We start from the raw sequence: 144,179 nt of genomic DNA, 5'->3' as shown, positions 1-144,179 counted from the left end.
GCTTTCCCCTTACTTACCTATCAAAAAAAGGAAATTTAACCACTTAATTTGGGTGAATCTATGGTGCAAATGAGGTGAGGAGGAGGAGGTAGCCGAGACCAACAAGCTTGGTAGATGTGGAGAGAATGAAGTGGGGGCAAAGTGAGTGGCAAGTGTGGTCGTCAAAAATATCTAGCTGCTCTCAGGTTACCAATGGCGCACCTCCAAAGAATGCGCCATTAGTAACCAGGGTTACTAATGGCACACCTGGTAAGAATGCGCCATTACTAGTTCTGAAAAAAAATTGAAAAAAAAATGTTAGTAGTTGCGCACCGTGGGTGCGTTGCGCCATTACTAGTTAAAACTAGTAATGGCGCACCACACACCAGGTGCACCATTAGTAATATGGACATTAATGGCGCACCTATATGTAGTGCACCACTGCTATATAGCAGTGACGCACCACATACATGATGCCCCATTAATGTCCATATTAGTTATAGCCTTTTTCTAGTAGTGAGAGATAAAAAGAGAGACGGTTCCTGATAATAAGTTGTGTGTGTTGTGGGAAAACACTTCCTTGCACCCAATTGTGTGTGATTGTTAAAATCATCACCCACGTGTAATCATAAGCGCTGTGATTTTCCCGGTTGCATACCATCTACACTCTATCTACAGAACAACAACATGATCGCATAACCTAAATAATCTGCCAATTACATTACTAACTACTGAGAACATTTGCACACCTCAATTAACAAGTACATGGATACCAAACTAGTAGTAATGATCGCCAAATCATGCATACTTCTTGTGACAACGGGTGTGAGTCAGCGCACGACGGAGGCACCTCCTCATGTCAACGATCTTCATGCACATCTTGTAGCCTACGTATGCATCCTTGGCCGCGTACATGACGTGATCTTCATCGAGTCTTCAGACCGAGGCGTAATGTCATGCAACCTTCTTTTCTTGTAGAGATCCTTCATGCCTTTGTAGTACGGGTCGATGATGGCGATGGTGAGGTTTACCAGGGAGACCTTATGCTTCTCCTCGCTGCCCAAGATCTTTTACTCACATTGGATGTCCACAAGATTTCGGCGGGCCAACCCATGGTCTTGGGCACCTTTTCATCGTTGTTGGTGTCCACCGTACCAAATATATTGTCGGGGCTGTTGAAAAACCTGGTGAAATGCTTGCAAGGCCTTGAGGCCACGCAATAGTGATAGACAAGGACGTAATGGCCCAGGCACGACCGCTGGTGTCCTCGAGGTCGAAGTCGGCCACTTTTTACTCGTTAAAGGCAAGAAACTGCTCCATGGTGTAGATGGAGCTCTCCACCCAGACTAGGTCGTTGGTGTAGACCACCAAGAAGTTCTTGACCTTAGATGGGTGACCACGTAGGCATGATAGATGAACTACCGCTCCGCATCGGCAGCAACTGGGAGCTCCGACATTGGAGCCAAGCAGGATATCCTCTCTGTATTTGGAGTCGTGGGTGTGTTTCTTGCGTTGTGGGGAAAGGTTGAAGACAAACAATAGATTAAAATGATAAGTGGAGTAAATGGGGGTTGCATGGGCTGTAATTGGCACGTCTTGTCACCACGTTCCGAATGGAGGATTGTTGTTCAAGCCTGTCCAGCGCGTGAACACACGGTTCGTTTGGCCACGTGGCGGATCAAAGTGTCGCCAATGTATCATTGGTGAGCCTGTTCCCGCGCAACTGTGCATGTTCCCACACGCAACCGCCCAAACCTTCCCCGCCCGGCTCTGTTGGGAATGCCTTGGCTGGAAGAGAAGCTCCCATTATTGTGGGCGTTAAATGACAAACGGTTGACAAAAACATAGTGTGTGTAATGACTCAAAGTAGTGCAGACGTGAATGATCGCTGTGGTTGTGTAATATAGTTCATTTCCGATGAGATTGGGAAGAGAAAAACAAGCGAGAATGGTAAATAAATCAAGTCGGTTACATGTTAAGGTTCAGATATCAATCGTCCATTTCATATTTAAGTCAAAATGGTATCGCCAAAATATGACTCTCATACTATGCGAGTTCACTGATTGTATCACAAATGGCAGAAATATTTAAGTCGGTATGGTGCCTTGTAATAGGAGTGGAGGAGTGGGAGGAAAGGGATTATTTAGTTAGAACAAGATAGAAGAATAGTGTAGTGTTAATTAGAAGTTCCTAGGTAGGAACGGATTTAAGAGAGTCCGGGAATGAAATCACAATTTTCTTCTTAAATACTAAATAACTAGCGGGGTGACCTGCGCATTTGCGCGGCTAGAATTACTGTTATTTCTTGTTGTGTTTTTTTCACCAATCATATATCTATTATCCATCTCTATATAAATTTTACATAAAGAATAATATCCAAAGTTGGAATATTAAGAAGACATGATTAAATTTTGCTACATCCATTTCTGTAATTTTAATAAAAAGTGATAGCAATGATTTGGTTGTGTTGCACAAAATATCAAATAAATCGGGGCTTGTGTCCCACCATGCCAAATCATTGTCTTTGGTATTAATTTATTCTGGTATTCGATCTTTTCTCATCCATTTTCAATTATGTTGAAACCACACCTTTATATCTGTTTCATCATTCATATCTCGACCAATCAAATTATGCATGCAGATTTTATTATTGCAATTTCATTCTACATATTTATATATATGTGTGCTTTCACATCTTTTGATCGAAATTTTATTATCTATACTGCTTCCTATTCTAAACAGACATAATCATTGAGCAACGGGGAAATTCTAAAATACACTCACATTGGGGCATCTTAGAGCTTGCTAGTTTGAACTTTTAATAGTGCCCATTTATTTTGCATGTAATAGTATTTAAAAAAATGGTTGAGTCACGACATATTTACGATGAATTAGTGATTCCCCTTTTTTGCCCTATAACATTCTCTACCATTCACTTATTTCTTGTCGTTATATTTCTTATTGTTTTCCCCATTAGCATGAAAAATATATAAAAACATAGTAGACAAAATAGGCATATCAGGAAAGACATATAAGTTTTAGGGTTTCTAGTTTTGTATTTTTTTTATAAGCACGCCGGTGTATGATAAAATCAGCACCGTATAATGCAAATCTATGTCTCAGCTTTGCTTCTATTGCTCTTCACCAATCACCATTTTCCACGCACAACCAAAGCTAACCTTTAATTCGATGTGAGTCAGGAATAAACACAATGATACTCTTATTCAAATATAGTGCTTAAATGTATTGTTGTTGACCAAGTCACCGAGCGTCACAAATTGTGATTAATTGTACCGACGTTAGCTTGCTACAATCGCAAACCATTTCATCAATAATTACATGCAAAAGGTTATGTCTTCTTCCTTGTAATTTTATTTATATATTGCACAATATCATGTACGACGATCTTCCTTGCATGCTTCTAAATGCTAGTGAAAATACCCTCTGGTTTACGTAGCCTTGCCATCAAAGGCCAAGTAAGACTATTAGTGTATGCCATTAAAAAGTGGCGCTATATTTTCTTTTGCCTTGATTAATCATTTTTTAGATTATCTTATTGTCTCGATTATTAGGCATAAACTTATATTATAATAAAACTGAAATAAGGTTCTAATTTACTTGAGTTTTAATCAGTTAAATTTTGTATCTGAGCTCGAGTTCCATAGGTGAAAATATATATGATGAAAATTGATTCAATAATTTTATTTATTTATTATTCGGAAATTCGTGAATTGACTTGTTTGCTCTATCTATATAGACGAACACATATTGGTGAATTCGCGAAGGATGGTGCAATGAAAACATATTATTCATGATGACCGCCTACATAAATAATATGTTTTCAATCTATTATCCTTCAATTATTTGTTTCCCATCAAATGGATGCGACATGAATGTATGGAGTCATTGAATATGCCACATATACATATCAGTATTAAAGAAAAACATACCAGGAGGCGAGGCTTGCCCGGTATGAATTTGGTCTTGTTTGAGAATGTCCTTGCATGCATTTGATTCTATCTACGGCCGCTTGTACCGACAGAATGGTTATATCCATGGCGAGTGCTCTGCGCGCCGACGGAAACTTTCGGCAGGCCGCGCGCGGGCCGCACGATCCACCAACTCCCTCGCGTTTGCACCGTTAGATCTCAATGCAACATTTTTTCTTCTGATGAAGTAAATTTCGGCGTGATGCAGCAATTTTTTAAACGGTTGCAACAAAAAACAAAATTTGTAGCGAAAAAAATATCTACGCGATCGTAGCAAAAAATGAAGCTGATGGTGCGTGGTAGCAAAAGTCAAACCCCGGTTGTAACAGATATCTACGTAATCGTGTCTGCAACTTTTTTAGTGAATGGTTGGAGCAAAAAATGATGCCGGTTGTAGCAAAAATTAATAAGGTTGTAGCAAAAGTAAAAAACACCGATTGTAACAAAAAATCCGACGAACTGGAGTTGTAACCAAACATATATGCAACTTTTTACTGCACAAATGTAGGAAAAAAACGTTTTTAGCAAATATGACGCTGGTTGCAACAATTTAAAATGTTGCATGCCAAGTCAGGGACGCGCGCGGTCGCATGCGGCCGGCCGAATGGTTCGGCCGGCGCACCGGCCAGAAAGCTTAGGCTATATCCATAGCGACCAGGGCCGGCCCTGAGGGGGGGCAGGGGGGCGGCCGCCCCGGGCCCCCAAAATCCAGGGGCCCCCGAGGTATGTATGCAGCCTATATGTATATTAGTATGTAGGCTAGATTAGGGCCCATATTATTAGAAGGAAAGGATCTCTAGATCGCTTGATTTCAGCGACATAACCTAGGATCGTTAGAAAACAAAACACAAGCAATCTGACGATTCTTTTACAGAGCCCTAGCTACTGTCCGCCGCCGACGTTGCCGTAGTGGCCGACTGGCCGTACGCAGCAGGAGAGACCCTAGCCCTGTCTTCAGAACACAGCACAGCAACAGGAGCAGGAGCAGCCCTGTAGGACAGCAGGACGCAGACGCTTGAAACTTTGAAAGTGAACAGAACGCCGGGTTGATCTCGGAAGACAACAGGAGAGTCAGACGCATCACGCGCAGGCTTGAGCCTTGATCACGCATCCAGCCTGTACTCGTCTACTCGCGGCCGACCTCTGGTAATTAACCGTTTTTTGATTAAAACGATTTCAGCAAGCCTACATACTACAGAAATTAGTATGCCGTGCTTAATTCCTTTCATTCATGTGCAGACCTGCAGAATATAGTCTACACAGCACACACACGTACAGTACAGAGTATTGAAAATCTGAAATTTGGTCATCAAAATTTAGGATCAGGTGATATATAAATTCTTTTTTCATTCATCTGCAGATTTTTTTGCTTCACAGCTGGCACCGTTCAACAACTGATGCAACATTTTTTGTTTTCAGCATTGTGTCTGTTGTCATGCCGTCCAACAAGAGGAAATATCCATCGGGTAGCGACAAAAGGAAAAAAAAGATGGCCGTGAAAAAATTGATAAACTCACAACGCGGAGGTATCCGACAATTTCTCAAGCCAAGTAATATTGGTGCTTCGAGTACTTCGCCAAACCCAGATGATGCGTTGGCGATTGTTGCCATAGTGGAAGAGCAACCGACTAATGAAAATTCGGACTCTGATCAGCGAGAAGAAAATATCAACTCCAACATCGGCGATAGCAATGTAAGTGGCTTCGAGAATGTAGGTAATTCATCAGATGCACATGTTGAATCTGCTAGTGTTGATGAGCAACCAGTTTATACTGCTGATATTTATGATCCAAGAAATTGGGACGATCTTGATAATAAAGCAAGAGATATTTTAGTTGAGAAAGGGCCTTTCAGAGAGGATAAAATGGAGTACCATGTAGATGATGACGGAAGACATTTTTCGTGCACTCATTATCGTAGAAAATTAAGCAATGGAGAGGAACATGATAGGAAATGGCTAGTTTATTCAAAAGATGTCAACAAAGTTTTTTGCTTCTGTTGTAAGATCTTCAAGTCTAGCACCAACAGGATTCAAAGTTCCTTAGCACATGATGGATTAGGACATTGGAGGCATATTAGTGAGAAGCTTAAAGAACATGAAAATAGCATCGAGCATATTAATAACATGAACAAGTGGAATGAATTGAGGGTTAGACTACGGAAAGAGGAGACAATTGACAAGGAATTGCAACATCAAATAACGAAGGAGAAAGAACGTGTCAGGCAAGTTCTGTTAAGAATAATAGCTGTTGTGAAATATGTTGGTAAACGCAGCTTGGCTTTTCGTGGAAATAGTTAGAAGCTTTACAAGGATGATAATGGTAATTTCTTAGCTTGCATTGAGATGATTGCAGAATTTGACATGGTAATGCAAGATCACCTTAGACGTATTGAGAACAAAGAAATCCATTATCATTATCTCAGTCATAAAATACAGAATGAGTTGATATCTCTTTTGGCTTCTGACATCACATGTTCTATCATAAAGGTTGTTAAAGAGGCCAAGTATTTCTCCGTTATCCTAGATTGTACCCCTGATGTTAGTCATCAAGAACAAATGACTTTTTTAGTTCGATGTGTTAATCTGTCTGATGGGAAAATAAAAATTGAGGAGTACTTTCTGGGGTTCTTGAAAGTGGATGACACTTCTGGCTTAGGGATTTTTAAAGTACTGCTTGAATCTCTTGAGTCTTTTGGCCTAAATATTAAAGATATAAGGGGTCAAGGTTATGACAATGGTTCTAATATGAAAGGAAAATATCGAGGGGTACAATCTAGGTTACTTGATATGAATCCAAGAGCATTATATATGCCATGTGCTTGTCATAGTCTCAATCTCACTCTTTGTGATATGGCAAAATCATGTGAAAAAGCTGTTTCATTTTTTGGAATTGTTCAGCGCATATATGTATTATTTGCTGGCTCTACAAAAAGGTGGAATGTTTTGCTTAAACATGTTCCTAGTTTGACCGTGAAGTCATTGTCCAATACTCGTTGGGAGAGTAGAATCAAAAGGGTTACAGCAATAAGATATCAAGCCAGTGAGTTAAGATCAGCTTTGTCTGAGTTACGCCATGCTTCTGACACTGATCCTAAGGATAAAAGTGATGCAAAAAATTTATTTGATGTACTTGGTCGCTTTGAGTTTCTAGTTGGTATGATTATTTGGCATGATATTCTATTTGCTGTAAATAAAGTTAGCAAGATGTTGCAATCATCAACCATGTGCATCGACTCCACTTTGAAGCAAATAAAAGGTATAACACAATATTTTGAGAAGTATAGAGATGAGGGATTTTCTTCCAGTTTGAGCATCGCTAAAGGTATTGCAACTGAAATGGGAATAGAGCCATTGTTTCCAGTGAAACGCCGTGTTATGAGGAAGAAGCAATTTGACAAAAATGATTGTCAAGAAGAAATTCTAGAAGGTGAGAAGGCTTTCCGTGTTAAATATTTTAATGTTTTGGTTGATATGGCGATCAATTCTTTGAATGATAGATTTAAAGAACTCATGGTGTTTAAAGATATATTCGGATTTTTATTGAGCTCGGGCACCCTCAAGTCATTAAGTGACAGTGAACTTGAAGAATGTTGTACGAAATTTGCAGAAACTTTCTCTTTTAATGGTTCATCAGATGTTGAGGTATACAATCTTATTTCTGAACTGAAGATTATGAGATTCACTTTGCTGGATGGCGTAATGTCTGCTATGGAGATTTTTGGGCATGTCAGAGAAGTTAATTGTTATCCTAGTATCTCCATTGCCTATCGCATCTTATTTACTGTGCCTGTGACGGTCGCATCGGCTGAAAGAAGCTTTTCAAAATTGAAGTTATTAAAGAATTATTTAAGGTCAACAATGACTCAAGAGAGATTAAATGGTTTGGCTACTTTATGCATCGAGAAGAAATTATTGGATGATATTGACATCGACCCCATCATAAGTGACTTTGAATCGAGGAATGTTAGAAGAAATTTTTAAGATAATATGTATAAATTATTTACTACGCATACAGATTTTGGTTGCATCTAAGTGTTACTGATAATAATTTATATATACATTTTTACACAACTATATATATGTTTTTCTGGGGCATATATATATATATATATTATAAAGACTTATATATTAAGGGCCCCTAATTTTTAGTTCGCTCCGGGGCCCCGAATTCTCAGGACCGGCCCTGATAGCGACATATTTATTGACTTGAATGCATCTACACGGCTAACTGTAGACCTTATAAGCAACTGAAAGAAAAACTACAGAACATAAGGAGATGTTAATATAAAGGTATGCCTTTTTAAAAATCCCTTTGCAGTCCGGATGGTACGTGAGGACCTTTCCGGTTCAAGCGTCACTTGGTGTAATTTTTTGACTCACGTAGTTTTTCCTTTCTTTATTAAAACTAAACTGACTCACGTACAATACATGCATGTAAATTTGCAACTGATATACTTCTATACGTGTCCAGGTGTACTCAAGATGGACACGTGTAATTCACTTTTGAAAGCTTTTTTTGGCAACATAGTTTTCTTTGGTAGTTCGCAAGTGATAAATTTTGAATCTATCTCGAACTCTATATCTACCAAAACAATCACATGCAGTCGATCTACAGCTGTTTGTATGATCAACCATTTTTTTTTCGTTTTGGGCTGCTTGTTACCACATCACGTGGTGGTTGCCGTACAGTTTATGTATGCATACATGCACCCTTCTTTATTTGATCACCAGAAATCAACTATTTATTTATGTAGCTTGGTGTCTGGCTTGTGCACGTTATAAGACCTGCCACAAATCAGTTGCATCACGTATAATTTAATTCATGTACCCCTATGGTGCACCAGATATGACCGATCAAGGACATGTCTTGCCGCGTGTAGACATTAGCCGGTGAATCTTCACCGTTCAACTAGTATCTTTTTTTCTAATAATAAAGTAGCTAATGCTTCTGTCGTCCGTCGTGGTGGTTTTACAAAAATGCTCCTGATGTTTTGTGTATTCAACCCGCACTCCATTTTCAAGTGAGAAAACGAAAAACGATTCGTTTAATTTGATATATATAAAGTGCCACCTTTATTTCAGCACAGTCACGGTTCTACCTCACTGGCTGACGCACCGACGTCTTCCTGCACTAGGAGGAGACCTGAGTTCGACTCCGACAGCGTTCTATTTTTTCCATTGCTTTGTTTTTTTGTGTAAATTCAAATGCTTTTAAAACATTCATATCTTTTAAATCCTAACTCTAAATCTAAGTTATATATAAAAATCGCTCAGAAAAAAAGTGAAGATTTCAAATATACTATTATTTTGCATGCTACTTTCTACAATAAAGCTTATTGTGTAATATTAATTAATACCTTCTCTATATTGGTTATTTTGGAAATGCCTATTACACATATTTCTTGTCCTATTTAACTTGAGTAGATATAACAGTTTAATGCTCTCAGAAAAGATAGAGTTGACACTATAGCGGATGTTGATTCCTAAAAGCTACCATATGCTAAAGTTTACAATATGTACATAGTCATCCTATTTTTCATCGTGCACAATAACAATCAATATACGATGATGTATACTAAGCTGTTGATACAAGGTTTATGTAAACAAGTGAATTAATGTTGACCTTCATATTTATTTAAATGGTGCCCATAAAGATTTTTAAAAACACATTGAGTACACTAAAAAAATCATGTAGTCATTAAATTTTTATGTAACACTATTTATCATGTTGTTTGTTGTCAAAGGATTTACAAATATCGTCCAATATGTACAAGGGGGTGATTTTTTTTCCGTTGCAACGCACGGGCATGTTTGCTAGTAACTTCTAATCGTCAAATCTTCGTTGTTCCTTTTCTATAGTTTTAATAATATAATAGATCACTTGAAGCAAAAGCTAAGCACCAATGCAGGAGTGCTTGCTAAGAATTTTAATGGACTTAGCACCCCATCTAAGCACCCATGGATTGGAAGAAGCCAAGACTGCAATTACATTGATCTACGTACTACTAGTTGGTAAATCAAAGTCTGACCAACATCTAGATCGACACATAATAACATGTACTCAAGCATACATATAAGACGCACCAACTAGATAGCTAGGGTAATGTTGGACATGTACATATAACTCAATCATGATCGTACCCACTAACAACATAAACTTTCTCCGTGTAATCTGCGTATGCGGCGTGTGCCACCCTATGAGAATACTTTTGCCAGAAGGAGCCAACGACTTGTCCTCTAGCATGCACAAGAACGCTTGCAAATGCGGGGTGAAGTCTTTGGGTGCAGATGCCCAATCTGAAGCCCCCATTCCGGGTCCTAATACGATGATTATGCCTTCCCACATAGAGCTCCCTTAGCTTTTGTTTCTTGTACCTCCTCTGGTAATATTTATCGCTGCCTACGTCATCACATAGAACCTATACATAAATAAAAAATCATAACATTGATGAATTAAATGCATAAAATGATATCACAAACAACTTAGTGCAAGAAAATTATTAAGACTGTAAATGCATGAACCGATTATTGTGAAACAAAGTAGGAACTTACAAGTAATTACTACTCCCTATTATCACCTAAGTAGTGATTTAAATGCTCTTATACAATGTTTAATTACAAAGGGGTATATTTATAATCATCTAAGTAGATGGATTATTAGCAAAATGATCATTTGTAAAGATCAGCCATTAAATCATTGTAAAACCTTAGACATAATATTAGCATAATCGTTTGTACGGTTGTCACTTATCCAAGTCACTTATCATTTACCTAACAAACAATCAATACATACACACTGCACGGGTCTCTTCAATCTTACTTTGATTACATGGATTGAAATAACATGAAACCCAAGCTATCCATTCCCAAAAAGGCAGAAACAAAACTAAGCGGAGATACCATATGATATAATTACCAAAATAGGGGGTCTAACCGATTCTCCGTCGTTGTCGGAGTTGTCGCTGTTGGATTCATCGGAGTCATCGTCGCTGGAGTGTTCATCAGAGAGATCGTAGTAGTCACTCTGCAGCACTGCCTCCTGCTGGTAAGGCACAACGGGGCTTAGGACATCATGGTCGCGCTTCTGTCCGTGCGAGACCTCATCAGCGGGGAGGACCCCGGCTTCGAACCCCGCGTCACCACTCCCTCCAATGCTGCACTTGGTCACCATCTGATACACTTTAGAAAGTGTTTACGACCATGAACGGAAGCGAGGATGCACGTGCGGTGTGTGGAGTGAGGGGAGTAGGGCCGCCTGCTATAACTAGCGGCACACTCAAGATTAATATAGAGTGGTTGGGAGCTAGGTGGGAGGGCTCGCCTCCCGATGAGTCTGCGCAACTTCTTCTCGCATGCTTCCCATTATTTCACACCCCTTCCCGGTGAGCTTATGCAAAGGACTACTCACACGCATCCCATCAATTCAAAAACCAGCTCGCACGTCTCTTGCTGAGCCAGAACAACAACCTGCTCACACACACCATTCAATTTACAGACCTGCTCAAACACCTCATAGTCAGGCTGAGCAGCTGAGTGCTGGCATGTCTCTGTCAACTCATGTATGTTCGGAAGGCAAGCCGGGATCATGGTGGTACATAATATTTTGTTGGGACCAACACATAAGGTTGAATACTTTAATGATAGTTTGTGATGGTAACGTGACAACTGTGTGTACCAACCTTTAATAAGCTCTCGTTTGTAAGAAAAGTATATCAAAAACCTGTCTCCAATTTGGACAAAAATTGTCACAAAATGATTTCCACCTGACTTTTGGATTTAATTAAATTTACAAATGAACATTTTTTTATGTTTGAGGCCGAGTTGTCTAAAAACCAAGATTTTGAATGTTTTCCATGATGCCAAGATATTTACGGTTCCTTACTATTTATTTCATGGGGACTAAACATGAATGAAGGGCACATATAATTTCCCCCAATGAATTCCTAGAGACTCAATTAGTTCATGTGTCACAGCAAAGTTGTGTCTATTTGGTATTTAAGCATACCACACCACACTTTAATACATACACCCTCTAGATATAGCTTAAGTGGAAATGATGTGTTGTTATGGACGATACACACCATCTGCGTGTCCATGTGTCATATCACTTTAATTAGTTGGCATCAAGAGCGTACTATATTGTACATCACATATGTACGCCCTCCCAATCGATGTCTCCAAGTCGGCGGGGGAAGAAGGATAATTTGACCAAACTATAGCTATATATATGTATTAATTTGTTTCTGTTAGGATATAGGTACATATATAGGTCATTATTTTGATATGTCCTCTCGGCGGCTTCAAGCATGTGTGTGCGTGGGGTGGGGTGGGGAAGGGGGGAGGGGCAACACAATAGTACAGTATACACGAAACCTATTTGTGAGGTCGGGTATTATGTATTGTTCAAGTTTTGAGAGGCATATGTGCCACATCAAAAAGTTATGGCACGCATGGAATCGAAATATCACACCACCTTAACTAATTAGTTGAGCCACACATAGGTGGTTGTGGTCTCACCCATCTCGTGAAGTTTCCAATACGTTCCCATCAATGGGCCCGCACAGTCTACCCTGATAACTAAAACATAGGGGAGGGATGATCATAATTGATTTCTATTGGTTTTGTGTTACAGATGGGTGAAATTGCAGTCCTAGTATAAGTGTGTACATTCATATATATATATTGTAGCTACCATACCTCCCGCCAACTCGAAGTGCGGGGGATATAAGCCAACAATACCCTGTGCTCTGCGAGGCATTGCGTGTTACATGAAAGTTGTGCATTCCATATTTGAACACCACAACAACCTTTACATACATACATATGGTCCACGTGTAGGTGTGTTTATGTTATGACCCTAGATTTATTGTGTCTGTTTTCCAATGTTGTTATATAAATAGCACAGGAGTCATTTTTTGAAACTTCAATAGCTCACGAGTCAACCAAGACAAATGTGTGCCATTGTATATGCAGTAGTCACGGTTCCCGCATGCTAACTGTCTGCCCCGCCCATGGTTATCACATAACTATAGTCCACATTTGCACCAACCCGCCTAGAGAAATCTTAAAAATAGTTACCCACCTTGATCATATGAAAAATTGATGTTTTCGTGGGTTTTCTCTTTTATTTGCACATAGGTATTATGTTTGGGCCGCGTGTGATGTTTGTTCCTCCGACACCACTTAAAATAAATTGCACTTGTCCTGGCTTTTCATTCCCTCTAAGTAAAATTTACAGTAGCCGCAACATTTCCTCAAACACCACCTTGGCCCCTCCTACCCCCACCCACATAGAACTCCCTCGCTCGAATCCTAGCTACCTTGCCATTGCTGTCGCTGCCCCCGACCCTGCTTCGCTTCCATAGTTAACCTCTCCTACTCTCTACGTGCAGGTTACCAACCCATCTTCGTAACCTCGTCGCCCTGAATTTCTTAGATGACGCCTACTAAACACTCCCTTCCTCATAGATCCGCATCACCCACCACAGACCGTCGCAGTCTAATCCCAGCTACACTTCCAGCGGAGATCGAGAAGCGAATGACCAAAAGGAGGCATATCGTAGCCTTTCCATTGGACGATGTCGAGGTTGCTAACTACGATGATGAGGTGACTGTCGGGACCGTCGGGGAAGCTGACCACGATGACGAGGCCGCCGCCGAGGCCGCCAAGAAAGCTCACTACAATGACTAGATGGCGTCCGAGGCCGATGGGAAATCTAATGAATACTAGGTTGTAAGACAGCAGATTTCCATATAGATGAATCTCGACGCGGCCGGCTGTGACATCGAGCTAGTCGACAGTGATGGCTTGTCGTAGGCTATGTCATAGGTTAAGTGGCTCATTGATACTCGTGGTCTACGTCGGGTTTCCCTAATGGCATCTCTCATGAAAAAATAGCATACGGTGAGTAAACAAATTACTTTTGGGCAATTTATAGAAAAGTGAATAGTTATGCCATATTCACGGCAATGATCATGTGTATATAGGCATCACGTACAAAAACAAATCGGTTGACTTCTGCATACACCTATTACTATTACTTCACTTTAAGAGCGCTTCTATGCTTGCCTCTCTACGTATTAAGTTCATGACGAATGAAGTAATGCATAGAGTAAGATTAGATGACATAGACAAAGTAAAATCAGGAAATATGAATAAATCTGATCGTTTTATCCTTAGCAGCAACAAGACAAAGACGCGTCATGTCCCCTTCTGTCGCTGTGATATAGAAACTCGCCAGGTTGAACCTATCACAGGGCACCTCTCTCATCGAAGAAATACCAATCTAGTTGGACAAACTATTTCAATATATCGGAGATAATGAAGAAGCTATCATAATCATGAACATAAGAATCATAAAAGTATTTAGAAATGACTCAAATAGTTATCATGAATAATCTGAACATAAACCCACAATTCTTGGATCCCAACAAACGGACCGCACAAAAGGAATTACATCGTATGGATCAAAGTGAAGATGCGATGATCATTGTATTGAAGATCAAAGAAAGAGATTGCCATCGAGGTACTGACTATGGACCCATAGGTCCGTGGTGAACTAATCAAACATCATTGCGAGTACAACAAGGTGGATGAAGAGGTGCTCCGTGATCAATCCCCCTCCGGCAGGGTGGCGAAACGGAACTCAAGATAGCCTTTTGTCGGAACAGAGACTTGATGCGGCATAAAAAAAATTTCAGGACTCCTTCTAATGGTTTTAGGGTAGATGATAATTTATAAGCTGAAGGACGGAGTCAGGAGGGGCACGGGAGGACCACGAGGGGACTCCTTCTGATGTTTTTAGGGTAGATGATAATTTATAGGTAACTTTGAGGTGCCTTGAGGTAACCTGAGGAATTTGCATAGCAATACCATGTAAAAACTTTCAGCTTAAATATATGTTCCAGTAAATTAGAGAAATTCTGAATTTGGCGTCAAATTTTGTGTTTTCGCACCGTATCAATTCTACTCATCATGCAAATCATCCCAAAGGCTTTACTTGGCACAAACTCCAATTATAACATGAATGCACAATCATTACAGAGGCAATAAACAAGTTATTACACACTAATAGAAATAACAGGAAAAATAAAGATAACTATTGGGGTGTCTCCCAACAAGCGCTATTATTTTACATCCCTAGCTACGCATATTGCATAATTTCAAGTGTTGTCATCTTTGACACTCAAACCATAAGTGTATATAATGATTGATTCATATGGTGGCCTAATTCTCTTTCTAGGTAAATGTTCAATTCCTTTCTTTAATGGAAATTGGAACCTTAAGTTTACCTCTTTCATAAATACGATTGCACCTATAGTTCGTGGGAAAGGTCTTCCAAGTATAATTGGACAAGTATGGTTGCAATCAATATCAAGCACAATGAAATCTACTGGCACATAATTTTTATTTGCAATTATCATCGCATCATTTATTCTACCCAAGGGTTTCTTGATGGTAGAATCCGCAAGATGCAAATTAGGGAACATTCTTCAATATTGGTGAAACCAAGCACGTCACATAAAGTTTTAGGTATGGTTGAAAAACTAGCACCTAGGTCACACAAAGCATTGCATTCATATTTATTTATCTTAATTTTGGTAGTAGGTCCCAACTCATCATCCAATTTTCTAGGAATAGAAACTTCAAGCTCAAGTTCTCACCAGAAGCTTTCACCATAGAATCTAGAAGATTTATGGACACAAAGTTTAGTTCAATATAGAAATTTTGGATAATCATCCACATGTTTAAACCATGAGTTGGACAATTTCTATCGTCAAGTTCATCATATCCCAAGCCTGTGCAACATGTTCATGATCTTGCTTTTTAGATTTCATTATTTGATTTCGAAGGGAGATGATATTATCACGAGGAAAATACTTGGCAATAAAAGCATCTTTAGACTTATCCCATGTTACGATACTATTACATGGTAAATATAGAAACCAAGCTTTAGCTTTCTCTCTTAGTGAAAAAGGAAACAATTTTAATTTTGCAATATCATTATACATGTCCTTTTTCTTTTTCATATCAAAAAGTTCAACAAAGGTGTTGAGGTGTGAAGTGGGATCTTCATTAGGACTTCCCGAAATTGCTCTTTCATGACAAGATTCAGTAATGCAACAATAATATCAAAGGCATCTGCACTAGTGGCGGGTGGTACAGAAGGAGGAGTCCTAATGACAAGATTCAGTAATGCAACATTAATATCAAAGGCATCCGCACTAGTGGCGGGTGTTGGGGTGTGAAGCGGGATCTTCATTAGGACTTCCCGAAAATTGCTCTTTCATGACAATATTCAGTAATGCAACATTAATATCAAAATTGCTCTTTCATGACAAGATTCAGTAATGCTACATTAATATCAAAGGCATCCGCACTAGTGTCAGGTCATTGGTAAACCCTGTTGACTTTTTCTTCTTCGAGAGTGAGGCAGGGTGTCTGCTACCTCACGAGGCCTGCAAGGATATACTTCGACCGGAGCCCCCTAGCGGGGGGGGGGGGGGGGGGGGGGGCGACCGCCCAAAGATGCAAGCAAGGTAGAACGTTAGGTTTCGAAGTGGGTGCGTCAGAAACAACTGAAGGATTCATAAATGAAAGTGGCGGCTGAAGAGTGTCGTCAACTCGTGGAAGCCACATGGATATGTGCGCGCCCTCGCACAGGGTGAGCCAAAAAGTTACCTGGAAGCAGCCAACAATCTCCTCCTTCCATGATCTCCTGCTTCCACGATCGCGACCCTCACGGGTCCACCATCTCCCGAGGTTCGGGACCTTCGCTTGGCTCGAGCATCTTCTCCTCTTCCTCACCACGCCCGAGCAGGCAAGGCATGAGCATGGCCTGCTGGAGCTGCCGGTAGGTAGCAGCCGTATTCCTCAGTCCAAAGGGCATGAGGGTTCCGGCGCCCGGGCACACCCACCGATGGGTCAGTTCGCGCGGGCCACAAGGGGCCTTGAGCCACGGCTCTGTCGATTGCAAGCGCGTTGATGCAGATGCGGGACCGTGCCGACGACGGCGACTACGATTGGTGATGCAGGGCAGTCCCCGCCTTGCACGGCTTGGGCCTCTCAAAGTTCTTGGATTGCTCTGATGACGGACTCATGGGAGCTGGGCGGACGCGCGTCGGAGTACGCCCTCGGGTTGTGCTCAAGCGCCACCCTTGCCTCACTTGTCAGGCCGGGAACCTCCCCGGTGGGAGGCTCCAGGCCTGACCCATGGGGGGCGCCGAGCACGCCTTCCTATGTGATGGGAGGCATGACCCCGCCCCCGGGCACGGAGCCCGAAGTCCCAGGGCGCTCCGTGGGAAGGTGCTGCTTCTTCTTCTTGCATCGGTCCTCGCGAGGTGGATCGTCTTCTTCGTCATCCGAGCGTTACTGCCGCCGTGGCGCGGTAGGCGCACTCGACTTTATAGATGACATCCTTCTCGTCGCAGGCGATGGTGATGACGCCGCCGCTCCCTGGCATCTTGAGGACGTTGGAGCCATGGTGGGTCGCTGCCATGAACTTAGCGAGAGCCGGGTACCCAAGGATCGCGTTGTACGACAGGTGGATGTGCGTGACGTCAAAGACGATGATCTCAGTGTGGTAGTTCTTGCGCTCGCCGAAGGTGACTAGCAAACGCACCTACCCGATGGGCACGGTGGACCCTTCCATGACTCCTGAGAAGGGCTTGGTCGGCATGAGCTATTCATACGGCAGCTGGAGTGTCTCGAAGGTCTCGACCGAGAGGACGTTGAGCCCTACTCCACTGTCGATAAGGGTCTTGATGACAAGGACGTTGCTGATGGTTGGGGTGCAATTCATGGGGAGCTTGCCGACCATGAACGAGCACCTGAGCTGATCAGTTGGGTCGAAGGTGATGGTGGTCTCGGAGCAGTTAAGGGGCGCATCACTTCAGGCTTCGGGAGAGCGACATTCTCCTCCAGGGCGAACTTCTTGAAGGCATGGTTCGAGGCTGGGGTCTGGGTGCCGCCTAGGATGAAGGCGAGTGCCCTGACCTCCTGGAAGCCCCCAGCTCCATCATCTTTCCTGTTTTCATCCCTCCTTCTGGGTGGCGGAGGCAGCGCAGCCTCACGAGGGCGAACCTCACGAGGCTGACCACGTCGTTGCCCCTCCTGAAGGACGTCGTGCCAGCGGTCGTCCCGAGCCTGGTCGCGCCAGCGGTCCTCCTGAGGCTGGTTGTGCCAACTGTCTTCATGAGGCTGTTCATGCCACCCCTGACGCGGCTCCCGATCATCCTAGCAGCATTCACTACGACCACCGCCGTGCGCAGGGCCTTTGTCTCCCCGTCCGGGGCGCCTACTAAAGTGCTCGACACAGATTAGTTGGAGCTCGTGGCACTCAGAGGTATCATGGCCGCTAGTGCCGTGGAATATGCACATTGGCCACCCTCCCAACGGACACTCTTCCCCTCGGCCGTGCTTCACCTCAGGCTAGGCTCCGAGCACCGCCGGGGCCTTGCGCTTCGTCTCCTCGGCCTTGGTCTTCTTCTCTTCTGGTTCCGCCGCCTGAGACCCGAGGAGCGATAGACGACCTTCTTCAGCCCTAGCACATTTGTTTGCTAGGTTGACCATCTCTAGTGCAGTGTTCATTTCATCACTCATGGCGAGCTCCTCCTTCATCTTGAGGTCGGCGACTCTGTCACAGAAGGTCGAGATGACGGCCTCGTCCGAAGCGTTGGGGATCTTGAGGCGTATGGCCGTGAAGCACTGTATGAACTTATGCAGGGTCTCCCCCTCCTGCTGCTTGATGCACCACAGGTCGTTCATGGTGGGAGTGCGGTCACGGGTGCCCTGGAAGTTGGCGATGAAGTGTTCGCGTAGATCATCCTAGGAGGTGATGGACGCCCTTGGGAGGTTGAGGAGCCAAGAGAGCGCGCCGCTCTTGAGCGCCATGGGGAACCAGCACACCATGACCTTGTCGCCCCCTACTGCCGCCCTGATACTCAACGTGTAGAGTTGCTGGAACTCGGCCGGGTCCAGGGTGCTGTCATAGTGCGGGGGTAGGTCGGGCTTGAACTTGCAGGGCCACTCAGTCGGTAGAGCTCAAGGGCGATGGCGAGGCACCCCACCGGCCCAACGGGTGCAGCGCGCACGAGGCCGACCTGGTCGTGTTGTTCCAATGGGTCTGCTTCAAGCGGGGAACTGTCGTGGAGCGGGATTTGTAGCGCCGGGAGCATGCACGCGTCAGCGCGTGGCTGAGGAACCACCTGACAGCTTGCTTCTTCTTGTGGCCTGCCCCTGGGTTCGCGAGGCCGGTCACGGGGACGCGCTTCCTGCCTGGGCTTGGTGTGCACACCACGCCGCGGAGGTGGGGGTGGCACATCTTTCTCCTTGTCTTTCGCCAGGGACCGTTGGGGTCGAAACAAGCAGGAGAACGCCCCGGGATCATTGACAGCGGCAACGAGCTCCTCGATGCGCTGGAGCTAGTCGTTGTGGCGGTTTGGGGTGGGCCGGTAGCGGAGCAGCTGGGTGGCCATGGCAAGCGTGCGCTGGCCATGCGGCATCTCTGGCCGGGCGCACGAGGCCGACCCGGAAGCCTGGACAAGCGAGGCGGTGTGGCCGTCGGGCTGCTCGGTAGCCGGCTGGGAGGAACCTTGCTGTTCTTGAGCGTCAGGGCCGGTGGCGGAGTTCATCATGGGCGATGGTGACTGGCGTGTGCCTGCAGGGCCCACGGGCATCGTCTGAGCAACGTGGATGGCGTGGCGCTCGGCGCGAGCCCGACGAGCGTCAACCATTGGAGCGGCAAAGCTTGGTGAAGGCGGAGCTTGGAGGAAACCTTGACACGCCCCCTACCTGGCGCGTCAAATGTCGGATTTCGGGCTCCGCAAAACCCTAAAGATTCAAACCCAGGGGCGTGTATGAATATCTCTCACAGACTCGCTTCACCTAACTCGCTAATCGTTGGAGATGACAAAGAACTCACTCGATGGTGAGGAAGACACATAACACTTGAGCTTACCGAGGTTCGGGCCACTGAGAATCGTAATACCCTACTCCTTCTTTGGTTGATTGCCTCTCCTGGAGGTTGGTGCATGAACTAGTATAGTGTTCGAGGGCCTCCGGAGGCTGGGTGGCCTTTGTGTGGTGCCAGTGGGCGAATGAAAGAATCGGACCCCCCTATGAAGTAACCTACTGATTATATATATGGTGGTGGCCCCGGTCCTCTTCCCTTATCGTTTTGGCGGGAAGGGATCCCACAACGGCCAATTTTGAAGGGGAACAGGGGAACATGCTCCCTTTCCCAAAGGTATTCCTCGCCTGCAAAGTGGCTGCCATCACTGCAGTGACGGGTCCAGGGATGACGACTGTCCTACTGGCAAACGGCGATGGCCTTCTTGCACTAGAAAGTAAACCTTTGGAACATGCCTTGGGAACCCCGGTTCGTCCTTGCCTCCTTTGCACTAATGGGGAAACTGCTCCGTCCTGCTGTCTGCTGCTCGCCTGTCCTTAGGTCCGGTCTCGCCTCGGAATATCCGTTGCTCCAGAGGGGTCCTGATGAGGCCCTCCGTGGGTCTTGATGTTGCTCCCCCTCGCGAGGCTCAACCCCTCGCGAGGGTCAACCCCTCGCGATGACATTGCCTTGAGCAGTGCCGTGCCCGATTGTGCTTGCTTGATTAAGTGGGCCAGCCCTGAGCCACAAGCAGGCACATCTTGGTACCCCCATTCCCAGAACACCGACACATACCATCCATGAAGGGACCAACGGCATGCCTGATGTCAATGAAAACAACCCATGGTCACCCTACCTGGCAAGACCTCGTATAGAGAGTGACCCTATTACTCTGACCACTAGTAATGCGGGCTCTCTTCTAGCATCGACCAAAGTAATCAACATAGCCGCATCCCATAAGGGGTATCTCATTGTACATGTAAGGTTGGAGTATAGGGTCACAACTTAAACATATCCATTTTTTTCAAACAACACACTCGCTTGCCTCGGTACACCACTTCATTATCAAGTGTTCAGCTAGCTCATCATCATATCCCTTCGGCATTAGTGGCACTCGGCGGGGTTTTAGATAAATCTTTGAAACACTTATGTCTCCGGCGCCATGCAATTCACATCCCATTTGCATAGAAACTACTAACATCCTACTACTACCCACTCGCATAACCCTCATAGGAAGGCAGGGTCATGCATAAAGGAAGTTTCAACAGGGAAAGTAGCGGAACCCACCACGATGGCCACCATTTCATTCATGACTCGATGCAACAAAGTAGGTGCTATATGTCATGCAAATAGTGTTTCACAGACATGGTCAAAGCTCTGCTTGCCTAGCTCAACAAAGTCTTTGGGGTCTTCAAATCCTTTGGTCCAACCTCTTCATAAACAACCTAATCTATCGTTGCAAAATAAAGGGCACAAATAAGGCCATGGCAAAAACAGGAAAAATATTTCAGTCCTAAAAATGCAAAACCATTTTTGTAAAATACTAGGGTGAACTCTAACATTGCCAAAATTATTAGCTTTTAGTTTTGAAGTGTTAAAAATGGTCAAAAACATATTACATTAGTTTTAAATATTAAAAAAAATATTTTAGTTACAAATAGTATAGAAATTATTTTCGAAATGATGCACAAGTGGCATCATGAAATATCTTGGATTTAAACAAAAAAATTGGAGGTGGAATTTTTGGATTTGGACATTTATTTAAACCTCGGGATTTTTTGGAAAATGTGCCAGAAAAAGAAAAGGAAAACATAACTATTTGCCGTGGGCGAGAAAAGCCTGCGCTAGGCTGGCCTAGAGCCAAAGCGGCCCAGCCAAGCCAGGGGCGCACGCCGGTCGGGTTTTAAACTCGACAAGCGGGGCTGGGCATCAACAAGAGAGGGGAGAGTGAGAGAGGTGGGAGGCTGTTGAGCTCGCCACATGATACGTCTCCAAAATATCTACAATTTATGTAGGATCCATGCCATATTTATCACAATTTTATATGGTTTTGGTATGATTTGATTAGAACTAACCCGGACAGACGTTGTTTCCATCAGAACTATCATGGTGTTGTTTTTTGTGGAGAAATAAAAGTTCAACAAGTGCAAGAAAACTTTTTGACGATTTTTATATAAGTAAAGATCCCTAGGAAGCTTCGAGGAAGGACCATAAGATGCTCTGGGTGCCCACACACCACCGGGGCACCCCCCCTTGGGCGTGGGGTGATGTTGTCTGGGACCCTAAGGCTCCCCTTCGCGTGAAACCAACGCCAAAAGTTTACATATATATAACCTAGAACTTGGAATCCGCCGTCGCACGCCTCTATATCCTCCTAAAACCAATATGGACCCTATTCTGGCACCCTTCCGGAGGGGCAAATCTTCACCGCAGACCATCTTCATCATCCCGGCGGCCACCATGACAAGGAGGGAGTAATCCACCCTCGAGGCTTGGGGTATGTACTAGTAGCTATGTGTTTGATCTCTCTCTCTCTCTCTCTCTTTGTATCTCAATACAACGGTCTTTATGATCTTCATGGAGATCCATTCAATGTAATGACTTTGTGCAGTGTGTTTGTTGGGATCCGATCAATTCTGAATTTATGATCAGATCAATCCTTGTTTTATTCGAGTTCTTTGCTGATCTATTTTATGCATTATTTACTATAGCCTTGAATTTCTTCTCCGAAGCTTTGGTTTGGTTTGGCCAACTAGATTAGATCTTCTTGCAATGGGAATAAGTGCTCGGTAATGAGTTCGATCTTGCGGTGTTCAGTCCTAGTGATAGAAGGGGAGTTGATACACACGTGTTGTTGCAATAAGGTTAACAAGTTGGGATGAATTCTTATATGCTTTTGTCTTGACTACATCATGTCATCGTTCTTAATGGACCAATTCATTCCTATAAACTTAATACACTAGATGCATGCTCGATAGCGGTTGATATGTGAAGTAATAGTAGTAGATGCAGGCAGGCGTCGGTCTACTCGATTTGGATGTGATGCCTATATCATTATCATTTCCTTGGATAGCGTCATATTATTTGCTTTTCTATCAATTTCCCAACAGTAATTTGTTTGCCCACCGTATGCTATTTTCTTGCTGAGAGATTGCAGTAGTGAAAGTATGTATCCTAGGCCTCATTTTCTATCATGGAAATAACGTTTGTGCTCGGTTTTATTATTTACTACCTTGCTGTTTTTTATTGTTCGCACTACAAAAACTCATATCTACTAGCCATACTACACTTTTATCATCATCTCTTCGCCAAACTAGTGCACCGATACAATTTGCCATTGTATTGGGTGTGTTAGGGATACAAGTGATTTCTTGTATTTGATTGCATGGTTGCTTGAGGGAAACTATCTTCATCTTACGCCTCCCATGGATTGATAAACCTTCGGTCATCCACTTGAGGGAAAATTGCTACTATCCTACAAAACTCTGCGCTTGGAGGCCCAACACGTGTCTACTAGAACAAGTTGTGCAGTAGACATCAAGCTCTTTTCTGGCACACTTGCAGGGGAGCTGAGTGCTTGAAGGTATATATTTAGATCTTGCAATCGAGTCTTTTAGTTTCTTGTTTTATCACTAGTTTGGTTTTATAAAAGAAAACTAAAAAATGGAATAGAAGTTGCATGAAATGCTTTACCTTCATGATCTCTTTCTTGAAAATAAGGATTCTAAAAATTGTGCTCAATTGATTGAATAAGAATTCTGTTAAATGTTTAATTTTAACACTGAGCACGATTGAAATGTTGTTAGTATGCTTTCTATGAATATCCATGATGCTAATGATGTGCAAAGCCACAAGCTTGGGGATGCTATGTTTGATGAAGATGATATTTTTAGTCCCCCAAGTTTTGATGAGTAAATTTATTATGATGAAAGCATGCCTCCTATTTCTGATGATTATTTTGATGACATGTATGCTATAAATAATAATGATGACACTTGTCATCATCATTTTTATTTTCAATTGGATTATGTCAATCAAGTTTCAAATGATAGTTAATTTGTTGAGTTTTCTCCCACTATTATTGATGAGAAGAAATTTTCTTGTGTGGAGAGTAATAAATTTTCTATGCTTGTGGGTCATGACAAGAATGCTTTATGTGTTGGTTATATTGTTGGATTCATTCATCAAGCTACACAAAATTATTATGAGAGAGAAACATATGCTTTCACTTATTGCAAAAATATCAAGTTTCCTCTTTATTTATTGAAAGTTTTGAAGTCATGCTTGTTTTGCCTTCCTATGCTAGTTGATTCTGTCTCCAATAAATTATTTTTTCACAAAATCCCTACGCATAATAAGTGGATTAGATTTAAATGTGCTGGTCATATGCTTCATGATGCTCTCTTTGTGTTTCAATTATTATCTTTTGTGTGAGCATCATTGAAATCATCATGTCTAGCTTGAAAGGCATTAAAGAAAAGTGCTTGTTGGGAGACAACCCAACACTTTTACCTACTGTTTTTGTGAGTTCACATGATTAAGCTACTGTAGTAATCATATTTTGTAGCTTTTATTTCAATAATATTCCAAGTAAAGCCTTTGGGATAGTGTGGATGATAGTTGACTTGATTCTGTGGAAAACTAGAAACTTTTGTGCCCGGTGCAGAATTTTTATAAGTTCGTCACAGAGTCAAAAGCTTATGAATTTCCAAAACGTGATTTATATATAAATTACCCAAGGTTTCCTAATTTGTTTTAAAGAAATCGAGTTGCAGAAGTTTTGTGATTGTTCAGCTCATTACAGATTGTTCTGTTTTTGACATAATATGCCTTGTTTGCATAGTTCTCTATTTTAGCATTTACATAGCTTATATTAAGTGAAAGAAATTGTGGAAATGATAGAGTACAGTAGGAATTGTGTGAGAATAACTACGGATCTTGTCTTTGATAGTACCTAAGTGAATGATTTGCTCTTTGTCATACTAGCCCATCTCATGAAGTTCTGTTAAGTTTTGTATGATTGAAGTTTTCAAGTTTTGGGTGAGATATTGATATGAGGAGAATAAGGAGTGGCAAGACCCTAAGCTTGGGTATGCCCAAGGTACCCCAAGGTAATACTAAAGGAAGACCCAAGCATCTATGCTTGGGGATGCCCCGGAAGGCATCCCCTCTATCGTCTTCAACATTATTGGTAACCTCACTTGGGACTATACTATTATTCGTCACATGATATGTGTTTTCCTTGGAGCGTCATTTTACTTTATTGAATTTTTCTTTATGTTATTTACAATAAAGTTTTGAATCTTTCATTTCAATAAAAGTGTCAAGTGTAGCCTTTACCATGCTCAATTTGCAAGTGAATGAGTTGCTGTTTAAAACAAAAAGTTTACTGTTATTCCAAAAATTCCCTAGAGAAGTCAGTATGTCATGAATTATTGAAATTTTGACACAACATGATTTATATATTCTATAGAGTGTGGTAAAGTTTCAAAAAAATCGGAGTTAATTAAGCGTGGATCTTGCTGCATTCTTTACAAACTGTCTTGTTTAGACAAATTGATGTTGTGTTTGCATTGTTTGCATATGTTGGATTGTTTAATTGTCCTATTTGAGGATAGGAGTATTAAATATACAGAGGCATTTAGTATACAATATTAAATTATAATTTTAGTGATTTGTTACAGTAAAGAATGATAAGGTTTTTCATTGATCTATACTAACTTAGCTCACGAGTTCTTGTTGTGTTTTATGTGGATGAAATTTTTAGGATTCAAAAAAACCGTGATATGAGAGGAATTAAGGATATAAAAAAGCTCAAGCTTGGGGATTCCCAAGGCAGCCCAAGAAAATATTTCAAGAAGTCTCAAGCAACTAAGCTTGGGGATGCCCCGGTAGGCATCCCACCTTTCTTCTTCAACAATTATCGGTGAGATTTCATTGAGCCTAAGTTTTTGCTTATTCACATGAGTCGTGTTATACTTATTGTGTCATTTTATTTCCCTTTTTTGTTGTTTTAATAAGATCAGAAATATCTGAAATCTTTATTTGGAGAGAGTCCTGACATATCTACTTAATTGTTTGACTACTCATTCGATCTTCACTTATATCAATTTGGAGTAGTTTGTCATTTACTCTTGTTCTTCACTTGTATCATATGAGTAAATTGTGAATGAATTGAATATCATAAAGTTGAAGTATTAAGAGCTTCATATGCTTGTATCATGCCTAGTGGTAGCTTCACATTGAGTTTAGATGGTGAAATCTTTTGAAGCTTGACAATCACAATATTAGTCATACAAGCAATTCATGAATGAATAGTATGAGGAAGAGAACTTTCACATATAAATTTATTATCTTGGTCATCTTTTATGATTGTGAATACTCATTAATAATTTTCAAACTTTAGCAAATTATTTGAAGTTGGACAAGGAAGACAACGTAATGTGTTATGTTTGGGTATATTTGCATATAAGTTATATTGTTATGGATCCTCCAACATGTGGTGCATGCTTAGGATCTTTTCCTATCCAAAATTCGCACTAAGTAGAAATACTACTTGTGCATCCAAAAACCCTTAAACCAAGTTCCTTGCCATAAGTGTCCACCACATCAACCTATGGATTCAATAATATCCTTCAAGTAAGTTGCCATCGGTGCAAAAGTAATAAAAATTGCTCCTAAATAAAATATGATCTTTTATTGTAAGGCAAAATAAGCGTGGTATGAACGTGTGATGGTAAAGCAATAAAAGTGACGGAATGCATAATAAAGGTGGCTATCACAAGGGGCAATATCACGTGACGTTCCTTTGCATTAAGAGTTTGTGCATCCAAAAATAAAAAGCGCATGACAACCTTTGCTTCCCTCTGTGAAGGGCATATCTGTTACTTTCATGTTATTTAATTTTATGCTATTTACTGTCATGTTGAGTCAATTCCTTCTCCCAATCTATTCTCTAGTTGGCAAGCATCATGTGGTGGGGAAAGATCTAAGCACTTATGACCAGTCAAATATATTTGATCATCAATTATTATTGTTGACAATTATATCTATGATAAATAAGTTGGGAGGCGAAACATTATGGCCCTATCTTTCTCTGTGTTCAATGGATGCCATTTTTTCTAAAAATATGCTTTGAGTAATAACAATCATGGAAGACTAAATGATAATTATGTGTAGCTCTTTCTTAGACTTTGTTGAATTAAGTTTAATTGCAATTGCTTGGTGACTAAGAACATAGGTTGTTGAGTTTGAAAAGAATGCATTGTTTGAACCATTACTTCTGAATTAGTTGCTACTTGGTCATGATGAGTTTGATGAGAATAAGTTGTTGTTATGATACTAGATAAAGCCATTGAAATTATCATTGTTCAAACTTATGCACCATGCTAGCATTCACACTTCATAAATTATTTCTTTTATCATTTACCCACTCGAGGACGAGGAGGAATTAAGCTTGGGGATGCTGATACGTCTCCAACGTATCCATAATTTATGAAGTATTCATGCCATGTTTATAATAATTCTATATGGTTTTGGTATGATTTGATTAGAACTTACCCTGACTGACGTTTTTTTAGCAGAACAGCCGTGGTGTTAGTTTTTTTGCAGAAATAAAAGTTCTCAAATGCAACGAAACTTTTTGAAAAAAAATTATATAAGGAAAGAGCCCCAGGAAGCTTCGAGGATTGTGTGGGCCCCTTTAGGGTCCCCTTCGCGTGAAACCAATGCCAAAAATTCACATATATATAGAAACCTTCGATGGATAACCTTGAAATTGGACTCTGGCGCCAAACGCCTTTGTATCGTCCGAAAACCAATCTGGACCCTGTTCTGGCACTCTGCCGGAGGAGGGAGTCATCATTGGAGGCCCTCTTCATCATCCCGGCGGCAACCATGACAAGGAGGGAGTAGTCCACCCTCGAGCCTAGGGGTACGTACTAGTAGCTATGTGTTTGATCTCTCTCTCTCTTTGTATCTCGATACAACGGTATCCATGATCTTCATGGAGATCCATTTGATGTAATGAATTTGTGCGGTGTGTTTGTTGGGATCCGATGAATTGTGAGTTTATGATCAGATATATCCTTGTTTTATTTGAGTTCTTTTCTAATATCTATTATGCATGATTTAGTATAGCCTTGTATTTCCTCTCCGAAGATTTGGTTTGGTTTGGCCAACTAGATTAGATCTTCTTGGAATGGGGAGAGGTGCTCAGAAATGGGTTCGATCTTGCGGTGTTCAGTCCTTGTGACAGAAGGGGAGTTGATACGCATGTGTTGTTGCATTAAGGTTAAGAAGTTGGTATGAATTCTTATATGCTTTTGTCTTGACTACATCATGTCATCGTTCTTAATGCATTACTCCATTCATATGAACTTAATACACTAGATGCATGCTGGATAGCGGTTGATGTGTGAAGCAATATTAGTTGATGCAGGAAAGAGTCAGTCTACTTGATTTGGATATGATGCCTATATCATGACCATTGCCTTGGATAGCATCATAATTATTTGCCTTTTTATCAATTTCCCAAGAGTAAATTGTTCACCCACCATATGATATTTTCTTGTTTAGAGATTGCATTAGTGAAAGTATATATCCTAGGCCTCATTTTCTATCATTGCAATACCGTTTGTGCTCCATTTTATTATATACTACCTTGCTATTTTCTTACTGTTCGCACAACAAAAACTCATATCTACTATCCATACTACACGTTTATCATCATCTCTTCGCCGAACTAGTGCACCGATACAATTTGCCATTGTATTCGATGTGCTGGGGACACAAGAGATTTCTTGTATTTGATTGTAGGGTTGCTTGAGAGAGACTATATTCATCCTATGACTCCCACGGATTGATAAACTTTAGGTCATCCACTTGAGGGAAAATTGCTACCGTCCTACACAACTCTGCGCTTGGAGGCCCAACATGTGTCTACAAGAACAAGTTGTGTAGTAGTCATCACCACACCAGGTCATCATCAACCTCGCAACCAAGAGGACGATGAGATTACCGTCGAGGCTCATGAGCATGGCGAGGTCAAGCAAGCATGGGAATGGCTTCAAGAGGCTACCATCGTTCAGTAGGTGGTGGAGTGGGCGCCGGGGTGGCCTGGGTTGCCTGTGACGAGCACTCAAGGTGGAGGGCTTTGGGTCAATCTCGAACTACTCATTTTTTGTTGCAAGGAACACGAGGGAGAGGGAACGGGGTCTGGGCAAGGAGAGAGGGGCGAGGTGAAAGAAAACTGGGCGGGAGGAGATCCCTACCCAAAGATCTCTCGCGAGCCCATGCGGCGGACTCCAAGCTTGATCTCGAGCTCGAGAGCTCCTGGAGAGGGATGGATGGAGCAGGAGGTTCATTGGGAGTGGGAGGAAACCAATAGATGGGAGAGAGGCTTCCGGGGGAGGCTTAAATAGCCTCAGGCTGGAGCATCGCGGACCCGTGCGCCAGCGTGGTCGTCGTCATTGCCATAGGCCACACACGCTTGCTGGATTATGTCCACGGTGTCCCTTGACTTTGTCGTGAGCCTAAGAAAGCGTGATAGAAAGTGGGGAGGAGCCAGGGGCTCGCGCGTATGACCGAGCGGGTTGGGTGAGCCGGGCGGCACTCTAGCGCACGTTGTAGCGGGCGCATTAGAGAAAGGGAGGAGGGGTTGTTGCCCTCGCGCATTGAGAATGTTGAGACCCGGCTACTAGCATGCGGGAGGACCTGAGGTGGGCAGGAACACGAGTCAACCCTCTGGAGCACGGATGCACACTCCAAAGCGGCTTTTTAGCCGGCATGGGCGTGCCCGTGATGGCACTCGCGTGACCATTCATGTTCAACTTTACCAGGGCGGGAGTAAACATGGGAATGGGCTTTGGATGCTTTGGAAATGGCCATGAGTGAGCGAGGGCAGAGAGAATGATGAAAATGGGGTTGTCCAGAGAGGGGAGAGGGGTTTTCACCCATGCAATCATGCACCTGAGCGCTAGAAAATTTACTAGAGGTGGGGATGGAGTTGCTCGAGCTGTGGTGAAAATTTCACCCCAAGGAGAGAGGTCTTGGGGCTCAATTATTAGACTTAGGATCCCACAAGAATGTGTTTGATCAATATTTGGGTTATCCCTCGTGCTTCACTGAGTGTGAAACTTAACATGATCAAATGAAGGGAATAGATAAACTTGATCACCAATTTTCATCTCATTTGAAGAAAGATCCTAATACAAACTTGGTATACCCTAGAAAAGAGAAGAAACTATTTTTTTAGATCTAGCAATGCTAATCTATTCCCCTTGATTCATAACTTGGTGTGGTGGAATTATTTGGGATATATACCATGCCCATAAAGTTTGAGATCAACTAGGGAAACTTGGCCTTCTAAAGTTACTCAAATTTGGATCTGGGCACACAGGATTTTGGGATATTTTGGTTGATCAAAACAATGAGGATTGGGATGAAACCTGGACATATTATCACATGTGGCATATGTGACATTCTAGAATTTCCTGGATTTATTTGAGAATATTTCTTGTAGAACTATTTCAAATACTTGAAATAGGCACAAAGGGTTTTGGAGGGTTTTGTCCAATATTTTGAACATGACCATGTGTTCAAACTCTTATATATGGAGCACATATGTCTAGAGAGTCGCCTTAAATTTTCTCAAATATTTTGGAAGCGCAAAAATAATTTTTCCTTATAAAAGACCATTTCTGGCCTCAAAAAATGTATTTAAAGAAAATACAACAACGGGCATTAAAATAATATTTTTGTGGTTTTGGAAAGTCTTTTATAATGGGATCCAGATAAAATAATTGGGGTAATACATATTCCATAATTGGAGGACTTGTAGTATGAACCTCAATTCAGGGGGTTTTGAAAAACTAAATTAAATAAATGTTTTTTGGTCAAACTATTATTTTGCAAAAATAGTTTTTGGTCCTATACACATGGTATGGTCATTGGGAAAAGTTTTGGATCAAGGAGAACAGTTTATAGAGCAGGAGAGTTTTTGTGAATTGTAAGAGAAACAAGCATTCAAAAGTTTTAACTGGTCCAAATTTTTATAACTCACAACATAGCAAAGTGGTACAACCAAACGCTGTGACAGACCTACCCCCATTACAAGAATCTCATCCCTGAGCTTCCTAAGCTAGGCGCAAAAGATAGGGGACCTCGGAGCTGAGGTAGTCTTCATGCTCCGTGGTTGCTTCTGCTTCAGTGTGGTTACTCCACTAGAGCTTGAAGTACTTGATGGTGCGAGTTCGGGTGCAACACTTAGCTTTATCCAAGATGTGAACTGGCCTCTCATGACAAGTGAGGTCTGCCTGAAGGTCGATGGCTTGATGATTGTTGTCCTTTTAGAGATCGGGGCGGTTGGGAACATGGAGACACTTCTGGAGTTGTGACACGTGGAAGACGTTGTGCACATCGGAAAGCTCAAATGGTAACTCTAGCTAGTATGCAACTTCTCCTCGTCTGTGGGTGATCTTAAAGGGGCCGATATATCTTGGTGCAAGCTTTCTTTTGACGGGTAAGCTCTTGGTTCCCTTGATAGGTGTGACTCGAAGGTAGAAATAGTCTCCAACATGGAAACTCATGCCTCGGTGCTGTGAGTCGGTATAGCTCTTCTGTCTTGACTCGGCAGTCTCGAGACATTCTCCCATGATTTGAACCTAATCTTCTGCCTCGTGGAGGACATCTAGTCCAAAGACTAGTACTTCTCTAGTTTGTGACTAGTTGAGGGGAGTGCGACACTTACATCCATACATCACCCCAAATGGTGCCATCTGCAAACTGGACTAGTATCTATTGTTGTCGGAGAATTCGGCAAAGGTTATCAATCTTCCCACTTGGCTCCATATGCCAAAACACAAGCCCGAAGGATATCTTTGAGTATCTCGTTTACTCGTTCCGTCTGTCCGCCTGTCTGAGGGTTAAAAGCGGTGTTGAAGGATAGCTTGCTTCCCAAGGCTTCCTGGAATCTATTCTAGAACCTCGAGGTAAACTAAGTGCCTCGATCTAACATGGTTTCCTTAGGAACTCCATGGAGGCTCAGTATCCAATTGATGTAGCGATTGGCTTGTTGATTCCCATTGTAGGTCGTCTTAACAGGGATAAAGTGGGATACCTTGGTTAGGTGATCGACGATGACCCCAAGGGAGTCATGGATCTGGGCAATCCAGTGATGAAGTACATCTAGACTTTGTCGCACTTCCATTCACGCACATTGAGAGATTGTTTCAATCGTGCGGTTCTCTATTACTCACCTTTGACTCTCTCGCATATGTCACACTTAGCGACAAAAGTGGCTATTGCTCTCTTCATGCCATGCCACCAAAATCTTGCTTTGAGATCTTGGCACACCATGGTTCCTCCAGGATGGATGGACTATGGAGTGTCGTGGGCTTCTTGCAAGATCAAGTTCTTGAGCTCAACTTTGTTGGGTATGCAAATGCAATTCTCAAACCATACAACTCCTTGGTCATCCACTGAGAATCCTAGAGCCTTGCTTTTCTTGATATTCCTCTTGATGCCTTCAATGCCCTCATGACCCTTCCGAGCTTCCTTAATATCATCCATCAAGGTAGGCCTTGTTTCGAGGTTCGCCAGAAATCTCTGTGTAACTAGTTCCAACCCAAAGCTTTCAACCTCTTCATACAATGCGAGTAGTCATTCCTTAATCATGGCATTCAAGAATGGGGGCTTTCTGCTCAAGGCATCTGCTACCACGTTAGCCTTTCAAGGGTTGTATTGAACACTGAGGTCATACTCCTTGATCAACTCTCACCATCTTCGTTGCCTCATGTTCAATTCCCTTTGAGTGAAAACATACTTGAAACTCTTGTGGTCTGTGTTTATGTCAGATCGCTTTCGTAGAAGGTAATGTCGCCGTGTCTTCAAGGCATGAACCACAACTGCCAACTCAAGATCATGAGAAGCGTAGTTCTGTTCGTGAGGATGTACCTGTGTGGATAGATATGCTACGACTCTGCCTTCTTTCATCAGAACACCTCCAAGCCCGGTTCTCGATGCATCACAATATATCAGAAACTCCTTGTAAATATCACGGGTGGCCAAAACTGGGGTAGTTGTTAATCTCTTCTTGAGCTCATGGAAGCTCTCTTCACACTTCGACGTCCACTCGAACTTGTTGTCCTTCTTCAAGAGCTGAGTCATAGGTAGGGAAATGCTTGAGAATCCTTCAAAGAACTTGTGGTAGTACCCCGCGAGTCCGAGGAAGCATCTGACTTCCTTCACATTTCTTGCGGATTGTCATTCAGTCACAGCTTCAATCTTGGCAGCATCCACTAGAAACCCTTCTTTTGTCAACACATGACCAAAGAATCCCACCTCATGTAGCTAGAATTCGCAGTTGGTGAATATGGAATAAAGCTCGTGCTCTCATAGCTTCTCTAGGACCATGCACAAGTGTTGCTCGTGTTCTTCTTCACACATGGAATAGATGAGGATAATGAAGACAACAATAGTCTTGTCCAAGCACTCCATGGAAACTTTGTTCATGAGATACATGAAGTAGGTTGGGGCATTGGTGAACCCAAATGACATGACCATGTACTCATACATGCCATACCGGGCTATGAATGTTGTCTTCGGAATGTCTTGGGATCTGATCTTGAATTGATTGTACCCAGACCTAATATCAATCTTCGAAAAACACCTTGGCACCATTCAGCTGATCGTACGGGTCTTGGGGAGTTGGTACTTGTTCTTTATTATGACCTCATTGAGAGAATGGTAATCGACACAAAGAGAGATAGTTTCGTCCCTCTTTGACACAAATAAAACAATTGACCCCGAAGGAGAGGCACTAGGGCATATAAATCCTTTTATGTGCTGCTCAGCCAGTTGCTTCTTCAATTTAGCCAACTCTTCGGATCGCATCCTATAGGGCTTCTTATAGATGGGCCGTGATCTGAACATTAGCTCAATGATGAACTCAATGTCATGGTCAGTAGGAATTTTGAGCACCTCATCAGGAAAGACATCCGGGTATTCACATACCACTTGCACTTGATTGAACTCAATTCCCGATAGGCAGTAGACTTGAGGAGCTTGAGTGGAGGTAGGGTTGGGAACATACTTGACTTCAAGTCCTTGGCTATTGGTCATGGTAACACTCCGCTTGGCACACTCTAACAAGCCTTGGTCCTTGGTTATCCAACCATGCCTAGGATCACATCCAATCCTTGCGACTTTAAGAAGATAAGGTCTTCTAGGAAATCTACCCCATTGATGTTAATACCAACTCCTTTACATCCTATCTTGGTTATCAAAACTGAAACCGGGGTTCTTACCAACATATGACTACCCAGGGGTGTAGGCTTCAGACCACTCTCTAGTTCAAACTTTTGGGTAACAAAAGAATGTGAAGCTCCACAATCAAACAGAACGATTGCTGGGATTGAGTTAACAAGAAATGTATGCAGTATGACATCCGGGTCTTCATGGGTTTCCTCGGCGGTGACGTGATACACACGACCTTTGCCATTGTTGGGTTGGTTGCGGGTACCTTGGTTCCTAGGCGGCACTCCATGGCTTTGACCTTGGTTTGGTGCATTGAGCATCAATGTATATAGCTTCTTGTTGGGGCACTGCCTCGAGTAGTGTCCTAGCAGACCACATCCAAAAGAAGTGACTTTGCTGGAGTTGGTGTTACTGCCACCAATGTTGTTTTGGTTGTTGTACGCTGGGTTGGGGTTTGCATACTATTGAGGCTAGTAACTCACACGAGGTGCAGGAGTCCTGGCTTGCTGAGGCTGATAGGTTGGCCTTGCTAGAGCTGGCTGCTAGGGGCAAGGCTTCTGGTTGCTGGAACTACCCTTGCTGATCATCTTGTGCTTCTCGGTGTCTTCCATGGCATGACGCTTGACTTCGAGCATGAGGGCCTTGTTCACAAGGTCGAAGAAGGTCTGGCGGTCGGAGACGACGAGCTGATACCGCAGGGCTTGCTCGACTCCTTCCATGAAGTGTTCCATCTTAGCCCCCTCAGTGTTCACGTATTGAGGAGCATACCTTGAAAGGAGGTTGAACTCTTGCATGTACTCCTTGCTAGAGCCACTTCCTTGCTTCAGCGCTCAAAATCCCCGCTTCATGATAGCCATGATTACCGAATGAATGTGGGTCGTACAGAATCATTCCTTGAAATTAGCTCAGGTGATCACACGGTCGCCTTGCATGACCTTGAATCCATCCAACCAAGCTCTAGCGGTACCTCCAAGGCAGTGAGAGGCATAAAGAATCTTCTCATGGACCTCACTTCAACTAACCAATGCAAGGAGGTCCTCGATGGTGTGGATACAGTCATCGACATCCAGTCATTTAGCAGTATCGGTGAAGGTTGCTGCTGAATTCCTCAAGAGCTCCGACAGAGTGGAACGGCCATTGTTGTTCCTTCCTTCCGCTGGTTGTTCACTAGGACCTAATCCATCTATTGTATAGCAGCAGAGTTGACTTGGCGTTCCTCCCGGAGAACTTGGAGAAATTGAGATATGGTCATGTTCTCTGGTGCAGGTGGTGGCGGGGGAATGTCGCCTTGTGGCTGCTCCTGGCGATCTCCAGCCTAAGCAGACCCACCATCCCCTTGCGGCTGGCTAGAGTGTCCAACACTAAGGTTGTTGAAGGAGCTATTGTGGGTTGTAGTCACAATCCTGTTTGAAGCAATAATAAAGGAAACACGCCTAAAGGGGTTGGTAGCAAGTGTGATCAAACAGAGATCAAAATACCAAACACATAACATTAAGATAAGATATGTGATAATGTCGCTTACATCTTGGCTAAGGCAAAAGTGCAACTGCATCGAGACATAAACAGCAAAAACAAACAATCTTGCACACATGGTTTCATATGAATCATTACACGAACTCAACTTTGCATGAGGGATACATATATTATCCTACCCTAGGGGTTCTCGGACTCAAGTGGCGGAGTGATCTGTCTCGTACTCACGCTCCTCGGGATCTTCCTCATCGTCATCATCCGTAAGGGTATCGTCTCCAGTCGTGGTAGTCGGACAACGAGGAGGTCCATCCCGACGACGCTTCATTGGTGGGCTGGTGAAGAGCGCACAGTACTCCTTTGCACTCACGCAACGTCGTTGAGATGTTCATGGAGCGGGTCCATCTCTAGCAGGGGGTACTCCTCCTCTATAAGCGATAGATGGTCGTCCCTTGGGATCTCCATCCTTCTTGATCCTATGTGGCTTCCTCTTGGCTTGTTGAAGTAGCTCACGGGTGTGGTGAAATTCCTTGCATAGCTTCACGGACTCCTTAATTAGGTTGTGATTTAGACTGTCGATGGAGAGGCTAAAGTAGGTCTGGAACCTGAGTAGTGTTCGATCCTCCTTGGATGGGACCAACGTCCAACTCCCGCCAATATCATCGTTCCAGAAAGGTAGGTGGAGAGTGGCTGTCTCGTCAGCCATCTCTGGAATGATGTCTCCAAGGTGGATGAGTGCCTTCCATGAAGCTGTCTCAACTGCGATCACCAAGGTCTCCATATGTGGTCCTTCATAGAACCAACTCACTTGGGAGTCATTTTCCTTCACGAAACATCAACATGGTACTCCTTCGTGGTGGCTTCGACCCAGTGCTCGTGGTAGAGGAAAAACGGGGATCGACAAGACTAACAGTTCTCCAGGAAAACCTCAAGGAGTAGGGGAAAGTCGGATGCTAGGAGGTATTCGGGTAAGACGGACATCAAAAAAGGTTTAAGGGGAGGATTGTGAGTAAAGTTTTGAAAGTAGACTAAAAGAGATAAAAAGTGCAAAAACTCCTAACTATACATACTTGGTATGCTTTTGGAATTGAGTTTTATCCTAACGTCCATGCTAACTAGGGCTTCCGACGGTGTGGATTGCTGTGATACCAGCTCTGTGGGGACCCCGACTCATAAGTTTTGATCAACGAATGCACGTGTAGGATGATCCCAGAGATCAATGTTCGCTGAACACACAAAAGCTAGATAACAAGAGTCTTACATCCATACATACCATCTTACACAAATAAATACCATCAAGGTCAAGTCTTACATAGATAGGGCCATGAATTCCAAACACCAAACACAACTAGCAACGGAAATCTTGAACGAAAGCGTGAATCTATGCCATCCGCCTTAATCCTACATGCATTTAGACTGGGAACCATCCTAGTTCGCATGTTCGCCTCCAACATAATCTTCACCATAATCTTGATCTTCCATGCATGGCCAATTAAATAACCAGTGGCCAATTAAATAACAAGGCATAATAATGCATGATATAGAACTAAGTAGGTAAGTTGCAGCAAGCTAATTTATGAATGCATTGACATGTTCAATCAGCTTGTAAAGGCATGCACCGTTAGGTTGCAGATATCCTTATGAACAAGTTAAATATATCAATGTAAGCAGGTGTTGAACATCTCATGTTCATTTATCATGTCAAATCATCTCACTTAGCTCAACTATCTTCTTTCTCTCTCTCACACACACACACCAAGTTTTGTAAACAAATGACGTAGCACAAGAGCAGTCATCCAACTGTCCTTGACCATGGACACGGTTATTCGAATAGGTTTACACTCTGCAGAGGTTGCACACTTTACCCACAAGACTCGGGGAACTTCTGTGTCATCCACAACTTGTGGTATATTACATACCAAAGGTAAGAACCCAAATATTGCATTTCCCTTGATGAAACTAATCGAAGACTCCACTTTATTGGTACCTAGCCCTCGAGATCGTAACATCCACAAAGGGACCAACGGTATGCCCATTGTTTGTGAAAACAGCCCATGGTCACCCTACGTGGCAGGACGCTGTATCGAAAGTGACCCCGTCACTCCACCTAGTAGTAATGCGGGCTCTCTCCTAGCATCGACCAGAGTAATCAACATAGCCCCATCCCATAAGGGGTATCGTGGTTGTACACGTAAGGTGGGAGTAACGGTCGCAACTTAAAATAATGCATTTCCGAAAAACAACACGCTCACTTGCCTCGATACACCACCTCTTTATAAATTGGTTATCTAGCTCATCATCTTCTCCCTCGAACATTACTGACACCCGACCATGCTTTTGATAAATCTTTGAAAATTTTTGTCTCCAATACCATGCAAATTCCAATCCCATTTGCATAGCAACTACTAGCATCCTATCTACTTCCCACTCGCATAACCCTCGTAGGAGGTTAGGGTTATGCACACGGCAAGTGTCAATGGGGTAATGGAGGTAACCCACCACGGTGGTCACCGTTTCATTAATGACTCGATGCAACAAAGTAAGTTCTATATGCCATGGAAAAAAGGGTTTCATAAACATGGTCAATGGGCTGTTTGCCTGGCTCAACAAAGTCTTTGGGGTCTTCAAATCCATCTAGTCCAACCTCTTGTTTCACAATGTAATCTATCATCGCAAAATAAAGGGCACAAATAAGGCCACGGCAAAAACAGGCAACATATTTCACTCCTAAAATGTCAAACATTTTTGTAAAATACCAGGGTGAAATCTAACATTGCCAAAATTATTAGCTTTTGGTTTTCAAGTGTTAAAAATGGTAAAAAAGCATTTTTAAAATGGTTTTAAATATCCAAAATAGGGTTTTAATTAAAAACAATATAGAAATTATTTTGAAAATGACGCACAAGTGGCATCATCAAATATATTGGATTTTAACAAAAAAAATGGGAGGTTGAGCTCTCTACCCAGAGATCTCTAGTGAGCCGATACGGCGGAATCTGAGCTCGAAAGCTCCTCGAGAGGGATGGATGGAGCAGGAGGTCGACTGGGACTGGAGGGAGCTAGCAAAGGGGACAGAGGGGTCTAGGGGTGGCATAAATAGCTTGGAGATGGAGCACGGCAGACCTGTGGGCCGGCGTGGTTGTGGTGTTTGATATAGGACACGGGCGCTTGTTGGATTATCTCCTGGGCATCCCTCAACTTTGCTTCGAGCCTAAGGAAGGGAGATAGAGAGTGGGGAGGAGCCAGGCGGCGCTCTGGCACACGTTGTAGGGGGCATTGGAGAGAGAGAGGAGGGGGTCGTTGTCCTGGCGTGTTGCTGCGAGATCGAGAGAAGAGGTGTCTAAAGGGGTGTGAATAGACTACTGATAACCCACAAGTGTAGGGGATCGCAACAGTTTTCGAGGGTAGAGTATTCAACCCAAATTTTTTGGTTCGCCAAAGGGGAAGCAAAAGAATATTCTCAAGTATTAGCAGCTGAGTTTGTCAGATTCAACCACACCTGAAAGATTAGTGTCTGCAAGCAACGTATCACTAGCAAAGTATTATGATAGCAACGGTGTGACTCAGAGAATATAGCTGTGTTTCCCCGGCAACGCCGCCAGAAAAAGGTCTTGATAACCCACAAGTGTAGGGGATCGCAACAGTTTTGGACGGTAGAGTATTCAACCAAAATTTGTTGCTTCGCCAAAGGGGAAGCGATAGAATATTCTCAAGTATTAGCAGCTGAGTTTGTCAGATTCAACCACACCTGAAAGATTAGTGTCTGCAAGCAACGTATCACTAGCAAAGTAGTATGATAGCAACGGTGTCAGAAAGAGATCTATTGGCGGCAGACTATTCCTAACTGTTGTATCAATGGCGCGAGTAGGTTGCACGTGAGCGGGTAACTATTCTTCCCCGACAACAGTGTCGGAAAAGATCTTGCTACAAGTAATAGCGAAGTAGCAAGGAACAGCAGTAGCAGCTGCAGCAAAGTGACAGCAGTAGCAACAATAGTAGCGGAGTGGCCCAATCCCTTTTGTAGCAAGGGATAAGCCTGGACAAAGTAACGTAGGGAGGACCAATAGTAAAAGACTCGTAGGCAGTGGATCGGTGACGGATGAGTATGACGGATGTGATTCATCATGTAACAGCTATAACACGGAGAGATATGTAACTAGCTCCCGTTCGTCAATCTAATGTAGGCATGTATTCCGTATGTAGTCATATGTGCTTAGGGAAAAGAACTTGCATGACATCTATTGTCCATCCCTCCCGTGGCACCGGGGTCCTAATGGAAACTACGAGATATTAAGGTTTTCCTTTTAATAAAGAACCGAACCAACGCATTACCACGTGGTGAATACATGAACTCCTCATACTATGGTCATCTCCGGGAGTGGTTCCGGCTATTGTCACTCCGGGGTTGCCGGGTCATAACACATAGTAGGTGACTACAACTTGCAACATAGGATATAAAACACACATATATTGGAGACAACATAATAGGTTCACATCTGAAATCATGGCACTCGGGCCCTAGTGAAAAGCATTAAGCATAGCCAAGTAGTAGTAACATCAATCAAGAACATAGTGGATACTAGGGATCAATCCCCGTCAAAACTAACTCGAATACATGATAGATCTCATCCAACTCATCACCGTCAAGCAAGCCTACGATGAGATTACTCACGAACGGTGAAGAGCATCATGGAATTGTCGATGGAGGAAGGTTAATGATGACGATGACGACAATTTCCCCTCACCGGAGCCCCGAAGGGCCTCCAGATCTGCCCTCCAGATGAAGAACGGGAGGTGGCGGCGCCTCCGTATCGTAAAACGCGATGAAACCTTCTCTCTGATTTTTTTTCCGGGCGAGACGGAAGATATAGAGCTGAGTTTGGGGGCGGTGATGCCACGTGGGCCCCACAAGCCCTCACGGCGCGGCCTAGGGGGGTGGCCGCGGCCTGTGGGCTTGTGGCCCACTCGCACGCCCCCTTCGGTGGATCTTTGCGCAGGTATTTTTCTTTTATTCCAGAAAAATTCTCCGTAAATTTTTAGGACATTCCGAGAACTTCTATTTCTGCACAAAAACAACACCATGGCAATTCTGCTAAAAATAGCGTTAGTCCGAGATAGTTCCATTCAAATCATGCAAGTTAGAGTCCAAAACAAGGGCAAAAGAGTTCGCAAAAGTAGATACATTGGAGACGTATCAACTCCCCCAAGCTTAAAGCCTTGCTTGTCCTCAAGCAACTCAGTTGACAAACTGAGAGAGCCAAAAGAAAAACTTTGACGAACTCTGTTTGATCTTGTTGTTGCAACTATGTCTAACTCATAACCATAATTTCAGCAACTTCACAAGCAAACCACAAAAGCAAATGACATCTAGGTCTCACCGTAAACTTATATCAATGGCATAATCAGCTAGCGAGCAAATAATAATAAGCCTCAAATGTCAACACTTCAATGAAAACAATATGAAGCAGTACGAACAGATGATATCTCGTTTGCTCTTTCTGAGACCGCAAAACATAAATGCAGAGCACCTTCAAAGACCAAGGGCTGACTAAACATTGTAATTCAAGGCAATGAAGATCCAGTCACAGTCATACTCAACACAGTTAAAAGCAAAGCATAAAAATGACAGAGGTGCTCTCTAATTGGTGCTTTTATAAGAGGAGGATGACTCAACAGGAACATAAATAGACATACCCTTCGCAGAGGGAAGCATTGATTTGCAGAGGTGCTAGAGCTCAAGCTTTTAAAAATAGATATAATAATTTTGGGTGGCATGCTTTCATTGTCAACGCAATGACTAAGAGTTCTCAACATCTTCCACGCTACACATGCTATAGGCGGTTCCAAAACAGAAAAGTAAAGTTTTGACTCCCCCACCACCAATCAATCACACTCCACGGCTAGCCGAATCCTCGGGTACCGTCAATCCTGGGGGAGTTTTGTTTGCAATTATCTTTTCGATTTGAGCATGGAACTGGTAATTCCAATTACCGTCCCCTTTCTCATGAATGATAGTGAATAGACACATATCGAGGATAACACGCCTAGCATGGAAGATACCAATAGCCCCTTGTGACCACATGAGCGCTTCGGGCATGCAAAACAGATTATTTCTTGAAGGTTTAGAGTGTGGCACATGCAAATTTACTTGGAATGGCAGGTAGATACCGCATATAGGTAGGTATGGTGGACTCACATGGAACAACTTTGGGTTTATGGAAGTGGAAGCACAAGAAGTATTCTTGCTTACTACAAGCGAAGGGTAGCAAAAGACTAGGAAGCGACCAACTAGAGAGCGACAGCAGTCTTCAAAATGCATTGGGATTAACTAACATTGAGTGCAAGCATGAGTAGGACATAAATCACCATGAACATGAACATCATAGAGGCTATGTTGATTTTGTTTCAACTACATGCGTGAACATGCGCCAAGTCAAGACACTTGAATCATTCAAAGGAGGATACCATCCTAACATACTACATCATAGTCATCTCAACATTCATGTGGGCATCCAAGACAAACCATTATAAGCTCCTAGCTAAGTAAGCATGGCATAAGCAACTATGATCTCTAAGTTGTCATTGCAAACATGTTTCTCTCACAACAAAGCTAAATCAGGCATGATGAGCTAGTCATATTTACAAAAACAAAATAGATCGAGTTCATACCAGCTTTTCCAGACTCAGTCACTTAATCATATATCGTCATTATTGCCTTTCACTTGCACGACCGAACGATGTGAACAATAATAGGCGTGCTCGTGCATTGTACTAAAGCTGGAATCTACAGGCAAACACAAAGGAGAAGACAAAGTAATATGGCTCTTTGAAAGCTAAACAAAAGAAAACTCCCAATATCTTCTACCTTGACCCAACGAAAAAGAAAACTAAGTACACGGGAAAACTCCCAACAAGCAAAAGAAGAAAATAAAATATTTTTGGGTTTTCTCAAACTATACAGACACACGAGAAGAAAACGAGAAAAAGAAAATAAACTGGCATGGATGATACAGTGGCAAAGTGTGAACACCGGCTAACAAAGTGAAAGCATAAGCAAGAATGTAAAGTCGGTGAGAACACGTACTCCCCCAAGCTTAGGCTTTTGTCCTAAGTTGGTCTACTCCCAAGGAGGGAAATAACCAGCTCCGGGATACTCTGGAGTGGACAGTGGATGCCACTGCTGTGTGAGCTCCTCTGGCTCCCACTGATAAACCGGTGTCTGGTACTCGACTGGTGGTTCAGGCACGGGCACCTATGGTTGGGCTAGGCCCCAATATGCGTAGATGTCCGAGGGCATAATAGTGTACCTGCCTGCCTGAAGATTGAACAAAGAAGGAGCAGGCAAAGTAATAGTCTCACGAGTACCCTGACTAAATACCAGGTTATAAATCATCCTTATATTTATATCTCTATCAATAAAGTCATGGCGAACCATGCTATCGTAATCTAGATATCTCTCGAGAAGAAGAATCTCTTCTTCCTCCTCCAGTCTAATAGGTATCTCAAAGTGTCTGGCAAGACGGGTAGCATAGATACCTCCATAGACCACACCTTTAGAATGGTTCAGGTTCAACCGTTGAGCTACTATAGCTCCCAAGCTATAAGTTTTATCGTTATAAAGGGCTTCTCGAAGACCGCAAGATCTGGGGAACTAAGTGACCAGCTTTCCCACGGCCAATCAAACATTTTCCCACAAAAAGTGAGAAGTACCGAAGCACGGGAAAATGAATGCTAACAGCTGTAGCACAAGACACACCTCTCTCCTCTCCTACAACAATTGTACCGATGAAAGCTTCCAAGTCCCGTGGACGAGGTTCATGAATATCCCCAACGTAAGGTAATTTGCAAACATTGCAAAAATCCTGGAGTGACATACGCTGGGGGATATTATAAAGTTTGAACTCAACCATAGCAGGATTCTTCCTCGAATAGAAGTTAAAGCTTTGTACAAAGATACTAGTGACGAGGAGGTATTGCGGACACTTATCTTCAACGAAGGCGGTAAGGCCTGCGTTTTCCACCAAGTGATAAAAGTCATCATAAATTCCAGTGGTGCGTAAGAACACGCCGCTTGGCCACTCGCAAGCTCGAACTTCTATGACTCGAGGGATCAGATACTTGGGCTTCTTCTCACTCCCATCATCCTTGCGGTGACGGCTTGAAGAGTCTCTCAAGAACCTCCTCATATTTTCCCTTTCTATCTCTGAAAATTTATGAAATTTTTACCGATTCTAAGGAAAAGTGAACAAGGCTCAACGAAACTCGTAGCAACTACTCCCACAAGTGCCTAGAGGCCATATTACGCATCAAAACTACTTGGGACCAGCTAAAATTAGCATGCAAAGCTCAAGAACATGGTCACCAAGGCAGCAAAAATGCGCGGAGTATAAGGCACTAGAGCAAAAACTAATTGGACCTATGGAGGAGTCACTTACCAAGGAGTAGTTTCCCCAAAACAGTTCGGAGAATGGTGATTTGAGCAAAGAGATCAAAAATCCCAGCAAGAGGAGCAAGAACACGGGTTCGAGCTGCGAAACGAATTTTTTTGGACGTAGGAGAAGGAGATAAGAGCAAGTATGAGTGGAGGGGGTGCCTGTGGGCCCCACAAGCCTGGGTGGCGCGGCCAGGGGGTGCCCGCGCCCCTAGGGCTTGTGGCCCACTGGTGTGGGCCCCAGACAAGCTCTTTGTCTCAGAATTTTCCAAAAATTCTAGAAAAAATCATAGTTGATTTTCAGGACGTTCGGAGAACTTTTATTTTCGGGGTACTTTTCCACCGGATGCTAAAACAGAAAACAGGGAAAACTAAACTAAATCTATCATTTTTCTTCTAAGCAACCTAAAGTGAAAGCTTAGACCAGAGGTTTGTGACTCCTCGATTCATCCATCTTATGGTCATCGAAAGGAATCCGTCAGTGTGGTTGATCAAGTCTCCTCGACAAACCTTTTCGAATCGCAAAAGAGAACGGAGAATTTTGAATAGTCACTAGGTCACCTAAATGGGGATGTGTATCTCCCCAACAAGCAAAACATACTTCATCTTGACACGGCGAATAGGGCATTCAAAGCTCCCAATAAGAATCGATGAAGTTTTTTCGATAGCATTGATGCAATGTACTCGATATCGTTTCTTCGGAAAGTGCACCGTATGCTCATTACCGTTGACATGGAAAGTGATATTGCCTTTGTTGCACTCTATAACAGCCCCTGTAGTGTTTAAAAAGGGTATTCCAAGGATGACCGCCATGTCATCGTCCTCGGGAATATCCAAGATAACAAAGTCTGTTAAGATAGTGACATTAGCACCCACAATAGGCACATCCTCGCAAATGCCGATAGGGAAAGCAGTTGATTTGTCGGCCATTTGCAGAGAGATTTCAGTGGGTGTCAACTTATCCAGTTCAAGTCTATGACAAAGAGAGAGAGTCATAACACTAACACCGGCTCTAAGGTCGGATAAAGTAGTTCTAACATAGTTACCTTTAATGGAGCAAGGTATAGTGGGCACACCGGGATCACCTAGTTTCTTAGGAGTTCCACCCTTGAAGGTATAGTTAGCAAGCATGGTGGAAATTTCAACCTCAGGTATCCTCCTCTTATTAGTCACAATAGCTTTCATGTACTTAGCATACAAAGACATCTTGATCATATCTGTCAAACGCATTTGCAGAAAGACATGTCTGATCATTTCAACGAAGCGCTCAAAATCCTCATCATCCTTTTTCTTGGATGGCTTGGGAGGAAAGGGCATAGGTTTCTGAACCCATTGCTCCCTTTCTTTACCAGGCTTACTAGCAGTGAAGTCATTCTTATCGTATCTTCTATTCTTAGGTTGTGGGTTATCAAGAACAGATTCAATCTCCACATCCTTATCATTGCTAGGTTGAGCATCTTCATGAACATCACTATTGATATCATTATTAGGGCCATGTTCATCACTAGATTGTGTTTCAGCATCAGATACGGAGACATCGTTTGGACTCTCAGGTGTAGCAGCAACAGGGTTGCTAGCGTGCAAATCCCTATCATCTTTCTTCTTCTTTCTAGGATGACTAGGTGCATCAGTGCTAACTCCTTGAGAATCTTGTTCAATTCTCTTCGGATGACCCTCAGGATACAAAGGTTCTTGGGTCATTCTACCGCCTCTAGTAACGACTCTAATGGAATTGTCATTCAAATCATTGAGCAAGTCATTCTGAACTTTAAGTACTTGTTCTACCTGAGTAGTAACCATAGAGGCATGTTTACTCAGAAGCTTAAGATCATTGACATTTCTTACCACACAAGCACTTAAATGACTAAGAATACGATCATTCTGTTCCAATTGTCTGCTAACATAATCATTGAAACTCTGTTATTCGGCAACAAAGTTATCAAATTCATTCATGCATAAGCTAGCAGGTTTATCAAAAGGAATATCACTCTCATCAAACCTACGCAGAGAATTTACTTCTACTACGTGTATCGGGTTATCGGGACCATGGATCTCTTCGATAGGTGGTAGATTTTTGACATCTTCAGATTTAATGCCTTTCTCTCGCATAGATTTCTTAGCCTCTTGCATATCTTCAGGACTGAGGAATAGAATACCTCTTTTCTTTGGAGTTGGCTTAGGAGGTTGTTCGGGGATAGTCCAAGCGTTCTCATTGCACAAGATGTTATTCAGTAGAATCTCAGCTTGTTCTACGGTTCGTTCCCTAAAAACACAACCAACACAACTATCTAGGTGGTCTTTGGAAGCTTCGGTAAGTCCATTATAGAAGATATCAAGTATTTCATTCTTCTCAAGAGGGTGATCAGGCAAAGCATTCAGTAGCTGGATGAGCCTCCCCCAAGCTTGTGGGAGACTCTCTTCCTCAGCTTGAGCAAAGTTGTATATTTCCTGCAAGGCAGCTTGCTTCTTACGGGCAGGGAAATATTTTTCAAAGAAGTAGTAGACCATATCTAGGGACTACGCACACAACCAGGAGCAAGAGAAGTGAACCAAGTCTTAGCATCATCCTTTAGCGAGAAAGGAAAGAGCTTGAGGATATAATAGTGGCGGATCTTTTCCTCACTAGTGAATAGGGTGGCTATATCGTGTAGTTTGGTAAGATGGGCTACAACCGTTTCAGACTCATAACCATGAAAAAGATCAGATTCGACTAGAGTGATCAACTCAGGGTCGACAGAGAATTCATAATCCTTATCGGTCACAAAGATAGGCGAAGTAGCAAACTTTGGGTCATATTTCATCCTAGCGTTCAGAGATTTTTCTTTCCACTTGCACGGTAGTTTCTCAACATCATAGCTATCCTTACACGCAAGAAAGTCCTCAGCTATCTCTCCCTCCATAACATAGCGTGTATCGGGTATAAGAGGCAATTCAGGCATAGTAGCAGGTTCTACTTCAATAGTATCAACAGTTTCAAAAGTATCATCACGTCTAGCAGCAACTCTAGCAATTTGTGCATCAAGGAATGCACCTAGTGGCAAAGCAGTATCAGGCATAGCATCATCACGCATAGTATCAAGCATAGCATCATCACGCATAGTATCAAGCATAGAACCATTAGGCATAGTATCAAGCATAGCATCATCATAAGCATCATGGGCAGCAGAAGTAGCATCATCAAGCACACGCAACATATCAAGATTTCTAGCAGGAGGTGATGTCGCAAACTTACTCAAAACTGAAGGTGAATCAAGTGCAGAGCTAGATGGCAGTTCCTTACCTCTCCTCATAGTGGAAGGCAAGATTTTAGTTCTTGGATCTTTCGGATTCCTCATAGTGACCAGCACACGTCAATCCCAAGTGACTCAGAGAATATAGCTGTGTTTCCCCGGCAACGCCGCCAGAAAAAGGTCTTGATAACCCACAAGTGTAGGGGATCGCAACAGTTTTGGACGGTAGAGTATTCAACCAAAATTTGTTGCTTCGCCAAAGGGGAAGCGAAAGAATATTCTCAAGTATTAGCAGCTGAGTTTGTCAGATTCAACCACACCTGAAAGATTAGTGTCTGCAAGCAACGTATCACTAGCAAAGTAGTATGATAGCAACGGTGTGAGAAACAGTTCTGTTGACGGTAGACTATTCCTAACTGTTGTATCAATGGCTCTAGTAGGTTGCATGTGAGCGGGTAACTATTCTTCCCCAACAAAAGTGTCGGAAAAGATCTTGCGACAAGTAACAGCGAAGTAGCAAGGAACAGCAGTAGCAGCAGTAGCAACAGTAGTAGCAGAGTGGCCAAATCCCTTTTGTAGCAAGGGACAAGCCTGGACAAAGTAACGTAGCGAGGACCAATAGTAAAAGACTCGTAGGCAGTGGATCGGTGATGCATGAGTATGAAGGATGTGATTCATCATGTAACAGCTATAACACGAAGAGATATGTAACTAGCTCCCATTCGTCAATCTAATGTAGGCATGTATTTCGTATGTAGTCATACGTGCTTAGGGAAAAGAACTTGCATGACATCTATTGTCCATCCCTTTCGTGGCAGCAGGGTCCTAATGGAAACTACGGGATATTAAGTTTCTCGTTTTAATAAAGAACCGGACCAATGCATTAACACGTGGTGAATACATGAACTCCTCATACTATGGTCATCTCCAGGAGTGGTTCCGGCTATTGTCACTCCGGGGTTGCCGGGTGATAACACATAGTAGGTGACTACAACTTGCAAGATAGGATCTAAAACACACATATATTGGCGACAACATAATAGGTTCAGATCTGAAATCATAGCACTCGGGCCCTAGTGACAAGCATTAAGCATAGCCAAGTAGTAGCAACATCAATCTAGAACATAGTGGATACTAGGGATCAATCCCCGGCAAAACTAACTCAATTACATGATAGATCTCATCCAACTCATCACCGTCAAGCAAGCCTACGATGAGATTACTCACGAACGGTGAAGAGCATCATGGAATTGTCGATGTAGGAAGGTTAATGATGACGATGGAGACGATTTGCCCTCTCCGGAGCCCCGAACGGACTCCAGATCTGCCCTCCAAATGAAGAACAGGAGGTGGCGGCGCCTCCGTATCGTAAAACGCGATGAAACCTTCTCTCTGATTCTTTTTCCGGGTGAGACGGAAGATATAGAGCTGAGTTTGGGGGCGGTGGTGCCACGTGGGCCCCACAAGTCCTCACGACGCGGCCTAGGGGGTGGCCGCGGCCTGTGCGCTTGTGGCCCACTAGCACGCCCCCTCCAGTGGATCTTTGCGCAGGTATTTTTCTTTTATTCCAGAAAAATTCTCCGTAAATTTTCAGGACATTCCGTGAACTTTTATTTCTGCACAAAAACAACACCATGGCAATTCTGCTGAAAACAGCGTTAGTCCGGGTTAGTTCCATTCAAATCATGCAAGTTAGAGTCCAAAACAAGGGCAAAAGAGTTCGGAAAAGTAGATACGTTGGAGACGTATCAACTACTTGCATCAATTAAAATCCTAGACTTTTTCCAATTTAATGGTTGGTAGATTTTAGTGATTTTAACAAGTCTAGTGCACCCTACACATGCTAGTCAATAAATATGTTAGTGGAAAGTAATGACTTTGCACATGTAGTAAGGAGTAGAGTTTAGGAAGATCAAACGCAAACAAGTTGACACGGTGATTTTTGTCATGGTTCTGATAGGTGGCGATGTCGTATGTCCATGTTAGTGGGGACTTCAACCCACGGAGGGTAACAACTACGAGAGCCCATGGAGGGCTCCACCCACAAGGGGTCCACGAAGAAGCGGCCTTGACTATTCTACCACGACTTCCATCCACACAGGACTAGCCTCACTCACGGTAGATCTTCATGAAGTAGGCGATCTCCTTGCACATACAAACATCTTGGTTAAACTAAACAACACGAAGTAGGAGGCTCCCAAGAGACACCTAACCAATCTAGGAGGCACCACCCTCCAAAAGGTAATAGATGTAGTAGAACGATGAATTGCTTGCTCTTGTGCTTCAAAAGATAGTCTCCTCAACACTCAATCACTCTCTCATAGATTTGGCATGGGTAGGAGAGAGTGATCTTGTGGAACGCAACTTGGGGAGGCTAGACATCAAGTTTCAAATGGTTGGAATGAAATATCCTTATCTCAACACATGATTAGGTGACTCTCTATCTCTCATAAAAATGGATCTGGGAAGTGTAAGTGTGTTCAGAGTGCATCCTCTACAAATGAGAGGTAAGTGGAGGGGTATATATAGGCATCTCTTAGAATCCAACCATTACAACATTACTGCCCAACTTGGTGACACCGAAATGAATCTCGGTGATACCGAGCTGCACTAAATATGGCAACTTTTGAATTCTCGGTGAGACACATATAGGAATCTCGATGGTACCAATACGGTGACCTAGACTGGTTTCCAAATCTCAGTGAGACCGATTTTAAACTTGGAAATTCCGAAACTTGAAATCTTCTCAATAGAAAGTTGGTCAGACAATCTCAGTGGCACCGATAGGTATGTTGGTTGTGCCGAGATGGTTGGTTTGGCATAGGATGTGTCTAAGTGTAAAATCGGTAGGGCCGAGTTGGAAATGTTGGTGGCATCGATTTTTTGGTATGGCTTTGGACAAAGATATTTTGTGGGAGAATGGCTGAGTATTTTTGTTGGCTATCTCTAAGCACTTGAGCAACCAATTCATCATAGTACATCATCCCTTTTAATAGTATTGGTTTCCTATGGCTCAAAGTGATTTCATACAAATATAAAATGTAGAGTCTTATTGTTTGAACCTTGACCCAATCAGGTTCTCTTCCTTGCATCAAGGGGCATCTCCTCACAATCCTATAGACAAAGCTGTCTGTCGAATATACCTAAAATATATTACGTAAAAGTGTTAGTCCAAGAGACAATGTATGTTGTCATGAATTATCAAAACCACCAAGGGGGCATATATGCTTTCATTCTCCCCCTTTTTGGTAATTGATGACAACATACAAACAAAGCTTCAAATAAAGATAGGCATTAGACTATGACAGCATCGAAAGAAACATGACTGGTACAAGCTCCCCTAAATGTGTGCAATCCCTTTTAAAGGATACTTGCTTTGGACTGCATGGGCACACACAAGGTAGAAGGACAAGACAAGTCATATAGATCTTGTCTATATGCATCAAACATATGTGAATGAAGAGCTTCCATGTTCAAGACTCACTCTTTCAAACAATATGTGCAAGAGACAAGAGATCATCATGAACAAGGATATGATGCATATACTTACCTTGACGTTCTTGAGCGTCTTAGGAGTAGGAGTACAATTGGGAAAACAAATGTTAGATAACAGAAGAGTACTCTATTGTAAAGATGCAAAGAGCTTAAAAAGTACCAAGATATTGAAGACATATAGAAAATAGGATTTGATGATAAATATATCTTCAAGACAAATTAGAGGTTTGTCCCCTAAGATTGAATAAGTTATATTTCCTCTCCCCCTGAATCATAGAATGTAGATATTGGTAGTAGGTAGATTAAGACATGTTCACTCCAAAGATAGTGATAGAACAGTGATACCTGAGACAATTTTATCTCTCTCCCCCTTAATGTGTTGCTCCCCCTCAATATGTATGGTTTCATATGTCTCCCCTTAGGTAGATCTCCGCTTAGGCAGACCTTCCCTTAGGAACAAATATCTCCCCCTTTTGATATTTCTCCTCCTTATGGAAGCTTATTGGTGATATTTCTCCTCCTGTATGTAAGGTTATTGGAAGCTTTGATATTTCTCCCCCTTTGGCATTAATTTCCAAAAAGATCACTGGGTAAGGGCTCATTGATAGAAATGGATCCTTGGTTCTTCTCTCTTTGATAAGGGTTCCTTGAATTTGACTTTCCCCCCCTTAAGAATTGATAAGAGTTCCTTGAACTATCTCCCCCTATGTTAGGGATCCTAGATGATTCTCCCTGTTGTATTGTATGGGATCACTCAGGTTTTCTCCCCCTAGAGAAGAATTCTTGACTCAAGATAATGATAAAACTAATATTGTTTCCTAGAATGTTCAATAAGATCTTAGAAGGTAATGAATCTTGGGGTCATTGATAATCTTTCGCCCCCTAAGGTAGAAATCTAGAAAATATCTGAAAATCAAAGGCAATGATAATTTCGGAGGCACCGAGGCAATTTGGTTCGGTAGAACCGAGAATGATAGTAGACCTCTGGGAGAAATCGGTTGGACCAAGTTTCTGAGATCGGTGAAGCTGAATTGCAATGAAAATCAACTCCTTAGCTGAAAATAGGCAGATAGTAATCTAAAGATTGTTATGAGATACCAATTGTGAAAGAAAACATAAAACAACACAATTTTTATTGTTTTTATTGTTTTTTCTTTGAAATAATATATATTCATACATTTAGATAAGAGTTGTATGGTTCCAAGAAAGTATGTGATGACAAGTCTGAACCATACAATAATTTCCATCTATATGTGGGCGGTGATTAGGTCACCTATATTAGAGTATTTGACTTGAGGATTCAAGAAAGAATGCTTGATCCTAAATCATACTGATCATTAAGCGCAAAACGGGGTTACCATTTTTCGATTAATTTTTTGATGTCTTAATATCACTTGAGTTGATTTACCTCGTGTCTTGGTGAAAACCTTTATCAAGGATATGAGTCCATACCTTCAAACGATGTTGATGATGTGCATGTAGGTGAACTTGTTTTGGATGCGCAAGGTTGATGAAGATCATCTTGAGTTGGGAGCTAGCCATGTCGTTTTGGGTCACTTTTCACGTACAATGGTTATTCATGCAAGGAAGAACATAAAATATCCAAATGACATGAGAGAATTCATTATCATATAATTGTCAAGGATACGATTTTGTTGTCTTCTTCCTCCATCTTAGAAGAAAGGGGTTGTTGATACTTGGCTATGACAAGATTGCTCTTGATGTGAGTAGATGGAAATCTTGTGCAGTTTAGTTCTTCCAAGTACCTACAAAAGGTTAGATGCAATACAAGGGAGCATAGTTTTCCAAGATATAAGATAGTGCCAAATCAGTAGCATCAAGGAATTGACAATCAAGATCATGCCCTTGCATGCATCCGAATCAGTCTAGCTCAAGTTTGAAGCATCAATGATTTTCAACTCACTCCCCAAATGACAAAACACTTTATCATCAAGTGGTTTGGTATAGATATCATCTAATTGTTTGTTTGTAGGAACATGCTTAAGATCTATATCTCCTTTACCAACATGATCACGAATGAAATGATGCTGCACTTGAATATGTTTTCTTTGAGAATGATGCACATAATTATAGGCAATTTTAATAGCACTTTCATTGTCACACAATAGTGGAACATTTCTAACATGAATGCCATAATCCTTAAGAGTTTGAGTCATCCATAGTAATTGCGCACAGCAAGATCCGGCGGCTAAATATTCAGCTTCGGTAGTAGATATGGATACCGAGTTTTGTTTATTGGATGATCAAGACACAAGAGATCTCCCAAGAAATTGACATGTACCTGAGGTGGATTATCTACCAACCTTGTCTCCGGCATAGTCCAAGTCGTAATAGACAACAAGATTAAAAGAAGATCCCTTGGGATACCATATGCCAAGGTGTGGTGTATGTATTAGGTATCTCATGGTTCTTCTCACACCCAATAGATGACACTCTTTAGGTTCCGCTTTGTATCGGGCACACATGCAAACACTCAACATGATATCAGGACGGGAGGCACATAGATATAGCAATGAACCAATCATTGATTGATAAACTCGTTTGTCCTCCTTAGTGACGTAAATATGTCCACTAGTAGGCATGGGGGTTCGCATACCTTTGCACTCTTGCATGTTGAACTTTTTTATTAAGTCCTTGGTACACTTGGTTTGAGAGATAAACGTACGTTCTCTCAATTGTTTGATTTGCTATCCAGTGAAGAATTTCAGCTCGCACATCATTGACATCTCATATTTCTCTGACATCAACTTTCCAAATTTCTCACTAAAATGTGGGTCAGTAGAACCAAAGATAATATCATCCACATATATTTTGCATACAAATAGTTCGCCATTAACTCTTTTATTGAATAAGGTTGTGTCAATTTTACCAATCTCAAAACCCTTCTCTATGAGAAACTTTGTTAGGCATTTGTACCAACCACTAAGGGCTTGTTTAAGACCATATAAAGCTTTATGAAGTTTTTAAACATGATTAGGTTTCTTGGGGTTCACAAATCTAGGAGGTTGTTTGACATAAACCTCCTCCTCAATTTCACTATTTGGAAAAGCACTTTCGATATCCATTTGGTACAGAGTAATATCATGGTGATTGGCATAAGCGAGAAGAATGTGAATGGACTCAAGTCTAGCAACGGGGACATAAGTCTCACCGTAGACCATACCTTCGACTTGCGTGTATCCTTGGGCTACGAGATGTGCCTTGTTGCGTACAACTTGTCCATCTTCCTCTTGCTTGGTCCTAAACACCCATCTTGTATCGATGATGTGGTGCTCGTCTTCAGGCTTTTCAACAAGTGTCCACACTTGATTCCTCTCGAAGTTGTGTAGCTCTTCGTGCATGGCATTCACCCAATCCGGGTTTCGAAGAGCTACTTCTACCTTCAAAGGCTCAATGCTAGAGATGAAAGAATAATGCCTGCAAAAGTTAGCTACATGAGATTTAGAGCGGGTGATTATTCTGGTTTGTATGTCACTGAAGATTTGATTCAGCAGATGATCTTTGTCCACTCTTGACCGAACTCGTGATAGCTTCTTCTTGTTGGATGGTGGAGCTTCTTCATCATCATCTTCTTGAACGTTGTCGTTGATGGTGTCGACTCCTTGAGCTGGTGGTGAGGAAGGTTGAGATGTATCATCATGATGTACTTCTTCCTCTTCTTCATCATGTTGTGTACAACTTGTGGATGCCTCCATGTCGTTTTGTGATTCGCCTTGACGCGAAGTAGGAGCTTCCACTTGAATTGATGAAGTACTTTCCTTCACCTCCATGTAACGAATCTTGCCGATAGGTAAATCTTGGTTGTCTTCCGAAGGTTCCTTATCCCCTACATCATTTGGCAATTGTTCGACTTGCAAACCGTTAGATTCATCAATGTTCACATCTACCGTCTCTTCAACCTTTCTAGTGAAGCTGTTGTAGACACGGTAAGTGTGAGAGTTTGATCCATAACCGCGTAGGAAACCTTCATGAGATTTGGGAGCAAATTTAGTGTCGAATACTCGAAAGTATCCAATTTGGGGTTTGTTACCGGTGAGTAGCTCGTATGTCGTTTTACCAAGAAGCTTGTATAAGTAGAGTCGATTTATGGTGTGACAAGTTATTTCCATGGCTTCTGCCCAAAAGTGTCTTGGCGTATTGTATTCGTCAAGCATCATTCTGGCCATCTCTATGAGAGTCCGGTTCTTCCGCTCAACAACTCCGGTTTGTTGAGGTGTGTAGTCTTTGTAGTCTTTGTCGAGAACCCACTCCTTTCCTCTGGCCATGTAGTCTCTAAGGTTCGCCATAAGACTAAGGTTCCTCATGGTCTTCTCATACTCGATGTCAAACTATTCATCTTCATCGTAGTAGCCATGATCCACATAGTAATCATCAGACGAAATATCTTCGTCATAAGAAACAAGAATTTCATCAGCATTTTGACTATGACAATGTTCATATTTATGCATTTGAATGACTTCAACAATGACATTGTTAATGGTAATTACGTCTCGTTTAGCATGCATGAGCTCATGAAGCTCAAATAGGCATTTATCAACATTAGCATCATTTGGCTTCATTTTCTGAAAGGCAATGCATTTATGGAATATGATCTCAAGATATTTCACTGAATAGTCGGGATATCTCTTCTCTATGTATTTCCACAAAGTGTGAGCACACTCAAAATTTTGCAATTGATTAAGCACATTTATTGACAGTCCTCTAATGATTAGATTTCCAATTTTAAGATTACCAAGCATATCAAGTTCTTCATCATGAGAAGGATGCAAAGGATCAATGGGAGGCTCATAGGGATATAGAACATATTTGCGCAAATAGAATTCATCAAATATATCAAGCATTTCATCTTTCTATTGTCTAAAATTATCTCCATCAAGAATAGGCACTCTACAATTCCCCAAACTAGGCACATTCATCATCCCTCCAATGGTGTTTAAACCAAGGTTTTGGAGACCTTGCACTCATACCAATTTTGAGATCGATAGAAGAGGTGTCTAGAGGGGGGCGAATAGACTAGTTGCATAAATTAAAATCCTAGCATTTTCCCAATATAGCGGCTGACATATTTTAGTGACTCTAACAAGTCTAGTGCACCCTAGACATGCTAGTCAACAAATATGGCAGCAGAAAGTAAGGACTTTGCACATCTAGTAAGGAGTAGAGTTTAGGAAAATCAAACACAAAGAAGCTGACAGCGCGATTTTTGGCATGGTTTCGATAGGTGCGCTACCGTACGTCCATGTTAGTGGAGACTTCAACCCATGGAGGGTAACGGCTATGAGAGTCCAGGGAGGGATCTACCCACAAGCGGTCCACGAAGAAGCAACCTTGTCTATTCCACCACGGCTTCCGTCCACACATGTCTAGCCTCACTTACGGTAGATCTTCACGAATTATGCAATCTCATTACCCGTACAAACATCTTGGTTCAACTCCACAACCCAAAGTAGGAGGCTCCGAAGCGACACCTGACCAATCTAGGAGGCACCATCCTCCAAAAGGTAATAGATGTGGTAGAACGATGATCTCCTTGCTCTTGTGCTTCAACAGATAGTCTCCTCAACACTCGATCACTCTTTCACATACTTTGCATGGGTAGGAGAGATTGATCTTGTGGAAAGCAACTTGGGGAGGATAGAGATCAAGTTTCAAATGGTTGCAATGGAATCTCTTGATCTCAACACATGAGTAGGTGCCTCTCTCTCAGAAAAATGGATCTGGCAAGTGTTAGTTTGTTCTGTGTGCTTCCTCTACGAATGATAGGTAAGTGGAGGGGTATATATAGGCATTTCCCAAAAACCAACCGTTACAACATTATTGCCCAACTCGGTGACACCAAAATGAATCTCGGTGGTACCGAGTTGCACTAAATGTGGCAAATTTGGATTTCTCGGTGAGACTGATATAGGAATCTCGGTGGTACCAATATGATGACCTAGACTATTTCCAAATCTTGGTGAGACCGATTTCAAACTTGGAAATTCCGGAACTTGAAATCTTCTCAACAGAAAGTTGGTCACAAAATCTTGGTGACACCGATAGGAATGTTGGTTGTACCGAGATGGTGGGTGTGGCATAAGATCTATCTAAGCGTAAAATTGGTAGGGCCGAGTTGGAAAAGTTAGTGGGACCGATTTTGTTGGTAAGGCTTTAGACAAACATATTTTGTGGGAGAACGGATGACTATTTTTGGTGGCTATCTCTAAGAACTTGAGCAACCAATTCATCATAATACCCCATCCCTTTTTAGTAGTATTGGCTTTCCTAAGGACTCAAAGTGATTTCTCACAAATATAAAATGTAGAGTCTTCTTACTTGAAGCTTCATCCAATCCTATTCCCTTCCTTGCATAAAGGGGCATCTCCTAACAATCCTATAGCCAAATCTGTCTTTGGCCTATACCTGAAATATATTAGGTAAAAGTGTTAGTCCAAGAGACAATGTATGTTGTCGTGACTTTTCAAAACCACCAAGGGAGCGGATGTGCTTTTAGTTGTGGACGTTGAGGCCCGGCTACTAGCGCACAGCGAGGACCCGAAGTGAGCAGGGACGCAAGGTCAAGCCTGTGGAGCACCGTTGCGTGCTCCATAGAGGCTTTTTGGCTGGCATGGGCTTGCCCTTGACGCGCTCTATTGCCACCACTTGTGTCCAACTTTACAAGGGCACGAGTAAACAATGGGAATGGGCGTCGGATGCTCTCGAAACGCCCATGAGTGATAGAGGGCAGAGAGAACGATGGAAACGGGGTTGTGCTGAGAGGGGAAGAGAGGTCTTCACCCATGCTATCATGGAATTGGGCACCAGGAAATTTACCGGAGGTGGGTAGGGAGTTGCTAGAGTTGTGGTGAAAATTTCGCCACAAGGAGAGGGTTATTGGGGGCTCAATTATTGGACTTAGGATCCCAACAGAAGGCGTTTGATCAATGTTTGGGTTATCTCTGTTCCTCCACTGGCTTTGAAACTTAGCAGGATCAAATGATGGGAATAAAAAAGCTTGATCACCAATTTTTTGCTCATTTGAAGAAAGTTTCTAATGCAAACTTAGTAAACCCTCGAAATTAGCAAAAACAAATTTTCTTAGATCTAGACATGCAAATCTATTCCCCCTAATGCAAAACCTGGTGTGGTGGCATTATTTGTTGTTTAGAGAATGCCACAAAGTTTGAGATCAATTGGGGAAACTTGGCAATGTAAAGTTGCTCAAATTTGGATCTGGGAAGAGAGGGCATTGGGATATTTTTGTGGATCAAAACAATTTGGATTGAACCTGGCAAGATTATCACATATGACATATGTGACATTCTAGAATTCTATTCGATTTATTTGAGAATATTTCTTGTAGAAATATTTTAAATAATTGAAATAGGCACAAAGGTTTTTGGAGGAATTTTTCCAATATTTTGAACATGACCATATTTTGAAACTCTCATATATGGAAACTATATGTCCATTGAGTCTCCACATATTTTCTCAAATATTTTCAAAGCATAAAGATAATTTTCCTTATAAATGACCATTTCTAGCCTCAGAAAAAGGTATTTAATTAAAATAGAACAATAACCTTTAAAATAATATTTCTGTGGTTTTGGAAAGTCTTTTTTATAATTGGATCCAAAGAAAATATTTGGCCAACATATCCTCCCTAATTTGACGACTTGTAGAACAAACCTGAGTTGAGGGTATTTTGAAATCCTAAATTAAATAAATGCTTTTTGGTCAAACTATTATTTTGTATAAATAATTTTAGGTCATATACACACGGTATGGGCATTGGGCAAAGTTTTGGATCAAGTAAAAGAGTTTAGAGAACAGGAGAGTTTTTGTGAAATAAAACACAAACAAGCACTCAAGCAAATAGCACTCAATTCAAACATCACAACCATACAAAAAGTTTTAATTGGTCCAAATTTCTATAGTCATAACATAGCAAAGTGGTACAAACATAGGGTGTGATAGTCTCATCCCGAGTTGTGGCGGAATTATTGCCTCCGTCATCCTTTTCTCACTAAGACAGTGCCCTAATAATGATGATCATCACACTTTCATTTACTTACGACTCAACATGAAAAACTATAGTATGCCTCTGTATGAATGTTGTTGGTAGTGTACCAGGATCTGCAATGATCAAGCATAACGTGTATAAAAATGATGAACGGTGGCTTTTCCACGCATACTATGTCACCTTATATTATCATGGAAAGCAATATGACAATGAAAGTATAAGTCATATGATGTGACGGTGCAAGTTGAATGGAAATATATCTTGAAATGGATATGTAAATGCCATGATAGGTAGCTATGTTGGCTGTTTTGAGGAATACATAATGAGGTTTATGTGCAACACAGCTTATCATGTCACGTGTTTTGAATGCACCGATGAAGGTTGCATCAACCCTCGAGGTGAGAATGGGCACTGCACGGTGCCGAAGAGGCTAGCAAATATGTGGAGGTGTGTCGGGAAAATGACACCTATCGGAACCTCCAAGGATCCCTTGATTGTTCCGTGGAGGGAGAGAGGCGGCGGCAAGAGCCGAACTAACGATCAAGCACCGGCATGGTCTTTTACCCAGGTTCGGGCCGCTTAGCGCGTAAAACCCTACTCCTGCTTCGTTTGTTGTATTGGGTACTTACTGTAGGGTCACTTGCTACAGTGATTGCCTTTCGGCTGGTGGTCAAAGAGTCTAAACCCCAAAAATGTCCAACCCCAATAACTGAGCTTTGGGCCTCCTTTTATATGCAAAGAGGTCACCAAAAATGCTCTGTAGTGGGTTCACCGCTATCTATCTACCTCAGTGTCAGGGGCAATAAATGCCTTGTTAGGCCCCCTGACCTGCATCAAGGTGGCATCGACACGTACCCAGGTGTTTTGACACCTGGGCTTTGTGCTGGCGCATGAGGGATGCGATGGAGCAGTGGCAGGCGGTGGCACTATGGAAGAAGGGACACCTGGCGAGCAAAGGGAGCTTGCCAGCCTGGCGTCCGAGCCGGTGGCCTAACCCGTCTTGCCAGCAAGGAGGGCTTATCGGGTCCTTGCATGTCTTCCTAGCAAGGACGGCTTGCCGGGGCCTTGTGTGTCTTCCCGGCAAGGACGGCTTGTCGGGGCCTTGTGGCCTGGGCTTGTTCTTCACACCCTTGGAGGGGTGTGGCCTTGGTGATCTTGGGATATCTTTCCCCGTCAGCCTTCTTCGCGTACTACCGCCAAAGGTGCTGCCGGCAGCCGTGCACAAGTCTGGGTCATAGGAGACCCTAGTCTTTAGTGCACCGACAGGAGCTCCCGGGCCTGGGCCACACACGCACGTGGTCGTTGGGCCAGGCCCAAAGTGGTGCACGGGCTTCTGTGACAGGGTATTCAGCAGTTTGGAGCCATTGCAAGTGGCCTTTCCCCCACATCGCGCATTGAAAGCGCGAATAGGGGAGGCGTGCGCACAGTGGCCGACGTGGCCACGTGCGCAGATCCGTTGGTTGGGTACGCAAGGGTCACCCGCATGCGCCCCCCCCCCCACACATAAGAGGGGCAAATGCAAGCGCACGAGCCCATTGCACCCAGTTCCCTTCAAATCTCGAAGCCATCGCCGTCGCCACCCTTCAGCTAAAGTTTCCACCCCTTTCAACCTCCCACCTCCAAAGTTGCGCTTCAGGCAGCCACAGCTTCCGCCGTCGCTATCGCGCCGAAGGGAACCAATGTCAAGAAGGGGAAGGCTGTTACTGCGGAGAAGGAGTTGGTGCGGATGCGGAAGTAGTTCGCCTACTTCTCCCCGCGGCGTGATGCGCTCACCCTGAAGCGGCACTACCAGTTCATGTGGGTGGCCCGGACGACGACACATCCGGCCACCCGCGTGACCCCGGGAGATGCCGGTGGTGGCTCAGGCAAGTATCCTTTCTTTTCCCACTACTTCAATTGCGGGCTCTACCCGCCCTTCTCTGAATTCTTCATCGCCATCATGCACACCTACGGCTTCCATGTTCTGGACTTCACGCCGAACGCGGTGACATCCATGTCCATATTCGTGCATCTCTGCGAGAACTTCATCAGGATCACTCCCAACATGGCCCTCTTCCGCCATTACTTCACTCCTTGTATCCAGGGAGGGGACGCCCTTTCAGGCTACATTACCTGGATCCCAAGGACCGGATGTAACGAGTTATACCCGGATGGGGCCCTTCGCGAGAAATGGGAAGAATGGCGGGGGAAATAGTGTTGGATCCGTGAGGAGGGTATCTGCCCTTCTGCGGGCTCAGGACCGCCAAGATCGATTCCCCCGACAAGCATTGGAGTGATTTCGCCCCAGATGATAAGAAGCTGACCGTCGCCGTCAGCAAGATCCAGCGTCTTAGGGAAGCAGGGTTGACGAGGGACACGGTGGGTGCTGACTTTGTCCGCAGGCGCATCGCCCCCACTAGAACACGGGAGGAAGGCCAACTCAGCCTTCGTGAATGCCGTGGATATTATGCGGCTACGGACTGGCTTGAACAACAATCTGACGACGCTGGCACATGCCTTTATTTGCCAGAAGCTGTTCAAATCTGACTCGAGGGCTCGACTGTCGCATGGCGTCATACCCGTGTGCAACAATTCGGCCTTAAGAGCATTCACGACCATGATGCCAGAGTGTAATGCTCTTGGCGTGGTCGCAATTTGGATCGAGCCGAAGGAGGAGGATTTCTTATCTTTCTTCGACTTCTTGTCGGAGAAGCCCATCAGGGAAGAAACCGGCCTCGTCCGTGACACCACCGACGAGGAAGTGGCGTACATCGCCACCCGGACCGAGGAACGAGCCCTTGCTGAAGCAGCTGGAAGTGTCAGTTTTGTGACGATGGGGTGCTCGAGGAAGAGGCGCTGCTGGAGGGAGAGCTTTCTAGGAATCCAAGTAGCTCTTCTGCCGGGGGGCCTTCAGAGGAACGGGTGCCCGACAAAGAGGAGGAGAAGGAGGAGGAAGAGGAGGTGCCTCTGGCTGGAAAGAATCCCAAGTGAGTGCTCCGACATGATGGCTCCAATCTCGCCGTCCGGCTAGCTCCGTACTCCGCGCCTATCAAGCGTCCCTGGGCCGCATCCCCGCCGGCCAACGTCGAAGGGGATGTGGACTTTGATTTTTCGGCCTTCAGATCGGGGAGGAGGGAGAGTACGCGTCTCACCCCTCACTTCCTTCAAACCCCTTGCTTTGTATCCTTGCTCATCGGGTCCTGGTTCTTATCCGCAGGTACACGGACATGCTGGCCTAGAGGATAGCGAAAAGGGCCAAGGTGTCGGCAAGAGGCGGTCCCTCGGCAAGTGCCTCAGAGGTGCCGTCGGCATCTTCGGCCACCCCGGTGCCTAGCCCCCGGCAAAGGCCCCAGCATGAGCTATCGGGGCCCGCGACGCTTGAAGACGACCCCATGGTAGCCGATGTTGCCGAGGAGAGGATAGCTAGCCCTCACGAGCTCGACGAGGGTGAGTGTCCTAGCAAAGGACATCCGCGAGCTTCCATTTTGTTTTCTTGAATATTCATCTTGCTCGGATCACCGTCTTCCTTGTCTTGCACCTCAGATCTCTCCCGTGTGGAGGAGATTAACGTCAACTCTGTCATCGAGCAGACCGCCTGGGACGCGCCTGTTGAAGCCGATAAGGTTGTTGCCAGCGAGTCCGCCGAGGAGGCGCGGGAACGGGACACTCAAGAACCGACGGAGGAGTCCATTGAAGAACCTGGAGCACGTGTCGGCGATTCTTCTGCTGCCGGGGATGAGGAGGCAGTACTGTATGAGGAGCCCCCTCTTGCCGGCGAGGATGTTGATGGTGACCAACCTCCCATGTTTGGGCCCCCGCCAGCCATCGAGTACATTCGCGCCGGCGAGGGTCGGTTCATCAACCCGCTAGGCGTGGGTCACACAAGGATAGCCATGGAGGGGGAGAGCTTCGATGCTGAAATTTCTGCCAATGCGGGGCTCGAGATCGTGGGTGGATCGGAGACTAGCAGCGGGAAGCTCAGTGAAGAGCAGCACTTCCAGTCCATGAGGGACAACGTCAGCCAGCTCCAGGCCCTCTATCGGGCCTGAAAGGAGAAATTAGGCTCCCGGGCGGCGATTGTTGAGGCAGCAGACGAGGCCTTCGAGAAGCGCTTCGAAGAGACGTGGGCCCATTTTATCGAGGCTCACTAGGAGGTGAAGGTTGAGCGTGAAAAGCTGAGGGCCGAGTGGGACACGCTCCTTCTGAAGTCGTCTGACGTCCGGAAGGAGGAAGAAGAAGCCCGACGTTGCATTTCTGACGAGGACGGCCGCCTCAACACACTTAGGATCAGCCTCGAGTCCCACGAAGAGAAACTCATTGATTGTGATAAAACTCTCAGCGACAAGCTCCGCGCCAAGGACGAGGAAGTCCAACGGCTCGTGGCGTAGTGTACTCAAGAGCTGATGAATCAGCACAAGGACGCTCTCGTCGCCCAAGCTTCAGAGCACGCCGGCAAGCTGTAGGAGGTTGCCGACAAGGCTGCCATCGCCGTGGCTGCTAGAGACGAGCTCGCTGGCATGTTGAAGAAGCTAGAGGAGGATCTTGAAGGCCTTGGCTAGGACATCTCAACCCTCACAGTTGAGAGAGAGAAAACTCTCTCCAACTTGATGGAAATCCAAGCTCTCATTTCCGACAAGAGTGCTCAACTTCGCTCCGTCAACGCCTCCCTTGCCGCCTTGCAGGACAAATTGTCTCCCCTCGAGCATGCCCTTGAAGAAAGGAAGGCCCACGAAGGGGTCTCGACCCAGAAGCTCCTTGACGCGACAAATCAACTCGAGACCGATTCCACCGCCCGCGAGGATTATATGTGTGGCGTGGAGTTGTGGACCGAACGCCTTGTCAATGCCACGGAGGGGATCGCCATGCAGCTGGCTTCTATGAATCTTCAAAGCTTCGGTTATTCTTCGGGCCTGGAGGTGTCTCGAAGCGCCAAGTTGACCGTGTTGTTCGAGAGCGTGATCGGCGCCTTGAAGGAGATCCAAGCCGACGAGGCAGCGTGCCTGGCGAACGAGTGTCGGAGGTTGTACCGGGGCGCCCTTCTCAAGGTCCTCGGCAAATTGGTGCACAGGAATCCTGGCATCAACGTCACCCTAGGGCGCTTGCCGAAGGAGGCGGACCTTAAGGAGCTCGAGAAGCTAGTCATGCCATTGTTGATAAGGTGGACCAGATCAAGAGGGTGCAAGGCCCATGCTGGGATTAATTCCCCGTGCCTTCCTGCTATTGCAACTTCCAGCTAAGAGTAGTTGTATCTTGACTATAACAGTTAGTATTGTAAAATATTTAGTATTCTTGATAAGTATTACCCCCTCGTTTGGTCATTCTTTTTGTATGGCTAGCCCTCATGTTTCGCTAGGGATTTTTCGGCCCAGCTGGCCTTGCCGCGAGTGTCTCGAGGAGCGGCTCTAGCCAGAGTCGTCGCTGTCAGCAAGACACCTTGCTTTCCTCTGCCCCCTCCCCAGGTTGTCGAGCATGCACTTTCTTAAAAAGAAGGGGCATACGAGATAGGCCCCTTAGGTTATCGAGCGCGCTGCAAGACAACGCTTAGGAAGCTCGCGACTGAGTTTCCCCGCATACAGGTTTTCCATACAAAAGAACTGAAGACGTGTGAAGGGCATAATGTATCTACTCAATAACTTACTGAAATTTTTTCGCAACTTATCTCTAGGTTGAGGTACTTCTTTATGTCTTGAGTGGATCGTCCTTGTTCTTGTTGGTATTGTGGGTGTCCCCACTATCTTCCCCCCTGGAAAACTTGTGCGCGGGGATTGTATCTGTCTTTTGTGAAAAAAAGACAAGAAGATAGATGTTCGGACCTTGGCGGTCCATTAGTTTAGGCATTTCACAAAATCTTAGATTATGCATGCACATGATCAATCATGGAAATCTAAATGATGATGCGGAACGCTATGCTTTATTCAACTGCACACAGGGTCTTTGCCTGGTTTTGTACAAAGGATTACATCGAACTTCGGCAAGACTTGTACAAAAGGTGGTTGCCGGAAGACCCGTCAACCTCTCCCTACGGGTAGAACTTTCAAAGATGTTCAATGTTCCAAGAATTGCTCACCGGTGTGCCATCTTCGCTCTCCAGGCGGACAGTACCGAGCCTGGTGACTCGTACTACCCGATATGGGCCTTCCCACTCTGGCGTCAACTTGTTTGAATTCTTGGCCGACTGAACCTGCCGAAGAACAAGGTCGCATTCCTCAAGACTTCTGGCTCGGACATTGCGGCTATGGTAGCAACGCAAGGCTTGCTGATAGCGCGTGGCTCGCACAGCCGCCTGAATCTGGTTCTCCTCGAGGAGCACTGCATCATCTTGACGAAGTTTCTCTTTCTCAAGCTCATCATAAGCGAGCACCCGCGATGACCCATAATTGAGTTCCATGGGAAGAACAGCCTCCGCCCTGTAGACCAGGGAGAAGGCTGTCTGGCCAGTGGCTCGATTTGGTGTCCTTCTGGTTGACCAAAAACCATTGATAGTTCATCAATCCAGTGCTTTCCATGCCTTTGCAGCGTGTCAAAAGTTCTCACCTGGAGCCCCCGTAGTACTTCGGCGTTTGCCCTTTCAGCTTGACCATTGCTCCTTGAATTGGCGACAGAAGAAAGCATGTTTTGCTGCCGAGGTTCTGAGCATACTGCATGATGGCGCGGCTCGTGAATTGGGTGCCATTGTCTGTGACGACCCTGTTCGGGACACTGAAACAGAAGACAATTCCGATGAAGAATTTGACGGCCGATTGCGCTATCACCTTTCTCACTGGTTCCACCTCTGGCCACTTTGTGAACTTGTCAATTGTGACATACAAGTACTCAAAGCTCCCGGCAGCACGGGGGAACGGGCCGAGGATATTGAGCCCCCAGACCGAGAATGGCCAGGAGAGAGGGATCGTCTGGAGAGGTTGGGCTGGCTGATGAAGCTTTCTTGAATGGAACTGTCACGCTTCACACTTGGTTACTAGTGCGGTTGCATCATGGAGCACTGTGAGCCAGAAGAAGCCTTGCCGGAATGCTTTGCCGACAAGGGGTCTTGACCCTATGTGGGAGCCACATATCCCCCCATGTATCTCAGCCAACAGCTCCAGTCCTTCCTCTTGGGGGATGCATTTTAATTTCACGCCATTCAGTCGTCTTCTGTAGAGGGCATCATCCACGACCTGGTACATCCTAGACTGACGGGCTACTCTTTCTGCTTCTTCCTGCTCATCGAGAACGTCCCCAGTTTGGAGGTAAGGGACTATGTGTTGCGCCCAGGTTGGAGCGTGAGGCTCGGCGGTAAGGACTAAAGGCATATCCTCTGCGGAGGGGGCATCCCCCTCGGCAGGCTTTGCATATCCTCCGGCAAGTTCTTCTCCAGCAAGATCCTTGCCGGGGCTCCTTGGCAGGTTTGCCGGAATATATTGGCCGGAGTTCAGCTTGCTTCTCTTGCATGGCATGGTTGATGGTGCTACGGAGGGTTGAGCGAGTCATAGCACAAAAGTTCCTGGTTCACAGGTAACTTTAGTCGTGCACGCTTCGAAAGGTCATCATCTATGGTGTTCTCGGCACGAGGGACGTGCTCCGTCTATAGACCGTCGAAGCGCTCTTCCAACTTCCTCACTTCCTCCACGTAAGCTTCCATCAACGGACTCTGGTAGTCCTTGTTGACCTGCCGGACAACTAGTTGTGAGTCCCCTCTGACGATGAGCTTCTTGATCCCGAGATCTTCCGCGATCCTGAGGCCGGCAAGTAGTCCTTCATACTCGTTGGTGTTATTGGTTGACTTCTCCTCAGGAAAGTACATCTGGATTACGTACTTGAGGTGTTCCCCTGTAGGCGCAACTAGCAGCACGCTGGCTCCAGCGCCTTGTAGTGAGGACGCTCCATCAAAATGCATGATCCATTCTTGGTTGGACTCCTTGCCCGGGAGGGTTGATTCTCGTATTTGTTTGTCTGGCTTCGGAGTCCATTCGGCAATGAACTCCGCTAAGGCCCTGGTCTGGATGGTTGATGTGCTTTCAAACTTGAGGCTGAACCTGGACAACTCCAAGTCCCACTCCACGATCCTGCGAGTTGCATCGAGGTTTCGCACAACCCTTTGCACCGGAAAGCGAGTGACGACGGTGATCTCGCGTGCTTGGAAGTAGTGGCGCAACTTTCTTGAGGCCATGAGGAGGCCGAAAAGCAATTTTTTCACTCCAGAGTATCTCATTTTGCCCCCCTGCAAGAGGGAGCTGACGAAATAGACCGGGCGCTACACCATCTTCTTCTTCTGCACTAGCCCGCCCCGTGGCGGGGGTTTCTGTTGATCGCTCCCGGACTCTGCCGGGGGTCCTTGGCTGCCAGTTTGCGCTTCCTCATTCGATGGCGTCGCCTTTCCCGGCGTATCTTCGCCGTCTTCCATCTGTGGCACGAGGGCAGTGCTAACAACTTGGTTGGTTGCCACTAGGTACAGTAGAAGTGGCTCTTGTGGTCTAGGCACTGCCAGGATTGGCATAGAGGAAAGGTATTTCCTCAGGTCTTGTAGCACTGCTTCCGCCTCGGTGGTCCATTCCATTGGTCCTGCCTTCTTTAAGATTTTCAAGAATGCCAGGGCACGTTCGACAGACTTGGGAATGAACCTGCTCAGGGCGGCTACACAGCCAGCCAGGCGTCGCACATCCTTGACGCTCTTCGGTGCCTCGATTTGTTTGATGGCCTTGATCTTGCCAGGGTTAGCTTCGATCCTGCGTTGGGACAAGAAGAACCTGAGAAGCTTGCCAGATGGGACAGCAAAGACGCACTTTTCGGGGTTGAGCTTGAGGTTGATCTTGCACAGGTTGGAAAGTGTCTCTTCTAGATCTTGCACGAGTGTTGATTTGTCCTTGGTCTTTACCACTATGTAATCCATGTAGGCTTCCAGATTCTTATGGAGTTGGGGCTCAAAACCAATTTGGATCACTCTCGCAAAGGTGTAACTGGCATTCTTCAATCCAAAGGGCATTCACACGAAGCAGTATGTGCCACAGGGAGTGATGAATGCGGTTTTCTCTTCATCCTCCTCGACCATAAAGATTTGGTGGTACCCTCACAAGGAATCGAGGAAGGACAGCAGGTCGCAGCCAACACTGGAGTCAACAATCTGGTCGATGGGTGGCAAGGGAAAAATGTCTTTCGGGCAAGTTTTATTGACATCGGTAAAGTCGATAAAGAGCCGCCACTTCCCATTCGCCTTGCGCACTACAACCGGATTGGCCAACCATGTAGGATGGATGACTCCCCTAACTAGGCCTGCTGCTTCTAACTTCTTGATCTCTTCGGCAATGAATTCTTGTCGTTCCAGGGCTTGCTTCCTCGCCTTCTGCTTGAGCGGCTGTGCGTGGGGGCAGATGGCGAGATGGTGCTCAATCACCTTCCTAGTAACACTTGGAATATCTGATGGTTGCGATGCAAACACGTAGAGATTTGCCCGTAGGAAGGCGATGAGCGTGTTTTCCTGCTTGCTGTCAAGGGCGGAACTTACGGTCAAAGTTCCACCCGTGTCGTCCTCCCTGGTGGGCACCTTCTTGGTCACTGGCGGGGCGGCCCTGGATTTCTTGTTTTGGGCAGCAGAGCTCTCCGGCGTGTCCTCAGTGGCAGCTGATGACCCACAAGTATAGGGGATCTATCGTAGTCCTTTCGATAAGTAAGAGTGTCGAACCCAACGAGGAGTAGAAGGATCTGACAAGTGGTTTTCAGCAAGGTAATCTCTGCAAGCACTGAAATTATCGGTAACAGATAGTTGTGTGGTAAGACGATTCGTACCAAGTAGCAAGTAAAACTAGTAACGGCGGTGCAGCAAAGTCGCCCAATCCCTTTTATAGCAAGGGACAAGCCTGGACAAACTCTTATAGGAGGTAAAGCGCTCCCGAGGACACATGGGAAATTCTGTCAAGCTAGTTTTCTTCACGTTCATATGATTCGCGGTCGCTACTTTTATAGTTTGATATGTGGGTGGACCGGCACTTGGGTACTGCCCTTACTTGGAAAAGCATCCCACTTATGATGAACCCCTCTCGCAAGCATCTGCAACTACGAAAGAAGAATTAAGACAAAGTCTAACCATAGCATTAAACTAGTGGATCCAAATCAGCCCCTTACGAAGCAACGCATAAACTAGGGTTTAAGCTTCTGTCACTCTAGCAACCCATCATTTACTTACTACTTCCCAATGCCTTCCTATAGGCCCAAATAATGGTGAAGTGTTATGTAGTCGACATTCACATAACACCACTAGAGGAAAAACAACATACAACGCATCAAAATATCTAACGAATGCCAAATTCACATGACTACTTATAGCATGACTTATCCCATGTCCTCGGGAACAAAAGTAACTACTCACAAAGCATGATAATATTCATGACCAGAGAGGTATTGAATAGCATCAAGGATCTGAACATATAATCATCCACCAAGTAATCCAACTAGCATCAACTACAAAGAGTAATTAACACTACTAGCAACCTTACAAGTACCAATCCGAGTCGCGAGACGGAGATTGGTTACAAGAGATGAACTAGGGTTTGGAGATGAGATGGTGATGAGTCCCCTCCAATGAGAGGAGTGTTGGTGACGACAATGGCGACAATTTCCCCCTCCGGGAGGGAAGTTTCCCCGGCAGGACGACCCAGCCGCAGCTCTAGATTGGTTCTGCTCAAGTTCCGCCTCGTGGCGGCGGCGATTCCTCCCAAAAGCCTCCTCCTGGTTTTTTTGTGGAACAAAACCCTCCTTATAGCAAAAGAGGGGGGCCAGAGGGCCAGCAGGGAGCCCACAAGCCCCGTAGGCGCGGCCAGGGGGTAGGCCGCGCCTAGCAGGCTTGTGGCCTCCTGCTGGCTCCCCTCTGGTACTTCTTCGGCCCAATATTTTTTATAAATACCAAAATAAATCCTCGTTGATTTTCACGGCTTTAGGAGTTGCGTAGAATAGGTATATCAAACTTGCTCCTTTTCAGGCCAGAATTCCAGCTGCCGGCATTCTCCTTCTTCATATAAACCTTGCAAAATAAGAGAGAAAAGGCATAAGTATTGTACCGTGAAGAGTAATAACATGCCATAAAGCGATAAATATCAACATAAAATCATGATGCAGAATGGACGTATCAACTCCCCCAAGCTTAGACCTCGCTTGTCCTCAAGCGAAAGCCGAGATCAATAAATATGCCCACATGTTTAGACAGAGAGGTGTCGACAAAACAAGATACGGACATGCAGGCATCAAGATCATAGTCAGAACAACAATATCATCATATAATCTCTCATGCTAAAGTGAAAATTCCTTCACAAAGTAAAGTATGGATCAAGAACCTTACTGAGAATTAACAACCAATAGCCTAAAGTCATTTAAGCAATTGCAATTTATCTTTAGATCGGAAAGAGTCAAATAAGAGCTTGTAAAGCAAGTCCACATACTCAATCATCCTTTTGTCTTCTACAATTGCTACAACTCACGTGGTACTCATGAGATCAGAGTTTCAGTCGGACACAGAGAAAGATAGGGGCTTATAGTTTCGCCTCCCAACTGCTTACCTCAAGGGTAATGTCAACAATAATAATTCATGAATACTTACTTCCAAGTTGACATAAGAATATAGATCTTTCCCTAGCATATGACGTTAGCCAAGAAAAAGGCGAAATAAGGAAGTGGTGTAGATCACCAGGACTCTTTCAAGGGCAAAAAGTAAAGGTACAAGATAGGTCCTTCGCAGAGGGAAGCAGAGGTTGTCATGCACTTTTGAGGTTGGGATGTGCGACCTCTTAGTGTGAAGGAACGTCACTTTATATTGCCTCCTGTGATAAAGAACTTTATTATGCAGTCCGTCGCTTTTATGTATTCCTCATCACAGGTTCGTACAAAGCTTATTTTCCACACACTAATAGATCATACATAATTAGGGAGCATTTTTTATTGCTTGCACCGATGAAAACTTACTTGAGGGATCTTATTCAATCCATAGGTAGGTATGGTGGACTCTCATGGCAAAACTGGGTTGAAGGTTTATTGATGCACAAGTAGTATCTCTACTTCGTGCGGAAGTTTTGGCTGATATGAGGTGGAAGCAATCGTCACATGCTAAGGGATCTCTAGTCATATAATCATTGTTCGGAACCAAGCAAACATAATTCATTATGTTGTCTTCCTTGTCCAACATCTACTTCTAAGCATGCAATAGTTTAGTGAGTGTTCACAATCATAGATGGTGTCAAAGATGATATATTTATATGTGAACCTCTCCTTCTTTATCACTTCCTATTAATTGCAACAATGACCAAGGTCTATGTTTGTCTACCCTCAACAAGTTTCAATCATCATTCTTTTTATATGTGAAGCCATCACTTTCCATAAGATCATTACATGATCTTTCATGCTTTTGTTCTTTTATCATTCTTTTCTTTCAGATCATGGCTTGAAGCAAGGTCCTTAACTAAGACACTATTTATTATATGACTCCCGAGATCGAATACATCGGGGGTGACGCAAAGCAAAACTCAAGCCTAAAACACTAAGAACTTTATTCTACTAGAGAAAGATAAAACCAAAAAGGATCGAACTAAGAAAAGGTAAAGGCAAAAGATGTGATGGTGATACGATACCGGGGAAACTCCCCCAAGCTTGGCATAAGCCAAGGGGGTTGCCCATACCCATGCTTAGTTTTCTTCCTTTGGAGGTGATGGTGGTGGAGTTTTTGCAACATGGGTTTGATCCTCTGTCTTCCAAGGCATAGGTGCTCCATCATGGAAAGATGACCAAGTCTCCGGAATCCTCAAATCTGCAACCAACCGTATTGATTTAAATCTATACTCATACTCACAGTTTTGGTTCTGCAGGTCATAGATCTGGGCTTGGAGGTGATCAATTCTGTCATTGAGCCTGGAGAGGTGCTTCCCGATGTCATTGGCATCAATCTTGTGCTTGTTGGTGAATTCCGTGATCATCATGTGGTTGGCGTTGAGTCCATGCTCCACCATCCCTTGGCACTTGAAGACTTGTTGCTCCATTGCTTCGAGCCTCGCCTCCACGCTTCCGGTCTTCTTGGGCTCCTCAACATCACGGATGTGCAACATCCCCTCATGTATCTCGATAGATTGAGGGTGTTACAGCACTCCTGCGAGGTAGGGATTGATGACTTTCTCGAAGATCTTGTCCTTTGGAGCTTTTGGGAACATCATAGCGATCTAGATCTGTAGCAGAAACAGGCTCGAAACGAAAACAAAGGAAATTTTCGTGATACAAGGGTCAGACCTTTCGGGAGAATATATAATGATTTTTTTCCGACCAGAAGGAGTACTCCGCAAGAAAACGGAGTCCGGGAGGCACACGAGGTGGTCACAAGCCCCCAGGCGCGGCTAGGGGGTGGCCCGCGCCTAGCAGGCTTGTCGCCTCCTCGTGCGCTTTCCGGACTGCTTTAAATTTTTCTATTTTTCTAAAAATTACAAACAAGAAAAATGCCTACTGGAAAAGTTTTGGAGTCAGTTTACTTACCGAATCACATGCCTCTTTGTTTTCCGAGTCTGAAACAGGCTGATAAATATCCCTTATGTACTCCTCCGGAGTTATGTTATTGATAATATTGCTTTCAACATTTATGGGAGTACCTGAGATATAATGCTCAATTCTTTGCCCATTTACCACTCTTGGAAAATTACCTTCCGTGTTGTTGATCTTGATGGCACCAGAACGATATACTTCCTCAACAATGTAGGGACCTTCCCATTTAGAGAGAAGCTTGCCTGCAAAAAATCTTAAACGAGAATTATATAGCAAGACATAATCGCCTACATTGAACTCACGCTTTTCTATCCTTTTATCATGCCACCTCTTAACCTTTTCTTTGAACAACTTGGCATTCTCATATGCCTGAGTTCTCCATTCATCAAGCGAGTTAATATCAAATAACCTCTTCTCACCAGCAAGTTTGAAATCAAAGTTGAGCTCTTTGATTGCCCAATAAGCCTTATGCTCTAGCTCTAGAGGTAAATGTAATACTTTGCCATAAACCATTTTGTACGGAGACATGCCCATGGGATTCTTATAGGCAGTTCTATAAGCCCACAGTGCATCATCGAGCTTCTTAGACCAATTCTTTCTAGACCTATTGACAGCCTTTAGCAGAATTAGTTTAATCTCTCTATTGCTTAGCTCTACTTGACCACTGGACTGAGGGTGATATGGAGATGCAATTCTATGATTGACATCATACTTAGCAAGCGTTTTACGGAAAGCACCATGAATGAAATGTGAACCACCCTCAGTCATCAGATATCTAGGGACTCCAAATCTAGGGAAAATAACTTCTTTAAGCATCCTGACAGAGGTGTTGTGATCAGCACTACTAGTTGGGATAGCTTCTACCCACTTAGTGACGTAATCAACAACAACTAGGATATGAGTATACCCGTTAGATTTTGGAAAAGGTCCCATATAATCAAAACCCCAAACATCAAATGGTTCAATGACAAGTGAATAATTCATAGGCATTTCCTGACGTTTACCGATATTACCTATTCTTTGACATCCGTCACAAGACAAGACAAACTTACGGGCATCCTTGAAGAGAGTGGGACAATAGAAACCTGATTGCAATACCTTATGTGTAGTTCTATCTCCCGCATGGTGTCCTCCGTAGGCCTCAGAGTGACACTTCTGTAGGATCTATCCCTGTTCATGTTCAGGTATACAACGTCTAATAACACCATTTACTCCTTCCTTATAAAGGTGAGGATCATCCCAGAAGTAATGTCTCAAATCAAAGAAGAATTTCTTCTTTTGCTGGTATGTGAAACTAGGTGGTATATATTTGGCAACGATATAGTTTGCATAATGAGCATACCACGGTGTACTACGTGAAGTATTGGTGACATTCAATTGCTCATCAGGAAATGTATCATCAATAGGTTGTGGGTCATCAAGAACATTCTCCAACCTAGATAAGTTATCTGCTACGGGGTTATCAACACCCCTCCTGTCGACAACATGCAAATCAAATTCTTGTAGCAAGAGAACACATCTAATAAGTCTAGGTTTAGCGTCTTTCTTTTCCATGAGGTACTTAATAGCAGTGTGATCAGTGTGAATAGTGACTTTGGTATCAACTATGTAAGATCTGAACTTTTCACATGCAAACACGACTGCTAAAAATTCCTTTTCCGTAGTAGCATAGTTTCTTTGGGCACTGTCTACAGTTTTACTAGCATAATGAATAACATTCAACTTCTTAGCAACTCTTTGTCCTAGGACAGCACCAACAGCATAATCACTAGCATCACACATGATTTCAAAAGGTAAGTTCCAATCAGGTGGTTGAACAATAGGCATAGTTATCAAGGCCTTCTTAAGTATTTCGAAGGCTTCCTCACAATCATCATAAAAAACAAAAGGAATATCCTTTTGCAAGACATTGGTAAGAGGCCTAGAGATCTTAGATAAGTCTTTAGTGAAACTTCTATAGAAACCAACATGACCAAGGAAACTTCTTATACCTTTGATATCTGTGGGGCATGGCATTTCCTCGGTTGCATCAACCTTAGCCTTATTGACTTCAATACCTCTTTTAGAAATTTTATGTCCTAAGACAATGCCTTCATTAACCATAAAGTGGCACTTCTCCCAATTCAAGACAAGATTGGTGTCCCTACATCTCTGCAAGACTCGATCAAGCTTGCCGGGGCAATCATCAAAGGAAGACCCGTAAACGGAGAAGTCATCCATGAAAACCTCAACAATATTTTGACAAAAGTCAGAGAATATAGCCATCATACATCTTTGAAAGGTGGCAGGTGCGTTACATAAGCCAAAAGGTATACGTCTATAAGCCAAGGTACCGAAAGGGAAGGTGAAATTGGTTTTCTCCTGATCAGATTGTGCAACTGGTATTTGGGAGAAACCAGAATAACCGTCTAGAAAGCAGAAGTGTGTGTGTTTAGACAGTCTTTCTAGCATTTGGTCGATAAAAGTCAAAGGGTAATGATCTTTCCTAGTGGCCTTATTCAATTTCCTAAAATTGATCACCATCCTATACCTCCCTTCTTGGGACGCAATGCACCGGACTCACCCAATCACTATGGGCAACAGGATAGATAATACCTGCTTCCAAGAGCTTTAGTATTTCTTTCCTTACTATCTCTTTCATCTTAGGATTTAATCTTCGTTGACGATCAGCAACTAGTTTGGAATCAGGATCGGTTTTAATCTTGTGCTGGCATAGAGTGGGACTAATGCCCTTAAGATCATCAAGAGTATATCCAATAGCAGCACGGTGCTTCCTCGGAGTTTTTAGTAACTTCTTTTCTTCATGCTCTGAGAGGCTAGCACTAATAATAACGGGATATATGTCTTTTTCATCGAGATAAGCATACTTAAGAGTATCAGGCAACTATTTAAGCTCGAACACATGATCACCCTTTGGTGGGGGTGGATCTCCAAGCAGTTCAACAGGCAAATTATTCTTAAGGATAGGATATTGTTCAAAGATAACTCTATCTATCTCATCCCTTTCATCCATATGCATATCATTTTCATGCTCAAGAAAGTATTGCTCTAAAGGATCAGTAGGAGGCACATCAATAGATGATAGGGCAATAATTTCATCCTTACTAGGCAAACTCTTTTTCATGAGGTTGTCTACCAAACTTGGAGAAACTGAACTCATGTGACACACCTTCAAAGCCAACAGCGACAATTTGCTTCTCACAGTCAATATGAGCTTTGACGGTATTGAGGAAGACTCTGCCAAATATGATGGGAAAAAAGCTATCTTGTGTGGTAGAAAGAACGAGGAAATCGGCAGGATACTTCGTTTTACCACACAAGACTTCAACATCTCTAACAATTCCCACACGGCAGATAGTATCTCTATTGGAAAGCTGAATAGTGACATCAATAGGTTCCATCTCGACAGGTGCAATCTTGTCTTTAATTTCATCATATAAGGATTGAGGTATTGCACTAACACAAGCACCCACGTCACATAAACCATGATAACAATGATCTCCTATCTTAACAGAAACAACGGGCGTGCCAACAACAGGCCTATGTTTCTCTCTAGCATGTGGTTTAGCAATTCTAGCAGCATCTTCACAAAAGTGAATATCATGGCCATCAACATTGTCGGACAGGAGATCTTTGATAATAGCAATGCTAGGTTCAACTCTAATTTTCTCAGGGGGTGTAGGTGTTCTAATGTAGCCCCTACGTATCACAGTTGAAACTTTAGAATGATCCTTTATAATAACAAGGAAAGGTGGTTTCTCAATGTAAGCATTGGGAACAATAGGATCATTATAAGCGATGACTTTCTCTTCAACTGGATTGGGTTTAACTACATTGACTTCTAAGGGAGGATAATAATTAAACCACTTCTCTTTAGGGTGATCAATATGAGCAGCAAATGATTCACACAATGAAGCTACTATCTCAGAGTCAAGTCCATATTTAGCGCTAAAATCACAAAAAGTATTTGTTTCGGCAAAGGATTTAACGCTATCAAACTTGAAATTCATACCTGACTCCTTACCTTCATCAAACTCACAATCTTCAGAGTTGCGTTTAATTCTTTCCAATAAATTCCATCTGAAGTCAATATCTCTCTTCATAAAAGAACCGGTACAAGAAATGTCAAGCATGGTGCGATCATCATGAGAAAGCCGAGCATAGAAGTTTTGAATGATAATTTCTGTCGAGAGCTCATGGTTGGGGCATGAATATAACATTGATTTAAGCCTCGCCCAAGCTTGAGCGATGCTTTCTCTGTCACGATGTACTAGATGCATAGGATAAACTTTTGATGAAATTCCAATTTCAACCGATTGTAGTTCCATGATACATCACATAGACTATACCATGTCAGCGCCTTATCCCTCAAAGATAAGGGGAAGACCTTCTTCTTGACATCATCATCGGGCAAACCTGCAAGCTTAAATAAACCACAAACTTCATCTACATAGATTAGATGCAAGTCGGGATGTGATGTTCCATCTCCTGTAAAAGGATTAGCCAGCAGTTTCTCAAGCATACCCGAAGGAAATTCATAGCAAATATTTTCAGTAGGTGCAGAAGGTTGAGGCGCAACTCTTTGTGCTTCCGTTCGAGGTGAAGATACTCTGAACAAGATCCTCAAAGGATTAGTTTCCATAGTGACAAGTGACAATAAATTTCAGCACACTATATAAATGTTTCCTTACCTAATTCCACTTACCAAAGGCGCTTCACTCCCCGGCAATGGCGCCAGAAAAGAGTCTTGATGACCCACAAGTATAGGGGATCTATCGTAGTCCTTTCGATAAGTAAGAGTGTCGAACCCAACGAGGAGCAGAAGGATCTGACAAGTGGTTTTCAGCAAGGTAATCTCTGCAAGCATTGAAATTATCGGTAACAGATAGTTGGTGGTAAGATGATTCGTAGTAAGTAGCAAGTAACAATAGTAACGACGATGCAACAAAGTGGCCCAATCCCTTTTGTAGAAAGGGACAAGCCTGGACAAACTCTTATAGGAGGTAAAGCGCTCCCGAGGACACATGGGAAATTCTGTCAAGCTAGTTTTCATCACGTTCAGATGATTCGCGTTCGCTACTTTGATAGTTTGATATGTGGGTGGACCGGTGCTTGGGTACTGTCGTTACTTGGATAAACATCCCACTTATGATTAACCCCTCTCGCAAGCATCGTCAACTACGAAAGAAGAATTAAGACAAAGTCTAACCATAGCATTATACTAGTGGATCCAAATCAGCCCCTTACGAAGCAACGCATAAACTAGGGTTTAAGCTTCTGTCACTCTAGCAACCCATCATCTACTTACTACTTCCCAATGCCTTCCTTTAGGCCCAAATAATGGTGAAGTGTTATGTAGTCGACGTTCACATAACACCACTAGAGGAAAAACAACATACAACGCATCAAAATATTGAACGAATACCAAATTCACATGACTACTTATAGCATGACTTATCCCATGTCCTCAGGAACAAAAGTAACTACTCACAAATCATGATAATATTCATGACCAGAGAGGTATTGAATAGCATCAAGGATCTGAATATATAATCTTCCACCAAGTAATCCAACTAGCATCAACTACAAAGAGTAATTAACACTACTAGCAACCTTACAAGTACCAGCCGGAGTCACGAGACGGAGATTGGTTACAAGAGATGAACTAGGGTTTGGAGATGAGATGGTGCTGATGAAGATGTTGATGGTGATGAGTCACCTCCGATGAGAGGAGTGTTGGTGATGACGATGGCGATGATTTCCCCCTCCGGGAGGGAAGTTTCCCCGGCAGGACGACCCTGCTGGAGCTCTAGATTGGTTCTGCTCAAGTTCCGCCTCGTGGCGGCGGCGATTCCTCCCGAAAGCCTCCTCCTGATTTTTTATGGAACGAAACCCTTCTCATAGCAAAAGAGGGGGGCCAGAGGGCCAGCAGGGATCGCACAAGCCCCCTAGGCGCGGCCTACCCCTTGGCTGCGCCTAGCAGGCTTGTGGCCTCCTGATGGCTCCCCTCTCGTACTTCTTTGGCCCAATATTTCTTCTAAATTCCAAAATAATTCCTCGTTGATTTTCACAGCTTTTGGAGTTGCGTAGAATAGGTATCGCAAACTTGCTCCTTTTCCAGGCCAGAATTCCAGCTGCCAGCATTCTCCCTCTTCATGTAAACCTTGCAAAATAAGAGAGAAAAGGCATAAGTATTGTACTGCGAAGTGTAATAACAGCCCATAAAGCGATAAATATCAACATAAAAGCATGATTCAAAATGGACGTATCAGCAGCACAGCGCGCTGGTGAGGCATGCTTGCCGGGGTCAGCGCGGGAAACCCTTTTGACGACCTTCTTCTCCCCGGGAGTCCCAACAGTGGCAGGTGGCGTCTTGGCGGTAGGTACCTCCACTGCCTCCTGGTAGAGGCAGTTGGTGCATATGAGTGCATCTTTTTTTCGGCATTGATGATGATGACGCCAACCGGCCCAGGAATTTTAAGGGTGTTGTAGGCGTAGTGGGAGGCCGCCATAAATTTGGCTAGCGCAGGACGCCCAAGGATCTTGTTGTACGCGAACGGATTGGAAGCAACTCGAAGACGACCTTCTTCGTTCGGTAGTTTTGGTCGCTGCCTAAAGTTACCAGCAACGTGATCTTCCCCTTCGGTTGGATCTTCCCTAGGTTGATCCCTTGGAACGTTCCTGTTTCCTCGAGATCTTCGTCGGGAATCTGCAACCTCCGGATAACGTCGGGGGAGATGAAATTTAGACCTCACCCGCCATCCACCAACATCTTCGTCACCTTGAGGTTGCGGATTATTGGGGAGACCAACATTGGCAAACATCCGACCGCCGTAACGCGGTCTGGATGGTCCTCAGAATCAAAGATGATCGGTGTGTGCGACCACTTCAAGGGCATTTGAGTGCCGATGGAGGGCTCCACCGAGCTCACCTCACGCGCTCACTTCTTGAGTTGGCGGTGGGAAGAGTGTAAAGATGCACCTGCATCGAGGCACATCATAGATGTTGTCTTTTGAAATTCGTGGTCGCTAGAGTCGTCGTCTGGGAAGTCCTCATCCTCATCCTCCTCCTTTCTTTCCTGTGCCGACACGGGATTCACCCTCTTGTTCTTGAGCTTTCCGGGGGGACCCCCTTGGCAGCCCTTTTTCATGCCTGATCTCTCGCCACTGTCTTGGGCCTTCTCCTTGTCGCCCCTTTGGTACTCCGCCCTCTGCTTCTCGGCAAGTTGTTCGACTTGTCGGCAGTGCTGGAGGTCGTGACCCTTGGTGCAGTGGATCTTGGAATATTGGGTGTCAGAGCCCTCCGGCTTGTCGGCGGCCGCCATGGCCAGGCAAGAGCCGCACCAGGCAGCGTCCTTGCTGGGAGCCTCGGCCTTCGCCTTCTTGGAGGTGCCGGCATTGCCGGATGTCTCGACGGCAAACACGGCTTTGCCCTTCCACATCTTGTTGCGCCGTTTCCATTTTTTGTGGGGACATGCTACCTCTTGAGCTTGCGTTGGTTTTTTCCTTGAAGAGGAAAGGGTGATGCAGCACAGTAGCAGTAAGTATTTCCCTCAGTTTGAGAACCAAGGTATCAGTCCAGTAGGAGTATCAAGGAAAGTCTCCAAAGTACCTGCGCAAAAACAAGCAAACTTGCACCCAATGCTACAAAGGGGTTGTCTATCCCTTCACGGTTAACTGGAAGGTGAGATCTGAAGGCGGAAAGTGCAACAAAGTGAAAGTGTGGAGCTGAAAATATGAAGTGAAGTAGACCCGGGGGCCATTGTGTTCACTAGAGGCTTCTCTCATGATAGCAAATATTACGGTGGGTGAACGAATTACTGTCGAGCAATTGATAGAACCGCGCAAAGTCATGATGATATCTAAGGCAATGATCATACATATATGCATCACGTCCGAGACAAGTAGACCGATACTGTCTGCATCTACTACTATTACTCCACACATCGACCGCTATCCAGCATGCATCTAGTGAATTGAGTTCATAACAAACAGAGTAACGCCTTAAGCAATATGACATGATGTAGAGAGATAAATTCATGCAATAGATATAAACCCCATCTTTTTACCCTTGATGGCAACAACATGATGCGTGCCTCCCTACCCCTTCTGTCACTGGGTGAGGACACCGCACGGTATGAACCCAAAACCAAGCACTTCTCCCATTTCAATAATTATAGATCAACTTGGCCAAACGAAACCCACAACTCGAAGAGAATTATAAGGATATGAAATCATGCATATAAGAGATCAGAAGAAACTCAAATAGTATTCATAGATAATCTGATCATAAATCCACAATTCGTCGGATCTCGACAAACACACCGCAGAAGAAGATTACATCAAATAGATCTCCATGAAGTTCATGGAGAACATTGTATTGAAGATCCAAGAGAGAGAGAAGAAGCCATCTAGCTACTAGCTATGGACCCGAAGGTCTGTGGTGAAGTACTCACGCATCATCGGAGAGGCAATGGTGTTGATGAAGAAGCTCCCCGTGTCCGAATCCCCCCTCCGGTAGGGCACCAAAACCTGCCCTAGATGGGATCTTGCGGAGACAGAAGCTTGCGGCGGCGGAAAAGTATTTTCGTGGCTCTCTCCCGTGGTTTCAGATTTTTAGGGAATATATAGGCGGAAGAAGTAGGGCAAAGGAGCCACGGGGGGCCCACAAGCCTGGTAGGCGCCCCCCAGGCCGCGGCTAGGGGGCTTGTGGCCTCCCCCGGCATCCTTTGCCTTGGTTCTCAAGTTCCCTGCATATCTTGTGTTCCGGAAAAAATTATTCCGAAGATTTTATTCCATTTGGACTCCGTTTAATATTCTTCTCTGAAAAGGGTCAAAAACACGGAAAAAACAGGAACCGACACTTGGCACTGAGTTAATAGGTTAGTCCCAAAAAAGATATAAAATGCATACAAAACATCCAAAGTTGACAAGATAATAGCATGGAACCATAAAAAATTATAGATACGTTGGAGACGTATCAGGACATCGGTGTCTTCGTCTTCGGAGTCGGACTCTGCACTGGCGTCTTCCGCTCTTCCGCTCGTGCACACTTGTCTGCCAGGGCATAAAGCTCAGCGACCTCGTGGACCTTTTTCATCTCTAGCTCCTCACGCATCTTCCAGTTACGCACGTTCTGATGGAAGGCATTGATGACGGCGTCTGGGTGAACATCTGGGATGTTGTTTTGTATGCGGCTGAATCGCTCGATGTACTTGCGCAGAGTCCCACCCACTTTCCGGGGGATGATGTGCAAGTCACTCTCTTGTCCAGGGGCTCGGTGGCCGCTAGTGAAGGCGCGAACGAGGTCCTGGGCAGCTCCTTCCAGGAGAAAATGGAGTTTTTGGGTAGGTGCATCAACCACGACCTGACGTTGGGGTTGAGTACCAACGGGAAGTAGTTGGCTAATATCTTGTTGTCTCGACCTCTGGCAGCATGAACCGCAATGGTGTAGATGCTTAGGAACTCGGAGAGGGTGGGTCCTACCGTCGTACTTCTCCAGGATCTCCGTCTTGAAGGTACGGGAGCTGGGCCACTGGACCTGCCGCAACTCGTGAGTAAATGCTGGACAACCCACCTCGTAAGGTACGTCGCTAGGATACCCCGATGCTGGAGTGTCCGCAGCGACTCTGGCTCCCCTGTCTGATTGATGGCGAGTCTCCCATTGTCACTCAATGAGAGGATGCACGTCCTCCTTGCGCCGCTCGCGAAGAACATCACGTTGGTGGCGGCGGGTCCGTGGGTCGGAAGACCCAGTTGAATCGTCACAAACTATAACTTGTTGCCTCTACCGTGGGGGAGAGTCAACCATGGCGGTGGCAGCTCCAGTCTTCTTGGTACAGTCGTGGGAGCGCTTGCTGGAGAGTCGTTTTGACGCTCCCGCCTGCTGGGGGCCGTCCCCAATGGCGAGGGAGACGAGCCTCTGGATGGTGGCCCTCCACTCCTCGAGCCTGTCCGCTGTTGGAGAGAAGTCCAAGAGCAGCTGAGCTCACTTCAGGGCTTCTGCCGGCATGGGTGGCGGCGATATGTGCGAAGACCGCGAGGGGCTCTTACTTCTAACTACGTTAAAAGGAGCGCCCCCTTGGTCACGTGGTGGTGCACCGCCTTGTTCGGTCCCAGAGCGTGCGTGTCGGCACTGCGAGTCCGGGGAACGAGGCCCAGGAGTCCTTCGTGGGGGTGGCGAATCGATGTCGTTCTGGCGCAGTCCGCCACGCACGCCCTGGGAAGGTCGGGGCGAATCCGTCCGCGTCGTCGTCTTGGAAGATGTCCTCACATCCTTCAAAGTAGTCGTGCCGCCTATGGGCTGCGCAGCTAAATCCTTCAATGCACCGATGAGCAGATGGTCGTCGCAGTCGCGGACGATACCACTCGCCCGACTTTACTCTGGAGAATGTTGCGGCAGTTCGGGACCTCCGCTTCCTCGCCCTGCTCCCGCACCCTCTCCCGTACGCATCGGGGTAGGAGCACTCGGTGCAGGTGCGTCGGCCGCCGAAGAACCCCTCTTCTTGGGAGCCATGTCGATGAAGAAAAGTTGGTGCGCTGATGGCTAGGTCAGATTAACACGATCCTCTTCCCCTACCTCGCACGCCAAATATGTCGGGAAAATGACACCTATGAGAACCTCCAAGGATCCCTTGATCGTTCAGCGGAGAGAGAGAAGCGGTGCCAAGAGCCGAACTAATGATCAAGCATCGGCAAGGTCTTTTACACAGGTTCGGGCGACTTAGCGCGTAAAACCCCACTCATGCTTTGTTTGTTGTATTGGGTGCTTACTGTAGGGTCACTTGCTACAGTAATTTCCTTTCGATTCGTGGTTAAAGAGTCTAAAACCCCAAAAATTTCCAACCCCCAGAACTGAGGTTTAGGCCTCCTTTTATAGGAAAAGGGGCCACCAACGGTGATCTGTAGTGGGTTCACCGCTATCTATCTACCACTGTGTCAGGGGCATTAAATGCCTTGTCAAGCCCCCCTGACATGCATCAAGGTGGTTGTTACTTCTTGAGCTTGTGTTGGTTTTTCCCCTCAAGAGGAGAGGGTGATGCAGCACAGTAGCAGTAAGTATTTCCCTCAGTTTGAGAACCAAGGTACCAATCCAGTAGGAGTATCAAAACAAACAAACTTGCACCCAACGCTATAAAGGGGTTGTCAATCCCTTCACGATTATTTGCAAGGTGAGATCTGAAGGTGAAAAGTGCAACAAAGTAACTGTGTAGATCTGCAAATATGATGTGAAGTAGACCCGGGGGCCATAGTGTTCACTAGAGGCTTCTCTCATCATAGCAAGTATTACGGTGGGTGAACAAATTACTGTCGAGCAATTGATAGAATCGCGCAAAGTCATGATGATATCTAAGGCAATAATCATACATATAGGCATCACGTCCGAGACAAGTAGGCCGATGCTTTCTACATCTACTACTATTACTCCACACATCGACCGCTATCCAGCATGCATATGGTATAAACACCATCTGTTTACCCTTGATGGCAACAACATGATGCGTGCCTCGCTACCCCTTGTGTCACTAGGTGAGGACACCGCACGGTATGAACCCAAAACCAAGCACTTCTACCATTGCAAGAATTAGAGATCAAGTTGGCCAAACGAAACCCACAACTCAGAGAGAATTACAAGGGTACGAAATCATGCATATAAGAGATCAGAGCAGACTCAAATAATATTCATAGATAATCTGATCATAAATCCACAATTCATCGGATCTCGAAAAACACACTGCAAAAGAAGGTTACATCACATAGATCTCCATGAAGATTATGGAGAAATTTGTATTGAAGATCCAAGAGAGAGAAGAAGCCATCTAGCTACTAGCTATGGACCCGAAGGTCTGTGGTGAACTACTCACGCATCATCGGAGAGGCAATGGTGTTGATGAAGAAGCCCTCCATGTCCGAATCCCCCGTCCGGCAAGGTACCAGAATGGTCCCAGATGGGATCTTGCAGAGATAGAAGATTGCGGCGGCGGAAAAGTATTTTCGTGGTTCTCTCTGGTGGTTTTGGATTTTTAGAGAATTTATAGGCGGAAGAGGTAGGGAAAAGGAGCCACGTGGTTCCCACAAGCCTACTAGGTGCGCCTCCCGAGGTCGCGGCTAGGGGGCTTGTGACCTCCCCCGATGTCCTTTGCCTTTGTTGTCAAGTCCCCTGCGTATCTTCTGTTATGAAAGAAATCATCCCGCGGGTTTTATTCTATTTGGACTCCGTTTAATATTCGTCTGTGAAAAAGGTCAAAAAACGGAAAAAACAGAATGGCACTTGGCACTGAGTTAATAGGTTAGTCCCAAAAAAGATATAACTTAGCATATTCATGCATATAATACATCCTAAGTTGACATGATAATAGCATGGAACCATCAAAAATTATAGATACGTTGGAGACGTATCAAGCATCCCCAAGCTTAACTCCTGCTCGTCCTCGAGTAGGGAAGTGATAAAGAACGAATTTTTTATGTGGAATGCTACCTAACATGTTTGTCCTTTGTAACTTATTTCTAGTGGCATGAATGTTGAGATCCGTAAGATTCAAAACAATAGTTTACTATTGACATAAAAACAATAGTACTTCAAGCATACTAGCAAAGTCATCATGAACTTTTAAAATAACAAGGCCAAAGAAAGTTATCCCTACAAAATCATATCGTGTGGCTGTGCTCCATCATCCCCACACAACGAATTTAAATCATGCACAACCCCGGTATTGGCCAAGTAATTGTTTTCACACTCTTACTTTCTCAAACTTTTTCAACTCTCATGCAATACATGAGCGTGATCCATGGATATAGCACTATAGGTGGAATAGAGTGTGGTGGAGGTTGTGAGGCAAAAAGGAGGAGATGGTCACATCGACTCGGCGTATCAATGGGCTATGGAGATGCCCATCAATATATATCAATGTGAAAGAGTAGGGATTGCCATGCAAAGGATGCACTAGAGCTATAGGTGTGTGAAAGCTCAAAAGAAAAACTAGTGGGTGTGCACCTAACTTGCTTGCTCACGAAGACCTAGGGCAATTTTGAGGAAGCCCATCATTGCAATATATAAGACAAGTTACATAATGAAAATTCCAACTAGTATATGGAGGTGTCAAAACAAGGGACTCTCTGTCAAGAAGAACATGGTGCTATTTTGAAGCACAAGTGTGGAAAAGGATAGTAGCATTGTCCCTTCTCTGTTTTTCTCTCTTTTTTTTGTTTGGGCTCTTTGGCCTCTCTTTTTTCATTTTTTTTGGGTGGGCATCTTTGGCCTATTTTTTTTATTTCCTCACATGGGACAATGCTCTAATAATGATGATCATCACACTTTTATTTACTTACAACTCAATACTTAGAACAATGATGACTCTATAGGAAATGCCTCCGGCAGTGTACCGGGATGTGCAACGATCTAGCTTAGCGTATGACGTTGAAACATCTCACTAGCTATCTTACGATCATGCAATGGCAATATGAAAGTGACAGCACATGTCATGAGACGGAACAGTGGGAGTTGCATGGAAATATATCTCGGAATGGCTATGAAAATGCCATAATAGGTAGGTATGGTGGCTGTTTTGAGGAAGGTATATGGTGGGTTGGTGGACTAGAAAAAGTTGCACGGCACTAGAGAGGCTAGCAATGGTGGAAGGTGAAAGTGCATCTATACCATGGACTCACATTAGTCATGAAGAACTCATATACTTATTGCGAAAGTTTTTTTACTAATCGAAACAAAGTGTTAAACGCATACTCCTAGGGGAAGGCTTGGTATATTTTTAACCATCGCGCAATCTCGACCGCCACACAAAGGACGACAATCAGTAAATCAATTATGCTCCGACTTCCTAACGTAGCGGTTCACCATACGTACATGCTACGGGAATCACTAACTTCAACACAAGTGTTTCTAGATTCACAACACCCTACTAACATAACTCTAATATTACCAAATCCATATCTCAAAACTAATTGTGAGGAATCAAAATTCTCTTACTAATCAATGCACATGAATATGGAAGTTTTTATTATACCCTTCTTTGGATGCCTATCATCTTTAGGACTACGTTAATAGCACATGCCAATTACCAAGTTACTTAGAGAGAGCACTCTCAAAAAGATATAAGTGAAGATCGAGAGTTCTTATTTCTTCAAAATTTGACACCTCCGTGCTCTAAAAAGATCTAAGTGAAGCACTAGAGCAAAATTATCTAGCTCAAAAGATATAAGTGAAGCACATGCGAGCTAAATTGCCTAACTCAAAAGATATAACTGAAGCTCAATGAGTATTCTAGCAAATTAACGCTGAGTGCATGTCCCTCTCAAAAAGGTGTGCAGCAAGGATGATTGTGACAAAACAAAAACAAAGTACTCCTATAATACACGACACTCCAAGCAAAACACATATCATGTGGTGAATAAAAATATAGCTCCAAGTAACATTACCGATGGATTGAAGACGAAAGAGGGGATGCCTTCCCGGGGCATACCCAAGCTTAGGCTTTTTGGTGTCCTTGAATTTGGCTTTTTATGCCTTGGGCATCCCCAAGATTAAGCTCTTTCCACTCTTTATCTCATTGTCCATGAGAACATCACCCAAAACTTGAAAACATCCCAACACAAAACTTAAACAGAAACTCGTGATATCATTAGTATAAGAAAACAAACCACCACTCTTTAGGTACTGTAGTAAACATGATTTCTATTTACATTGATGTTATATTACTGTATTCTCACTTTTCCATGGCTAGTACCCCCCGATACTATCCATAGATTCATCAAAATAAGCCATCAACCCAACAAAAATAGAATATGTCAAAAACAGACCAGTCTGTAGCAATCTGTATACTTCGTATACCTCTGTTATCCCAAAAATTCTGAAAACTTATGAAAATTAGGGAAATTTGGATATAAACCAGAAGCAAAAAGAATCAACTCAAAATCTATTTCTGGATACAAACTAAAAATAATTTCGTGACATTAAGTTTCTGTCTTTTTCAGCATGATCAAACAACCATCACCAAAACTGATCATAAAGGTTCTACTTGACACAAACACAAAAAGAAACATAAAAAACACAATCATAACAGAATTATGATGGTGTGGACACAACAAAACAGAAAGCAAAGGTAAATTCATTGGGTCGCCTCCAAACAAACGCTATTGTTTAACGCCCTTAGCTAGGCATAAGCCGACAGAATCAAGTATCGTCGTCTTTTGTGCTCAAACCATAAGTAGCCCTCATCATGGATTCATAAGGCAATCTTATTTTATTTCTAGGAAAGTGTTTCATGCCCTTCTTTAATGGAAATTTAAATCTAATATTCCCGTCCTTCATATCGATGACAGCACCGATAGTCCTAAGGAAAGGTCTACCAAGAATGTTGGGACATGTCGGATTGCAATCAATATCAAGCACAATGAAATCTACGGGCACATAGTTCCTATTTGCAATAATAAGAACATCATTGATCCTTCCCATAGGTTTCTTAATAGTAGAATCCGCAAGATGCAAATTAAGAGAGCACTCATCAATCTCATTTAAGCCTAGAACGTCACATAAAGACTTTGGAATAGCGGAAACACTAACACCCAAATCACACAAAGCATTGCATTTATAGTTTTTAATCTCGATTTTGATAGTAGGTTCCCACTCATGATGAAGTTTTCTAGGAATATATATCTCCAACTCAAGTTTCTCTTCAAGAGATTTCATCATAGCATCAACGAATGATCGGTAAAGGCCTTATATTGGCTATAAGCATGTGGAGAGTTTAGCATGGATTGCATCAAGTAAATACATTAAATCAAGGAGCAACTATCATAATTAAATTCCTTGAAATCCAAAGTAGTAATTTCATCACTACTCAAAGTTTTGATATCCTCTACTCCACTTTCATTGCCTTTAGCATCAAGATAAATAGACTCCGAATCATTGGGGCGTTTTTCAACCAAAGTGGATTCATATCCAGCCCCATCATCATTAGGATTGACATTAGAAAACAAGGATTCCATAGGAGTCACACCAAGCACTTTGAGATCTTCATGATTCTCATCACGAATTTTAGGTTTAGCAGCCATTTTATTGACTAAGGTAGCTTGTTTATCAGAAATATGGCCTACCAATTTTTCAAGACGAGCAAATTGAGAATTTAATGCAAGGAATTATTTGGCCATATCATCAACCTCTTTATTCATATAATCCATAAAAGAACTTTGCTCCTTAGTTCTCTATGAAAGTAGCTATTATGATTAAACTGTGTAGACATGAAGCCTTTAACACTAGTTTCAATATCTTCCAACCTTTTATTGTAAGCATCATAATCATTTGGTTGGGCCATACAGGTCTTAGCACGCAGACAAGCGCACAAGCAAACATAAAGCAAGAGGATGAAAGGGCGAATGAAAAAGGGAAATATTTTTGTAAATTTTGTTGTTTCAGAAGTGGGGGAGAGGAAAACGAGAGGCAAAGGAAAATAATGTAAATGCAAGAGATGAGTTTGCGATGGTTACTTGCATAAGCTTCACTTTAAATACTCCCCGGCAACGGCGCCAGAAATTCTTCTTGCTAGCTCTTGAGCTTGCGTTGGTTTTTCCCTTGAAGAGGAAAGGGTGATGCAACACAGTAGCAGTAAGTATTTCGCTCAGTTTGAGAACCAAGGTATCAATCCAGTAGGAGTATCAAAACAAATGAACTTGCACCCAACGCTATAAAGGGGTTGTCAATCCCTTCACGATTATTTGCAAGGTGAGCTCCGAAGGTGAAAAGTGCAACAAAGTAATTGTGTAGATCTGAAAATATGATGTGAAGTAGACCCGAGGGCCATAGTGTTCACTAGAGGCTTATCTCATGATAGCAAGTATTACGGTGGGTGAACGAATTACAGTCGAGCAATTGATAGAATCGCGCAAAGTCATGATGATATCTAAGGCAATGATCATACAAATAGGCATCACGTCCGAGACAAGTAGACCGATACTTTTTGCATTTACTACTATTACTCCACCCATCAACCGCTATCCAGCATGCATCTAGTGTATTGAGTTCATATCAAATAGAGTAACGCCTTAAGCAAGATGACATGATGTAGAGGGATACATTCATGCAATATGGTATAAACCCCATCTTTTTACCCTTGATGGCAACAACATGATGCGTGCCTCGCTACCCCTTCGGTCACTAGGTGAGGACACCGCACGGTATGAACCCAAAACCAAGCACTTCTCCCGTTGCAAGAATTATAGTTCAAGTAGTCAAACAAAACCCACAACTCGGAGAGAATTACAAGGATACAAAATCATGCATATAAGAGATCATAGGAGACTCAAATAATATTCATAGATAATCTCAGCCTAAATCCACAATTCATCGCATCTCGACAAACACACCGCAAAAGAAGATTACATCAGATAGATCTCCGTGAAGATCATGGAGAACTTCGTATTGAAGATCCAAGAGAGAGAAGAAGCCATCTATCTACTAGCTATGGACCCGAAGGTCTGTGGTGAACTACTCACGCATCATCGGAGAGGCAATGATGTTGATGAAGAAGCCCTCCCTCTCCGAATCCCCCCTCCGACAGGGCACCAGAACAGTCCCTAGATGGGATCTTGCGGAGACAGAAGGTTGCAGCGGCGAAAAATTATTTTCGTGGTTCTCTTTGGTGGTTTTGGATTTTGAGAGAATTTATAGGCGGAAGAGGTAGGGCAAAGGAGCCACGTGGGGCCCACAAGCCTGCTAGGTGCCCCCCAGGCTGCAGCTAGGGGGCTTGTGACCTCCCCCGAGGTCCTTTGCCTTGGTTCTCAAGTCCCGTGCGTATCTTCTGTTATCGAAAAAATCATCCCGCGGGTTTTATTCCGTTTGGACTCCGTTTAATATTTTTCTGTGAAAAAGGTCAAAAACACAGAAAAAAATAGAAACTGGCACTTGGCACTCAGTTAATAGGTTAGTCTCAAAAAAGATATAAAATAGCATATTCATGCATATAAAACATCCAAAGTTGACATGATAATAGCATGGAACCATCAAAAATTATAGATACATTGGAGACGTATCAGTGGCATCCACACGTACCCAGGTGTTTTGACACCTAGGCTTTGTGCTGGCGCATGAGGGATGCGCTGGAGCGGTGGCAGTCGGTGGCACTGTGGCAGGAGGGAAACCTGGCGGGCGAAGGGAGCTTGCCGGCCTGGCATCCGTGTCGGTGGCCTAACCCGTCTTCCCGACAAGGAGGGCTTGCTGGGGCCTTGGACGTCTTCCCGTCAAGGAGGGATTGCCGGGGCCTTGCGGTTCTTCCCGGAAAGGAGGGCTTGCCGGGACCTTGTGGCTTGGGCTTGTTCTTCACACACTTGGAGGGGTGTAGACTTGGTGAGCTTGGGTTATCTTTCCCCGTTAGCATTCTTCATGTACTGCCGCCAAGGGTGTTGCCGGCGCTCATGCACAAGTCTGGGGCACAGGATACCCTAGTATTTAGTGCACCAACAAGGTGAGGTTGTGTATATCCATGAATTCACATTAGTAATAAATAACTCACATACTTCCACGACCCTGATCCTAAGTCATAAGAACAAAGTCTGTAACACAACACATCACTTTGTGGCCTCACGCATGGTTAACCCACAACTACCACCTTACCTGGGTCAGGACCGTTTGCATCATTTGGCTCACGTATGTGCATATGTGGCAAGCATTCGAACGACAGAGAACCCGAATCGACATGACTAGTTATAAACCCAAGTGGCACATCCGTACAGGGACAGGCATAGATAACTCAACAAAGCAGGTGTCGGTCAACAACGAGTATAGACGAGTCGTAGCAACCTACATGGACTCCATTACACCGCGTGATATTTCCCCATGGGGGCAGACACAACAGCAAGGAAGGATACATGCCGGTCAATCAATGTATTCGAAGCAGTAGGAAGCTACCAGGGCTCATTAGAAACACAAAGAGGCATTTCGCCATAAAGACAGCTATTAAAGGTATACAACTAGGTGTCTAATCCCACACATACAATGCATTTCAAAACATGCACGCAACATCGGCGATATGTGTAGATACAACATGGCATCACAACACAACTCTACGACTCAAGCATTTACTGAAGACTCATAAGAGTCAACGTAGTGTGATATTACAAACAGGGGTCACCTGATGCAACACTCAAGTCATACAAGCATCAAGCGGAAGTTACATGTCTGGGTACACACATCTACTAAAAATGGCTGGAAGAGCCTGAAAAACTACAACGACCCTACCAAAGAAGCCAGACCTCTGTTTGAGATTCCCAAGCTATTCCGGTCAACATCGAACACATCATGTAGAACCAATAGTGATACAAATGTCTCCTCTGCAAAACATAAATTAAGCAACCGTGAGTACAAAGGTACTCAACAATACTTGCATCACAACTATCTACATATGCATCAGTATCAATCAAGGGGTTGTGGAGTTTATTGCAGCAAGCAGCTTTGACTCTTGGTTAGCCTGTACTACGACTACAAATAATTTATTTCAGGTGGGGTATCACACACGAGTCCACATATTCAAAAATCAATACACCACTATGGATCCACTCTCGTCTCCCTACGAGAAGAGCATCCATAGGACTCACACTTATCTTGCATATTTTAGGGTATCCATTCCAAGGACGCGGAATTCAGGGTTTAGGGTTCAACTCCACAATCCTAAGTAGGAGGCTCGCAAGCGACATCTAACGAATCTAGGAGGCACCACCCTCCAAAAGGTAATAGATGTGGTAGAACAATGAACTCCTTGCTCTTGTGCTTCAAAAGATAGTCTCCTCAATACTCGATCACTCTCTCACAGATTTGGCATGGGTAGGAGAGATTGATCTTGTGGAAAGCAACTTGGGGACGCTAGAGATCAAGTTTCAAATTGTTCAAATGGAATCTCTTGATCTCAACACATTAGTAGGTGGCTCTCCCTCAGAAAAATGGATCTCGCAAGTGTGAGTTTGTTCTGTGTGCTTCCTTAACGAATGAGACGTAAGTGGAGGGGTATATATAGGCATCTTCCAAAATCCAACCGTTACAACATTATTGCCCAACTCGGTGACACCGAAATGAATCTCGGGGGTACCGAGTTGCACTAAATGTGGCAACTTTTGAATTCTCAGTGAGATTGATATAGGAATCTCAGTGGTACCTATACGATGACCTATACTATTTCCATATCTTGGGGAGACCGATTTCAAACATGGAAATTCTGAAACTTGAAATCTTCTCAACAGAAAGTTGGTCACAAAATCTCGGTGGCACCCATAGGAGTGTTGGTTGTACCGAGATGGTGGGTTTGGCATAGGATCCGTCTAAGTGTAAAATCGGTAGGGACGAGTTAGAAAAGTTAGTGGCACCGATTTTGTTGGTATGGCTTTAGACAAACAAATTTTGTGGGAGAATGGATGACTATTTTTGGTGGCTATATCTAAGCACTTGAGCAACCCATTCATCATAATACCTCATCCCGTTTTAATAGTATTGACTTACCTAAGGACTCAAAGTGATTTCTCACAAATATAAAATGTAGAGTCTTCTTGCTTGAAGCTTCAGCCAGTCCTATTCCCTTCCTTACATAAAGGGGCATCTCCTAACAATCCTATAGCCAAATCTCTCTTTGCACTATACCTAAAATATATTAGGTAAAAGTGTTAGTCCAAGAGACAATGTATGTTGTCATGAATTATCAAAACCACCAAGGGAGCAAATGTGCTTTCAGTTGCGGACGTCGAGTACCGGCTACTAGGCATGGGGAGGACCCGAAGTGAGCAGGGACGCAAGGTCAACCCTGTGGAGCATCGTTGCGCGCTCCATAGCGGCTTTTTGGCCGACATGGGTGTGCCCCTGACACGCTCTATTGCCACCACTTATGTCCAACTTTACTAGGGAGGAAGTAAACAATAGGAATGGGCTTCGGATGCTCTTGAAATAACCATGAGTGAGAGAGGGTAGAGAGAATGATGGAAACGGGGCTGTCCAGAGATGGGAAGAGAGGTTTTCACCCATGAAATTGGGCACCAGGAAATTTACGGGAGGTGGGGAGGGAGTTGCTAGAGTTGTGGTGAAAATTTCGCCACAAGGAGAGGGGTATTGGGGGCTCAATTATTGGACTTAGGATCCCACCAGAAGGCGTTTGATCAATGTTTGGGTTATGTCTGGTGCTCCACTGGCTCTGAAACTTAGCAGGATCAAATGATGGGAATAAATAAGCTCGATCACCATTTTTTTGCTCATTTGAAGAAAGTTTCTAATGCAAACTTGGTAAAACCTCGAAATGAGCAAAAAGTGATTTCCTTAGATCTAGACATGCAAATCTATTCCCCCTAATGCAAAACTTGGTGTGGTGGCATTACTTGGGGTTTAGAGAATGCACAAAGTTTGAGATCAATTGGGGAAACTTGGCAATGTACAATTGCTCAAATTTGGATCTGGGAAGAGAGGGTTTTGGGATTTTTTTTGGAACAAAACAATTGGGATTGGAATGAAAACTCGCAAGATTATCACATATGACATATGTGACATTCTAAAATTCTCCTGGATTTATTAGAGAATATTTCTTGTAGAAATATTTGAAATAATTGAAATAGGCACAAAGGTTTTTGGAGGCATTTTTCCAATATTTTGAACTTGACCATATCTTGAAACTCTCATATATGGAAATTATATGTCCACTGAGTCTCCATATATTTTCTCAAATATTTTCGAAGAATAAAAATAATTTTCCCTTATAAATGACCATTTCTAGCCTCAGAAAAAGGTATTTAAATAAAATACAACAATAACCTTTGAAAAATATTTATGTGGTTTTGGAAAGTCTTTTTTATAGTTGGATCCAAATAAAATATTTCGGCAACATATCCTCCCTAATTTGAGGACTTTTTGGTTTTGAAATCCTAAATTAAATAAATGCTTTTTGGTCAAACTATTATTTTGTATAAATAGTTTTAGGTCCTATACACACGGTATGGTCATTGGGCAAAGGTTTGGATCAAGCAAAAGAGTTTAGAGAATAGGAGAGTTCTTGTGAACTAAAACACAAACAAGCACTCAAGCAAATAACACTCAACTCAAACATCACAAGCACACGAAAAGTTTTAATTGATCCAAATTTCTATAATCATAACATAGCAAAGTGGTACAAACATAGGGTATGATAGTCTCATCCCGAGTTGTGGGGGAAGTATTGCCTCCATCATCCTTTCCTAACTAAGACATAGCCCTAATAATGATGATCATCACACTTTTATTTACTTACAACTCAACATGAAAAACTTCAGTATGCCTCTATATGAATGTCGTTGGTAGTGTACCAGGATGTGCAATGATCAAGCATAACATGTATAGAAATGATGAACGGTGACATTTCCGCAGATACTATGTCAACTTATTTTATCATGGAAAGGAATATGACAATGAAATTACAAATCATATGATGTGACGGTGGAAATTGAATGGCAATATATCTTGAAATGGATAGGGAAATGCCATGATAGGTAGCTATGGTGGTTGTTTTGTGGAATATATAATGAGGTTTATGTGCAACACAGCTTATCATGTCACGTGTTTTTCATGCACCAAGGAAGGTTGCATCAACCCTCGAGGTGAGAATGGGCACTGCACGGTGCCGAAGAGGCTAGCAAATATGTGGAGGTGAGATTGTGTATATCCATGAATTCACATTAGTAACAAAGAAATCACATACTGTAGGGACCCCGATCCTAAGTAATAAGAACCCAATATGTAACACAACACATCACTTTGTGGCCTCAATCATGGTTAACCCCACGGCTACCGCCTTACCTGAGTCGGGACCGTTTGCGTCTTTTGTCTCATGTATGTGTATATGTCGCCAGCATTCGAACGACAGAGAACCCGGGTCGACATGACTAGTTATAAACCCAAGTGGCACATCCGTACAGGGACAGGCACACATAACCCAACAAAGTAGGTGTTGGTCAACAACGAGTGTAGACAAGTCGTAGCAAGCTACATGGACGCCATTACACCGCGTGACATTTCCCCATGGGGCAGACACAACAACAAGGAAGGATACATGTCATTCAATCAATGTGTTCGGAGAAGTAGAAAGCTACCAAGGCTCAATGGAAGCACAAAGAGGCATTTCCTTGTAAAGACAGCTATTAAAGGCATACAACTAGGTGTCGAATCCAACACATATGATGCATTTCAAAACATACACACAATATGCACGATATCTGTAGATACAACATGGAATCACAACACAACTATATGACTCAAGCATTTATTAAAGACTCATAAGAGTCAACGTAGTGTGATATTACAAACAGGGGTCACCTAACCCAACACTCAAGTCATACAGCATCAAGCGGAAGTTACATGTCTAGGTACACACATCCACTAAAAATGGCTGGAAGAGCCTGAAAAGCTACAATGACCCTACCAAAGGAGCCAAACCTCTGTTTGGGATTCCCAAGATATTTGGGTCAACATCGAACACATCATCTAGAACCAATAGTGATACTAATGTCACCTTTGCAAAACATAAATTAAGCAACCGTGAGTACAAAGGTACTCAGCACGACCTACATCAGAACTATCTACATATGCATGAGTATCAATGAAGGGGTTGTGGAGTTTATTGCAGCAAGCCAGCTTTGACTCTTGGCTAACCTGTAATATGAATACATGTAATTTCTTTGAGGTGGGATATCACACGCGAGTCCACATATTCACAAATCAATACACCACTATGGATCCACTCTCGTCTCCCTACGAGAAGGCCATCCATAGCACTCACAGTTATCTTGCGTATTTTATGTAGCACGTAATGTTTCCAAGTAGTCCATATCCGAGGAGGCGGCTATTCAAACAGATTAATTCACCGTGCAGCGGTATACTTCTTCCCACACGCTCTCACCACTTATCACCATGTGCAGGTCATGCATCTCGGCAACCTTCAAGCCGAAGCACTAGCGTGGGTGTCGGGCACGACCGTTAACCATACAAGACCCTAGTCCAGGTTTATCGCCTATTTAAGATTGAACCCACAAGGAAGTCGGGCCAAAGTTTCCTCAACGGCCTCAAATGATGTGCGCAGGGTTCCACAAGCCCACCATCCAGGTGCCACTTGGTACACTGTGCCACTTTGTATCTACCGCACTGAAGCCTACCCCGTCGGCAGAGCTAAACATGGGCGCCAACACTTTCCCTACAAACACCAGAAACTAGTTTTAACTCCTGGATAGAGATCTAGGCAATTAATAAGTGGATAGGGGCTCATATTTCACGGCCCAGTGCATGGTAGCATATTGTCTTGCATAACATACATGGAACTCAAATCTTAATGATAGTCCCAATGAGACAACCCGCCATGTATTCCTACATCGCCTCTCATATCTACCTTTACCAGATCGTGTTCACACACTTTAGTCTCACAAAGTGGGACCTGAACACAACCATTCTGATTCATCGTCCAGATGGATCAGACCCAACACGAATCTAAGCATAGAGGCATAGTAAGAAAGCATGGATGAGTAGGCACATCAAGGCTCAAACAGTCGCTACTCATGCTAAGTGGTTTCAACTATGTACTGTCGCAAAAACAGGTCATCCAAAGGAATGGGTTCAACTACCAAAACATGTAGCAATTGAATTGTTGTTGTCCTAATGTAGTAAAAGGAGCAGGAGCGAGAGAGTGGGTTTATATGAGTATGCTCAAGGGGGTTTGCTTGCCTGGCACATCTGAAGATAGTCTTTCTCTTCATTAATGTCAACGGTCACATCGTCGAAACCATCGTCTACCGAGAAGGAACAACACCGACAAAAGAAGAAAAGAACACATTCAATGTAATGCAGCAAACATGATGTAGGATATGTCATGTTAAGGTACTGAAATCTCCTAGATCAATAATTGGTCATATTGATTGAAGTGGAATTCAATTGGGCATCAAATTCCAACTCCAAACTATTTATCAAATTGGTCCTAATCATGAATTGTCCTACTTGGTGATGTTAACTTGCTCAAACATGCATGAACATGGCATAAACAGATTCCTTTCATTCTTCTGATCATTTTTCATGTATAATTTATTTTCATCCAAGTTATAGTTTATTTTCTGTGATTTTTAGAAGTTTTAATCATTTTCTGGAATTTCCTAAATTGTTTTAATTCCAGAAATTCTTAACTGCGTCAGCATGAGGTCAGCCTGATGTCACCCGGTCTAGGTCAAAGCTGACAGGCTGGACCCACATGTCAATGACACAGGGGCATCCCGAGAGGCTGGCTGGTGGGGCCAGTCAACCCTGACGTAGCCTAGTCAAAGCTGACCTATGGGGCCCATCAGCCAATGAAACAGTTATTTAATCTAGTCTCGTTTAAACTAAGCGAATAATTAGCACGTGCTAGGGCCCATTGTCAGTGACTGGTTAGTGGGCTAATTAGATAGTGGGTTAACAAAATACATCATTAGCCATAAACTAAAAGGCCACAGCATCACAACCAGCGTTTCGCCGTGGGTGACCCGAAACCACGGCGGTGATTTGCTGAAGTTGTTCGGGATTTGCCAATAGAGCTCCATTTCGAGTGCGGTTTGCGGCTACGAGGAGCTGGCTCTTGCATGCATCCATTGGAGCTAGCGGCGATAGCAGAGATGGCCAGAGTAGGTGGTGGCCATGAACAAAGCAGCAGCCGGAGCTCGAGAAGAGCGCAAGGGAGGCTGTGGGGCATGGTCGCGAGGGGAGATGGGCCCTACGACATGCTGGAAGCTCCAGGAGATCGTCCACATGCTCAAAAGCGGCCTACGAGTGCTCTAGGCACGGTGGCACCATGGATGGCGGCGGCCGGATCTCGGCCACAACGGAGACGACAACTAGGGGGCGAGCATAGCCAGGAGGACAGGGGAAACGGATCAGAGGCTCATGACGGGGTCGAGCCGATCTTAGGTGGCTCGGAGGAGGCTCTAGGCGGCGGATCGTCGAAGGCTTTTAGTAGCCGTGGCGGAAAAGACGAGCTCGATAGCCGTGAGGGGGAAGAGCATAGAGAGGGGGAATGAGAGACAGGGGGTCGAGGTGATCCAGCAGCGCGGGGATAATGGAGAGAGGCGCCTCCAGCTCGAAGCAGGAGGTGCCAGCCCCAGCGCGCGCGTGCGTCACTTCGCCTCTCCCAGTAGGGAGAGGTTGAAGATGACCATGATGCCACTGTTGGGCTAGGCTGACTTCTCGCTGGACTGCAGGTAAGTTTCTCTCTCTCTCTCTCTCTTTCCATTTGTTTATATTTTCAATTTTTTGTAATTGTTTTGGATTTTGTTTACTAACGAAATCATTTATAAAAATTCTAGAACTTTTTTTGGGCAATAAAAAGAATTATTCTAAAGACCCTCAGACCCTCAGCAAGTTTCAAAATTATTGGAGCCATGAAAATATTTATAGCATTTTAAAGGCCCCAAATGAAATATAATATGTGTTAAATCAAAAACCCAAGAGCCTAAGAAAAATGTGCATCAACTTTGGTTGATGTTCCCAACATTTTCCAAAAATAATAGACATTTTTAAAGCCATTTTAGGTTAATTAAAAATTATATTAGGTTGAACCTGATTGGACTAAATTGATGCTAGGGTTAGATCATCCCCATTTTAAATTCAAGGAAAATTAACATGATGTCATGGATGCCAATGCAACTATTTACAAGAAATATTCTAGGGTTGTGACAACTCATCCCCACTAAACAAGAATCTCGTCCCGAGATTCAGGGGTAGAGTAAGAGGAGGAGGGGACACTAGCGATCACAATCTTCACAATCCAATTGCCCTTCTCGAAGTTGTTGATTCAATGCATCATGTTGATCTTGATATCTTTTCCTTCGAGGGTCTTCATTCAACAATACTACGACAAAATGGAACTCTACAAGAATCGATCTTCATGAAGATCGAGCAACTCACAATCAACTCATGGAATGAGATGTAGAAATATCTATTGAGCCCAGACGCAAAACACATTTTAGGGGACTAGAATGAAGTAGATGAATAAGGTTCAATTGGTATGCAATAATTCCATGCTAAAAACAGATAGTGGCGAGGTTCCAAAGTAGCAAGGATTATGTTGCCCTTCATACCATAACTGGGCACCTTAGGAAGGTGACTCGTAGAGTTATTCCCTTAAGTGGCAAAAAGAATTACTTTTGATACAGAGGTTTATTAAAACCCTTCATACCAGCTTAAGGCAATCGTCAAATGATCATTAAAAAATATTTTGAAAGAATGGCATCTAAGTTGGGAAGGAAACTAGGGTTATAGAACAACTCAGTGAACAGAAGGTACATTCCAATTGGTACCGAGGATATAACCTAGTGTCTGAGCGTGCTCTCAATAACTTGAGCATTTCCATATTCATCAGTGTTTTACCAACATCCATGCCAAGATATTGGTGACAAATCCTACTACCCTGATGAATAATGATGGAGGATGCAGATGCAAAGGAAGACAACGCTTTCTTAGATTTCACCTAAGCAATGCGAAGGAAACGAAATCTGGATGTTCGACCGAGATACATTTAGCATTCCGCTTCTAATGTTCTCCTTGATGTACTAGCAAAACCCAATTATAGGTAATGCTTGATATCTAGCACATCAAGTGTAGGTCGGACTTCGGGGCTCCAAGGGTCCATGAGGAACAACTTCTAAAATAAGTCATCCAAAGTCCTCATTGGGAGATGGCCAAAGTTGCTCATACAAGATATTATAATGATAAGTCTTCCAGCTTGGTGCGTTAGCCACAACATCACTTTACCGGGTTACATAGAGACCAATATTATAATTATTGAGAAATGGTCCAACCATCATATCTACCTAAGATTCAGATCTGGTTGGTGTCATGATATTCCAGACTCAGCAAGTCTGAAAATGAAAGGTTTCCAACACAATCGACGAGATGACGTTGCAGGATTCTGAGAAAGCGAACCATGGAAGCCAACTCCAAAACATGAGCTAGATTGCAAGACCCGCATGAACATAGTGTCCAAGACAATTGCGGTCATATGGAGAGCTTACAATAAAACACTACTGAGTTCTGGGTGGAAACCATCATTAAAGGTACCAAAGTCCTTGCATAAGTCATATGATTATCTCTTAAGAAGTAACTTCTTTTCCTTGAACAAATCAATCGATGGCTTGGTGTTCTAGGAATTACATATGGAGTGGAGATGATCAATCTATGAAACCATAGAATACTTCGCACATGCGTGATTCACTTGGGATGATTCTAGAGAAAGCAAAATAACTTTTCTCGAATTCACGGCAGCAACTTTCATCAAATGCACATGAATTAGAGGAAGTCAGTTCTTACACCTAACATATACCACATGTACAGAAGACGAAGATATTGCCTACAAAAGTTTCCAACACTAGCATGATGTTCAACAAATCATGAAGACGGTAAACAATGTTGTCGATGGGCTCAACAACAGTTCCTCAAGGTTTCCATATATAAAGGAAATTCCACTACTATGTGAACAATGTGGTAGTATTGGTCAAACCAGAAGATGTAATGGGGTATGCTCGAGGAAATATCCATGAGTAAAACACCACTAAGAAGATCTTTAGTTCTGATTTTGATATGATGATAGCCTATACTCAAATCAAAGATTGGACAAAACAATAGGTGCTACAATTGACCACAAGAATCAATCGATGAGATTATCATCTTTCGCAACACACACAATCACACAAAAGATATCCCTTTAAAATGAACTAAGTTAGGCAAAGCTTTTATCTTCCAACTCTCCAAGTTGTTGTTTAGCTTAACCATCTACCTCAGGGGTATCCAACACGGATTCTTGGAGAAGGCAAGCTTTATAGGAAAACCAACTTGATCACGAGCTCAACATAATGGTCGGGAAACAATCTGGTAAGACTTCCGAGAAGTTATTCGGAAAATCACGAACCACCGATATTTTATTGAACTTGGGAACAATCTTGCTTTGAAGGCAAGACTATGGTTATCAAAGAGTTAGGTATCGACACAATCCTAACTCATTGATCGAGGAATGCACCAGGAAAGATGAACTAGGTAGCACGATCAATCTTCAGGATGATGATTTAACAACCAACACACTAAGAATGAAATTATTATCCACGGACTTCCAGGCTATAGAGTTGCTAGAAGTATTGATTTCACACATCACGGTTCACTTGTCAATATTCCGATTACAACCAACAGGGCGATCGAGAAATGAATAATGACGGTGAGAAGTATCACTACATCAAGAGTTCGTAAGAGATGGTGCAATTCTCACAACATTCTTGACATAAGAGGGTAATACTCCAAGCTAGAACAGAACAAATGTTGGATTGGAATTTTGGTTTGTAGAATACAACTAGTCTGACCCAATCTAAGAAATGGACGAGGTACTGGAGTTTGCTTCTCCCAGTAATTCTGAAATAGAATGGCTCGACAGACCACGAGAATAATAGGCATCGATGAACACGAATGCACAACTACTCTTGACTGTCCACTAATAGATGAAGGTCAGAATCCAATTGAAGAGGGACAACTCAAGAGCACCTCATTTTTTCTGAGTTGTAGATGGATAGATTAGCATGTCGAACGAGTTCAACATAATTCTTCCAGATAACCCATGCTGAAAGGTTGGATTGGCAGAATCACAATATGAAATAGAGAACTCACCAAAAGCACTCTTATTATGATTATTTGGTTCACGAAGAACTTCTACCATGTTGGTTCATGGTAGTTGAAGAATGATGTACCACAAACCTTGAAAACTAGAACAAGGTTACTAATCATACTAAAGGAATGAGCAATTACTATCAACATGAGTGAGCATAATGAATAATGGATTCAAAAACCCAGAAATAGAATGCCTACCGACTAAATAAAATCACGGGATGTTTTCCATAATGAGGGCCACAATTATCACATTGGGAACACAAAACACAACTAGATTATTGGGTGGTTTGCAAGCTAACATGGTTTCCTAATATTTCACAAATACGTCGAGGTAATAGAATACCTCAACACAATAATTGGTGTGATTTGTCTGGCCAAAAAGACATCGGGAATAGGAGGAAGGAATTTGCAATTGCATCAGATTTTATAAGCCTTGAATAATTCGGACAGCATAACGGTTGTACGACATGAATTATGAGGCAACATGTATGAAAACTGAGAACAAAACATGAAATTCTTATGGAGATATTGATCCAGAAAGATGACAACTTTCCTATAGGTCTTCAGCATAGTAACTCGTCATCCTGATAGATAGATGGGAAAGCCTAGTTTCTTAATCCCCGTAGAATAAAGAAGAGGGTGAATCAGAACAAGAATGACACAAGGAAAGGAGTAAACTAGCCTTATGTTCCCTTCCATATTCAATTTCCTTATATAACTAAAGCAGTTCTAGACTCAACATCGACCAGTTTGGCTTGGTTATACTACACGCAGTCGAGCTCTAACACCAATGCTATCGGGACCCCGATCCTAAGTCCTAAGAACCCAGTGCGTTACACAACACATCACTTTGTGGCCTCATGCACGGTTAACCCCACGGCTGCCACCTTACCTTGGCCGGGACCGTTTGTGTCTTTTGTCTCACGTATGTGTATATGTCGCCAGCATACGAACGACGGAGAACCCGAGTCGACATGACTAGATATAAACCCAAGTGGCACATCCGTACATGGACATGCATACATAACCGAACAAAGCAGGTGTCGATCATCAACGAGTGTAGATGAGTCATAGCAAGCTACATGGGCTCCATTACACCACGTGACATTTCCCCATGGGGGCATACACAGCAGCAAGAAAGGATACATGCCGGTCAATCAATGTGTCGGGAGCAGTAGCAAGCTACCAAGGCTAAGTGTAAGCACAAAGAGGCATTTCCCCATAAAGACAATTACTAAAGGCATACAACAAAGTGTTGAATCCCACACATACGATGCATTTCAAAACATAAATGCAATATGCACGATATGTGTAGGTACAACCTGGCATCACAACATAACTCTATGACTCAAGCATTTATTAAAGACTCATAAGAGTCAACGTAGTGTGATATTAAAAACAGGGGTCACATGACCCAACACTGGAGTCATACAAGCATCAAGCGGAAGTTACATGTTTGGGTACAGACATCTACTAAAAATGGCTAGAAGAGCTTGAAAAGCTACAACGACCCTACCAAAGGAGCCAGACCTCTGACTCGGATTCCCAAGCTATTCCGGTCAACATCGAACACATCGTGTAGAACCAATAGTGAGACCAATGTCTCCTGTGCAAAACATAAATTATGCAACCGTGAGTACAAAGGTACTCAGCAAGACTTACGTCAGAACTATCTACATATGCATCAGTATCAATGAAGGGGTTGTGGAGTTTACTTCAGCAAGCCAGCTTTTACTCTTGGCTAACGTCTACTACAACTACAAGTAGTTTCTTTGAGGTGGGATATCGCACACGAGTCCACATATTCACCAATCAATACACCAATATGGATCCACTCTAGTCTCCCTACGAGAAGGCCATCCATAGCACTCAGACTTATCTTGCGTATTTTAGAGTATCCATTCCAAGTTGTCTATGTACCACGTAATGTTTCCAAGTAGTCCATATCCGAGGACGCGGCTATTCGAACAGATTAATTCACCCTGCAGGGTATACTTCTTCACACATGCTCTCACCACATATCACCATTTGCACGTCATGCATCTTGGCAACCTTCAAGCGGAAGCACTGGCGTGGGTGTCAGCCACGACCGTTAACCACACAAGACCCTAGTCCAGGTTTATCGCCTATTTGAGACTAAACCGGCAAGGAAGTCTGGCCGATGTTTCCTCAACGTCCTCAAACGATGTGCGTAGGGTTCCACAAGCCCACCATCCAGGTGCCACTTGGTACACCGTGCCACTGTGTATCTACCGCACTGAAGCCTACCCCGTTGGGCAAAGCTAAACACGGCCCCAACACTTTTCCTACAAACACCAGAAACTAGTTGCAACTCCTGGACACAGAACTATGCGATTAATAAGCCAAGAAGGGTAATATTTCAGGGCCCAATCCATGGTAGCATCTTGTCTTGGATAGCATACACGGAACTCAGTTCTTAAGGACGATCCCAATGAGACAACGCGCAATGTACTCCTACATGGCCTGTCATCGCTACCTTTACCAAATCGTGTTCACACAATTTACTCTCACACAGTCGGACATGAACACAACCATTCTGATTCATTGTCCAGATGGATCAAACCCGACATGACTCGAAGCATAGAGGCACAGTAAGCAAGCATGGATGAGTAGGCACATGAAAGCTCAAACAGTTGCTACTCATGCTAAGTGGTTTCAACTATTTACTGTGGCAAAAACAGGTCATGCAAAGGAATGGGTTCAACTACCGAAACATGTAGCAATTGAATCGTTGTTGTCCTAATGCAGTAAAAGAGAGCAGGAGCGAGAGAGTGGGTTTATATCAGTATGCCCAAGGGGGTTTTCTTGGCTGGCATGTCTGAAGATAGTATTTCTCTTGATTAATGTCAAAGGTAACATCGTCGAAACCATCGTCTACCAAAAGGGACAACCCTGACAAAAGAAGAAAAGAACACATTCAACGTAATGCGGCAAACCTTATGTATAATATGGCATGTTAAGGTACTGAGTTCACCTAGATCAATATTTGGTCATATTGATTGAAGTGGAATTCAATTGGGCATAAAATTCCAACTCCAAACTATTTATCATATTGGTCCTAATCATGAATTGTCCTACTTGGTGACGTTAACTTTCTCGAACATGCATGAACATGGCATAAACAGATTCCTTGCATTTTTCTCATAATTTTTCGTATATAATTTATTTTCATCCGAGTTATAGTTTGTTTTCTATGATTTTTAGAAGTTTAAATCATTTTCTGGAATTTCCTAAATTGTTTTAATTCCAGAAACGATTATATGCGTCAGCATGAGGCCAGCATGATGTAAGCTGGTCCAGGCCAAAGCTGACTGGCCGGACCCACATGTCAATGACATACGGGCATCTCCAGAGGCTGAGTGGTGGGGCCAGTCAATCCTGACATGGCCTGGTCAAAGCTGGCCTATGGGGCCCATAAGCGAGTGAAACATTATTTAATCTAGTAAGGTTTAAACTAAGCGAATAATTAGCAGGAGCTTGGGCCCGTTGTTAGTGACTGGTTAGTGGTATAATTAGAGAGTGGGTTAACTACGTCATTAGCCCTAAACTAAAAGGCCACATCATCACGACCGGTGTTTAGCCGCCGGTTACCCGAAACCACGGCGGTGACTTGCTGGCGTTGCTCGGGATTTGCCAATAGAGCTCCATTTCGAGCGCGGTTAGCGGCTACAGGGAGCTGGCTCTCGCACGCATCAATTGGAGCTAGCGGCAGCAGCGGAGATGGCCGTATTAGGTGGCGGCCATGACCAACGCGGCGGCCGGAGCTCGAGAAGAGCGCAAGGGAGACTGTGGGGCATGATCGTGAGGGGAGAAGAGCCCTACGGCATCCTGGAAACTACAGGAGATCGTCCACATGTTCAAAAGCGGCCTACGGGTGCTCTAGGCACGGTGGCACCATGGATGGCGGTGGCCAGATCTCGGCCACAGTGGAGACGGCAGCTAGGAGGCGAGCACAGCTATGAGGACACGGGGGAAACGGATCAGAGGCTCACGGTCGGGTGGAGGTGGTCTCAGCTGGCTTATAGGAGGGTCTGGGCGGCGGATCGACGAAGGCTTTTGGCGACCTGACGGAGAAGAAGAGCTCGATAGCAGTGAGGGGCAAGAGCAGAGAGAGGGGGAATTGACACAAGGGGTTGAGGCGGTCCATCGTCGTGGGGATAAGGGAGAGAGGCACCTCTAGCGTGAAACAGGAGGTGGCGGCCCCAGTACGCGCGCGTGCGTCACTTCGCCTCTGCCAGTAGGTGGAGGTTGAAGATGAGCACAACGCCATTGGTGGGCTGGGCCGACTTCTGGCAGAACTGCACGTAAGTTTCTTTCTCTCTCTCTTTCCATTTGTTTATATTTTCTATTTTTCTGTAATTCTGTTGGATTTGTTTTACTAACCAAAACATTTATAAAAAATTTAGAACTTTTCTTTGGGCACTAAAAAGAATTATTCTAAAGGCCCTCAGCAAGTTTCAAAATTATTGGAGCCATGAACATATTTATAGCATTTTAAAGGCCCAAAATCAAATATAATATGTGTTAAATCAAAAACCCAAGAGACTAAGAAAAACGTTCATCACCTTTGGTTGTGTCACATCCCTGACACCTTAAGCAAGTTAGCTTTGTGCTCATGTTTTCTTTGCATTGCATCTAGGAAATTTTCAACAAAAATAAAGTAAGTGGTGAAGGAAAACTCAAAACCCTAGCCACTTCTTAAAATAAAGGAAATTTCAAACTAGTTAAAATCAATGAATCCAAAATGGCCTCAAGAAAAGTTCAACTTTTTTGATAATTCTTGAAAACAAATAAGCAATAAAGGAAACCATTTATTTTATACTCTTGGCATTTTAAATAAATGCAAAAGCTACTGGTTTCAAGTTTTAAATTTGAAATCAGAAACTTTAAGCTTTCAAAAATGTTGAAAACTTTAGGAATGGTTGGAAATATGTCAACCAATATTCTGGGGTGTTCAATATAGTTTTTACAAACTATTTGGGAGCTGAAATAAATAGTAAATCAATGAAATAGCAAAACAGAAACAAAATAGAAAAAAAAGAGAAAATAACTACCTGTCGCTCACCTCAGCCCGGCCTAGTAGCGCTGTCGTCTTCCTCCTCGCCGGTAGGAGCAGGAGGTGGCCGCCGCGTCGCCGCGCGCCTCCACGCAGCCCCCCTGCCTGCCTGGCCGCCGCTTCGCGTTGGCAAGCACGGGGATAACCTCCCCGAGCTCGTAGCTATCCATTCCCGTGCTCATGCTTCCCCCTCTCCTCTCGGTTCTCCCGCTCCCTCTCCCGCCATTGACAGGAGCTCGAGCTCGAGCTTCCCGTGCCCCTAGCCATAGGATCTTCCTTCTGAGTGTGCCGTTAGCTCCGCCTCGACGAACTGGTCCTCCCTGCAGAAGTCGAAGCCTTCCCGAGCCCTGCAACGCCCATGGCACCGTCGTCTTCAACCTTCGGCCGCCGGCGAGCTCTGCTCGATTCGTCGCCCTCAGTGCTTCCCCGAGCCGTCTAAGCCCTCCTCTGCACTCCTCGTGAGCTTGCGCAACTTTCCCCTAAGATCTCCCCGTCGATCCCCTCCTCTAGGAATAGTTCCACCGGAGCCCGACAAGGACTGCCGCTGCAACTCGTCGCCGGTAGCCCTCCGGTGAAGGGTTGGTCCGTCTGAGGCCACCAGCAGCCTCAGGACATCACGTAGATGCTTTAGGAGCCCAGCCCCGCGCGATTTGACCTTGTGATCGATGGCTTCGACGATGGCCGAACTTGGCGCCGCCAAGCTCGTCGCCGGCGTCGATTCCGGCCACCCCCAACCTCTCGGGTTTGCCCCATCGTGCGCGCCGTCGAGTGGCCGTTCTCCCCGTGGTCTCTGCCGTGAGTTTGGTCGACGGAGGCGAGTTTTCGATGCCCTCCACCGTACTGGTGGTCGCCGGAGGCTCCCCGCCGGCGAGGACGACCACGCCTCCGGTGGATCTCAGCTGGCCTGAGCCACTGTCGTGTGGGGCCAGCCTCTGGATAATCTGGAATAGTAAAAATAAAACCAAATAAGTTAATAAGTCACTGACATGTGGGTCCAATGAGATTAATTAGCTAGTTAAGATTAATTCTAATCTAAACTGACCAGAGTCACTTGACCAGTGGGTCCCACTAGTCAGCTTTGACTTTCAACGGCCAGTTGGACCTGCTGATGTCATGCTGATGCAATAAAGAGTTTTCTGATTTAAAAGAATTCCAAAAAAATGTTAAAACTTCTAAAAATCATAGAAATTAATCTGTAACTCCAATGAAAATAATTTATATATGAAAAAGTATCAGAAAAATTCAAAGAATCTGAATATGTCATTTTCAAACATGTTTGAAAATGTTACAGAACCCAAACATGTAGATTAATGAATAAGTTAATTCTTATAAATACTTTGTAGATGGAATTTGGAAAATATTTAAATTTCACTATAAATGACATGATCAAACACTGTCCTAATTACAAACCAGCAACCTAACATGTCATCTCATGCATGTTAGAAGCAAGTTGATCTGAGCATCAGGTCGAATCAATTAAAATGGTATCCGAGAATACCTCGTTTGAAGTGATATTTGAATTTGATTCAAATCAACTTCAAACCTAATACATGTTAGCTATAATAGTATATCACCTTGCATCCTCATGCCATGCTCATGCATCATCTTGATTGCATATGTTTGATACTGATTGTTGTCATTCCTTTCGGTAGGCTCCGCTCCCCCGGATTCCACCGAATATCCGTCTGATGGATATTGTCACTCCTCTGAGCAACAAGGCAAGCAACCATTTTGATCATCCCGATAAATCCATGCTCTTGCTCCTGCACTTACTTATTGCATTAGGATCAAATGCTTCAAATGCTTTTGCCACGTTAGTTGAACCCACTTCCTTTGCATGACCTATCCTTGTCACAGTAAATAACTGAACCTTGCAACCTAGCATACCTGGTAGTTTCTTGAGCCATGATGTGCCTTATCCTGCTATGCATGCTATGCTTAGAGTTGTGTATGGTCTGTCATCTGGGAGATGAACAGAATTGTGAGAATGTGTTCGGTAAGCAAAGGTTGTGTGTTGAACCTGATTTGGTAAAGGTACCGGTGAAAGGCTGTGTAGGAGTACATGGCGGGTTGTTTCATTGGAACCGTCCTTAGGAACTGAGTTCCGTGTATGTAATCCAAGACTAGATACTACCACACGTTGGGATACTTAATTGACTCTCTCGACTTAATAATAGCTTAGTACTCGGTCCAGGAGTTGCAAGTAGTTTCTTGTGTTTATAGTCAAGCTGGAGGCGGTGCATAGCGCTGACCTGAGAGGTGGGCTGTGATGCGGTAGGCAGTGGCACGGTGTACCAAGTGGAACCCGGATGGTGGGCTTGGGAACCCTGCGCACATCGTTTGGGGCCGTGGCAGAAACCTCGGCCGGACTTCCGTGCGGGTTACCCTTAGATAGGCGATAGACCTGGACTAGGTACTAATGTGGTTAACGGTCGTGGCCGACTCCCTCGCCGGGCTTCCGCTTGAAGGTTGTCGAGGTGCATGACGTGCACATGGTGATAAGTGGCGAGAGCGTGTGTGACGAAGTACACCCTGCAGGGTTATGATCTATTCGAATAGGCGCGTCCGCGGATATGGACTACTTGGAGACATATGTTGTTCATAGATAACTTAAATGGCTACTCATAAAATTGTCAAGATAAGCGTGAGTGTCGTGGACGGCATTTCCGTATGGAGACGGAATGATTCCACGATGGTGTATTGTTGTGGTGTTAGTGGACTCGTGTGCGAGAAATCAAGTTGTCAAAATTATTTAAAAATGCAAGTTGTCTAGCCACGAGTCAAATGCTGGCTTTCCGCATGAAACCCCACCATACCTTGTTGATACATTGCATGAGTAGTTAGTTATCCTAAAGTCTTGCGGAGTACCTCCGTACTCATGTTTGCTTAATAAATGTTGCAGAGGTTGCTAATGACCCTAATGGTGGGTTCTTCATAGACATCGACGACGACGAGTAGCTGGTGTCCCAGCTACGATCTGGCCCTAGGTTGGGTCTGTAGTATAGTCAGGCTATGTGCCTTCTAGTTTCACCTGTTTGTACTCAGACAGTTTTAAACACTTCCGCTGGCTTGCAACTGAATGACTGCTATTATGGGTCATGAGACCCTTACTGTGTAATATTATGTGTGTGTGGCTCTTCCGAGCCACTTAAATAAAGCTTGTATGTTTATGGTTATGTTGTGATGCCATCGATGTATCTATACATATCGGTATGCCATGCGTACGTGTGTCGTACTTGGTATGTATGGGGTTCGATTACCTAGCCGTAAACTTTAGTAGCACTCCTTACAGGGAAATGCCCCTTTGTGATCCAACGAGCCATGGTAGCTCGCTACTGCTCCGGACACATTGGTTGAACGGCGTGTGTCCTTCATAGCTGCTGTGTCTGTCCCCTTTGGGGAAATGTCACGCGATGTAATGGAGTCCTTGTAGCTGGCTACGACTCGTCTACATTCGCCGGTGACTGACACCTGCCTTGCTGGGTCATGTATGCCTGTCCCTGTGCGGAATTGCCACTTTGGTTTATGAGTAGACATGTCGATCCGGGTTCTTTGTCATTGGACTGCTAGCGACACAATTGCATACGTGATTCAAAAGGCGCAAACGGTCCCGGCTAAGGTAAGGTTGCAGCCGTGGGGTTAACCGTGCGTGAGACCGCAAAGGGATGCGATGTGTTACAGGCTAGATTCCTATGGCTTAGGATCGGGGTCCCGACAGCGTTGGTATCAGAGCCTGACTGTCTGTAGGATTACTAAGCCAAACTGGTCGAAGTTGAGTCTAGAATTGCTTTAGTTATATATCAGGGAATTGTTTGTGGAAGGGAACGTAAGACTCTTGTTCTCTCCTCAAGTTATTCTATTCTGGTCATCCTCGTCTTTTCTGCGGGAATTAAGGACTAGGTTACTCATCTTCTTTTAGGCTCGTGTTTCTGATCGGTAGATTATAGGACTACGGGTCAATAGATATTTGGGTTTCTTTCATTCCTAGGAAAAAGGAAGTAAGTTTGATGATCAGAGAATTGAACTTGATAGTTGAGTGGTTACGCTATTCCATTTTGGGTTGTCTCAAAATTTGTTTTTGAGCATTTACAGCCGTTATGCTGCCCAATTTTTGCATTCGGAGCTCTAATGCTTTTGCATTACTCTCTATTTACAGATGCCTGGCCGTCCTTCTCGTCAGGTGGTACGTCTGACTAGGTGCATTGATGTACAGGGTCATACGACCATGCTGGTCAGGGTGATGTCGGTGTGCGGTTACCGCTGGTACCCCGAGTACACAGTGGAGGAACAGTACCGAGACTTCAACCAGAGCCAGTATATCTGCATTGTTAGGGTATTTCCAGACTACCCTAGAGCTGAGGAGCCAATCCATTGGTCCTATGGGTTGGGAGTCACTGTTGACATGGAAGTACAAGATGCTGCCTATTCAATGCTGACCATTATGAGGGCGAGACATGCACTACTGCAGAATTCAGAATTCTGCTATGTCCCGGCCTCTCAGCCTGGTGAAGAGGGATACCTCAGCGGAGTCTGTTTTGATTCTTCTATGGAGGATCCACTTCTGCAGTCCACTGTTGAGATGCTAGAGAACAGAGACAGGGATGCTCGTGCTCTCCGCATGGAGCTTTATGCTACTCGTGCCCGTCTGTGGACGGCTTTGACGCAGCTGGCACCGGTAGTCCAGACAGGTACGGAGATATGGAGATGCTGAACCCTGTTAGGACGCATCTTCCGGCCCACGTTGACTGACCAGCTATAGGAGGAGTCACCCCTCTTCGGGGACCCCTCTTACCACCAGTCAGGGGACCAAGGCCACATCCGTGTCCTTATGGATCCGAGGGATCTCAGGCCAGAGAGTTTCCTGATCCGCAGGTTGAGCTTCCAGGCCATGGAGGTAATCTCTGTGAGATGTTCTATGCGGATGCCTGAGCTGTGAGCGGAAGGATAGTATGGTAGTAGCCGTACGTTCACAGTCCTGCATGACTTGTGAAGTATGCCTGTGATGTGAAATGAATTTCGGAGGCCTAGATAAATAATGTATAGGAAGCTTGTAAGCCTCTGATGAGTAGTTTCATGATTTCAATAGCTGCTCTTCGGTTAAGGTTGTACTGAACTATGTAAGGGTGTGTATGAACCATGGTGTATATATAGCAGTTGCTTGTTACCATGTTGTTCGGATATTCATTTCCGCATTCCGTGTGTTCAGTACATTCTTAATCCATAGCTAGTATTGATATGATATTGGTCTAAGCTGTGAGTTTGTTTGTCAGGATGGTGTTCACCAGGTTGAACCGTGCCCCTGCTCATGAGCAAGGCGAGGGTAATCAAGCGTCGCAGGAAGACCTGCCTCACCCGCCCTCTCTGGCGGAAGTTATGCTAGTGGCAGAGAGAAACAAAAGGGACACCAACCGACTGTTAGAGCGTATTGAGCAGAATACAGCTCGTCAGCCTAGGAATGTTGCCGTGTCCCTCAACGACTTTGTGAAGCTGAACCCTCCAAAGTTTCATCACTCCGTCGATCCCCTCGACGCTGATGACTGGTTGTGCAGCATTTCACGCAAGATTCGCTCTGCGTATGTTTCTGAGGCCGGCAAGGTGACCTTTGCGGCGTATTTCCTGGAAGGACCCGCCAATCTGTGGTGGGAGAACTTTGAAGCTATGCGTCCTGCTGAACCAGCAGCCACATGGGCAGACTTCAGTGCAGCCTTCCGCTTGCACCATATTCCAGAGGGCCTGATGGACAGAAAGAGAGAGGAGTTTTGTGCTTTCACTCAGGGCAAGTGGACCGTGGATGCCTATAGCCGCGAGTTCGGTAACCTCTCCCGCTATGCAATGGAGGAGGTGTCTACTGACGCAGAGAAGCAAGCAAGATTCCATAAGGGTTTGAGCCCTGAGCTTTGTCGTGATCTGCGCCTCCACGAGTGTGCAAGCTTTCAAGCCCTGGTCAACAAGGCGATCACTGCCGAGACTCGTCATACTGACTTTGAAGCCACAAGGAAGCACTCCCGTGACTTTGGCTCGTCTTCTGGTTCCGGGTTCCCAAAACACAGGCTGTGGGTTCCGAACAGTTCTCTGCCGCCAAGATACACTCCGAGGCCATCCTACGTGGTGCCTCAGACAAATCAGACCAACCCTCCAGCAAAAACTTATGGTGGTCCAGCTAGCAATGCTGCACCACGTGCGAACCAAGTGATATGCTACAAGTGTGGAGAACCAGGGCACTATTCCCGTGAGTGTCCTCAAAATGTGGGTGCCAAGCAACCCGGAAAGTCCGTCGAGCAAGGCAAGTCAGGCAAAGCTTACTATGTGAAGCCAACTCCTGCACGTGGCTGTGTGAACTATGTCTCAGCAGAAGAAGCTGTAGAGGATCCCGACGTCATACTAGGTACGCTTCTTGTTAATCATCACCCAACGTCTGTTCTCTTTGACACTGGGTCTTCTCATTCGTTCATTTCAGAAAGTTATGCACAGTTGCATAACATGTCTTTTTGTGATATGCCAATTCCATTGGTTGTCCAAACTCCTGGTAATAAATGGCAAACCTCTATGATAACCTATGACAATGAAATTCTAGTAGACAGGCTAGTTTTTCTAGCCTCATTGATAGCCTTGAAATCTTCGGATATTAATATCATCTTGGGTATGGACTGGATGTCAGCTCACTATGCCAAGAATGATACTCATTCTAGAAATGTCCAGCTTACCCATCCCTCGGGTGAGATAGTAAATGTCTCTACCCGAGTTGCCAAATGCCAACTCTATTCCTTAAATGCCAACCCTCTTCCAGAACTTGAAGACATTCCGGTAGTCCGTGACTTTCCGGATGATTTTCCAAAGGAACTGCCAGGAATTCCACCTGGCAGAGATGTAGAGTTTGTGATAGATCTTGTTCTGGGAACTGTCCCAATAGCCAGAAGACCATATAAGATGGCACCCCTGGAGCTAGCCGAACTTAAAAAGCAACTAGATGAGGCCTTGAATAAAGGTTTCATTCGTCCTAGTTCTTCTCCTTGGGCTTGCCCCGTCCTCTTCGTCAAGAAGAAAGACGGAACGAATCGGATGGTTGTAGATTACCGACCAGTTAATCTGGTCACCATAAAGAACAAGTATCCGCTCCCCAGGATCAACGACCTGTACGATCAGCTCGCTGGATCCTCAGTCTTCTCCAAAATGGATTTGAGGTTGGGATACCATCAAATCAAGATCAAGAACGGGGACATTCCAGAAACGGCTTTTGTTACTCGATATGGCCAATACGAGTACACCGTCATGTCCTTCGGTTTAACCAATGCCCCGGCCACCTTCTCTCGTTTGATGAATTCAATCTTCATGGAGTATTTGGATAAATTCGTCGTGGTATACCTCGATGATATTCTCATCTACTCGAAGAACGAACAAGAACATGCCGAGCATCTAAGGCTGGTATTGATGAAACTTCGAGAGCATCGCCTTTATCCCAAGTTTTCAAAATGTGAATTTTGGTTACCAGAAGTGACCTATCTAGGTCACGTAATCTCTGGTAAGGGTATTGCTGTCAATCCCGAGAGAGTTCAAGCTATCCTTGATTGGACTCAACCTGAATCGGTTAAGCAAGTTAGGAGTTTTCTTGGTCTAGCGAGCTATTGTCGCCGCTTTGTCGAGAATTTCTCCAAGGTTGCAAAGCCTCTAACTGAGCTCCTCAAGAAGGATAAAAAGTTCGAGTGGACACCACAGTGTGAGCATAGTTTTCAGGAACTGAAAAGACGCCTGACTTCCGCACCTGTGTTGCTACCACCAGATTTTTCTAAGGACTTTGTTATCTATTACGACGCCTCGCGACAAGGATTAGGTTGCATTCTCATGCAAGATCGTCATGTGATCGCATACGCATCTCAACAGCTGCGTCGACATGAGGATAATTATCCCACACAGACCTTGAGCTTGCAGCTGTGGTCCATGCACTAAAAACCTGGCGACATTACCTTCTGGGTAATCGTTGCGAAATATTCACTGATCACCAAAGTCTGAAATATATCTTCACCCAGCCGGATTTGAATCTCAGGCAAAGACGGTGGGTTGAGTTGATCTCGGATTACGACTTAGGGATAACTTACACCCGGGGAAGGCCAATGTTATGGCCGATGCACTAAGTCGTAAATCTTATTGTAACAATTTGATGCTACAACAAGGTCAACCACATCTCTATGAGGACTTTCGGAAGTTGAATCTTCACATTGTTCCTCAAGGATTCCTTTCTACCCTAGTGGCGAAGCCTACTCTTAGGGATCAAATCATAGCCGTGCAGGCTTATGATAAAGGTATATCCCAGATCAAGGAGAATATTGCTGAAAGGTGTTGTGTTCTTCCAGAACCGTTTAGTGGTTCCTAAGAGCAAACGTCTGCGGCAATTGATCCTTAAGGAGGCTCATGATTCTCCTCTCACCATTCATCCCCGTAATACTAAGATGTATCAGGACCTACGCCAGAGGTTCTGGTGGACTAGGATGAAGAGAGAAATTGCTGAGTTCGTTGCTAACTGCGACGTTTGTCGTCGAGTTAAGGCAGAACATCAAAGGCCTGCTGGCACCCTTCAACCTTTAGCCATTCCTGAATGGAAATGGGATAAAGTTAGCATGGATTTCATTACCGGATTTCCCAAGACCAAGAAAGGAAATAATGCTATTTTTGTGGTTATTGACCGTCTTTCCAAAGTAGCTCATTTTCTTCCCGTTCGTGAGAGTATAACAGCTAGCCAGCTAGCGGAGTTATATATCTCTCGAATAGTGTCTCTTCATGGTGTTCCCCTGGAGATTAACTCGGACCGTGGAAGTATCTTTACTTCTCGCTTTTGGGAAAGTTTTCAGAATGCCATGGGGACTCACCTATATTTTAGCACTGCTTTCCATCCTCAATCAAGTGGTCAAGTAGAAAGAGTGAATCAAATCCTAGAAGATATGCTCCGATCTTGTGTTATATCGTCCGGTATGAATTGGGAGAAGTGCCTTCCATTCGCCGAATTCGCTTATAACAATAGTTAGCAATCAAGCTTAGGCAAAGCTCCTTTTGAAGTTCTCTATGGACAAAGATGTCGAACACCTCTTAATTGGTCAGAAACCGGAGAGAGGCAACTCTTTGGCCCGGATATGATCCAGGATGCAGAAGAGCAGGTTCGCATTATTCATGAAAAGTTGAAAACAGCCCAGTCTCGTCAAAAGAGCCAATATGATCGTCATCATAAGGCTGTGACCTTTGAAGTTGACGAGAAGGCTTACCTTCGGGTTACACGTTTGAAGGGTACCCATCGATTCGGTATCAAGGGCAAGTTGGCTCCTCGTTACATTGGTCCTTTTCACATTCTTGCCAAACAAGGAGAAGTTGCCTACCAGTTGGAACTTCCTCCGCATCTTTCCAAGGTTCATGATGTCTTCCACGTCTCGCAACTTAGGCGTTGCTTTTCGGATCCTATCCATGAAGTGGACCACGAAACGCTTGATCTCCAAGATAACCTTTCATACCGAGAATACCCCGTGCGTATTCTTGATCAAGCTGAGCGTACCACTCGACGTCGAAACCTCAAGTTTCTTAAAGTTCAATGGTCAAATCATTCTGAAAAGGAGGCAACTTGGGAAAGAGAGGATCGGCTCCGACTTGAGTATCCTGCGTTATTTCCGACGACTTCTAAATCTCGGGACGAGATTCTTTTGAGTGGGGGTGAGTTGTCACACCCCTGACACCTTAAGCAAGTTAGCTTTGTGCTCATGTTTTCTTTGCATTGCATCTAGGAAATTTTCAACAAGAATAAAGTAAGTGGTGAAGGAAAACTCAAAACCCTAGCCACTTCTTAAAATAAAGGAAATTTCAAACTAGTTAAAATCAATGAACCCAAATTGGCCTCAAGAAAAGTTCAACTTTTCTGATAATTCTTGGAAACAAATAAGCAATAAAGGAAACCATTTATTTTATACTCTTGGCATTTTAAATAAATGCAAAAGCTACTGGTTTCAAGTTTTTAATTTGAAATTAGAAACTTTAAGCTTTCAAAAATGTTGAAAACTTTAGGAATGGTTGGAAATATTCCAACCAATATTCTGGGGTGTTCAACATAGTTTTGCAAACTATTTGGGAGCTGAAATAAATAGTAAATCAATGAAATAGCAAAACAGAAACAAAAAATAAAGAAAAAGAGAAAAGAACTACCTGTCGCTCACCTCAGCCCGGCCCAGTAGCGCTGCCGTCTTCCTCCTCGCCTCGACGAACTGGTTCCACCCCGTCACACTCAGAAGGAAGCATTCCTCCACTTGGCCTAGTTCCACCGGAGCCCGACAAGGACCGCCGCTGCAGCTCGTCGCCGGTAGCCCTCCGGTGAAGGGTTGGTCCGTCTAAGCCAACCAGCAGCCTCAGGACATCACGTAGATGCTTTAGGAGCCCAGCCCCGCGCGATTTGACCCTGTGATCGATGGCTTCGACGATGGCCGAACTGTTGGAAATATGCCCTAGAGGCAATAATAAATTAATTATTATTATATTTCTTTGTTCATGATAATCGTTTATTATCCATGCTACAATTGTATTGATTGGAAACACAATACTTGTGTGGATACATAGACAAAACACTGTCCCTAGTAAGCCTCTAGTTGACTAGCTCGTTGATCAAAGATGGCCAAGGTTTCCTGGCCATAGGCAAGTGTTGTTACTTGATAACGTGATCACATCATTAGGAGAATCGTGTCATTTTGATGCTACTGTTTTCTGCGTGTCAAGTATTTGTTCCTATGACCATGAGATCATATAACTCACTGACACTGGAGGAATGCTTTGTGTGTATCAAACGTCGCAACGTAACTGGGTGACTATAAAGATGCTCTATAGGTATCTCCGAAGGTGTTAGTTGAGTTAGTATGGATCGAGACTGGGATTTGTCACTCCGTGTGACGGAGAGGTATCTCGAGGCCCACTCGGTAATACAACATCACACACAAGCCTTGCAAGCAATGTGACTTAGTGTAAGTTGCGAGATCTTGTATTACGGAATGAGTAAAGAGACTTGCCGGTAAACGAGATTGAAATAGGTATGCGGATAGTGATGATCGAATCTCAGGCAAGTAACATACCGAAGGACAAAGGGAATGACATACGGGATTATATGAATCCTTGGCACTGAGGTTCAAACGATAAGATCTTCGTATAATATGTAGGATCCAATATGGGCATCCAGGTCCCGCTATTGGATATTGACCGAGGAGTCTCTCGGGTCATGTCTACATAGTTCTCGAACCCGCAGGGTCTGCACACTTAAGGTTCGACGTTGTTTTATGCGTATTTGAGTTATATGGTTGGTTACCGAATGTTGTTCGGAGTCCCGGATGAGATCACGGACGTCACGAGGGTTTCCGGAATGGTCCAGAAACGAAGATTGATATATAGGATGACCTCATTTGATTACTGGAAGGTTTTCGGAGTTACCGGGAATGTACCGGGAATGACGAATGGGTTCCAGGAGTTCACCGGGGGGGGGGGGGGCAACCCACCTCGGGGAAGCCCATTGGCCTTGGGGGTGGCGCACCAGCCCTTAGTGGGCTGGTGGGACAGCCCAAGAAGGCCCTATGCGCCATAGGAAGAAAATCAAAGAGAAAAGAAAAAAAAAGGAGGAGGTGGGAAAGGGAAGAAGGACTCCACCTTCCAAACCAAGTAGGACTCGGTTTGTGAGGGCGAGACCTTCCCCCTTGGCTCGGCCGACTCCCTTGGGGCTCCTTGAGCCCCAAGGCAAGGCTCCCCCTCTTCCCCCTATATATACGGAGGTTTTAGGGCTGATTTGTGACGACTTTTCCATGGCAGCCCGACCACATACCTCCACGGTTTTCCTCTAGATCGCGTTTTTGCGGAGCTCGGGCGGAGCCCTACTGAGATAAGATCACCACCAACCTCTGGAGCGCCGTCACGCTGCCGGAGAACTCTTCTACCTCTCCATCTCTCTTGCTGGATCAAGAAGGCCGAGATCATCGTCGAGCTGTACGTGTGCTAAACGCGGAGGTGCCGTCCGTTCGGCACTAGATCGTGGGACTGATCGCGGGGCGGTTCGCGGGGCGGATCGAGGGACGTGAGGACGTTCCACTACATCAACCGCGTTCTCTAACGCTTTTGCTGTACGGTCTACAACGGTACGTAGATCACACATCCCGTCTCGTAGATGGACATCACCATGATAGGTCTTCGTGCGCGTAGGAAATTTTTTGTTTCCCATGCGACGTTCCCCAACAGTGGCATCATGAGCTAGGTTCATGCGTAGATGTCTTCTCGAGTAGAACACAAAAGTTTTTGTGGCGGGTGATGTCCATTTTGCTGCCCTCCTTAGTCTTTTCTTGATTCTGCGGTATTGTTGGATCGAAGTGGCTCGGACCGACATTACTCGTACGCTTACGAGAGACTGGTTTCATCGCTACGAGTAACTCCGTTGCTCAAAGATGACTGGCGGGTGACAGTTTCTCCAACTTTAGTTGAATCCTTGGATGAGGTTAAATAGCAATTCATTTATCTCCGTTGTGGTGTTTACGTATGTAAGATGCGATCCTACTAGATACCCATGGTCACCACGTAAAACATGCAACAACAAAATTAGAGGACGTCTAACTTGTTTTTGCAGGGTATGCTTGTGATGTGATATGGCCAATGATGTGATGTGATATATTGGATGTATGAGATGATCATGTTGTAATAGTTAATATCGACTTGCACGTCGATGGTACGGCAACCGGCAGGAGCTATAGGGTTGTCTTTAAACTAACGTTTGTGCTTGCAGATGCGTTTACTATATTGCTAGGACGTAGCTTTAGTAGTAATAGCATGAGTAGCATGACAACCCCGATGGCGACACGTTGATGGAGATCATGGTGTCGCCGGTGACAAGAAGATCGTGCCGGTGCTTTGGTGATGGAGATCAAGAAGCACATGATGATGGCCATATCATGTCACTTATGAATTGCATGTGATGTTAATCCTTTTTGCACCTTATCTTGCTTAGAACGACGGTAGCATTATGAGGTGATCTCTCACTAAAATTTCAAGACGAAATTGTGTTCTCCCCGACTGTGCACCATGGCGACAGTTCTTCGTTTCAAGACACCACGTGATGATCGGGTGTGATAGACTCAACGTTCACATAAAACGGGTGCAAAACAGTTGCACACGCAGAACACTCGGGTTAAGCTTGACGAGCCTAGCATGTGCAGACATGGCCTCGGAACACATGAGACCGAAAGGTCGAGCATGAATCATATAGTTGATATGATTAGCATAGAGATGCTTACCACTGAAACTATTCTCGACTCACGTGATGATCGGACTTGAGATAGTGGATTTGGATCATGTACCACTCAAATGACTAGAGAGATGTACTTTTTGAGTGGGAGTTCTTAAGTAATATGATTAATGGAACTAATTGTCATGAACATAGTCTAATGGTCTCTGCGAATTATGATGTAGCTTGCGCTATAGCTCTACTGTTTTTATATGTTCCTAGATAAAATTTAGTTGAAAGTTGATAGTAGCAAACTTTGAAGAGGATTGTCCTCGTTGCTGCGCAGAAGGCTTATGTCCTTAATGCACCACTCGGTGTGCTGCACCTCAAGCGTCGTCTGTAGATGCTATGAACATCCGACATACATGTTTCTGATGACTACACGATAGTTCAGTGCAAAATACTTAATGGCTTAGAAGAAAGGCGCCGAAGACGTTTTGAAACGTCACGGAACATAAGTGATGTTCTAAAGAGATGAAATTGTGATTTCATGCTTGTGCCCTTGTTAAGAGGTACGAGACCTCCGACAAGACTCTTTGTCCATGAAGTAAAGGAGAAAAACTCAATCGTTGAAGCATGTGCTCAGATTGTCTGAGTACAACACTCGCTTGAATCAAGTGGGAGTTAATCTTCCAGATGAGATAGTGATGGTTCTCCAAAGTCACTGCCACGAAGCTGTGAGAGCTTCATGATGAACTATAACATATCAAGAATAGATACAATGATCCTTGAGCGATTCGCGATGTTTGACACTGCGAAAGTAGAAATCAAGAAGGAGCATCAATAGTTGATGGTTAGTAAAACCACTAAGTTTCAAGAAAGGCAAGGGCTAGAAGGGATACTTCGTGAAACGGCAAAACAGTTCCTGCACTAATGAAGAGACCCAAGATTAAACCCAAACCCGAGGCTAAGTGCTTCTGTAATGAGGGGAACACTCACTGAGGCGGAGCAACTCTAGATACTTGGTAGATAAGAAGGCTGGCAAAAGTCGAAAGAAGTATATTTGATATACATGATGTTGATGTGTACTTTACTAGTACTCCTAGTAGCACGAGGGTATTGGATACCGGTTCGGTTGCTAAGTGATTAGTAACACGAAATGAAAGCTATGGCATAAACGGAGACTAGCTAAAGGCGAGGTGACGATACGTGTTGGAAGTGTTTCCAAGGTTGATATGATCAAAAGTCGCACGCTCCCTCTACCATCGTGATTGGTGTTAAACCTAAATAATTGTTATTTGGTTCTTGCGTTAAGCATGAACATGATTGGATTGTGTTTATTGCAGTATGATTATTCATTTAAAGAGAATAATGGTTACTCTATTTTCTTGAATAATCACCTTCAATGGTTTATTGAATCTCGATCGTAGTGTTACACATGTTCATGATATTGGTGCCAAAAGATACGAGGTAATGATGATAGTACCACTTACTTGTGGCACTACCGCTTGAGCCATGTTGGTATAAATTGCATGAAGAGGCTCCATGCTGATGGATCTTTATAGTCACTTGATTTTGAATCACTGGTGACATGCAAATCATACCACATGAGCAAGGCCTTGTTTTCATTGAGATGAAATAAGATAATAACTTGTTGGAAGTGATACATTTTGATGTATGCAGTCCAATGGGTGCTGAGGCACGCAGTGGATATCATTATGTTCTTACTTCAATGACGATTTGAGTAGATACTAGAGTATTTATTAATGAATCACAAGTCTGAAATATTGAAAAGTTCAATTCTGTTTCGGAGTGAAGTTCGTCGTAACAAGAGGATAAACTATCTACGATATGATCATAGAAATGAATGTCTGAGTTACGAGTTTTGGTACGCAGTTAAGACAATGTGGAAATTGTTTCGCAGTTCATGCCACCTAGAACATCATAGTGTGATGATGGGTCTGAACGTCATAGCCACACACTATTTGGTATGGTGCATGCTATGATGTCTCTTATCGAATTACCACTATCGTTTATGGGTTAAGCATTAGAGACAACCGCATTCACTTTAAATAGGGCACCATGTATTTCCGTTGAGATGACACAATATAGACTGAGGTTTAGAGAAATCTAAACTGTCGTTTCTTGAAAGTTTGGGGTTTCGACACTTATGTGAAAAAGTTTTAGTCTGATAAGCTTGAACCCAAAGCGGATAAATACATCTTCATAGGATATCCAAAACAGTTGGGTACATCTCCTATCTCAGATCCGAAAGCAAAGTGTTTGTTTCTAGAAACGGATCCTTTCTCGAGGAAAGGTTTCTCTCGAAAGAATTGAGTGGGAGGGTGGTAGAACTTGATGAGGTTATTGAACCATCACTTCGACTAGTGCGTAGCAAGGCGCAGGAAGTTGTTCCTGTGGCGCCTACACCAATTGATGTGAAAGCTGATGATGGTGATCATCGAGCATCGGATCAAGTTACTACAAGCCTCGTAGGTTGACAAGGTCGCGTACTACTACAGAGAGGTACGGTAACCCTGTCTTAGAGGTCATGTTGTTGAGCAACAGTGAACCTACGAGTTATGGAGAAGCAATGGTGGGCCCGGATTCCGACAAATGGCTTGAGGCCATGAAATCCGAGCGCTTAATGGAAGTTTCAACAAGATGCATGCCTTGACAAGTTTTGAAGGAGTTCAAAATAGATCAGCAGAGAAGGAGTTCTTGGTTGCGTTGTAAGGTGTGAATTTGAGTAAGACTCAAAACCCGACCACGGCAGAATAAACAGAATAGACGAAGGTCGTCTTCTATGCCTTAGCCGTAGACTTTAAAGTATGCCATGCTCAGTACCGCACCTGATGTGTGCCTTGCAGCAAGTCTGTTGAGAGGTACAGAGAGTGCTCCATGATTGAATCACTAGCAGCGGTCAAAATTTATCCTTAGTAACTGATGGACTAAGGAATTTTTTCTCGATTATGGAGGTGGTTAAAGAGTTCGTCGTAAAGGGTTACGTCGATGTAAGCTTTGACACTAATCCGAATAACTATGAGTAGTGAAACGGATTCGTATAGTAGAGTAGATATTTGGAGTATTTCCGAATAGCACATAGTAGCAGCATCTATAAGATGACATAAAGATTTGTAAAGAACACACGGATCTGAAAATTTCAGAACCGTTGACTAAAACCTCTCTCATGAGCAAGACGTGATCAGACCCCATAACTATATGGGTGTTGGATTCGTTGGAATCACATGGTGATGTGAACTAGATTATTGACTCTAGTGCAAGTGGGAGACTCTTGGAAATATGCCCTAGAGGCAATAATAAATTAGTTATTATTATATTTCTTTGTTCATGATAATCGTTTATTATCCATGCTATAATTGTATTGATTGGAAACACAATACTTGTGTGGATACATAGACAAAACACTGTCCCTAGTAAGCCTGTAGTTGACTAGCTCGTTGATCAAAGATGGCCAAGGTTTCCTGGCCATAGGCAAATGTTGTTACTTGATAACGGGATCACATCATTAGGAGAATCATGTGATGGACTAGACCCAAACTAATAGACGTAGCATGTTGATCGTGTCATTTTGTTGCTACTGTTTTCTGCGTGTCAAGTATTTGTTCCTGTGACCATGTGATCATATAACTCACTGACACCGGAGGAATACTTTGTGTGTATCAAAGGTCGCAACGTAACTGGGTGACTATAAAGATGCTCTACAGGTATCTCCGAAGGTGTTCGTTGAGTTAGTATGGATCGAGACTGGGATTTGTCACTCCGTGTGACGGAGAGGTATCTCGGGGCCCACTCGGTAATACAACATCAGACACAAGCCTTGCAAGCAATGTGACCTAGTGTAAGTTGCGGGATCTTGTATTACGGAACGAGTAAAGAGACTTGCCGGTAAGCGAGATTGAAATAGGTATGCGGATACTGACGATCGAATCTCGGGCAAGTAACATACCGAGGGACAAAGGGAATGACATACGGGATTATATGAATCCTTGGGAGTGAGGTTCAAACGATAAGATCTTTGTAGAATATGTAGGATCCAATATGGGCATCCAGGGCCCGCTATTGGATATTGACCGAGGAGTCTCTTGGGACATGTCTACATAGTTCTCGAACCCGCAGGGTCTGCACACTTAAGGTTCGACGTTGTTTTATGCCTATTTGAGTTATATGGTTGGTTACCGAATGTTGTTCGGAGTCCTGGATGAGATCACGTACGTCACGAGGGTTTCCGGAATGGTCCGGAAACGAAGATTGATATATATGATTACCTCATTTGATTACCGGAAGGTTTTCGGAGATACCAGGAATGTACCGGGAATGACGAATGGGTTCCGGGAGTTCACCAGGGGGGGCAACCCACCCCAGGGAAGCCCATAGGCCTTGGGGGTGGCGCACCAGCCCTTAGTGGGCTGGTGGGACAGCCCAAGAAGGCCCTATGCGCCATAGGAAGAAAATCAAAGAGAAAAGAAAAAAAAGGAGGAGGTGGGAAAGAGAAGAAGGACTCCACCTTCCAAACCAAGTAGGACTCGGTTTGGGAGGGGGAGACCTTCCCCCTTGGCTTGGCGGACCCCCTTGGGGCTCCTTGAGCCCCAAGGCAAGGCTCCCCCTCTTCCCCCTATATATACGAAGGTTTTAGGGCTGATTTATGACGACTTTTCCACGGATGCCCGACCACATACCTCCACGGTTTTTCCTCTAGATCGCGTGTCTGCGGAGCTCGGGCGGAGCCCTGCTGAGATAAGATCACCACCAACCTCCAGAGCGCCGTCACGCTGCCGGAGAACTCTTCTACCTCTCCGTCTCTGTTGCTGGATCAAGAAGGCCGAGATCATCGTCGAGCTGTACGTGTGCTGAACGCGGAGGTGCCGTCCGTTCGGCACTAGATCGTGGGACTGATCGCGGGATGGTTCGCGGGGCGGATCGAGGGACGTGAGGACGTTCCACTACATCAACCGCGTTCACTAACGCTTCTGCTGTACGGTCTACAAGGGTACGTAGATCACACATCCCCTCTCGTAGATGGACATCACCATGATAGGTCTTCGTGCGCGTAGGAAATTTTTTGTTTCCCATGCGACGTTCCCCAACACGAACTTGGCCGCCGCCAAGCTCGTCGCCGGCGTCGATTCCGGCCACCCCAGCCTATGGGGTTTGCCCCATCGTGCGTGCCGTCGAGTGGCCGTTCTCCCCGTGGTCTCTGCCATGAGTTTGGTCGACGGAGGCGAGTTTCCGGTGCCCTCCACCGTACTGGTGGTCGCCGGAGGCTCCCCGCCGGCGAGGACGACCTCGCCGCCGATGGATCTCAGCTGGCCTGAGCCACTGACGTGTGGGCCAGCCTCTGGATAATCTGGAATAGTAAAAATAAAACCAAATAAGTTAATAAGTCGCTGACATGTGGGTCCAGTGAGATTAATTAGCTAGTTAAGATTAATTCTAATCTAAACTAACCAGAGTCACTGACCAGTGGGTCCCACTGGTCAGGTTTGACTTTCAACGGCGAGTTGGACCTGCTGATGTCATGCTAATGCAATAAAGGGTTTTCTGATTTAAAAGAATTCCAGAAAAATGTTAAAAATTCTAAAAATCATAGAAATTAATCTGTTACTCCAATGAAAATAATCTATACATGAAAAAGTATTAGAAAAATTCAAGGAATCTGAATATGTCATTTTCAAACATGTTTGAAAATGTTACAGAACCCAAACATGTAGATTAATGAATAAGTTAATTCTTATAAATACTTTGTAGATAGAATTTTGAAAATATTTAAATTGCACTATAAATGACATGATCAAACACTGTCCTAATTACAAACCAGCAACCTAACATGTCATCTCATGCATGTTAAAAGCAAGTTGATCTGAGCATCAGGTCGAATCAATTAAAATGGTATCCGAGAATACTTCGTTTGAAGTGATATTTGAATTTGATTCAAATCAACATCAAACCTAATACATGTTAGCTATAATAGTATATCACCTTGCATCCTCATGCCATGCTCATGCATCATCTTGATTGCATATTTTTGATATTGATTGTTGTCATTCCTTTCGGTAGGCTCCGCTCCCCCGGATTCCACCGAATATCCGTCTCACGGATATTGTCACTCCTCTGAGAAACAAGGCAAGCAACCATTTTGATCATCCTGACAAATCCCATGCTCTTGCTCCTGCACTTACTTATTGCATTAGGATCAAATGCTTCAAATGCTTTTGCCACGTTAGTTGAACCCACTTCCTTTGCATGACCTATCCTTGTCACAGTAAATAGCTGAACCTTGCGACCTAGCATACCTGGTAGTTGCTTCAGCCATGATGTGCCTTATCCTGCTATGCATGCTATGCTTAGAGTTGTGTATGGTATGTCATCTGGGAGATGAACAGAATTGTGAGAATGTGTTCGGTAAGCAAAGGTTGTGTGTCGAACCTGATTTGGTAAAGGTACGAGTGAAAGGCTGTGTAATAATACATGGCGGGTTGTTTCATTGGAACCGTCCTTAGGAACTGAGTTTCGTGTATGTAATCCAAGACTAGATACTACCACACGTTGGGATACTTAATTGACCCTCTCGACTTATTAATAGCTTAGTACTCGGTCCAGGAGTTGCAAGTAGTTTCTGGTGTTTATAGTCATGCTGGAGGCCGTGCATAGCGCTGACCTGAGAGGTGGGCTGTGATGCGGTAGGCAGTGGCACGGTGTACCAAGTGGCACCTGGATGGTGGGCTTGGGAACCCTGCGCACATCGTTTGGGGCCGTGGCGGAAACCTCGGCCGGACTTCCGTGCGGGTTACCCTCAGATAGGCGATAGACCTGGACTAGGTACTAATGTGGTTAACGGTCGTGGCCGACTCCCTCCCTGGGCTTCCGCTTGAAGGTTGCTGAGGTGCATGACATGCACATGGCGATAAGTGGCGAGAGCGTGTGTGACAAAGTACACCCCTGCAGGGTTATGATCTATTCGAATAGCCGCGTCCGCGGATATGGACTACTTGGAGACATATGTTGTTCATAGATAACTTAAATGGCTACTCATAAAATTGTCAAGATAAGCGTGAGTGTCGTGGACGGCATTTCCGTATGGAGACGGAATGATTCCACGATGGTGTATTGTTGTGGTGTTAGTGGACTCGTGTGCGAGAAATCAAGTTGTCAAAATTATTTAAAAATGCAAGTTGTCTAGCCACGAGTCAAATGCTGGATTTCCGCATGAAACCCCACCATACCTTCTTGATACATTGCATGAGTAGTTAGTTGTCCTAAAGTATTGCTGAGTACCTCCGTACTCATGTTTGCTTAATAAATGTTGCAGAGGTTGCTAATGACCCTAATGGCGGGTTCTTCATAGACATCGACAACGACGACTAGCTGGTGTCCCAGCTACGATCTGGCCCTAGGTTGGGTCTGTAGTATAGTCAGGCTATGTGCCTTCTAGTTTCACCTGTCTGTACTCAGACAGTTTTAAACACTTCCGCTGGCTTGTAACTGAATGACTGCTATTATGGGTCGTGAGACCCTTACTATGTAATATTATGTGTGTGTGGCTCTTCCGAGCCACTTAAATAAAGCTTGTATGTTTATGGTTATGTCGTGATGCCATCGATGTATCTATACATATCGGTATGCCATGCGTACGTGTGTCGTACTTGATATGTATGGGGTTCGATTACCTAGCCGTAAACTTTAGTAGCACTCCTTACAAGTAAATTCCCCTTTGTGATCCAACGAGCCATGGTAGCTCGCTACTGCTCCGGACACATTGGTTGACCGGCGTGTGTCCTTCATAGCTGCTGTGTCTGTCCCCTTTGGGGAAATGTCAGGCGATGTAATGGAGTCCTTGTAGCTGGCTACGACTCGTCTACATTCGCCGGTGACCGACACCTGCCTTGCTGGGTCATGTATGCCTGTCCCTGTGCGGAATTGCCACTTTGGTTTATGACTAGACATGTCGATCCGGGTTCTTTGTCATTGGACTGCTAGCGACACAATTGCATACGTGAGTCAAAAGGCGCAAATGGTCCCGGCTAAGGTAAGGCTGTAGCCGTGGGGTTAACCGTGCGTGAGACCGCAAAGGGATGCGATGTGTTACAGGCTGGATTTCTATGGCTTAGGATCGGGGTCCCGACAGGTTGATGTTCCTAACATTTTCCAAAAATAATAGACATTTCTGAAAGCCATTTCAGATTAATTGAAAATTATATTAGGATGAACCTAATTAAACTAAATTGTTGCTAGGGTTTGATCATCCCCATTTGAAATTCAAGGAAAATTAACATGATATCATGGATGCCAATGCAACTATTTACAAGAAATATGCTAGGGTTGTGACACATACTTATTGCAAGATTTTATTAGACCTCTCGAAGCAAAACTCTACTCGCATGCCCCTAGGGAGGAGGTCGGTAGGAGTTAACCATCGCGCACGCCCAACTTAAAAATCACAAGGATTTCAACGAGGAATAAGTATGCTCGCACATCATCAGCATCTCATAAAAATATATGGATCAACAACAAGTTATCAACTTATAATTCATGATACCTATATTAACCAATGACTATGCACTCATGCTTTTTCACATTACCATATTAATATCATTAACCATGATTTCTCTTTTATGTGCTACATGTGGTTTTGATTACGCACTCATTGAATACCTATTATATTTGGACTAGTCTTATATTGACCAACTCATAGACAAACATAAGTGAAGAACGAGAGTACAATTATTTCTTTAAAATCTATATGCCATCGTGCTCTAAAGATATAAGTGAAGCACTATATCAACTACTGAACTCAAAAGATATAAGTGAAGCACATAGAGAATTGTACTAAATCATGGCGATCTTCTGTCTCTCTCAAGTGGGTGTGTTCAAAGATAAAAGATTGTGGAAAACTAAAACAAACAACAAACTAAAGAAAATGATGCTCCAAGCAAAGTCATATCATGTGATGAATCAAAATATAACTCCATGTGACATACCGATGGATTGTGATGAAAGAGGGAATGCCTTCCAGGGCATCCACAAGATTAGGCACTCGAGTCTTCCTAGAATATTACCTTGGGGTGCCTTGGCCATCCCCAAGATTAGGCTCTTGTCGCTCCTTCTACCTTCATCCATCATGATAACACCCAAAACTTGAAAACTTCACCACACAAAACTCAACAAAAACTTCGTGAGATCCGTTAGTACAATAAACATATCAAATACTTATGGTATTTTTATAAATTAATTCATATTTTATTATTGCATAAGGTATTGTATTCTAACTTGTCCATGACTTATACCCCCAACACAATCCATGGCATCATCAGAACAAGCAAACAATGCAAGAAAAAACAAAGTATGTCCAAAACAGAACAATATTTAATGATATAATTAGGTACCATACTTCTGTAACTCCAAAAATTCTGAAAAATTAGGACAACGTGAGGAATTTGTATAACTATACTGTTGCATAGAATTCAAATCAAAAAGACATTCTAATAAAATCACAAAAATTATGCACTGGACATCAAAGTTTTTGTTTTTGCACCACATCAATTCTCCTATCATCCAAATCATCCCAAAGTCTTTACTTGACACAAACACTAATTAAAACATATAAATGCAATCATTATAGAGGCAACAAACATTTTATTACACACAAATAGAAAGTATTGGGTTGTCTCCCAACAAGCTCTTTCTTTATAGATATTAAGATATGCTTGCGATAATAATGATGCGAACATAGAAGACAAGAACTGAAGCACAAAGAGACCATCATTTAGCATGAAATTAACACACTAACGTCTAACATACTTCCTATGCATAAGCATTTTATAAGCAAACAAATTATCAAGACAAGTGAAATCTTGCATGTGCAAATAGGAAGAGCGAAGCATTAATATTTTCAACACAAAGACACGTAATTGAGTAACATGCAAATTCCTATAACCACATTTGCCTTCCAGGGCATCTCCAAGCTTAAACGCTTGAGTATTCCTAGAATATTACCTTGGGGTACCTTGGGCATCCCAAAGCTTAGGCTCTTGTCGCTCTTTATTCCCTCATCCATCATGATTACACCCAAAACTTGAAAAATTTAGCGCACAAAACTCAACAGAAACTTCGTGAAATCCAGTATTATAATAAACATATGAAATACTTTAGGTACTGTTATAAATTTATTCAGAATTTATTATTTCACAAGGTACTGTAAGATAATTTCTCCATGACTTATACCCTAATCCATGGCATCATCAAAACAATCAAATTATGCAAGCAATAATAGAATCTATCTAAAACGGAATAGTCTATAATGATATAACTAAGTACCATACTTCTATAAATCCAAAAATTCAGAAAAATCACGACGAACTAATGAATTTGTATGAAAAATACTGTGTAAAAAACTCATATCAAAAACACGTTCCAGTAAAATCACAAAAATTATGCATTGGACGTCAAAATTTTTGTTTTTGCACCGTATCAATTCTACTGTCATTCAAATAATCCCAAAGGATTTAATTGGTAGAAACACTAATTTAAACATATAAACACTATCATTATAGCGGCAACAATCATGTCATCTGAAAGTAACAGAATGTATTGGGTTGTACCCCAACAAGATCTTCGATTATAGCCATTAAGATAGGCTTGTGGATGTACTGATGCTCACAAGAAAGATAATAATTGAAACATAAAGAGAGCATCAAGTAACATGTAAAAACACATTTAATCCTAACATACTTCCTATGTATATGCATTTTATAAGTAAACAAATTAGCAGGGCAAGAAGTATCTAGTATATGCATGTAGGAAGAATGAGCATTAATAATTTTAACACCAAGGGAGTTAAGTGAGTAACATGAAAATGCCTATAATCATATTTTTCTCTCTCATAATAATTACATGTAGGATTATATTTAAATTCACTGATATATCGCTCATATAAAATATTCTCTCCATGATCCATGTGCACAAAAGTTTTACAATCTTCGAAGGTAGTGGGATCACCATTAACTAAAATCATGACCTCTCCAAACATACTTTTATCAATAAAATCATAAGATTTAACACTCTACAAATATGTGGGATTCTTAACTAAAGTCGTTACTCTTGCAAATCCACTTTCGGTATTATTGCAAACATTACTATTCATAACATAGTCATCATGATGCTTAAATAAATTTTCAAGATCAAAAGAAACATCGTCACCCCAATCATGATCATTGCATATAAGTAGTGGACATAACAAAATTATCATTCCCCAACTTGTAGTTTTGCATATCACTAGCACAATTGAAATTATAGTAACATCATTGAAATCATGCTTTTTTGGGTGCAATAGCAATAATTTATTTTTCAAAAGTGCGAACTATAGCAATTTCATCTCTATAAGCATCATTAATATTTACATCATAGCCATAAGGATAGCAAGCATCAAGTTCATCAAGTGGGAATATTTCACTAGATTCAATGGGAATCTGGGAACCCCGACTCATAAATCGAGATCATCGAATGCCCGTGTACAACGATTCCACAGATCAATGCTCACTAAACACACATAAGCTGAATAACAAGTGTCTTGAATCCATACATATCGTTTGATACAAATAAAGATCATCAAGGTCAAGTCTTACATAGATAGGGCCATGAAGGCCAAATACCAAACCCAAACGAGAAACGGGAATCTTGAACAAAAAAGTGAACCCATGTAGTGTGCCTTAACCCTAGAGGCAATGTTCCTGGGAAGCATCCTAGTTCGCATGTTTGCCTCCAACGAACTCTTCATCGTACTCCTAATCTTCCATGTCTGTCCAATTAAATAACCAGTGGTAAGCCAACGAGTACTTTGAATGAACTCAAAAGCAACCCATGTTTGGAAGAAGGTAATAACAATGCATGATATAGCACTAATAGGTAAGTTGCAGAAAGCTAATTTTTAAGTGCAATGACATGATCAATATCTTATGAAGGTATCCATCATGAGGTGTCTGATATCCACATGAATCAAGTGACTAATATCAATATGAACAGGGGTGGAACATCTCATGTTCCATCATCTTGTCAATTCATTTGACTTAGATCAATCTCATCTTTCTCAATCCATACACACAGTTTTGTGACGATGGACGTAGCCCAAGAGCGGTCATCCAACTGTCCTTGACCGCGCACATGGATATTCGAATAGTTCTACACCGTGTAGAGGTTGCGCACTTTACCCACAAGGAAAATTGTCGTGTCAATCCAAAACTCACGCTATTTTCCATACCCGAGGTAAGTACCCGAACAATGCCTTTCGCATGGCGATACTAACCAAGATTCGACTTGTTGGTGCCATCCCTCATGATGTACATTACAAGTATCCTCCACGAGGGCACGCAACCATGTGCCCAGTGTCTGGGAAAATAGCCCATGGTCGTCCTTTCTGGCATGACTCCATATCGAGAGTGACCATATCACCCCTAACACTAGTAATGCATGCTCTCACGTAATATCGACCACAGTAGTTAACAAAGCCCCGTTCCATAAGGGGTATTGTTGTCGTTTATGTAAGGTTGGAGTAACAGTCGCAACTTAAACCAATCCGTTTTAAAAAACAACACACTCACTTGCTTGGGTACACCACTTCTTTCTCAAGTGGTTACCTACCTCAAGACCATCTCCCTGAGGCATTAGTGGCACCCGACGGGCTTTTTGAAAGGTCTCAAAATCATTTCCTTTTAGACATCATGCATGCTTCAAATACCATTTGTGTAGCAACTATCTTAGCTTCCTAACTACTTCCCACCCGCACAACCCTCATAGGAAGGTAGGTCCATGCTCAGTGTAAGTATCAATGAGGAGTTATCGGAGAAACCCACCAAGGTGAATACTGATTCAACATGATTCAAATGCAACAAAGTAAAGTGTCATATAGCATGCATAAAAAGGTTTGAAGTCATGCTCAAGGGGCTACTTGCTTATCTCAACAAATTCTTCGGGGTCTTCAAATTCTTCTGGTCCAACTCCTTCATCACCAACGTAATTATCATCATGGTAAAAACGGGCAAAAATAAGACTACGACAAAAAAAGGGAAAGTATAACACTCAAAAAAATATCAACTCATTTTTGTAAAATACTAGGTTGTACATTAGCCTTGTGAAAATTATTAGTTTTTAGTCTTGAAGCACAAAAAGTGGTTTAATGCAATTTAACACAAAGTTAAAATGCTTTAAACAAGGTTTTTGAATAAAAAAGTGTCTAATGATATTTTCGAAAATTGCCAAGTGACTTTAATTGGTTGCAATATTACAAATTTTAAGAAATTAGAATCACTGGATTTAGATTAACATTTTAGCTAGAGGGATTTTTGGAAATATTGATAAAAAGTAAAAAAAGGCTACTGTGGCTATTGGGCCAGAACAGCCAGCTGAGCAAGACCAGCCTGCTAGGCTGGCCCTAGCGAACCAGCGTGCGTGCACCGTTAGGTTTCAAACCTGGTGGGCAAGGCCTAGTAGCAGAGTGAGACGTGGGAGGGGCGAGAGGCTAACCGACGGATCCCCTTGTCCGGGTCATGATCAACCCCTACCGGGGAGGACAGAAAGCTCACCGGCGTCGATTGGGGAAAAGGCTAGGGCACGCGAGGACTGAAATAGCTTCAGGAGGTCGCCACCATTCGAGGGGGTCGAGGGAGGTGTTGAGGTGGCCGGAATCGTTGGTGAGAAAGGGGCTGCGGCGGAGAAGATTTGGGCGAGCTCCAAGCCCACGTTCCTTGTATTAATCAACGTGGGAGAAAGAGGCGAAATGATCAGGGAGGTGAGGGAGACTCGTAGGAGAAGAAAGGAGGGTCGAGGAGTGGTCGTACCCATAGATTGACGATGGATCCGACACGGTGGAGGTCAAGTCGATCCCGGACAAAGAGGGATCGAGGAGAGGTTTGGGTGGTTCCGGCGCTCGATTAGGAGGTGGGGAAGGAGACGACGGGGGAAAGAAGGTGTCGGTGCATCATGGACGTGGCAGCCGGAGTTGGTTAGCGAGGCGATGGAGGCGACAAGAGGGCTTGCTTTTCAGTCGGGGTGCACTTGGGAATGGTTCATGACTAGGGGGAAGAGGGGAAGCGGAGGTGCGCGCGCGTGTGAGCTCAAACATCGGCCGAGCAGGGAGGCATCAGGCGCGAATTCCAGAGGGTGAGAGAGAGACGACTCCCGGCACATTGGTGTGTTGCTGATACCGAGGTGCCTCAACTGGTGTGAGGGGAGGGGCTCGAGCTAGCCAAGGGACGGGCATGGATCAAAGTCCACTCTCAGGCATCTTCTAGCATGCTCCAGAGCATGCTTTTGGCCGGCATGATGATGCCTTGGATGCGCTCTGGCGTGGCCACTAGTGGCCATCAGCTGCAGGGAGATTAAACAAAGGGGGAGCATGGGATGCTCTGGAGGCTAGCTAGGAGAGAGGAAAAGCTGAGAAAGAGAGAAAGGAAATGGCTGTCCAGGGAGGTGCAAGTGGGGTTTCACCCCCTCAATCATGGATCTAGCCATTGGGGTTGCTACTCGAGATGATGTGGGTCTCACAGAGGTTTTGGTAAAACATTGGGGCAAGGGGAACAACTTTGGAGGTTAAAATAGTAGTTCTTGGATTCATCCTAAAGGTCTTTGTTGCTGGTTTGGATAGGATACACTTCCCCACTAGCCTTGATACTTAACAAGATCAAATAGTGGGAATAATTAAGCTTGATCAGCAAGTTTGGGATCATTTGGAGAAAGTTGGCAATGCAAACATAGAAAATCTTAGAAATCCAAAAAATCGAGTTGCTATAGATTTAGCCAGGGAAATCATTTCCCCAAAATGCATAACATGGTATACCATCCTTATTTGGGGACTATGTCGCTCCTACATAGTTTGAGAGCAATTGGAGAAATTTGGCAATGTGGAGTTGCTGAGATTTGGTTATGTACAAAGAAGGTTTTCGAATATTTTGATGATCCAAATTAATTTGGATTGAGATGAAACTTGGCAAGATCACCACATATATCATTGAGAGTATTTGCTATAGAAAGATTTCAAAACTTTGAAATAGACACAAAGGGTTTAGAGGGGTTTTGTCCATATTTTGAACACGACCATGTGTTGAAACTATTATATATGCAAAATATATGTCTAATGAGTTTCCCTAAATTTTCTCAAATATTTTTGAATCAATAAAATAATTTTCCATTGTAAAAGACAATTCCTGGCCTCGGAAAGAGGTATTTGATTAAAATAGGAAAATAACTTTAAAAATGATTATGTTGTGGTTTTGGGAAGTATTTTTGATAACAGGATCCAAATAAAACATTGGGGCAAAACGTTGCACCTGAATCCGCACCCTCAAGTACAAATCTCAACTTGGGGGTTTTCAAGGCTTAAAATAAATAAATACCTTTTGGTCAAAATAATATTTAATAAAAATAGTTTTTAGGTCCTATGCACATGGAATGGTCATTGGGAAATGATTTGGAGAAACAAGATGATTTTGAGAGAAGGGGATTTTTTGTGAATAAAAACCCAAATAAACAAACAAGCATATAGCAACCAATTCAATCATCACATGCACACACAAAAGTTCTAAATGGTTCCAAATTTAATAAAATCACATTGTGGCAAAGTGGTACAAACACAACGTGTGACAAACCTACTCCCTTACAAGAATCTCATTCCTAGGCTAAGAGATAAAGAGATAAGAGAACTCTGATGTAAGGTAGTCTTCACGCTCCCATGTTGCTTCTGCTTCCGTGTGGTTGCTCCATTGGACCTTGAAGTACTTGAGGGTGCGGATTCAGGTGCAACGTTCGCCTTCATCCAAGCTGTGAATGGGTCTCTCACAATAAGTGAGGTCTGAAGATCGATGGCTTGATGGTCGATGTCCTTGTAGAGATCGGGGCGGTTGGGAACTTGGAGGCTCTTCCAGAGTAGTGGTACATGGAGAACAATGTGCACATCCAAAAGCTCAGAAGGTATGTGTTGGGGATATTATCCGTTGCCTGGCCCACCCTATTGGGCCGAGTCAGGGTCATGGCGACTCAATACTTGTGGCCCGAAGATGTGCTTAGACCCGGAATATGAAGGACATGAAGTGATCTCCAACTAAGAGCCGGCCAAGCCCAAGAGCCGAGATTGTGATTAAGGCCCCAAGAAGAGAAAGACTCGCCATGCAAATTCCTTGCTTAAGAGGCACGGAGGCTTAGAGATATGTTAGGTCACGACTTGTGATATGACTTGGACTCTTGTAAACCTAGGGCCTCGACCTGTATATAAAGGCGAGTCTCTAGGGGTGATAGGTTTAAGTTACAATCCATCGAGAGCTAGGTCAGGCGAGTTTTGGACCCTTGTAATCGTTTCCACCATCAATATACACAAAGCAAGACGTAGGCTTTTACCTCCATCGGAGGGGCCGAACCTGGGTAAACCCGAGTCTCGCTTCCTCTGAACCCCTTTGAGTCGCCACCATGGTGTGACGGCTCCATCTCTAAGTCCTTTCACGAGGACATCTGTCGTTACAAAACCACGATAGTTAGCGCCCACCATGGGGCCTGCGCATGGTGGAGTTGAGTTCTCAAAGGGAGCCCTTCCAGGGTTTGGGAGCTACGCGGTCGGCCTCATGACTAAGAGCCATCGTGGGAAGTACTACATCAACAACTCTAAGTGGGGTCTTGGCGCAGATTCAATCGAATCTGGTTACCGGGTCCCCGTCAGCATATCCACGTATTCATTGGCAAGTTTGGAGATCCTTTATCTGAGCCGGACATCTGCGCCGACATCGTCGAGCCGGCTCGGTTCTCCCAACCCGCCAAATGTCAGGTTAGGCTGCGCCATGTTTTTGTTGGTTTTACGCAGGGGGTCAACCTACCGGATGAGCCGGTGATTGAGGAGAACACCCCTATCAACTCGGATGATGAGTCGTCCTTGGGCGATACAGATTCAATCTACCCCCTCCATGAAGGGAGGCTTGGGGGTTTGCCCGAGCCGGCGATTCCCGAGGATTTCCAAGAACCTCATCATTAGGTCGCCATCTACATGGCAGGAGCAGTGTCGGCTCGGCCGACTGCAGCGGATAACAACGGAACCAGCGGGTCAGGGAAGACTCCGGCTTAAGCCATGGCGGATCTAGTGGCAGAGATGTCTAAACTCACGACGGTCGCCGTGACCGCGGAGAACCAAGAAGAGGTTAACACCGAATTGGCAAAGCTAAGGGAGGAGATGACCAAGATCCAGCGCGAGATCAAAGTCGAGGCCACCCGGATGGAGAGCCAACAGACCCAGATCGCTGCGGAGACAGAATGACTAATGGTTCAGGGATGGCGACTCGAACGCCAACAACGCACTTTGAATGCAGTTCACCAGAGGAGGCATCATAATTGTTTGCCGGCGGATCTAAACCCTACCTGACTCTTTGACGACCCACATACCCCTGGGATGGAACCAAACCCACCAGGGCAAGTCATTCAGCAGGTTGAGCCAGCTCAGCCGCCACCCAATCCACAGACGCCTCGACCGACGACGACACAGTCACCATGTTTCCAGACGCCGCAGGGTCACTTTTCTAACCCCCTGGACAATGTGCTGGCTGCGACTCGCAACTTAGAGTCCCTTCGCATTCACGGAAACTCTTTAGCTGAGGTGGAGGCAAGTAATGCCATCGAGATGTTGAAAACAACGATGATCCAACAGGCGCAGTACTCGTATAGTCGTGATCGGGTGCACTCTACGCCTCGCGCAAGTCATACCAGAAGTCGCCGTGACGACTCGCCCGAGGTGTCTAGCGGTGAGCAGCATCGACATCCGCATACCAACCCGCCTGGATGGTCACGCAAACATGCCCAAGACTTCGTGGATGAAGCACGAGCCGCCCGTCTGGCGGAGGCGGCAGCAGCAGCGGGTCATGGCTATCAGGCTTATCTGCCGCCTTCCCTCGCACATGGCGACTCAGGAGGCAGGAATATAGGGATTCCCTGTTTGTCACCCGCCCTCCGCAATGAGCGTATGCCCAAGGACTTTAATAGTCCGTGCAAGGTTCCCAACTACACGCCTGACCTTGAGCCAGGAGCATGGGTTGAGAGTTATGAGCTTGCGATGGACATGTTCCATGTTAGCGATGCGGTGTGTGCCAAGTACTTTACAATGATGCTCGAAGGGACGACACACACTTGGCTGAAGAAATTGCTTCCGAACTCCATCAACACCCGGGCCGAGTTGAAGGAAAGTTTTGTCAAGAACTTTAGAGGAACCTGCAAGCGTCCAATGAGTATTGTTGACTTACATCAATGTGTCCGGCGCTCAGATGAGTCGGCCTATCATTGGACATGGCGGGTCGCAGAGATAATACATTCATCGGATGATATCACGGCGGCTCAGTCTGTGCTGTTTTTGGAGAAAAAACTGTCACTTCCAGCCCTTGGTGTTGAAAATTGGGCGACTCAATAGGAAAGTGTAGGATATGGGCGAGTTGATGGACAGCCTAACTATATATGTCGAGTCGGATGGCACGAAAGATCCCAGAGAGGACGATGACAAAGTCAGCGACACCAGGAAGGGAGAGTCATCCAGAGGCCTTTCTCAGGCCCAGGGATGTAACAAAAATAACCCTAGGAGCCAAGGGAAGAAAAGGCAGCAGGAAGGTGTCACTGATTTCGTTGCCAATACTAACACCGGGATCGGAAATCAGCGTCAGAAGAAAAGTGCGCATCGGGGATTCAGTGGCAAAAGGCCACGTAGCTATCAGGAGATGCTGAAGGGACCCTCTCCACAACATAGCACAGCGGAGGGTCCAGCCAATCATTCTTGGGAAAACTTCTTTGTAATGCAGGAGTTTCGTGTCGAGGCACTCAAGAACAACCATGGAGGGAGTAGTGGTGGACATCCGGATCAATTTGGTTCAGACGGCTCACACGGGAATCCGTTTGGCGGCTTTCCCTACCCTGGTCCATAGGGCGGGTCACACTCACACACTGGGTAATACCCGGTCTAGGGTAACCACCAATATAATGCTCAGGGCAGCTTTTAGCAACAACTTAACCCGGGCGGCCATCTGCAGCAGAACGACTTCTAAAATAATACCAAGTAGTTGAATAGCGGGCAGTATCATGTTTTTACCACTAATTCTTGCAAGAGGGACAAGAAGGTTAAGCACAGAGCCCTCAACATAGCTGAGCTGGCGCTTCCCAGGCATCTCAACTGGTCTGAGCAGCCTGTTACCTAGAGTAGGGAGGACCACCCACCCCGGGTTGATAACCCTGGCGACTTGGCATTGGTCGTGGCACCACAGGTTGGGGGCTATACCCGCTCCAAAGTCCTCATGGAAGGTGGCAGTAGTATCAACATCTTATACTATGACACTTTTCGGAGAATAAATTTCTGAGAAGGCGACTTGATGCCTTCCTCCACGGTCTTCCACGGCATCGTCCCGGGTAAGTCGGCATATCATGTTGGGTGGATTAAACTCAATGTAGCTTTTGGCACCGAATCTAACTACAGGACCGAGTCTCTCATGTTCGAGGTGGTCAAGATCAAGAGATCTTATCATGCGGTTTTTGGTCGGCCGGCTTACGCCAGCTTCATGGCCCGACTGTGTTATGTCTACCTTAAGCTCAAGATGCCAGGCTCGAGAGGAAAAATCATGATAAGTGGAGATCGGAAGATAGCTCAGGAGTGCGAAGAAGGAGATGCTGCTTATGCTGAGTCGGCCTGCGCTGCTGAGAAACTCAAGTTTCATCAGGCCAACGTCGACCCGGCAGACATGACTCCACTCAAGAAACCCACAATCGATTAAGAGTTGCCCCTCAAGTTTAAACTGACAGATGACACCAAGCAGGTTGATTTCACGAGTGGTGACTCTTCCAAGCAATTCACTATTGGGACAGGTGTGGATCCCAAATAGGAAAGCGCGCTCATCGAATTCATCCGTGAGAATCGACACATTTTTGCATGGAAACCTTCTGACATGCCAGGTGTACCGAGAGAGTTCACCGAGCGCCACCTTAATATTGATCCCAAGATGCAGCCGGTTTGGCAGTACCTCCATCGTTTCAACGGGGGGAGGTGTAAAGCAATCGGGGAAGAGGTTGTTGGAAATATGCCCTAGAGGCAATAATAAATTAGTTATTATTATATTTCTTTGTTCATGATAATCGTTTATTATCCATGCTATAATTGTATTGATTGGAAACACAATACTTGTGTGGATACATAGACAAAACACTGTCCCTAGTAAGCCTCTAGTTGACTAGCTCGTTGATCAAAGATGGCCAAGGTTTCCTGGCCATAGGCAAGTGTTGTTACTTGATAACGGGATCACATCATTAGGAGAATCATGTGACGGACTAGACCCAAACTAATAGACGTAGCATGTTGATCGTGTCATTTTGTTGCTACTGTTTTCTGCGTGTCAAGTATTTGTTCCTGTGACCATGAGATCATATAACTCACTGACACCGGAGGAATACTTTGTGTGTATCAAACGTCGCAACGTAACTGGGTGACTATAAAGGTGCTCTACAGGTATCTCCGAATGTGTTCGTTGAGTTAGTATGGATCGAGACTAGGATTTGTCACTCCATGTGACGGAGAGGTATCTCGGGGCCCACTCGGTAATACAACATCACACACAAGCCTTGCAAGCAATGTGACCTAGTGTAAGTTGCGGGATCTTGTATTACGGAACGAGTAGAGAGACTTGCCGGTAAACGAGATTGAAATAGGTATGCGGATACTGACAATCGAATCTCGGGCAAGTAACATACCGAAGGACAAAGGGAATGACATACGGGATTATATGAATCCTTGGCACTGAGGTTCAAACGATAAGATCTTCGTAGAATATGTAGGATCCAATATGGGCATCCAGGTCCCGTTATTGGATATTGACCGAGGAGTCTCTCAGGTCAAGTCTACATAGTTCTCGAACCCGCAGGGTCTGCACACTTAAGGTTCGATGTTGTTTTATGCGTATTTGAGTTATATGGTTTGTTACCGAATGTTGTTCGGAGTCCGGGATGAGATCACGGACGTCACAAGGGTTTCCGGAATGGTCCGGAAATGAATATTGATATATAGGATGACCTCATTTGATTACCGGAAGGTTTTCGGAGTTACCGGGAATGTACGGGGAATGACGAATGGGTTCCGGGTGTTCACCGGGTGGACAACCCACCCCGGGGAAGCCCATAGGGCTAGGGGGTGGCGCACCAGCCCTTAGTGGGCTGGTGGGACAGCCCAGGAAGGCCCTATGCGCCATAGGAAGAAAATCAAAGAGAAAAGGAAAAAAAAAGAGGAGGTGGGAAAAGGGGGAAGGACTCCTCCTTCCAAACCTAGTTGGACTCGGTTGGAAGGGGAGGGTTGCCCCCCTTGGCTCGGCCGACCCCCTTGGGAGACCTTGGACCCCAAGGCAAGGCTCCCCCTCCTCCCCCTATATATACGGAGGTTTTAGGGCTGATTTGAGACAACTTTGCCACGGCAGCCCGACCACATATCCCCACGGTTTCACCTCTAGATCGCGTTTCTGCGGAGCTCGGGCGGAGCCGTGCTGAGATAAGATCACCACCAACCTCCGGAGCGCCGTCACGCTGCCGGAGAACTCATCTAGCTCTCCGTGTCTCTTGCTGGATCAAGAAGGCCGAGATCATCGTCGAGCTGTACGTCTGCTGAACGCGGAGGTGCCGTCCGTTCGGCACTAGATCGTGGGACTGATCGCGGGACGGTTTGCGGGGCGGATCGAGGGACGTGAGGACGTTCCACTACATCAACCGCGTTCACTAATGCTTCTGCTGTGCGGTCTACATGGGTACGTAGATCGAACATCCCCTCTCGTAGATGGACATCACCATGATAGGTTTTCGTGCACGTAGGAAAATATTTGTTTCCCATGCGACGTTCCCCAACAGTGGCATCATGAGCTAGGTTCATGCGTAGATGTCTTCTCGAGTAGAACACAAAAGTTTTTGTGGGCGGTGATGTGGGTTTTGCTGCCCTCCTTAGTCTTTTCTTGATTCCACGGTATTGTTGGATTGAAGCGGCTTGGACCGACATTACTCGTACGCTTACGAGAGACTGGTTTCATCGCTACGAGTAACCCGGTTGCTCAAAGATGACTGGCAAGTGTCAGTTTCTCCAACTTTAGTTGAATCGGATTTGACCGAGGAGGTCCTTGGATGAGGTTAAATAGCAATTCATATATCTCCGTTGGGGTGTTTGCGTAAGTAAGATGCGATCCTACTAGATACCCATGGTCACCACGTAAAACATGCAACAACAATTAGAGGACGTCTAACTTGTTTTTGCAGGGTATGCTTGTGATGTGATATGGCCAACGATGTGATGTGATATATTGGATGTATGAGATGATCATGTTGTAATAGATAATATCGACTTGCACGTCGATGGTACGGCAACCGGCAGGAGCCATAGGGTTTTCTTTAAACTAACGTTTGTGCTTGCAGATGCGTTTACTATATTGCTAGGACGTAGCTTTAGTAGTAATAGCATGAGTAGCACGACAACCCCGATGGCGATACGTTGATGGAGATCATGATGATGGAGATCATGGTGTGACGCCGGTGACAAGAAGATCGTGCCGGTGCTTTGGTGATGGAAATCAAGAAGCGCATGATGATGGCCATATCATGTCACTTATCAATTGCATGTGATGTTAATCCTTTATGCACCTTATCTTGCTTAGAACGACGGTAGCATTATGAGGTGATCACTCACTAAAATTTCAAGAAGAAATTGTGTTCTCCCCGACTGTGCATTGTTGCGACAGTTCTTCATTTTGAGACACCACGTGATGATCGGGTGTGATAGACTCAACGTTCACATACAACGGGTGCAAAATAGTTGCACACGCGGAACACTCGGGTTAAGCTTGACGAGCCTAGCATGTGCAGACATGGCCTCGGAACACATGAGACCGAAAGGTCGAGCATGAATCGTATAGTTGATATGATTAGCATAGAGATGCTTACCACTGAAACTATTCTCGACTCACGTGATGATCGGACTTGACATAGTGGATTTGGATCATGTACCAGTCAAATGACTAGAGAGATGTACTTTTTGAGTGGGAGTTCTTAAGTAATATGATTAATTGAACTAATTGTCATGAACATAGTCTAATGGTCTTTGCGAATTATGATGTAGCTTGCGCTATAGCTCTACTGTTTTTGTATGTTCCTAGAGAAAATTTAGTTGAAAGTTGATAGTAGCAAACTTTGAAGAGGATTGTCCTCGTTGCTGCGCAGAAGGCTTATGTCCTTAATGCACCACTCGGTGTGCTGCACCTCGAGCGTCGTCTGCGGATGCTGTGAACATCCGACATACACGTTTCTGGTGACTACACGATAGTTCATTGCAAAATACTTAATGGCTTAGAAGCAAGGCACCGAAGACGTTTTGAAACGTCACAGAACATAAGTGATGTTCTAAAGAGATGAAATTGTGATTTCATGCTCGTGCCCTTGTTGAGAGGTACGAGACCTCCGACAAGATTCTTTGTCCACAAAGTAAAGGAGAAAAGCTCAATCGTTGAGCGTATGCTCAGATTGTCTGAGTACGACAATCACTTGAATCAAGTGGGAGTTAACCTTCCTGATGAGATAGTGATGGTTCTCCAAAGTCACTGCACCCAAGCTGTGAGAGCTTCGTGATGAACTATAACATATCAAGGATAGATACAATGATCCTTGAGCGATTCACGATGTTTGACACTACGGAAGTAGAAATCAAGAAGGAGCATCAATAGTTGATGGTTTGTAAAACCACTAAGTTTCAAGAAAGGCAAGGGCTAGAAGGGATACTTCGTGAAACGACAAAACGGTTGCTGCACTAATGAAGAGACCCAAGATTAAACCCAAACCCGAGACTAAGTGCTTCTGTAATGAGGGGAACAGTCACTGAGGCGGAGCATCTCTAGATACTTGGTAGATAAGAAGGCTGGCAAAAGTCAAAATTAGTATATTTGATATACATGATGTTGGTGT

The sequence above is a fragment of the Hordeum vulgare genome, chromosome 4H, assembly GCF_904849725.1.
Source record: "Hordeum vulgare subsp. vulgare chromosome 4H, MorexV3_pseudomolecules_assembly, whole genome shotgun sequence".
NCBI classification, from domain to species: domain Eukaryota; kingdom Viridiplantae; phylum Streptophyta; class Magnoliopsida; order Poales; family Poaceae; genus Hordeum; species Hordeum vulgare.
This window is presented reverse-complemented; position numbering follows the sequence as displayed.